The 109,915-nt window shown below is 46.6% G+C and overlaps 4 protein-coding genes, 1 long non-coding RNA gene, 1 other non-coding gene and 1 pseudogene across 12 annotated transcripts; 3 read left to right on the plus strand and 4 right to left on the minus strand.

The window, feature by feature from the left end:
• Positions 1-7,170: 7,170 nt before the first annotated feature.
• Positions 7,171-8,053, minus strand: LOC136308122 (protein FRG1 pseudogene; annotated as a pseudogene).
• A 6,496-nt stretch (positions 8,054-14,549) lies between these two features.
• On the minus strand, positions 14,550-26,020 carry R3HDML (R3H domain containing like). Its single transcript, XM_066237576.1, is given in 7 exon segments — positions 14,550-14,672; positions 14,674-14,731; positions 20,288-20,336; positions 20,339-20,402; positions 22,015-22,145; positions 22,276-22,396; positions 25,757-26,020. Coding segments are annotated over 7 exon segments (804 nt in total). The 5' UTR covers positions 26,015-26,020.
• LOC136309754 (U6 spliceosomal RNA) lies at positions 20,602-20,708 on the plus strand. The gene has a single exon (XR_010726403.1). It is a non-coding gene; the product is annotated as a U6 spliceosomal RNA (small nuclear RNA).
• A 4,175-nt stretch (positions 26,021-30,195) lies between the features above and the next one.
• On the minus strand, positions 30,196-42,659 carry LOC136307696 (uncharacterized). The gene is made up of 3 exons (XR_010725991.1): positions 42,579-42,659; positions 32,138-32,346; positions 30,196-30,631 (listed from the first exon to the last, which is right to left on the minus strand). It is a non-coding gene; the product is annotated as an uncharacterized lncRNA (long non-coding RNA).
• A 48-nt stretch (positions 42,660-42,707) lies between these two features.
• Positions 42,708-50,226, plus strand: FITM2 (fat storage inducing transmembrane protein 2). Of its 2 annotated transcripts, XR_010725989.1 has the most exons (3): positions 42,708-42,992; positions 45,686-47,704; positions 48,098-50,226. XR_010725989.1 is itself a non-coding variant. In XM_066234343.1 (2 exons), the coding sequence occupies exons 1-2, from the start codon at positions 42,820-42,822 to the stop codon at positions 46,299-46,301; spliced, it is 789 nt and encodes a 262-aa protein (XP_066090440.1). In that variant the 5' UTR covers positions 42,708-42,819; the 3' UTR covers positions 46,302-50,226. The 2 variants fall into 2 exon arrangements, 1 of the variants encoding a protein (XP_066090440.1); XM_066234343.1 differs by having other exon boundaries at positions 45,686-50,226.
• Positions 50,227-58,570: 8,344 nt separating this feature from the next.
• Positions 58,571-99,253, minus strand: GDAP1L1 (ganglioside induced differentiation associated protein 1 like 1). Of its 6 annotated transcripts, none has more exons than XM_066235095.1 (8): positions 99,176-99,253; positions 90,755-90,933; positions 78,655-78,796; positions 69,871-70,063; positions 68,717-68,890; positions 65,575-65,672; positions 64,373-64,487; positions 58,571-60,004 (listed from the first exon to the last, which is right to left on the minus strand). In XM_066235095.1, exons 4-8 carry the CDS (start codon positions 69,974-69,976, stop codon positions 59,661-59,663), a joined length of 837 nt encoding a protein of 278 aa, XP_066091192.1. In that variant the 5' UTR covers positions 69,977-70,063; positions 78,655-78,796; positions 90,755-90,933; positions 99,176-99,253; the 3' UTR covers positions 58,571-59,660. The 6 variants fall into 6 exon arrangements, 5 of the variants coding, with proteins under 5 accessions (XP_066091192.1, XP_066091191.1, XP_066091193.1 ...); XM_066235094.1 differs by having other exon boundaries at positions 98,730-99,208; XR_010726032.1 differs by lacking the exons at positions 90,755-90,933; positions 99,176-99,253 and having other exon boundaries at positions 58,571-59,252; positions 59,351-60,004; positions 78,655-78,849.
• A 184-nt stretch (positions 99,254-99,437) lies between these two features.
• OSER1 (oxidative stress responsive serine rich 1) lies at positions 99,438-108,753 on the plus strand. Its single transcript, XM_066237067.1, has 4 exons — positions 99,438-99,557; positions 103,163-103,279; positions 105,992-106,105; positions 107,925-108,753. The coding sequence occupies exons 2-4, from the start codon at positions 103,203-103,205 to the stop codon at positions 108,607-108,609; spliced, it is 876 nt and encodes a 291-aa protein (XP_066093164.1). The 5' UTR covers positions 99,438-99,557; positions 103,163-103,202; the 3' UTR covers positions 108,610-108,753.
• Positions 108,754-109,915: the final 1,162 nt, after the last annotated feature.

A 109,915-nucleotide genomic window follows, 5' to 3' on the forward strand; every position in this document is an offset into this window, starting at 1 on the left:
TGCAGAGAGAAGGAGATGGGGAACAGGTGAATAAGGCTGGTGAGCTAGAAACCTTTGATTCTAGGAAACTCGGATAAGTCAGTAGCTTTGTGAGCACTGAATGAGTGGGTTTTGGAGCCCAGTGTGTGTTTTTACTTGCCCACTGGGTACAAGCTAGGATTAAAGATGATGGTCCACCAGTTTTTGGTTTTGTTGTTTCTTTACCGACTGTCCGAATCCAATGCAAACCTGCATGTGGATGGTCACGATGGCGGCTCCGGGCCTTAAAGAGTACCTACTACACCCCTGGTAGATCTGTGATTTTGGGACATAGGGTGGACGCCATCATGCTTTCTGGAGCAGAGATGGAAATGCTGACTGCCATTGCCACGTGGTCCTCTTTGGGACAGTGTAAGACCTGCCAGGATGGCAGGGATGAGGGCTGTGGCTGAGGCCACATGTGCGTGAACTGATTCCTGGACTACGAAAGAGTGGGCACTGGCTCCTTTGTTGAATGGACTTACGGATTTTGGACAATTTGAAATACCCTGATGGGGGTGGGTGGCGGCTTTGCTGGAGGCCCTCCCCCTGCCCCGGAAAGGTTTTCCAGTGGCTAGAAAGAAGGCCGAGGATATTTTGTGCTTTTGGCAAAATGCTCAGATGGTAAAATGTACCTTTGTAATTGTTGAAATTGTATGATTTGTCATGTTGTTGTAATTTGTGTAATATGCTTAATTTCCTTGTGCAGGAATACCTGTACTTTAGATTGTGAAGTGAGCAAAAGGGGTGGAATGTTGGTCAAATAAGTTTGTAAATATGATATATATGTTTGCTCGCTTATAGTTTGCATTGGGTGTGGGGGACAGGCTGTAAGCAGGCAGGGTTGTTATACCCTAAGGCTTAGTTTTAAGACTAAGCCTTTCCCACCCTTGACTACTGCATGATATAGGGTAGTGCACTGTCATAAGGAATCCCTTTATGCTTCAGATAAGTGACTTTGTATCAGAGACTTCTTTGTTTGTATATTGGATTAAAGGTTTTGATTTCTACGCTATAAGAAAAACAGAGAAAGGCCACGTGGAGGAGAGGAGAGGCAGCCAAGATGGTGGAGTGCTGAGGAGAAGCCAGTTTGTGCAGAGTTTGTACAGAGAGGAGGAGATGGGGAACAGAGGTGAATAAAGCTGGTGAGCTAGAAACCTTTGATTCCAGGAAACTCAGATTAGTCAGTGGCTTTGGGAGCCCTGAATGGAAAGGAAAGTGTTTTCCCACTATGTGTATTTCTTGCCCGCTGAGTGCAAGCTAGGATTAAAGCTAATGGCCCACCAGTTCTTGGCTCCATTGTTTCATTACCGTTGGAATCAAATGCGAACCTTCATGGGCCAAGCAGCTGTCATGGTGGCCACGGCTACTGGCCATACAGCATCTATTCTGCAGTCGTCTTCTGTTTTGTTTTTTTCTTCTTGACTACTTTATTCCTACTTCATCTCTTTTTTTTTTCTTCTAGGTTTTTAAAAATTCCTTTTACTTATTTATTTATTTATTCAATTTTAGAGAAAGGAAGAGAGAGAGAGAGAGAGAGAGAGAAAGGGGAGGAGCAGGAAGCATCAATTCCCATATGTGCCTTGACCAGGCAAGCCCAGGGTTTTGAACTGACGACCTCAGTGTTCCAGGTTGACATTTTATCCACTGAGCCACCACAGGTCAGGTCTCTACTTCATCTCTTGACAGATCATGCTTCTCTATCTGTCCTTACACATTAGAACTACTTGGAGCTTTGTTCTAGATTTACTTGTTTTTTTTCCTCTTAATCTATTATCTCTCATCCCATAATCTCACTCATTCCCTTGCCTTCAATGGCCACCCATATACCGTGACTCCCAATTATGTATCTTCAACTTAACCTTCTCCCTAGAGTCCAGATTCACATATCCAGCTGCCTCCTAGATATATCTTCACTTCATGTTTCACAGACCTCTGAAATATAATGTGCCCCCAACTAGACTCTTGCTTTTTGCCGCCATCAAAACTCCTCCCCCTAGACTTTGCATCTTGATAAAATGGCACGCTCATCTACTCTAACTCCTTTATACCCAACCATCACAAAGTCCCCTTGAATTCTACTTCCTAAGCATCTTAAAAATATATTCATTTCTCTTGGTTTCCAATGTCATTACCTTGGTTCAAGTCATCTTCATTTCTCACCTGGATTACCAAAATGGCTTTCCCCCGCAGGCCCCAGCAACTCTTACACTCATCACATCTTTTCCCGCCCGCACTGGGTAGCTCAGTTGGTTAGAGCATTGTCTGGAATGTGGGCTCAATCAGGGCATACATAAGAATCAAGCAATGAATATATAAGTAAGTGGAATAAAAAATTGACGTTTCTCTTCCTTCCTCTCTCTAAAATTCTTTCCCCCATTAATGAAGCCAGAATTAGCTTTTAAAATGCAAATCTAACAGGTCCTTCCACTGTTGGAATTAAATTTTATTTATTTATTTATTTTAGTGAGGAGAGAAAGAGGGTAAGAGAGAAGCAGGGGAGGAGCAGGAAGCATCAACTCCCATATGTGCCTTGATCAGGCAAGCCTGGATTTTCATATGAGCAACCTCAACGTTTCAGGTCGACGCTTTATCCACTGCACCACCACAGGTTAGGCATCCACTATTGTTAGAATCATTTTTATTTTTATTTAAAAAAAATTTTTTGTATTTTTCCGAAGCTGGAAATGGGGAGGCAGTCAGACAGACTCCCGCATGCACCCAACCAGGATCCACCCGGCATGCCCACCAGGGGGCGTCGCTCTGCCGCAATCAGAGCCATTCTAGCGCCCGAGTAATAGGCCACAGAGCCATCCTCAGCGCCTGGGCAAACTTTGCTCCAGTGGAGCCTTGGCTGCGGGAGGGGAAGAGAGAGACAGAGAGGAAGGAGAGGGGGAGGGGTGGAGAAGCAGATGGGTGCCTCTCCTGTGTGCCCTGGCCGGGAATTGAACCGAGGACTCCCGCACGCCAGGCCGACACTCTACCACTGAGCCGACCGGCCAGGGCCTGTTGTTAGAATCTTGCTCTGCCTCCCTATTGTCCTTAAATGAAGCCCCATGATTGTTCATGATTTGGCCCCTGCCTCCCCCACCAAGGTCCTCTCATTCCCTTTCCCTTGACATCCAGAAGGTCCTCTTCAGTCCACGATATTGTCATGTGCTCTCTCCCCCAGCTTTCTGAGACAGGACAAGTGGAATAGCTAAACACACTTGAACGGCCAAGCAGTTTACAGTCATCTAGTAAACCACGAAATCCTATCTTCCCTAACCAAGGACACTTAGGGGTAAATGGTTTACACTTCTCCTCCCCAGCCAGAGGGTAAATAGCTTAGCTTAGCTATTAAAGGACATGCATACCACATATCCAACCACACCTATGGACAATGAAGTTAAGGAAATAAATCTCACTTTGGCACATCAGCATTAAGACCTCCCCTAAATGCCCAACATTTACAAACCCTCAAAAGACCCCAGATGGGTAGCTCAGCTGATTATACCAAAGTTGTGGATTCGATCCCCGGTCAGGGCACATATAAGAGTCAACCAATGAATGCATAAATAAGTGGAATAACATATCAGTGTCTCTCTTTTTCTTCCTCTCTCTCTCTAAAATGAATCAATAGAATTTTTTTTTTTTTTTTTTTTTTGTGGCAGAGACACAGAGTCAGAGAGAGAGACAGACAAAGACAGGAAGGGAGAGAGATGAGAAGCATCAATTCCTCATTATGGCTCCTTAGATGTTCACTGATTAATTTCTCATATGTGCCTTGACCGGGGGGCTACTGCAGACCGAATGTTGGTCAAATAAGTTTTTAAATATGATATATGTTTGCTCCCTTATAGTTTGCATTGGGTGTGGGGGACAGGCTGTAAGCCGGCAGGGTGGTTATAGCCTAAGGCTTAGTTTTAAAACTAAGCTTTTCCCTACACCCTTGACTGATTGCATGATGTGGGGTGGTGCACTCTCATGAGGAATCCCATTATGCCTCAGATAAGTGACTTTGTATCAGAGACTTCCTTATTTGTATATTGGATTAAAGGTTTTGATTTCTACACTATAAAATGGGGGCAGACTGGGAGCTTGCTCTCTTGGTTCCTGAGATTATTAGCATTAGAGGAGAGAGCAGAGAAAGGAGAGCAGAATAATGCCAGATGGAGGAGAGAAGCAGCCAAGATAGCGGAGTGCTGAAGGAGAAGCCAGTTTATGCAGAGAGAAGGAGAAGGGGAACAGAGGTGAATAAGACTGGTGAGGTAGACACCTTTGATTCTAGGAAATTCGGATAAGTCAGTAGCTTTGTGAGCACTGCATGAGTGGGTTTTGGAGCCCAGTGTGTGTTTTACTTGCCCGCCGATGCAAGCTAGGATTAAAGCTAAAGTTCTTGGCTTCATTGTTTCATTACCGTCTGTCTGAATCAAATGTGAACCTGCACGGGCCAGGCGGCTGTGATGGTGGCCCTGGCTACTGGCCTTACACTGAGTGACCCCTTGCTCGAGCCAGCGACCTTGGGCTCAAGCTGGTGAGCCTTGCTCAAACCCAGTGAGCCCGCACTCAAGCTGGCAACCTCGGGGTCTCAAACCTGGGTCCTCCGCATCCCATTCCAATGCTCTATTGTTGGGCAGATAAAATGTATTATGCTCACTTTGTAAAAGATAACGCTGCCCACGAGGAGGCCATTGCCCAGGTGATATTAATGTGTGTCTCTGTGGGCAGGTAGAATCCTTGTAGCCTGGGGCTTGGTTTTGGGATTAGGCCTTTCCCACCCATTTTGATGTGGGGCGGTACAATCCAATCATGCCTCAGAGAAGTGTCTTTGTATTAGAGACTTCCCTGTTTTGTATATTGGATTAAGAGTTTGGATTTCTACACTATAAAATAGGGGCAGAATAGGAGCTTGCTCTTGGTTCCTGGGATGATTAGCATGACAGAGCAGAGGGAGCAGAGCAGAGAGCAGAAAGAGGCCATGTGGCCAGGAGAAGCAGTCAAGATGGTGGAGTGCTGAGTGAGATGCCAGTTTGTGCAGAGTTTGTATCTGGGATAAGGAAGGAGATGGGGAACTGAGGAGAATAAGGCTGGTGAGCTAGAAACCTTTGATTCTAGGAAACTCGGATAAGTCAGTGACTTTGTGAGCACTGAATGTGAGTGGGTTTTGGAGCCCAGTGTGTATTTTTACTTGCCTGCCGGGTGCAAGCTAGAATTAAAGACTATGGCCCATCAGTTTGTGGCTCCACTATTTCTTTACCGACTGTCTGAATCCAATGTGAATCTGCATGGGCCGGAAGGCTGCTGTGATAGTGGCCCTGACCTTGGCTACTGGCTTTACATCTATCTACTGCGCCACCGCCTGGTCAGGCAAAAAATTTTTTAATAGAAATAAAAAATAATACCGCTCAACAAAGGACCCAGTGTGCACTCCCCTTCCAAGGAGCATGCCTGTGCCTCCCCCTTCCTCCTCTTCATCCCCACATGCAATCATCTCCTAAACTCTAAGGGACCCCGCAAGACTCACAGCCAGGAGAGCAATGCACAGTGGTGAGCCTACCCCAGGCTCACCCCTACACCTGTCTCCTAGGCCCCATTTTCTCTGACTTCTCAGTAAGCCAGAGCAGCCCTGCCTAGGCTCATTTTGTTCCTATAACATTTCTTTCTTTTTTAAAAAAATGTTTAAATTGATTATAGAGGTAGAGAGAAAAACATCGATTGGCCCTGACTGGGGATGGAACCTGCATCCCTGACATATTAGAAAAATGCTCTAACCCAGTGTTTTTCAACCGCTGGTCCAAGGACCAGTCTGCCAGAAATTTAGTGCAGATCGGTCAAAATTAACCACCCTGATGATATATATGACGATTATTGACCCATGACCTTAGCTGAATTATCTTATGCTCAGGGTGATTTCTGCCTTAGTGGTCCCCAAAATAATTATCCTATTTTCATCAGTCCCCAAGTGTAAAAAGGTTGAAATCCATTGCTCTAACCAACTGACTACCCAGCCAGGGCATTCCCTATAACATTTCTAGAGAGCCAAAGCAACCCCACCCAGTCTCTCTCCTGTTGCTTCTTCTGTCCTAGGTCCTTCTTTGGCTCACTGTTCCTATCTTTAATACACGTACTCTCAAAACCACCTGAACTCGCCTGACCTGTGGTGGCGCAGTGGATAAAGCGTCGACCTGGAAATGCTGAGGTCGCTGGTTCAAAACCCTGGGCTTGCCTAGTCAAGGCACATATGGGAGTTGATGCTTCCAGCTCCTCCCCACTTCTCTCTCTGTCTCTCTCTCCTCTCTCTCTCCCTCTCTGTCTCTCTCTCTCCCTTTCTCTCTGCTCTCTAAAATGAATTTTAAAAAACACACACACACACAAAAAACACCTGAACTCATGTTGTGAAATCTTTCCTGCAGGAAGACAAAAACCCATACACTAAAGGCTGGCCCAAGGCAGAGCTACTCCAGGCCTGGTCCTTTCCTGTAACATTTCCACCCACATAGTCATCACTGCCCCAGAGCCTGACCAGCTCCTCTTCATTAAGAAATACCCCTCTGGGCCCTGGCCGGTTGGCTCAGCGGTAGAGCGTCGGCCTGGCGTGCGGGGGACACGGGTTCGATTCCCGGCCAGGGCACATAGGAGAAGCGCCCATCTGCTTCTCCACCCCTCTCCCTCTCCTTCCTCTCTGTCTCTCTCTTCCCCTCCCGCAGCCGAGGCTCCATTGGAACAAAGATGGCCCGGACGCTGGGGATGGCTCCTTGGCCTCTGCCCCAGGCGCTAGAGTGGCTCTAGTCGCGGCAGAGCGATGCCCCGGAGGGGCAGAGCATTGCCCTCTGGTGAGCAGAATGTTGCCCCTGGTGGGTGTGCCGGGTGGATCCCGATTGGGCACATGCGGGAGTCTGTCTGACTGTCTCTCCCCGTTTCCAGCTTCAGAAAATAAAAGAAAAAAAATCCCTCTGCAGGAAGACCACTGTGACCACCCATTCTAGTTTACAATGTGCTCTTGTCATTCTCTGTTCTGTTCCCAGGTAGCACTTCCTTCCATTGCAATAGTATATTTGTATTCATCATCTGTTTAATGCCAAACTGTCCCTCTAGAACAGGGGTCGGGAACCTTTTTGGCTGAGCGAGCCATGAACGACACATATTTTATTTTATTTTTTATTTTTCCACTGATTATTTTATTCAGAAAAAAAGAAGAAGAGACACAAAAATCTGGGTCATTTGCAGTATGTATCAGCTTTCAATTTGGCTCTCCTGTCCAGAAGTGTTTCATGCAAAAATCCATCTTTCCGGGCCTTTTTAAGAGCTTTACTGTCTTCTTTACTTATTTTAAGTTTGTGGTCTTGGAAGCTCTGAAATTTCTTTACATAATTGATTTCACACTGTTTAACATTTCCTTTGTCTTCTTCTGGAATATCATCTTTTTTCTTAGTTTCTCTCTCAGCACAGGATCGAATCTTTATCATTTCTTCTTCTCCTGCTGTTTCACTTTTTGCTTCTATATCGCCTGCTTCATTGCATCTGATAAAGCAGCTATTTGAGGCCAGTAAAGCCATTTTCCTATCTTGAAAGACTGGTTCCCATTGTTCTCTTGGTCCAATCGCATCTGAACGCCCAACGACAAGTCCATCTGAATTTATACCAAGGTATTTCCCACAGCCAGATTTTAGGGCGATTCTGGAATCAGACAGTTTGACAGCTGTAAACTGCTCCGGAGGACTAGGGCCCTCGTCGACTTCTTTATGTGGGGCTCCCAGTGTGAAAAGTCTGTTGTCCAGTGCGTGTATGTAGGTTCCTTTATCCATCTCAATTGCTATGGTTCCTGAAATTTCACCGACGTTTGTTACTGTCCACCAGATTCCAACAATGTCAAGCTGGGTTTCTTCATCATCCTCTCTTTTTCTCTTCTTCTCTGTGCTCTTTTTCTTCTTACTCTTGGCCTTGGTTCCCTTGAGCACAAGTTTGGTGGACTTCACGTAGGAGTATTCAGCCATGGTTCTGGTGGCGCTTGTGCAGGAAGGTGGGAGCTGATCAGGATGATACCGGGACTGGAGCAGGGACGGAGCACCGCCCGCTGGAAGCGCGCACACACTTGGCAGCGAAGTCTCCGCAGAACCCAAACGCCACATATTTTAAAATGTAATTCTGGGCCCTGGCCGGTTGGCTCAGCGGTAGAGCGTCGGCCTAGCGTGCGGAGGACCCAGGTTCGATTCCCGGCCAGGGCACATAGGAGAAGCGCCCATTTGCTTCTCCACCCCTCCGCCGCGCCTTCCTCTCTGTCTCTCTCTTCCCCTCCCGCAGCCAAGGCTCCATTGGAGCAAAGATGGCCCGGGCGCTGGGGATGGCTCTGTGGCCTCTGCCCCAGGCGCTAGAGTGGCTCTGGTCGCAACATGGCGACGCCCAGGATGGGCAGAGCATCGCCCCCTGGTGGGCGTGCCGGGTGGATCCCGGTCGGGCGCATGCGGGAGTCTGTCTGACTGTCTCTCCCTGTTTCCAGCTTCAGAAAATGAAAAAAAAAAAAAAAAAAAAAAAAAAAAAAAGTAATTCTGTGAGAGCCATACAATGACCCATGTACATTACGCAATATCCAATAAAAATTTGGTGTTGTCCTGGAGGACAGCTGTGATTGGCTCCAGCTACCTGCAACCATGAACATGAGCAGTAGGAAATGAATGGATTGTAATACATGAGAATGTTTTATATTTTTAATGTTATTATTATTTTTATTAAATATTTGTCTGTGAGCCAGATGCAGCCATCAAAAGAGCCTAATCTGGCTCACGAGCCATAGGTTCCCGACCCCTGCTCTAGAATTATGAGCTCCAGGAATATAGGAACACTTCAGCTCTCAGGGTTGACAAACTTTCTGTAAAGGACCAGTTAGTAAAAGTTTTAGGCTTTGTGAGGCATACAATCTTTTGCAACTACTCACATCTGCTGTGGAAACCCAAAAGCAGCCATAGAACATATATAAATGTGTTCCAATAAAACTTTATTTACAAAAATGGGCAGAGAACTAGATTTGGCTTGCGGGCCATAGTTTGCCCACTCCTGATCTATATTAATGACTACTGTGCTCAGAGCTAACAGTTTTATAGCATTTACTATGTGTAAGGCACTGTCCTAAGTGCATTTCATGTATTCATTCAATGGTTTGAATGACTTCATGAGTGTCCCTCATTTGCAGTTGAGACCGAGAGCTCACAGTAACTTACACAAGCATACCCAGTCACTAAATTAAACTTGTATCTAGACAGCCTGGCTCCAGAGTCTATGCTCTTCCCCCTTGTTGGGCAGATGAAATATATTATGCTCACTTTGTTAAAGATGGCGCTGCCCACATGGAAACCCATCTCCCAGGTGATGATATTAGTTGCCCTTATGCTTGGAATGGGCGTAATTATATTAATGTGTGTTGGGGGCGGGCTGTGGGCAGGCAGGATCCTTGTATCTTGGGGCTTGGTTTTAGGACTAAGCCTTTCCCACCCTTTTTGATATAGGGTAGTGCACTCTCATGAGGAATCCCATCATGCCTCAGATAAGTGACTTTGTATCAGAGATTTCCCTATTTGTATATTGGATTAAAGGTTTGGATTTCTGCACTATAAAGTGGGGCAGATCGGGAGCTTGCTGTCTTGGTTCCTGAGATTAGTATTAGAGGAGAGAACAGAAAACGAGAGCAGAGAAAAGCCACATGGAGGAGGCCAGAAGAAGCAGCCAAGACGGCGGAGTGTTGAAGGAAAAGCCAGTTTGTGCAGAGAGAAGGAAGGAGATGGGGAACAGAGGTGAATAAGTCTGGTGAGCTAGAAACCTTTGATTCTAGGAAACTCGGATAAGTCAGTAGCTTTGTGAGCACTGAATGTGAGTGGGTTTTGGAGCCCAGTGTGTGTTTTACTTGCCCTCCGGGTGCAAGCTAGGATTAAAGATGATGGCCAATCAGTTTTTGGCTCCGTTGTTTCATTACCATCTGTCCGAATCCAATGCGAACCTGCATGGGCCAGGCTGCTGTGATAGTGACCGTGGCACCTGGCTTCACACCCCTCTTGGTTGGTAAATGAATGAACAAATGAGTAATCAAATGAGACTTGGGTATGCAAGTCTTCACAAAGTATAAAATACTACAGAGGTTTGAAAGTTGAAACCAAGCTTAACAAGCCAGAATGCTAAGTGCAGCTCCCTTGACCCCGACTCTGTGTGTCCCCAGGTCTGTGTGTCCAGGGCACAGCCAGCAAGAGTGTGACTACAGCCTGACCAGGTGGTGGCGCAGTGGATAGAGCGTCAGACTGGGATGTGGAGGACCCAGGTTTGAGACCCTGAGGTCGCCAGCTTGAGCACGGGCTCATCTGGTTTGAGCAAAGCTCACCAGCTTGAACCCAAGGTCTCTGGCTCGAGCAAGGGGTTACTCGGTCTGCTGTAGCCCCACAGTCAAGGCACATATGAGAAAGCAATCAATGAACAACTAAGATGCTGCAACGAAAAACTGATGATTGATGCTTCTCATCTCTCTCTGTTCCTGTCTGTCTGTCCCTGACTATCCCTCTCTCTGACTCTCTCTCTGTCTCTGTAAAAAAAAAGAAAAAAAAAAAGAGTGTGGCTACCTTGCTCCTTCCCCTTTTGGCATGGGCTTTTCTCAAAGGCAGTATGAAAAATGGGCAAACCAGGAGGTCATCTGGAATTCCCACTCTATAATGGCACTTTCTGCTGAATTGTCTCTGCTTTGTCCAATCTCTGAGTTTCTCCTTTATGAGTTGAAAGGCAGAAGAGTGAACAGGTTGAGACAGTAGGCTTTTGAGTCTTATAGAGCAGATTCAAACCCAGCTTCTTCGGCCTCAGTGTTTACGTCTGTACAATGGGGATAGGAACAATATCTATCACTTAAGATAGCTGTGACAATTCAATAAGGTTAAGAGTGTCCTAAGAAGTTCTTAAATGCCCGTGGTTGTTATTCTCATTATCCTGGTACTCAGGACACAGGGAGGCAAGGTGGGCAGTCAAAACAACACAGGATCTAGAGTCAGAGGAATGAGTCCCATGTTTTATTAGCTATGTGACCTCACATCGACTATTTAATTCTGGGGGTTCACGTGCCACTTAAATTTCCAGAACATTTGGGAAATGACATAGCATTGGCAAACCTTTCCCCCCGGTTGGGCAGATACAATATATTATGATCACTTTGTTAAAGATGGCACTGCCCACGTGGAAGCCCATCGCCCAGGTGATATTAGTTGCCCTTCTTGCTTGGAATGGGCGTAATTATATTAACGTGTGTTGGGGGTGGGCTGTGGGCAGGCAGGATCCTTGTAGCCTGGGGCTTGGTTTTTGAACTAAGCCTTTCCCACCCTTTTTGATGTGGGGTGGACTTTGTACCAGAGACTTCCCTATTTTGTATATTGGATTAAAGATTTTGATTTCTGCACTATAAAGTGGGGCAGACCAGGAGCTTGCTCTCTCAGTTCCTAAGATTATCATTAAAGCAGAGAAAGGACATGTGGAGGAGGCCAGGAGAAGCAGCCGAGATGGTGGAGTGCTGAGTGAGAAGCCAGTTTGTGCTGAGTTTGTGCAGGGAGAGAGAAGGAGATGGGGAACAGAGGTGAATAAATCTTATGAGCTAGAAACCTCTCAGGCCCTGGCCGGTTGGCTCAGCGGTAGAGCGTCGGCCTAGCGTGCGGAGGACCCGGGTTCGATTCCCGGCCAGGGCACACAGGAGAAGCGCCCATTTGCTTCTCCACCCCTCCGCCGCGCTTTCCTCTCTGTCTCTTTCTTCCCCTCCCGCAGCCAAGGCTCCATTGGAGCAGAGATGGCCCGGGCGCTGGGGATGGCTCTGTGGCCTCTGCCTCAGGCGCTAGAGTGGCTCTGGTCGCAATATGGCGACGCCCAGGATGGGCAGAGCATCGCCCCCTGGTGGGCAGAGCGTCGCCCCTGGTGGGCGTGCCGGGTGGATCCCGGTCGGGCGCATGCGGGAGTCTGTCTGACTGTCTCACCCCGTTTCCAGCTTCAGAAAAATGAAAAAATAAAAAAAAATAAAAAATAAAAAAAAAAAAAAAAAAAGAAACCTCTGATTCTAGGAAACTTGGATAAGTCAGTAGCTTTGTGAGCACTGAATGAGTGGGTTTTGGAGCCCAGTGTGTTTTTTTACTTGCCCGCAGGGTGCAAACTATGATTAAAGCTAATGGTCCACCAGTTCTTGGCTCCGTTGTTTCATTACCATCTGTCCGAATCCAATGTGAACCTGCATGGGCCAGGCGGCTGTGATGGTGGCTGTAGCTACTGGCTCTACACTCCCCAATATGACAGTAATAATTTTCTTAAAAACCTGACATTTATCACCATCATTATATTATTATAAAGAAGGAACATTTTAAGGAAAGTAGGACGGATACAATGTGAGAACAATGAACTCACAACAGCGTCCTTGTTTCTCTTATTTCACTCACTTCCAGCCCTCAGTCTAAGCCTCACCTTCCTTATCTGTAAAATGGAGTAACAAATAAACATGCAACGGTGCACTGATCTAGCTGATACACCTGTTGCGAAGTAGGGGCTGCAGGCTCTTAGCTCCCTCCCCGGTCTTCCTCTTGAGCTGGTTCGCCTCTCGCTCAATTCCCTTCTCTAATGACTCTTCTGGGAGCTGAGAGGGAGGACCAGAAAGAGCCAGGAATCTGATCTCAAAGGTCTTTATTGGGGGCGAGGGGTGGGGGTGTATACAGGTTGCGGCCTAGATGGAAATGACCAAAAGAGAAGAAAACAGCACTCCTTCTGGGAAAATGTAGGGACCCTGGGAAAAGGGGCCTGTTTCTGCCCGGGTCTTTGAAGCTCTTTCCAGCCGGGCAGGGTGTGGGCCGCAGCTGGAGAGCAAGGTCTGAGGGAGAAATTTTACTATCTCTGGAGACAAAAGAACTTTTGTGTGTTAATGGTATCTGGGTGGGGTGGGGTGGGGTGGGGAAAGGGGAAATGGATAGTGGGAAAGAGAATGAGATTCTACAGGAGAAATAGAAAGCAAGAGAGATAGGGCTAGAGCTGGCAGGCAGATGAAAGGGAGAGACCGAAGCAGGGAGAGTGTCTGAAGGCCAAAGAAAGACAGGCCCAGGAGGAGAGTCCTCTTGGGCCAACTTGGGTTTTCGCCTCAGCCCTGAGTGCTCAGAGCAGTGTCTAAAGGGGCTGTCAGAGCTTGAGCTCCGACCTGGGACCTGGCTGCCTCGCAGGCAAGTTATGCAGCTCTCAGTAAGTCGCGCCCCTTCACTGATCCTCAGTGTGCCCATCTGTGAAATGGGCGGCTGGACCCTCTGGTGGCTCCAGTAACATGAAATAGGAGAGGGGTGTCCACAAGCTGATTTCAGTTATTGATTTATTTTTTAAAGCTCAGACATGAAATGTTCCCAACTCAAGGAGGGGACCACAGGTCTTCCAAGTCTATCCAGAGCTGGCTGGCTATGATTGGATGAATGAAGGTGGGTTGCAGGCTAAAGGTTAGATAGCTTTCATTGGATGGACAAAGACTTGTGAGTTTGAGGTCTGAGAGGCACAAAACTGCTGCCATTGTTCCTTCCAGCCCTGGCTCTCTGAGAACTGAGTCAATGAAAGACGTGGGCCTCTTTCCTGGACGCCAGAGAAAAGAAAGATGCAACTGAGGAAAGAAGGAAGGCAAGGAAGTCTTTTTCTTCTGTCACATGCTAGACATTTAGAAAATGGAATCAGGAAGAAAAAATCAATCAGTGGAGGGAGTCCAATTCATGTCTTGGGGGGGGGGAAATATATATATATATATATATATATATATATATATATATATATATATATATATGGCAGATAAAATGTATTATGCTCACTTTGTTAAAGATGACGCTGCCCACGTGGAGGCCGTTGCCCAGGTGATATTAATGTGTGTTGGGGGCAGGCAGGATCATTGTAGCCTGAGGCTTGGTTTTGGGATTAAGCCTTTCCCACCCTTTTTGATGTGGGGTGGTACAATCCAATCATGCCTCAGAGAAGTGACTTTGTATTAGAGACTTCCCTATTTTGTATATTGGATTAGAGGTTGTGAAGCTACAATATAAAATGGGGGCAGAACGAAAGTTTGCTCTCTCTTGGTTCCTGGGATGATTAGCATGACAGAGCAGAGGGAGCAGAACAGAGAGCAGAAAGAGGCCATGTGGCCAGGAGAAGCAGCCAAGATGGCGGAGTGCTGAGTGAGATGCCAGTTTGTGCAGAGTTTGTATCTGGGATAAGGAAGGAGATGGGGAACTGAGGAGAATAAGGCTGGTGAGCTAGAAACCTTTGATTCTAGGAAACTCGGATAAGTCAGTGACTTTGTGAGCACTGAATGTGAGTGGGTTTTGGAGCCCAGTGTGTGTTTTTACTTGCCCGCCGGATGCAAGCTAGAATTAAAGAAAATGGCCTATCAGTTTTTGGCTCCATTGTTTCTTTACCGACTGTCCGAATCCAATGCGAACCTGCATGGGCCAGGAGGCTGCTGTGATGGTGGCCCTGGCTGCTGGCTTTACATTATATATATTCCTTGACTCCATCTTTCAGGGGAACCCTTACCCTTAGAGGGTTAGGTCCACCTGGAAGCCACCAGAGCCCAGGGAAAGTTCAGAACCATGAAGCTGGTTGGATTTGAGCCCAGAGAAGCACATGTTGCTACTGCAACTGCCTTGGTAACTGGGGGGGGGGGCAGGCTGAACACGGCCTCCCCATCTTGTACGGCGCCTCGCCGATCCAGTTGCCCATGTAAGAGAAAAGGTCCCAGGGAGACGGCGTCAGGGGACAGAGTTACACGAACAACTTCCACACAGGTTTCCAAATCTCAGCACCACCACTGACCGGCTGTGCGACCTTGGGCAAGTCACATCTGCAAGCCTCAGTTTCTTTGCCTGTGAAGCCAAGAGAGGACTTGCCTCCGGGATGCAATGAAGATGAATGATGGAGCCACGTGTGCATGCGCCTAGCACTGTGCCTGACAAATAAGTGACTCCCCAGTAAGTGCTGATTTTTTTATTCTTTCCACCACCCCTCACCCCAACTCAGGCAGATCTAAGTTCTGGGCCTGGTCCTGGCTTCTGCCAATTGGTGATGTAATAAACCACCCCATTTCTTGAGTATTTTATCCTCTGAATAGAATCAATGAATAAAACGGTGTCCATAAAAATTAGGTGAAGAGATTTAGTAACTTGTAAGAGTGCTGTGCAAAGCTAGAACAATTAGACAATGAGTGTAACTCAGTCACGGGTGACGTGCCCATGCGGCCACTGCTGTACATTTATTTCTCCAGTGGCTTCACCCCAAATCCATCCCATCTGCTTCTGAGTTAATCCTGCCACTGACCATGGTCTTTGGGAGGAGGGGGAATAGGGAGCCATTGCTTAATGGTTACAGACTTCCTCTTTGGGGTGATGAAAAAGCTTTAGAAATAGTGGCGATGGTCGCACCACAAGGTAAATGTAATTAATGCCACTGAGTTGTACACTTAAAAATGGTTAAAATGGCAAGTTCTATGTTATATGTATTTCACCAAAGTCTTTAAAAATTAATAATGTAATATGCCAAAAACCATTGAACTCTACACTTCCAGTGGGTGAGTGGTTATGGTATGTGAATTATATGGTATGTCAATAAAACTGTTAAAATAAATAAACAAACACTGAACACCACCTTCTCCTGTTCAAGAAATCTTATTGGTTTCTCATTGTCTACACAGGGGTTGGAATTTTTTTTTTTTTTTTGAAAGGGCCAGATAGTAAATATTTTAGGCTTTGCAGGACAGATATCTCTATCACATGAAAGCAGTCATAGATAATATGTATTGAATGCCTTCCCTGTGTTTCAATAAAGTTTTATTTACAAAAACAGGCAACGGGCCAGATTTTGGCCGTAGGCTGTTGTCTGCCAGCCCCTGGCCTGCAGAATCGCATCTACCACTTTTGGTCAGGCAGTCCAGACCGCTCTGGCCCCATGTGGGTCCAGCTCACACCTCTCACCTTCCCACAACTCTCTTCTCAATCCCAGCCCACAGATTTCTCTTTTTCTCCCTTTTTCTCCTCTCAAGGCCTAAAGTCATTCTCCAAGCTCTTTCTTGCTTGTGGCTGCTTAATAATCTCACTATTGGCCTATAGTTTTGTTTTTTTAAATAGATTTAGAGAGATAAGAAGGGAAAGAGAGAGAAAAAAACATCTATTTATTATACCACTTATTTATGCAGTCATTGGTTGATTCTTATATGTGCCCTGACTGGGGATCAAATCTGCAACCTTGGGGCATTGGGGTGATGTTCTAACCCACTAAACTACCTGGCCAGGGCCTAGAGTGGTAATTATCTTTGCAAATTCCAGTGCCTTATTTCCCCACACTTCAAATGAACATTCGCTCTGGGTAGGAATGGAATCCCTTTCTTTTCCCCCTCTAAAAGTGATTATTGAATGACTGTAAGTAAAGTCATCAAAGTGCTTAGAAAAGTATGCATTCTGATTTCATATGGAACTCATTCATTCTTCCATTCATCCAGCACTTCCACAGGGCAGCAGGATTTTTCCAGATGCTGTGAGTATACAGTTTTTTTTTCTTTTTATTTATTCATTTTAGAGAGAGAGAGAGAGAGAGAGACAGGGGGGAGGAGCTGGAAGCATCAACTCCCATATGTGCCTTGACCAGGCAACCCAGGGTTTCGAACCAGTGACCTCAGCATTTCCAGGTCGACGCTTTATCCACTGCGCCACCACAGGACAGGCCGAGTATACAGTTTTCACAAGATCTCTTGGAAATCTGGTGGCAGGGAGAGCGGGTGGTGGAGACACCAGGGTGATGGCATCAGAGTGGTTCTATTTGTTTAATTTAACCACTTGGAAAAAACCTCTACTGCTTAAAAAAAGAAAGAGTTGACATGACTGTAGTGGAAAGGTATAGAAATGAATAAGATCTATTTCCCACCCTTGCCTGACCAGGCGGTGGCGCAGTGGATAGAGCGTCTGACTGGGATGCGAAAGGACCCAGGTTCGAGACCCCGAGGTTGCCAGCTTGAGCGTGGGCTTATCTGGTTTGAGCAAAAAGCTCACCAGCTTGGACCCAAGGTCACTGGCTCGAGCGGGGGGTTACTCGGTCTGCTGAGGGCCCGCGGTCATGGCACATATGAGAAAGCAATCAATGAACAACTATGGTGTTGCAATGAAAAACTCATGATTGATGCTTCTCATCTCTCTCCATTCCTGTCTATCTGTCCCTGTCTATCCCTCTATCTGACTCTCTCTCTGTCCCTATAAAAAAAAAAAAAAATTAAAAAAAAAAAAAAAAGATCTATTTCCCACCCTCAAAGAGTTTATAACCTAGTCACAATCATGGCCACCATTTATGTATCATGTACCATGTACTATGATCCTCTGAGAGCCAGGTACTATTAGCTCCAGCTAAAAAGAGGAGAGTGTAGAGATGAAATGACTTATCTAAAGTCCTCCCGGTGCACATAGTAGAGCTGGGACTTAAACCCAGATCTGGTAATGACAATAAAAACCAAAAATATTCTGAATTTCTTATGAGCCTGGGGGCGTTTCCTGGATCAGCTCAACATTTTTTTTTTTTTTTTATTCAGTGAGAGGAGGAGAGGCAGAGACAGACTCCCATATGTGCCGGGAGCAGGATCCACCTGGAAAGCCCACTAGGGGGTGATGTTCTGCCCATCTGGGGCATTGCTCTGTTGCTTGGCAACGGAGCTCTTCTTAATGCCTGAGGTGGAGGCCATGGGGCTATCCTCAGTGCCTGGGGCCAACTCGCTCCAGTTGAGCCATGGCTGCAGGAAGAGGAGAGAGAGAGAGAGAGGCGAGAGGGGGAAGGGTAGAGAAGCAGATGGGCACCTTTCCTGTGTGCCCTGACCAGGAATCAAACCCAAGACATCCACATGTTAGGCCAATGCTCTATCACTAAGTCAACCGGCCAAGGCCTTTTTTTCTTTTTTCTTTTTTGACAATTCTATAAATAGAATACGCATCCACTTTGCAAATGAAAAACCATAGAAAGGTTAAATTACAATTCAAACCCTGACAGTCAGTCTTGACACCAGAATCTAAAAAAATTTTTTTTTCTTTTTGTATTTTTCTGAAGCTGAAAACGGGGAGAGACAGACAGACTCCCGCATGCACCCGACCGGGATCCACCCGGCACGCCCACCAGGGGGCGACACTCTGCCCACCAAGGGGCGATGCTCTGCCCCTCCGGGGCATCGCTCTGTTGCGACCAGAGCCACTCTAGCGCCTGGGGCAGAGGCCAAGGAGCCATCCCCAGCGCCCGGGCCATCTTTGCTCCAATGGAGCCTCCCTGCGGGAGGGGAAGAAAGACACAGAGAGGAAGGAGAGGAGGAGGGGTGGAGAAGCAGATGGGCGCTTCTCCTGTGTGCCCTGGCTGGGAATCGAACCCAGGACTTCTGCACGCCAGGCCGACACTCCACCACTGAGCCAACCGGCTAGGGCCCAGAATCTAAAAAATTTAACAACTGTACTACTAATACTCAATGCTGCAAAAATTTGATATATCAGCAAATAAATTGGAACAGTTTCGTAAGCTGTATGTAATGGAACTTGGATGTTATATTATTCCTTGTCTAATAAAGCTGGTCTACAAATACAATACTTTATCAGTAGGCATTACCACCTAGCAAATAGCTAGAGAATTAACGTCCAAGCTACCAATGACTTCCAGAACATAAGGACAACACAGTAGACATAACATGGGACTTGGAATCAAAGGCGTGTGTTTTGGTGGAGGAGGGCATAGTGGGGTTAAGTGGTGAGGAACAAAGACTTGACCAGGGGGAATGAACACACAATACGGCGTACAGAGATGTTATAGAATTGCGCACCTGAAACCTGCGTAATTATGTTAAACAGTATCACCCCAATAAATTCAATTTTAAAAAAAGGCTTGTGCATCAAATATTTCCACTACTTATTGGCTCTGTGACTTCTGGTAACCTCTCTGATTTTCAGTTTCTTTATCTGTCAAAAAGGGAAAATACAGGTAGAAGGTGACGGGAGCCAATTTGACTTTGGGTGAGGGGTATGCAGCATAATCAAACGTCAAAATAACCTGGAATTGTTTTCTCGGAACATATGTACCTTGATTTATCAATGTCACTGCATTAAAATTAATAAAAATAAGATTTTAAAAAAAGGGAAAATAGTTTCCTAGTGTTCTTCCCCTTCTTCCTTCCTTCTTTCTCTTTCACCCCTTCAGTGAGATAATAAAGTAAAAGCATTTCTCATGATCAAGGCCTACATGAAAGTAAAAATTGGTAATCATTATGTAATTCTGAAATTCTACATCTTGTGTTTACTCAGAATTTGTCCTTGTTTCTGTCCCTATAAGAAGCTGAAACATTTGCAAGTCTGAATACTATACATTGAATAGAAATGTCCATGTTTCCATGGTAGGAAGGCCACTCGTGACCTCTCTCCCACCAAACTGACTGGAGAGCTTGCGAGTCTGATTAGATGAACACGCTCGTTCTAGCCTTTCTTTCCTTTGGAATGAACCTGTCTGCAGGGTGCAGGTGTTTTGGTTGCTCTAGTGCCTGTGGTAAGCTTAGAGAGACCGGCACTTCCCTTATAGAAAGAGGCCTGTGGTTGACCAGTGTTGCCTGTCAATGGGCATGCAGGTCTAATTCAATAGTGAGACACTTGCAAGCCCACTTGGCTGGCAGATCTAAGCCACATTCTCCACTATGGACCTCACCAGTGCGATTGCCTGTCCACCTGCCTCAGTCTTCTGTCTCCCAATCGATTCTGAAACTTGGATAAAGAAAAAGTACTATTGCCTGACCATGCGGTGGTGCAGTGGATAGAGTGTCGGACTGGGACGCAGAAGACCCAGGTTTGAGACCTCGAGGTCGCCAGCTTGAGCGCAGACTCATCTGATTTGAGCAAGGCTCACCAGCTTGAGCCCAAGGTCGCTGGCTCAAGCAAGGAGTCACTCGGTCTGCTGTAGCCCCCCCCCCCCCCATCAAGGCACATAGGATAAAACAATCAATGAACAACTAAGGTGCCGCAACAAAGAATTGATGCTTCTCATCTCTCTCCCTTCCTGGCTGTCTGACCCTATCTGTCCCTCTGTCTGACTCTGTCACACACACAAAAAGAGATAAAGCATTATTAATGGGACCTGAAACTACCAAAATGTATGGCTTTGAGGTTACTTAACGGAGGAAGGCAGGGTGTCTTGTGTGTCTTTCCTTTGAATTCTGCCACTCCATCTCAGGATCCCCCTTCCCGCCCCAGAGCCCCCTCCGTCCCAGCTCTGCACTTACTTAACAGCGTAGTTGCAGACCAAGTACACTGCCTGGTGCCAAGTGCTGCCCAGACGCTGATGCTGCCACAGGTGTGGATGGCACAGCCCAGCCGGTTGGAGGATGCCCACACCATCTGAGGAAGGACACAGACAAGAAAGGCTGAGAAGGCTCTGGGGCCCAAGTCCCTGAGGGCTAGGAGGCTCCTGCACTTGCTCCAGGGTGGGTGCCTTGCGAGGCCTGCCTGTCCCAGGTGACAGGGCTGAAAGCGGATTGTACTATAATGTTTCTCAGACTTTTTTTTTACCACAGTGAACAGTAAGAAATAAATTTTAGTGCTAGCTTCAGCAGCACAGATACTAAAACTGGAATAATACGGCGAAGATTAGCATGGTCTCTAGGCAAGTATGACACACAAATTCGTGAAGCATTCCATATTTAAAACATATAATTTGTTAGCCTATGCATTTTACACATAGACACACTCAAAACAAACAAAAATTTTATGAACCAATATTTAATCTTATCATGTATGAAATATGCTAATATTTTCTGTACTGTCTATAAGTTTCTTTTCTTTTTCCCTAGTGACCACTATTTAAAAATTATTGTGTTGAAGGTTAAAATACAAACTTCAGATTTAAACAGCCGCGGGTCAGAATATCAGTATCACTCTGAGCAAGCCGTTTAAGTACTCTGTGCCTCAGTGTATAAAATGGAGGTAACAACATCTCACGAGAGGTCAGGAAGGATCTTTGGTTTAGGTCTTACATTTCCTAGAGCAGGGGTCCCCAAACTTTTTACACAGGGGGCCAGTTCACTGTCCCTCAGACCGTTGGAGGGCCGGACTATAAAAAAAACTATGAACAAATCCCTATGCACACTGCACATATCTTATTTTAAAGTAAAAAAACAAAACGGGAACAAATACAATATTTAAAATAAAGAATAAGTAAATTTAAATCAACAAACTGACCAGTATTTCAATGGGAACTATGGGCCTGCTTTTGACTAATGAGATGGTCAATGTCCAGTTCCATATTTGTCACTGCTAGCTGTAACAAGTGATATGACAGGCTTCCGGAGCTGTGACGCATATGTCCCGCGTCACCGAAAGTAGTACTGTACATGAGCGATGCCATGCTTTGCGGTGCTGCCACATACAGTACTCTCACTGACCACCAATGAAAGAGGTGCCCCTTCCAGAAGTGCGGCGGGGCCAGATAAACGGCCTCAGGGGGCCGCATGTGGCCCATGGACTGTAGTTTGGGGACCCCTGTCCTAGAGTCTCACATTAGAATTGAAGATATCTGCCATGCAATTGGAAGTTTCTGTCTTATTTTTTGCAATATTGTATTACATTGTATTTTCATGTGTGATAAAAATGAACATATTCAATGTTAGCATTCAAAATATATGATGATTTCTATAACCTTATTTTGGCTTTTTTTTTTTTAAAAGATAGCAAGAGCCTTAGAAAAACAGAAAATTCTAGAAAGTGTTTGGACCTGTTGGACTGTCAGACCACACATCTCTATTTTGGGGTCAGAAAACCTGCGGTCAGCCGACCTAAGACACTCAACACCGGGTCCAGTTCTCTGGGTGCAGCTTCCCAGGAAGAGGCTTATTATGCAAAAGGAAGTCCATCGGGGCTCTGCTCTATTTCTAATTTTCCTTCCTCCACCTGCTTTTCCCTCTAAGGGACCAGCTGTGTTCTTGCATCAGCCCTCGGCCCTGCAAAGGGGTACCTGGGTGTAGTGGGAGCACACGGGGCCAGTGCAGCGCCAGGGGCAGTGCGGGTCACAGTCCTCCGGGGCTGGAAACAGGTAATGCAGCTTCTCCTCCGACCAGGACTTCACAAAATCCACCACCGAGCGGTGCCCCGGGGGGGGGGGGGGGGTAGAGTAGACGGAAGATGCCGGATCGGGGAATGGAAAAGTGGCTCTGTCACCAACCTGCTTGGCGACCTTGTCGAATGACTTGAGTGAAGGAAGGGCAGAGGGTCACTCACCAGCCAGAATGGATGGAGAGGTTCTGGCCCACGTATCTCATCAGCTGTGAGGGCCCGTGGCCCCAGATGCACTGGGTGGCCCAGGCCTTGGCAGACCTGGCCAGCCGCTCACCCCAGATCTGGGGAGAGAAAGGCCATGAAATTCCTCGGGAAACAACCACCATCATCACAACAGTGTCCCAACATGTACATTTACCTGGTGCCACGACTCCCTCAGCCCTTGGACCCTGCAACGATCTACTTGACAGATTAGAATACTGACACTCCGAGAGGGCCTGCGATTTCAAGGTCAAACAGCAAGTCCATACAGAAACCAACAAGCACAGCCAGGGCTCAGGCTCCAGTCTGGTGCCCTTTTCTCCCTGCTGGACTCCAAGATCAGGCTTCTCTGCTGTGAGCGGGCACTGGTCCAGTTCTCAGCAGTCCCTAGAAGTGGCTGAGTCCAGGGTGACGGCAAGATAACTGATCTTCTATTTTATTTATTGTATTTTCCAAATGTTTTTATTTTAACTTTAAAAATATTTAATTCAAAAAATCTATTTTGAACAATGAAAATATGCTCAAGTTAATATGTAAGATGCTCAGAGGAGGAAAAGCAGAAAGTCTTCTGTCTATCCTACACTCATTCCTCCAGCCACTGTGCCCCCTCAGGGCAACCATCACTGTGAGTGTTCTGTGCCCTTTTCCAGAACTATTCTAGACCTGTACAAGCATAGGTGTGATTACATATATAGTTACACTTATGTATGACAATTATACAAGACACACACACATATATTTTGATAAATGGCAGCATGCTGGACATTCTATTCACCCCCTTGCTCTTTTCACTTAACAAGATAGGCTATCTTGGTGATTATTCCATGTCTGTACATAGAGAATAAATATCCTTCTCATCCTTCATAACAGCTTCATAATTGTGCAATGTATGAATGCTCCAAGTTTTAGAATCTGAAAAGGTTATCACTTAAAATAAAACCACACCAGTTCCAGCCCTGGACAGGTAACTCAGTTGGTTAGAGCATCACCCCGACATGCCAAGGTTGTAGGTTCAATCCTGGGTCAGGGCACATACAAGAGTCAACCAATGAGTGCATAAATAGGCAGAACAAATTGATGTTTCTCTCTCTCCTTTCTTCTTTAACAATTGATAAATAAAAATTAAAAAAGAAACTAGTTCCCTTCCAGTTCTAACTTCCTGGGATTCTCAGAGATATTATTTGTTCATCTGGCAGATATTGAAATGCATTTCCAGTCCCTGAGGACTCACAGTCCAGCAAGGAAACGAGATGTGAAACAGCGGCTGCAATCCTGGAGGCTGCGAGAATGGGAAATAGGCTGAACTGTCTTGGGGGTGTGGGAGAGAAACAGCTCCTTGAGCAAGGACATCTGTCCTGTGGGCAGCTAGTGAAAAAGAAATCAAGCACTAAAAGCCCTCTTTTGGAGATACAAACATCTCCGTGGGGCTGTCTGACTCACTCAGTTTTTTAGGAAAGCAGAGAAATATTCCCTGCATTCTACAAAGAGGTAAATGAGGGAAGGGGCATGCTAACATCAAACCCTCCCTCACTGAGCCTCCCCGAGGTCACTGGAGAGATATCTCTCTCCCCGTTCCACACTGCATGACATAATTAAACACCTGGTGAAGTAAGTGCCTTGCCACACATCACTGGTACTCAATAAATGTGTCATTTGTTTGAAAATGGAGGGCCTTCTATGTGCCAGTTACTGTGCTAATCAATGAATGAGTCAGTCAACGAACAAATAAACGTTCTCCCACCTCTAGCTGTTTGCCATTCCTGCTTCTTTCCCCACCTCTCCCCACACCTTGTCACTACCTGGCGTTATATTCTATATCTATTCTGTTCATGCTTGTTTTCTATCATCCTCACTGAAATGTAAGCTCTACAAGGAGGGGGTGTTTGTCCATCCTGGTCTGGGTAGTGTCCAAGAGGCTTAGGGTGGTGCCTGGCTCCAAGCAAGCCCAAGTAAGTACCGTACTTCCCCGTGTATAAGACACGCCTTAATTTTGGGGCCTGAAATTTGAAAAAAATGTATTACATAAAATTATTTATTTTTTTGTGTGGTAGAGACAAAGTCAGAGAGAGGGATAGATAGGGACAGACAGACAGGAACGGAGAGAGATGAGAAACATCAATTATTCATTGCGGCTCCTTAGTTGTTCATTGATTACTTTCTCATATGTGCCTTGACCAGGGGGCTACAGCAGACCGAGTGATCCCTTGCTCGAGCCAGCGACCTTGGGTCCAAACTGGTGAGCCTTGCTCAAACCAGATGAGCCCGTGCTCAAGCTGGCGACCTCGGGCTCTCAAACCTGGGCCCTCCACGTCCCAGTCTGAAGCTCTATCCACTATGCCACCACCTGATCAGGCTATTACATAAAGTTATGGAACTCAAGTTTTATTCATCATAAAATTCACACAACTCCTCATCACTGTCAAAACTCCCATCCATTAGCTTGTCCTCATCTGTGTCTGATGATGAATCACCGTCTTCAATAATGAGCGCAAAAACAAGCGCAAAGAAGTGGGAAATGCAAGTAAAAGTCCACAACCACTGTAAAAGACGCACCCTGTTTTTAGACCTCAAATTCGGAAAAGGGTGCGTCTTATACATGGGGGAATACGGTCAGTGAATGGACATGCTGCAGAAGAATTTGCAGGCTGTTGTGTAGCAAGTCTTGGAAGGGGTGGGACTAGTGATCTCTTTCCCTGAAGACACCTGTGGGTGGGCAGGAAACCGAGGCCTCCAGGCTGGTCTGGGACAGTGGTCCCAGGGGAGAGGAGGGGCTGTAATAAAGGGAGAGGTCCCCTCCTTCATTCTGGGAGGCTGGGGTGAGAGGCACCGGTCCTGACTCCTCGAGGGCAGACATCCCGTTCCCTCCCATGGTCAGCTCCTGGTTTTCCTCAGCTGGAGACCCTCCAGCTACCAGTCCCTACAGCTCCAAACTCCACCTCCACAGGCTTGCTGAGGACGGGCTAGGTATGTCCATCACATCCCTGGGACAAAGGGACAATAGCCTGGAAAGCTCCAGCCACCCACCACTAGCAAGTCCCCAGTGGGGGGCCAAAATTCTTGGGCAGGGTATTGCGTGGTTAAGACAACAGGCAGACATGGGTTAGAATCCCAGCTGGGTGACCTTGGACAAATTAATTCTCTGCATCTCAATTTCTTTGGAAAATGAAGATGATAGTTCCCACCCTGAAGGAAGAGGGTCCTCAGGGTTGTGTGAAGTGCCTGGTGCATAGTAGGTGCTCCATAAATAGCAGTCCTCTGCCCGGACTCCCCGGAGGACCTGTGTAATTGTCTTCATGTCCTCATCTTTAACATGGGCAGACCCTGCCCTTTCCACCTGGCCCAGACACCCAGAGCCTGGCTTGAGGGGGCAGCCCTCATGGAACAGGTTGAGGTGAGTGGCATCTGCTGGAAGGGGGACTGGGGAGGGCACAGGGACTCACCATATACTCCATGTTCGCAGCTGGTGGGTGCACGCTGGCCCTGATGTGGTTGTGATAATCCAGTAAGGCACTCAAGTCCCAGGTGGAGATGTGGCGCTTCCACCGGTAGTGGGGCACCCCCAGGCCACTCAGGGGCTGCAAAGCTGTGCCCTCAGTCCAAGCCAGCATTAGGGTGGCATTGGGCATCAAGGCGTTCCCTGTCCGGCCTGCCCAGAAGAGCAGGCCTGCCAGGCCCACGGTGCAGGGCAGCAGGGGCATAGCTGGCTGAAGGGGTCACACGGCTGCCTGTGCAGTCCAAGCTGGCTGCCTGGAGGGGGCAGGCATAAGGGCCAAACCCTGAGTGTTCCCCAGCAGAGCCACCCAAAAGGATGCTAACTCTGGGAGCTTGGCAAAGCCTTCTTGGCTCAGCTCTGGTCCAGGTGCCCAACTCCCCATCCCGCCCACTCCAGTGGACTGAGTGAACTGGGCAACAGGAAGAAATGCCCCGACAGTAGCCCAGGACCTGGGGTGAGATGCTGTTACCACGGCAAAGCCAAGGCTCCATCCCACCAGCCCAGGAGACAGACACCAGGCCTCGCCATCCTGGATGCCCCCTTCATCCATCCTGCTTAAAGTGGGCTCCTTCAAGGCACTGAGAGGGGCAGGGCCAACCTTCCCCAAGGCTTCGTGAGCATTGTTCCTGAGCTGCTGCATTTTCAGGATGGAGAACAAGACACACAGAAAGAATCAGATGCAGAGACTGAAGAGGCAGAGAGAAAGAAAAACAAGAGCCAGAGAAAACAAAAATGAGAGACCAAAAAAGACACAGAGAAAAGGAGTGAAATAAATAGAAAGGTGGAAAGATACAAGAGAGAACGAGGGATGATAATATCAATAGGAGGGAAAAAAGAGACAGAAAGACAAATGGGGAAGAAAAGAACAGAGAAGAGGAGGAAAGAAATGGACTTAATGAGAAGCAAGCCAGAGAGAGGCTTGCAGGAGGGCGCGCAGAGGGCTCCCCAGGGGCGCGTACCCAGGACAGAGAGCCCGGGTGCGTGGCAGGAGGCGCTGGAGGCAGGGGACCTCTGCAGACACCCAGCCCGCCTGGCAACACGCGACTTTAACGGTCCCCTGGGAGCTGATGGCATCTGCCGTGCCCTGCCCCACAGCCCCTCCCCTTCCAGCAAGGCCAGACTTAGACAGGAGATTCCGCCCACTGCCCATGTGCGGCTCGCCTCTGCCACCCTCTCTAGCCTCTGCTGTTTTGCTGTTTGAGCTTCTAACTGGAGTGTGCAGGGCTGGGGCTAGGCTCCTGTTCCGAGTAGGGATATGGAAATGGCAGGGATTCCAGGTAGAAGTATCAACCCCCCAAGGGAGATCCAGAGGCTTCTCCCTGCCTTCCAGACCCTGACATGTTTAGTCCGCCTTGCACCCAAAAGTATTTTCTGACCATTTTCCCTACAAAGCCTTCCAGCCTCAGAGCAGGCTGTTAACATAGCCCATCTCATGAGCACCTACTATGCACCAGGCCTGGGCTGAGTGCTTCATACACACAAGCTCAGACCATCTCAGAAGTAGACAGCTAGCTCTCCATTTTACAGATAAAGAAACTGAGTCCCGGAGGGCGAAGGAACAAAACAAGTCAGCCTATCTGCAATAGGGATTCAAATCCAAGTCTGACCCCAGGGCCCTGTGAGCATGCAAAAAGGATGCCATTTTTGTAACCAAACCAATCTAGACGCCTAGGAAAAATGCCTAGGAGCGCATTCACTGTGATTCTGCTTGTAGCACTGCGTAGCCCCATTAGTTAAGTCCTTGGATCTGTGTTCAAATCCCGTTATTTCACTCACTAACTGGGTGTTCTTAGGCAAGTTACTCAACCATTTTGTGCCTCAACTGTCATGATGGAACCTACCTAGAGCACGGTTGCAAGGATTAGACACGTTAACATTTGTGGAGCGTTTGGACAGTGTGTGTGTGTATCTGTGTTTTCAAAGCCCCTTCATTGTACTTCTGAGTTAAGCAAGTTTAATTTTCTCCTCTCTGATTAAGTGTATTCTCCACGAATAACAAGCAATACTTTAATTATGAAAGGGAGTAGATGTACAAGAAAGATATATAAAGAAACAAAGTTAAGCCCTGGCTGGGTAGCTCACTTGGTTAGAGCACTGTCCTGATACGCCAAGGTTGCAGGTTCAATCTCCAGTCAGGGCACATACAAGAATCAACCAGTGAATACGTAAATAAGTGGAATAACAAATTGATGTTTCTCTCTCTCAAATCAGTTAAAAAACAACAACAAACCAAAGCTGCAGCATTGGAAACCTTCAGCCCCCTCCCCCAGTGAGCTCTGAGACTCCCCAGGCAGAACTAGGTGGCGGTGCAGGGCTGGGAGCCGAGAGGGCTAACCACGGGTCCTCCCAGACATCTGGAATTCTCACCCTAGGCAGCCACCCAGCTTCAGCCTCCAGGGCCAGACAGAGCCTGCTGGGCACTGGGGGAGGAGGGTCCGGCAGAGCAGCGACTGGTGAGATCTGCCGACATGGACCTCTGCAGGGCTTCCCCCCACCCCAGAAGGACAAGAGAGACTGGCTCCAATCCGGCCCCATCTTTGCCTCCAGTAAGCTGGGTGTCCCAGGGCAAGTCCCCATCCTTCTCTCGGCCTCAGCCGTCCCACTGGAGAAACAGGACTACGGCTGTTCTGCCTACAGCAGGCTGGGATCTATGGTACACCAGGGGGACCTCTGTAGCCCAGGCCAGGGTGTGGTCTTGCACTTAGGACCCCAGGAGTGTCAACAATTATGCCCCAGTCTCTCAGGATGTTTGACATGAACTTCTCCCACGTAACGGGCACCTGCATTGGTTCAGAGCTTCACATCCATCTCTCACAGCTAACTTTGAGGTAGCAACCCCACCATTGTAGATGAGGACGCTGAGGCACAAAGAGCCTCGCTGACTGGTCATAGGGTCTGGAGTTGTCTGCGTGGTAACCGGGGTTCTGAAAGTGAACGTCCTTGGACATTTACAGGAAGCACATGCATGCACTGTGCACACACATACACGCACACACTTACAGAAGCACAGCCCGTTCCCCCAGCCCCTCCGATCCTTTCTACCGTGCACCCTCACGTGCACAGAAACCCACCCTTTACACATCTAGTCACATCTGACACACATACGCTGTGAGTACTCCTCCTATCTCAGGGCCCAGCACTGTTTTAATCACGTTACGTGGGTAAACTCAAACTTCAGAACAACCCTCCCCGGTTGCTATTATTGTCATCATAGCCATTTTTATACATATGAGGAAACTGAGGCACAAAGAGGGGAGAGTCATTTGTCTGGGGCCACACATACAGTGGGTGGCAGAGGTGGGACAGGCACCTGAGCAGGCTGGTTACACTGTCTCTCCGCAGAGACAGACAGACAGACATGGAGGAAGGTACAGCCTCACAGTTTCACCACACACACAAGATCGGCATGTCCTATCCTGCATGTCACACAGCCACAGAAACCCAGAAAGCGCCCTGGTGAAACACACAGGGACAGCCCTGGCTGCCCCGCCAGGTGGAACCTTCTCTGGAGTCCTCACTGACAAAGGCAGGTTGCCCGTGGATAAAAATGCAGGAAGCGATCAGGGGGAACTCAGATGAGCGCCCTGGCTGAGCCGTCATTCAGAGTCAGAGCACGTTCTCACCCTTGGCGTCCCATCCCCCGGACTCAGGTATTGCGCCCTCCTCACCTCTCGTAGAGTCCTCTCTGGGCTTGGGTGCACGAAGGGGAACTCATTCTAGACAGTGGTGGCTAACAGAGAGCCTAGGTCTAGGACCCACCTCCACGCTTACCAAATATGTGACTGTGGGCAAGTGACAACCTTTCTGTGCTTCAGTTTACTCATCTAAAAAATGGAGCTGTTGCCTGACCAGGTGGTGGTGCAGTGGATAGAGCATTGGACTGGGATGCGGAGGACCCAGGTTCAAGACCCCAAGGTCGCCAACTTGAGCGCAGGCTCATCTGGTTTGAGCAAGGCTCACCAGCTTGGACCCAAGGTCGCTGGCTCGAGCAAGGGGTCACTCGGTCAGCTATAGCCCCCTCCTAGTAAGGCACATATGAGAAATCAATCAATGAAAACTAAGATGTTGCAACGAAGAACTGATGCTTCTCATCTCTCTCCCTTCCTGTCTGTCTGTCCCTATCTGTCCCTCTTTCTGTCTCTGTCTCTGTCACAAAATTTAAAAAAAAAAAAAAATGAGGCTGTCCCATGACATCACTGTGCGGATTAAAGGAGTTAGTACATCTGAAGACACTTGATGCAATGCACAGAGTAAGCAGTCAAGAAATGTTACCCTATAATAATAGCTAATAATAATAACTATGACAGTCAATACATATTTAATACAAACTAGATGCCAGGCACTAAATGCATTAGAGGCATGGTCTCATTTAAACTCCAATTTCATGGGTTAGGTATCAGGATCCCCATTTTACAGATGAGGAAACGGAAGCTCGTTTAAGTAATGTACCCAAGTTCACCTAGATAGTCCCAGTGGAAACTGGATTCCAATGCTAGGTGTCTCTGATCCTTACCCTGTAACAGTTGCTCCTGAGAAGAGACTGTGGGACAGGAGCCTGGTGCTTGAGCAAGGAGACTGAGAAAGCTAGAAGGCCCTTAGGAATCTTCTAGGTCTCCCCCTTATTTGCCAGTTGAGGAAAGAGGTTCAGAGAGGTTAAGCGACTTGTCCACGGTCACACAGCAATTGGCAGACTCAGGACTGCAACTGAGATTCACTTCATTCCAAATCCAAGTGGAGGAAGGAGCTCAGGGAGGAGAGTGTAGTGTGATCCAGACTCTAAAACTCTCCAGGTCAGTGGCTCCAGATTCTCCCAAGAGGTAAACTGTAAGAAAACAAAAGGGATGCAGGGGGAGTGAGTAGACACTTAAAAAATACACATTTTTTTTCGATAGCACAGAGTAAATTCTGCTGTTCAGGATGTGTACTTGGGCGATGCAACGGTAAAGAAACACGAAGAAATACTATGAAAGCCTGGCTATGATGGGGTGGGACACTCGAGAGGCTTCTATTTCTTGATCTGACTGGTGGTTACAAGTGGTTCACCCAGTTAGGTTCCACGTTTATTTTATGTGACTTTTTATATTTGTGTTTTATTTTACCACAAAAGGCTTTTAAAAAATAACAGCAGTAATAATTTATACAGTGACACATTCCATCTGTTACATCCTTAACCATGCATGAGGATTTTAATCTTCTTTTTAAAGGTTAAGGACATGGAGGTTCAGAGGGGGAGGCAACTTGCCCGCAGTCACACAGCAAATAAGTGTGGGAGCCCGTGGCTTGGGGTACCTCCACAGCACAGCTGGCTTGGGCTGCGGGGGGTTAGTTACTGACCCAGTATGGCGGGGTGGAGAGGTCTCACAACAGATTCAGAGAAACCGACTCCTCAGAAGATAAAGCACACCCAGAAGCACCTCTGGTGCTCAGGTCTGACGCCTTCTCTCTCTGCTCCCAAGTAACAGTGTGACTTCTTTGGCAGGGTACCTAGTAGGAGGCCTGATGGTCTAATGGGCAAGGACCAGAGCTGTGGAGTCAGATAGGTGATCTGGCTCTCAGTGATCCAGGGCAAGTCAAGAGCCCTCTCCCAGCCTCAGTTTCCTCATCTGTAACTTGGGAACAATAAATAGGTGCTACCTTATTAGGCCATTATGAGAAATTCAGTGAGCTATGGGAAGTGTTAGTTATTAGGCCGTTATGAGGAATTCAGAGAGCTATGGGAAGTGTTAGCTCACGATGCAAAGTCTGGTCAATGTTAGCTATTAACCTGCCCAGACAGAAACACTGTGATGCCACTGACAAGATGCTCAGGAAAAGGCCAAACTAACTGCGGGGGACAGAGCAGAAGAGTGGCCACTTCGGGGGCACTGACTGAGAGGGGCAGGACAGAGCGCCCACGGAGGGTGCTGTATCTGTTTCCTATTTTGATCTGGGTGGTGTACATACATAAAAATTCATCTTGTTGTACATTTTAGATTTTTGTACTTAAAATTAATTTATACCTCAATAAAAAAGTTAATGTTATATATATAGTTTTAAAAATCTTTAAAAGAGCTCTTTCAACAAGTATAAAATTAAAATCCTACACAAAAGAATAACACACCAACAGAAATATCCCATTCCGGTCTCCCAACACGCTTCCTACCCCATATATATATTGATATAAATACCCTCCCCAACAGACCCACTCAAGCCCCCAGCACTGTGCACACAGAGCCAAAGACCCGGCACTGACACAAACAGAAGTCACCGTCCAGTAAAACAGACCCGCACTCCCACTCGACCCACAGCACATCCCTCTTCAAATATAAATGCTTTCCACTCTGGGTACCTGGGAACACACCCTCCATGTAAACACACCAACGGAGACACGCGAAAACCAAACCCATAGGCGGAACGGACTTGACAGGCCGACGTGCGAGTCGGACAGATGTGGGCGAGGGTCTTGGCTCCCCCACTTCCTCACCATGGGTCCTGGGGGCAAGTTGTGCAAGCTCTCGGAGCCTCAGTTTCCTCTTCTGTAAACAGGCCCAATAAGATCTTCTCTCATGAAATGAAATAAAATGGAAAAGGAAGACCATGAGCAAAACAGCTCTCAGAGGTGGCTGACTCCTCGGTGACTCACATCACATCACTCTGAGCAAACTGGTGTGTGTGGTCAGTTCTCACCAGCTTATAGATACAGTATGATCGCAGCAAAGATTCCAACAAGGCTCCTGGAAAAGCTACAGCCCAAGAATGTTCAAGATACTCCATTAAACATATTAGTAATATATTATGATTAAGAAAAACAACAACAATAACCTCAAACTGAGTAGTTAGCCGGGTGAAAGGAGCAGTGAGAGAGCAGGGCGAGCCAGAGAGACAGAGTGCAAGGAGAAGGGAACAGCATGGGCAAAGGCTCTGAGGCTAGAGAGAATCTGGTTCATTTGAAGAACCGAAAACAGGCAGGTTAAGGAAGACTTGGAGAGGGTACAGAGAGTATAAGAGGTGGACTGAGAGCCTGACCAGGTGGTGGCGCAGTGGATAGAGCATCGGACTGGGAAGCAGAGGACCCAGGTTTGAGACCCCGAGATCCCCAGCTTGGTGCGGGCTCATCTGGTTTGAGCAAAAGCTCACCAGCTTGGACCCAAGGTCACTGGCTCGAGCAAGGGGTTACTCGGTCTGCTGAAGGCCCACGGTCAAGGCACATATGAGAAAGCAATCAATGAACAACTAAGGTGTCACAACGAAAAACTGATGATTGATGCTTCTCATCTCTCTCTGTTCCTGTCTGTCTGTCCCTCTCTCTGACTCTCTATCTCTGTAAAAAAAGGAAAGAAAGAAAGAAAAAAGAGGTGGACTGAGAGATGGGGTCAGAGGTAAGCACAGGCCACGTCTTGCAGGTTGGAGCCCTTGGATGCCACACCAACCTCTGGGCTGGTGAGGACCTGAGACCCTCCTCTGTGCTTTGCCTTATTGAGGCATAGGTTCAGGGGCCTGCGGCCGGGGGCCTGGGGAGGTAAGGAGAGCAGACCAGGGGAAAATGAGCACCTCACCCCCAGTTTAACCTCGGAGTTGATTTCCATGGACCCCAGAACCCTGAAAACAGGGGTTCACCTCTGAGGGGCCTGTCTCTGCCCTCCTCCTCTCTGTAAGAATTACATGCTGGTGTTCAGCCAGGGAGCCCCTCACTCTCCTGGGTGTCAGAGGCAACAAACCCCCTCCCTCCTCCAAGAAAGGTAGGGGTGGGAGCTGGGGGTGCAGATGGCCAGGCGGGCTTATGCCCGAAGGGGGGCCGCATGCTCCTGAGCCCTGGTCCAGCATTCTGGGCTGGGAGGCTGCCAGAGGTCAATGCCATGCCCTCAGGGCCAGCCGCCGGAGGACTGGGAAACCCTTGTCCGGGTCCAGCCCAGACAGCTGCACAGCCAGGTGTGGCTGTGGAATCTGCTGTGTTGCCTGCTGGTGGAGCTGGAGCGGAAAAGCCACGGTGTCAGCGGCTCCCCCGCCCCTCGCCTGGCCACCACATTCCTGCAAGGTCACATCCCAGTACAGAACCCTAAAAACTCAACTGGTGGGGTGGGAAGGGACCTGTGGGACCCTCTGGGCCTCCTTGCAATGCACTGGTGTAAGAACTGAGACAGAACAGACAGGAAGGGAGAGAGATGAGAAGCATCAACTCAGTTGTGGCACCTTGCTTTCTCAAATGTGCCTTGATGGGGGGGCACCAGCTGAGCCAGTGACCCCTTGCGCAAGCCAGCGACCTTGAGGTTTTGAACCTGTGTCCTCAGCATCCCAGGCTGACTCTCTATTCAGTGCGCCACCGGTCAGGCAGGGATGGTGCCACTTTGCCTTGCCTATCTCACTGGCTACAATGAGCAGCTGAAGGTAAACAGCTTCACTATAGAGGTCCCATCTACTGTGGGTTTGCTGTATATCTGGCACCCAGTAATGTTATACTTATTTACCTGGGCAACGTAGTTACACAATACTGTTCTCATTTCTCAGGTGAGAAAACAGAGATGAGTGACTTACCCTGGGTCACACAAGTCTTGAATCATGTCTACATTCGGAAATGTGGCCGCTAAACCCTACCAACTGTGACCTGGTACACTTGCAGTGCTGTGACCGTGTGAGCCGTTATTTTTGGCAGGCAGGTGAGGTCAGAGTGGCACTCTCCAAACCTAGGAGGCAGTGTGGGCTAGCGGTTAAGCACTTTGCCCTGCGGGGCATACCAAGCCTAGTGTGAATCCTAGCTGAGTTGGATTGCTAGCTGTGTGACCTTTGCTAAGTCACTTTCTCAGCCTCTCTGTGCCTCAGTGTTTTCATCTGTAGACTGGAGTAGTAACAGTACCTACCTGTGAGGTCATCATGAGAAAGAAGAGAATCAAACACTGTTGACCCTTGAACCACATGGGTTTGAAGCACATGGTTCACTTATACTCAAATTCTTTTTTTCAACAAATACACACCATTCTAGAGAACTATTTTCTCTTATGATTTTCTTTTTCTCTTTTTTTTTTACAGACAGAGAAAGAGTCAGAGAGAGGGATAGACAGGGACAGACAGGAACGGAGAGATGAGAAGCATCAATCATTTTCATTGTGCGTTGCAACACCTTAGTTGTTCACTGATTGCTTTCTCATATGTGCCTTGACTGCGAGCCTTCAGCAGACCGAGTAACCCCTTGCTGGAGCCAGCGACCTTGGTTCCAAGCTGGTGAGTTTTTGCTCAAACCAGATGAGCCCTCACTCAAGCTGGCGACCTTGGGGTCTCGAACCTGGGTCTTCCGCATCCCAGTCCGACGCTCTATCCACTGCGCCACCACCCGGTCAGGCTCTTATGATTTTCTTGAAAACATTTCCTCTTCTCTAGCTTACTTTATTGTAAGACTACAGTCCATAATATACACATAACACACAAAATATATGTTCATCGACTATGTTATTGGCCAGGCTTCTGGTCAATAGTAGGTTATTAGAAAGTTAAGTTTTTGGGGAGCCAAAAATAATATGTAGCTCTTTGACTGCAGGGGAATTGGCACCCCTAACCCGTGCGTTGTTCAGGTCAACTGTACAGTAAAGCAGGTGGCACAGTGCCACTGGGCACTTAGTTAAGGCGCAATAAAATGGTGGTTCTTTTAGAACCTAGGCATTTTATTTCTAGTTTGGTGTCATATATATATATATATATATAAAATTTCATAAAATATGAATTATAAGCAAGATTTATAAAATAGTTTAATAAATATTTTGAAAGCAAACACCCACGTGACCACCCCCAGCAGAGAACGAGGGCACTGCATACGCCCCAAAGCCTCTGATCCTAATGCCCCCTCTCTCCGACAGCTAACTGCTACACTGACACAGGGACACTCCCCGTTCCTTGCTTTTCCCCCTCTAATCTTACCAACAGCTCTTTCAGGCAGCACGGCTCCCTCCTCCCAGCCCTCAGCCCTGTGACTGCCTGCGAGGGCTCCCTCCTCCCAGCCCTCAGCCCTGTGACTGCCTGCGACTGGACAGTCTGGGTCTGGAGGAGGGTCCTCAAGGCTGCTGGGGATGGTGCCGGATCCCAGGCAGTCCCCTCTGCTGCTCGGCCTGATCCTGCCCTCCCGCACCAGCCCTTCCGACCTTGTGTGATGGACCTGACAAGGGGCAGCTGGGGGTTGTGAGCTGGGGGCACAGCCAGCGGAAACAACACCCTCCCAGTTAAGTGGTCAGGCAGCCCGGCCTCCGGCAGACACCGGCTTTGTTCAACTGCCTCACCCCAGGGAGCGGCTGGTCACCCCCTCCAGCCAGAGAGGTGGCCAGAGATTAAGAATGGAGGAGGCGTTGCAGAGGAAAGCTCAGAAGGAAGGAATTAGTGCTGGGCGTGCATACTTCTGCTGGCCAGCTAGGAGCCTAGAAAGAGCTGCCCGCTGGGAGAAGCTGGGAGAACTACCGGGCTGCCTATGTGCCCTGCCAAGCCAGAGGGAGTTATTTCACACACACTAGCCAACAAAAGGGCGCCTGCTGGCTGCCCTTCCTGGAATGACCTCTTACCACTGTTAGTCTGGCCAGCGCTGGGCCAATCCTCCAGACCTCTTCCAAGAACTCTTCCTCGGGCCTCCCTGCCCTATTATGGTTCTCTGCTCATGGCCACAAGCATCCTCTATTTAACCCATTATCATTCCACCTCAGCATCTTTATTTTTTTTTTTATTTTTTTAGATTTTATTTATTCATTTTTTTAGAGAGAAGAGACACAGAGAGAGAAAGAGACAGAGAGAGGAAAGAAATAGAAAGAACAGAGGGAGGAGCAGGAAGCATCAACTCCCATATGTGCCTTGACCGGGCAAGCCTGGGGTTTCGAACTGGCGACCTCAGCATTCCAGGTCGATGCTTTTACCCACTGCGCCACCACAGGTCAGGCCACCTCAGCATCTTTCAAACTTGATGGACCAGAGACTCCTTTCACAGTGATTAAAAAAAAATTTTTTTTAAGATTTTATTTATTAATTTTAGAGAGGGGAGGGTTGGGGGAGGAGAAGCAGGAAGCATCAACTAATGCTTCTTGTATGTGCTTTGACCTGGAAAGCCTGGGTTGTTTTTTGTTTTGTTTTTTTTACATAGACAGAGAGAGAGTAAGAGAGAGAGATAGATAGGGACAGACAGGAACGAAGAGAGATGAGAAGCATCAATCATCAGTTTTTCGTTGCGAGACCTTAGTTGTTCATTGATTGCTTTCTCATATGTGCCTTGTCCGTGGGCCTTCAGCAGACCGAGTAACCCCTTGCTCGAGCCAGTGACCTTGGGTCCAAGCTGGTGAGCTTTTGCTCAAACCAGATGAACCCGCACTCAAGCTGGCGACCTCGGGGTCTCGAACCTGGGTTCTCTGCATCCCAGTCCAACGCTCTACCTACTGCGCCACTGCCTGGTCAGGCAAGCCTGGGGTTTTGAACCTGCAACCTCAGCATTGCAGATAAATGCCTTATCCACTGCGCCACCACAGGCCAGGCTCACCGTGATTTATAATCAATTTCATTATAATTATTTCCCATTGTTTCTCTCCTGTTTATAAGAAAGCAATTTAAATTTAAAAATAATTTCCTTTACATTGCATATTAATGATTCTTTTTTTAATTTTATTTTTTTTTAAATTTTATTTATTCATTATAGAGAGGGGAAAGAGAGAGAGAGAGAGAGAGAGAGAGAGAGAGAAGGGGGGAGGAGCAGGAAGCATCAACTCCCATATGTGCCTTGACCAGGCAAGCCCAGGGTTTTGAACCGGCAACCTCAGTGTTTCCAGGTTGATGCTTTATCCACTGCGCCACCACAGGTCTTAATAATGATTCTTTAACTTACTTTACAAAAAAAATACTTTGCCTGTGTCAGACAGGGTTCTAGCTGCTTGGGATGCCTTGTTGAATAAAACAGGCACGTCCTCTACCCTCCAGCGCTGACATTCAAGTAAAAGAGACAGGAAATAAGCACATGAATAAATAAATTATAAAGTATATTTTAAAAAGAAGTTTTGATGACACTCATTATACATTAGACTTCTTAGTTTTTGCCATTTAATCAAGCGATATAGGCCAATTTTCTTTTAAAAAAGAGCAAGATCATTGTCAAAATAGAGACCTCTTTTCTAATGGGCACGCTCACATTTTCTGTATTCTACCCCAGCAGGATGGAATCTTATGAATCAGAAGCATTAGTATGTAATGTGGTTGTGAAAAAGAAATATTCTTTATGAGCAGGCAGCAAAAACTTACGTTTCCTTGTACTTAATCTCTAGTTTACCTATGTTCCTGTCCAGCCTGGCCAAAGCACAATTGTAACCTCAGATGATTTCCATGCTACCATTCTACCAGTTTTGTAATTTTATATTTTTCAGAAAACTTAAACTGCCATCAAAATAAAAAGATAGCCTGGCCTGTGGTGGTGCAGTGGATAAAGCATCGACCTGGAAATGCTGAGGTCACCGGTTCGAAACCCTGGGCTTGCCTGGTCAGGGCACATATGGGAGTTGATGCTTCCAGCTCCTCCCCCCTGTCTCTCTCTCCTCTCTCTCTCCCTCTCTCTCTCTCTCTCTCTCTCTCTCTCCTCTCTAAAATGAATAAATAAAATAAAAATTAAAAGAAAAGAAGCTATAAAAAAAATAAAAAGATAAGTAAAACCAATTAAAAAAAAAAAAACAAGCCCCGGCTAGTTGGCTCAGTGGTAGAGCATCGGCCTGGCGTGTAGGAGTCCCAGGTTCGATTCCCGGCCAGGGCACACAGGAGAGGCACCCATCTGCTTCTCCACCCCTCCCCCTCTCCTTCCTCTCTGTCTCTCTCTTCCCCTCCCGCAGCCAAGGCTCCATTGGAGCAAAGTTGGCCCGGCTGCTGAGGATGGCTCTGTGGCCTCTGCCTCAGGTGCTAGAATGGCTCTGGTTGCAACAGAGCAACGCCCCAGGTGGGCAAAGCATCGCCCCCTGGTGGGCATGCCGGGTGGATCCCAGTCAGGCACATGCAGGAGTCTGTCTGACTGCCTCCCCATTTCCAACTTCAGAAAAATACAAAAAAAAAACCCCACAAAACAAAAACAAAAAAGCAGAGTATTTCTTTGTCCAAGAGAAACTCAGACTTCAAGATAAATTCTGTAGGTCCTGGCCAGTTGGCTCAGTGGTAGAGCATCAGCCCAGAATGTGGATGTCCTGGGTTCAATTCCTGATCAGGGCACAGAGAAGCAATCATCTGTTTCTCCACCCCTCCTCCTCCTCTTTCTCTCTTTCTCTCTCTTCCCTTCCTACCACATGAATCGTTTGACTCAGCACATTGGTCCTAGGTGCTGGGGATAGCTCCATGGAGCCTCTACCTTAGGTGCTAAAAATAGCTAGGTTGTGAGCATGGCCTCAGATGGGTAGCATCGGTCCCAGACTGGGGTTGCCAGTGGATCCTGGTCAGGGTGCATGCAGGAGTCTGTCTCTCTGTCTCCCCTCCTTTCGCTTGGAAAAGAAGAAAAAAAGATAAATTCTATCATCTCCAAACTCTTAATAGTAACAGGAGTGACATACATATGGGGTTTGCTAATAAAATTACATCTAGCATTCAGTAAGAAAATGTTACTTTTTTGTAGCAGACATATTTTTTCATTCTAGTTCTCCACTTCCATAGTAAACACAAAGCCATGTGCTTCTGTAAATCCTGACTCTAAAAACCTAAAATATAAAATTCTGAGCAAAGGTCAAAATTATAATAATCTAATTTTAAAAATTTAAACCTTATATGGTAGATTATTAAAGCTTTCATAAAAAGTGCTGCTCTGTATTTATTTATTTATTTTAAAGATTTTATTTATTCATTATTGAGGGGGGGGGAGCAGGAAGCATCAACTCCCATATGTGCCTTGACCAGGCAAGCCCAGGGTTTTGAACCGGCGACCTCAGCGTTTTCAGGTTGATGCTTTATCCACTGCGCCACCACAGGTCAGGCAGTGCTGCTCTGTATTTATTAGAATTTTCTCTTTATGAAAATCTGCAAACTGACTCTTTAGTGATTCAGAATCACCAATATTTGAAACTAACATTTTTATTTCCATGTTACATATGGTGATATTCTAACTCTTCGTTTATTAGATATTTCTTTAACAAGAAATTCATCTACTCTTTGGTTATTAAGTGGTTCAGTTCCTACAAGAGAGACAGAAAAGAATGCTTGATTCTTTACCTTATTTACTAGTTTTCAAAATAATGAGTTGATTTCCTCCAGAAGCGACCAATTTCTTTTTAAGTGCCATTGTGAACCCATGGATTTAAACAGATGTGTGTTTCCATAAGTTAAAGTTATTCGCATTTAAGCTCCAAGTGTCCTAACTTTGGCCTTTGGGAACCTTTCTATTGGGTCCTGTGTCCTCCTGAAATGACTTTACTAATCTTTCATAGCTTATGGCTTCTGTGCTTTCTAGATTGACCAGATGATCCAGCCCTAACTTGTACAGTCTTCCTCAAACATGGGAAATTGTGTTTTTAAAGTGTATTAAATCTGAGGTTGTTAAGGAAACTCACCTATGTAAAACATGGAGGTCCTAACATCTAGTGCCATGCTTGGTGCATAGTAAATGGTTAATAAATGGTGGTTGGCTGAATAAATGAACGATTACCACCCTTACTAGACATTAAGTTCCTTGAGGCCAGAAACCATATACTTCTAACAAACATTTGTTCAATAATGAAAACCAACAATCAGGTAGTACCAATGAAGTATCAGGCAGGGCAGAACTGATATTTGTGGTCCTCTATCACCCTCTGGTGGTGAAGTGCAGAACATCAAATTTCAATGCCTTAAAATCTAGTGTAGTGTTTTTCAAACTATATAGTATAGATCCCCACCCATTAATGAGTTGCAAAATCAATCAGTGGGTCATGATCAGCTTTTTTTTTTTTTACAGAGACAGAGAGAAAGACAGGTAGGGAAAGATAGACAAGAAGGGAGAGAGATGAGAAGCATCAACTCATAGTTACCTCAGTTGAGTTGTTCATTGATTGCTTTCTCATACGTGCCTTGATGGGGTAGGGGGTGGCTATAGAAGAACGAGTGACCCCTTGCTCAAGCCAGCAACCTTGGGCTCAAGATAGTGACTTTTGGGCTCAAACCAGTGACCATGGGATTATGTCTATAATCCCACGCTCAAACTGGCGAGCTTGCGCTCAAACCAGCAACCTTGGGGTTCTAACCTGGGACCTCAGTGTCCCAGGTTGATTTTCTATCCACTACACCACCCCAAATCAGGGACAAATACTTGTTATTGTAAATTTCATATAGCTAAATGATTCTCACAGAATGCTTTCATTGATTTTACTGGACTCTTGTATCCATAACCAACCTATAGTGTCGATTCAACCATGTTTTTTAATTTAATTTTATTTATTGATCAATATTTAGAGAGAGGAAGAAAGGAAGAGAAAGAGAAAGAAACATTGATTTGTTGCTCCACTTTTTTTTTTTTTTTTTTTTTTTTTTTTTACAGAGACAGAGAGTCAAAGAGAGGGATAGCTAGGGACAGACAGACAGGAACGGAGAGAGATGAGAAGCATCAATCATCAGTTTTTCGTTGGGACACCTTAGTTGTTCACTGATTGCTTTCTCATACGTGCCCTGACCACGGGCCTTCTGCAGACCCAGTAACCCCTTACTCAGGCCAGCGACCTTGGGTCCAAGCTGGTGAGCTTTGCTCAAACCAGATGAGCCCGCGCTCAAACTGGCGACTTCTGGGTCTCGAACCTGAGTCTTCTGCATCCCAGTCCAACGCTCTATCCACTGCGCCACCGCCTGGTCAGGCTGTCCATTTTCTTGGTGTAAATATTCCCAACACAGCTGATGTCAGCTATCAACATAATTGTCACTGAACATAAAGCTGGCTGGGAAGTGCTGTACCCCGAAATGTGACCTTAGTTGGAAATAGGGTCTTTGCAGATATAATTAAGGATCTCAAGATTCGCTTAACCTGGATTTTGGTGGCCCCCTAAATCTAATGACTAGTGTCTTGATAAGAAACAGGAGGAGAGAGGACACACCGAGGAAAGATGGCCAAGGGAACCCAGAAGCAGAGGTTGGGGTTCTACAGGTCCAAGCAAGGCCGAGGACTGACCGGAAGCTAGGAGAATGTCCCGGAATGGATTCCTCCTTGGAGGCTTCCCACGGAACGGACCCTGTCCACAGCTTCATTTTACACTTGCGGCCCCCGAACTGTCAGAGAAGACATTTCTGTTGTTTTAAGCCAACAAATTAGTGGTCATTTGTTACGGCAGCCCTGGGAAACCGCTACAGTAGTAAATGAATCCGGGCTGGGAAACGCCGACCCAAACACCCCGCCACGACGGGGACTGCGAGGCCCGCCCCGCAGCGCACTGCGCGGCTGAGTCTCCAATCCCTCCTCTCATCTCCATTCACATCCTCTCCCATCGGCATTTTCACTCCATACAAATAGGTTTTAGAAGTGAAAACAAATCTAATAATTCAAAATTTAAATTTAATGATCATTTTACGCATTTATTTTCTAATGAAATTTGAGCTCATATGCCTTTGCCCGGGTCACCACCATGAACCTCGAGTTCATTAACTTTTGGGAAGGGGGGTCTCCCCATTTTACAGAAGAGAAAAGTGAGGCCCAGATGGAGGAGGTGTCTTCAAGTCTCCGCGAGAGACTAAATAATTCTGTGAGCACTGCTCTAATTCCGACAGGGCTGCACTTACTCTTCCCACCTCCAGCAAAATTCCCACATGTGCTTTTTAACAGCACAGAGCAAAACGCAGAGGCTGAGGTTCGAACCTACCACATTCAGAGCATGTCGCCTGTGGTGGGACGGAGAGAAGCGAGAGGAGGGGAGTGAGGAGAGACGGGCGCGCTGCTGAGGCCTCCAATGGCCAAGAGGGGGAGCGCGAGCGCCCCTTTGGGGGTGGGGCCCACAGTGGCGCGCATGCGCCCGGAGGGAAGTGGCCGTGCCAGCCCGGGCTAAGGGCAAGACGGTGGCTGAGAGGGCACAAGGCGGCGGACGGTGGCCGACGAGGTCCAGCATGGATCATGTGGAGCGCTGCGCGTGGTTCTTCAGGGGGACACTGGTGCGGGTGGCCGTGCGGCGCTACCTGCCCTGGGCGATGGTGACCTCCATGCTGGCTGGCTCCCTCCTCAAGGAGCTCTCCCCGCTGCCCGAGAGCTACCTTAGCAACAAGCGCAACGTCCTCAACATGTGAGTGCACCCCGGGTCCTCTCCTGTCCCCGCCATAGCCGATCCGCTGTCTCCTCTTGCAGAGAGATGGGGATTAGCTGCTCCGATAGACGAGTCCTCGGAAGGGAAAATCCTCCCGGTAATGACAGTATCTGCATGCGTGTCGCGACTGACGGGTCTCGGAATAGTGTCACTTGCAGTTCTTGTGTGCACACCCAAACAAGACAGCTGAGTTTGCCTGGGCTGGGAGTGAGGTGCAGGGGTGTGTGTGTGTGTGTGTGTGTAGCAGTGCAGGGTGGGCAGGAGGGTGAACCAGCCTATGTCGCTGTTCCCCCCACCCCCTTGGAGTTAGGAGTTGGAGTTGGCCCCTGCCCTGGGGGAGATGCCACCTCCCTCCTGCCTGCCTGAGCCAGTCCTCATGCCTCCACCCTAAGCCCGATCCCCCAAGCTTGTGACAGTCCCGTCACCACCTGTGCAAGACCTGCCTCCCCCTCCACATACACCCCCTCCACCTTTGAGAGCCTGACGCAGCCTAGGGCAGAATTCGCAGTCCAAGTTAATGGGGGAGGAATGGAACCCTCCAGTCTATGACCTTTCCCCTGATCTCCTTGGACCTTCTCAGCCACTCAAAGTTCATGGCAGTGACCCAGGAAAGCAATCCCAGTTGAGCTCTTTGAGATTTCTTCTTAACTCCACCCACTCTCCTGTTTCTTCTAAAAAAAAACCCTCTTGGACTTTAAGTGGGTTTTTTCTTTCTTTTCTTTCTTTCTTTCGTTTATTGCAACAATGTTTCAGTATGCAAACTGAAAGATGAAACTTCTTTCTTGATGTGGGCATATAGATTCTTACTTAGAATTACAGTGTCAGCAGTATCTCCCTCAATCAACCAAACTTAGATTATCTACTTGAAACACTGTTTCTCTCCCCAGCAGCTTCCTCAGATGTCGGACAGGTCTTGGCTTTGTTTTGGCAAGCTCTTCCCTGTTAGTGGCAGGTCTTGGCTTTGTTTTGGCAAGCTCTTCCCTGTTAGTGGCCCGACTTTTAGGACGGGCCCTGGAATGGTGCCTCAGAAACCTTTGAGACCCAGGAAAGGGTTGTTCTGTCCTTGGCTCACCCTCCTCACCCATCATGGAGGCTGGACTAAGAATAGATTTTGAGAGTGGTAGTAGCTCCCAGTCTGCTGCATGTGTCCCCAGGTCAGCCACCTCTGATAAGCACAGGGGCGGGTGGGGGTGGGGGGGCCAGACAAGGCAACTGCTGCTTTATCTGCCCGGGTGATTTGGGAGCCAAGCAGCCTGGGAGACAAGTCCCTGTTGTTTGCCAGTAGCCGTGGGTTCTGGCGTTTTGTTCCAAGCCTCTGTGCTAATTCATGGAAAGAACTAGTGAATCATTGGCTCTGGAAAGGATTTTAAAAATCATTTGGTTCCCTCAGTTCTGTTTAACAGCTGAGGAAACAGGCCTAGAGAAGGGTGGTAACAAGTTGTATCAGAATCAGAATTTGAGCCTGGGTCCTCTAGTGTGAAAGTCAAGCTCTTTTCTGAGATCGTTATCTGCCGTGTAGGAAGGAATTGATTTGGGACTGGACAAACCTTGGTTTAATCTGTGCTGGCTGGTGTGTGAGTGTGACCCTGGGCAAGTTATTAAACTTTTCTGAAACTCAGAAAAAAAAAAAGAATCAACTAATGAATACATAAATAAGTGGGACAACAAATCGATGTTTCTCTTTCTCAAAGTTAATCAGTAATTAAAATTTACTTTAAAACATACATTTCTATTAAACTTTTCTGAGACTCAGATTCTTTATCTATAAAATGGGGCAAAGACACCTTCCTCCTGAGGAGTGTGAGTGTTCTATGGGAAAGCACTTGGCATTTAGTAGATGCTCCATTGTTATCAATTTCCTGAACAGAAAACATGGTGCTTTAAGATCACAGATCCCGGATTTGAATGCCAGCTCTATCACTCATGAAGTCCATTTTAAGCCTGATACCTCTCTGTGCCACAGTTTCCTTGTCTGTAAACGGGGATAATAACAGTCTCTACCTGATGGAGTTGTTAGGGATTCAATGGCTAATACATTTAAAGCAGTGGTCCCCAACCTTTTTTGGGCCACGGACCTGTTTAATGTCAGAAAATATTTTCACAGACCGGCCTTTAGGGTGGGATGGATAAATGTATCACGTGACCGAGACAAGAGTCAAGAGTGAATCTTAGATGGATGTAACAGAGGGAATCTGGTCATTTTTTTTTTAATTTTTAAATTTATTTATTCATTTTTAGAGAAACAGGAGAGAGGGAGAGAGAGAAAGGGGAGAGGAGCAGGAAGCATCAACTCCCATATGTGCCTCAACCAGGCAAGCCCAGGGTTTCGAACCGGTGACCTCAGTGTTCCAGGTCAACACTTTATCCACTGTACCACCACAGGTCAGGCCGGAATCTGGTCATTTTTAAAAAATAAAACATCGTTCAGACTTAAATATAAATAAAACAGAAATAATGTAAGTTATTTATTCTTTCTCAGCGGACCTGTACCGGTCCGTGGCCCGGGGGTTGGGGACCACTGATTTAAAGTACAATATTTAGTAAGTTATCATCTGTAGGTTTTATCAACTATTCTCATTTTCCCTCCCTTGAGAGTCTAGAGCCCTGGGTCATGATATTGTTTCCTCTCCACCATGTCCCCTCTCTTCACTTCCACGTTCTTTCTCTGCCAGGTACTTTGTCAAAGTGGCCTGGGCCTGGACCCTCAGTCTGCTCCTGCCTTTCATTGCCCTCACCAATTATCACCTGACAGGCAAGGCTGGCCTGGTCCTGCGGCGGCTGAGCACCCTGCTGGTGGGCACAGCCATCTGGTACGTGTGCACAGCCATCTTCTCCAGTGTGGAACACTACACGGGCAGCTGCTACCAGTCACCGGCCCTGGAGGGGATCAGAAAGGAGCAGCGGAGTAAGCTGCAGTGCCACAGGGAAGGAGGCTTTTGGCATGGCTTTGACATCTCGGGCCACTCCTTCCTGCTGACCTTCTGCGCCCTCATGATTGTGGAGGAGATGGCTGTGCTGCAGGAGCTGAAGACGGACCGAAGCCAGGGCCTCCACACCGCCATCACCTCCCTGGTCGTCGCCCTGGGCTTCCTGACCTTCATTTGGGTGTGGATGTTTCTGTGCACTGCCGTTTATTTCCACGACCTGCCCCAGAAAGTACTGGGCACCCTGTTTGGGCTGCTGGGATGGTATGGGACCTATGGGTTTTGGTACCTGAAATCGTTTTCCCCCGGACTTCCTCCCCAGAGCTCTAGTTTGAATTTGAAGAGAGACAGTTATAAGAAATAAAAGAGAAACAGAAGGAGTGAGAGCAGGACACTGGCTAATATATTTTTCATTTATTTTTCTTAGTTATTTGACTAAATTATTGATCCTCAGTCAGAGAAGAAGCTTATCAGGCAGTTTTGGTGGGTGGTGGTGGAGTCTGGGGACTAAGTTCATTCTCCAAACTGTTCTTGGTGACATCACTGTGTCACAAGCACCACCATTTCCAGTTAAGTACTTTTTTTTTTTTTCTGTCGCTGGCAAGACTTGGCTTAATCTGGACTGTCCCTTTTGTCCCTAGAGGGCAGAGCTAAGGCTCAGTGGGAGGACAGAATCAGGCAAACCTCTTTTGTGTGGCTGAAGGGGAGGCCAGGGCCTCAGGACTCTGCTGCCATCCTTCTTTCCCAGATTCTAGTTGTCTTTTGTTTTAATGGCTGTTAATGCTATTATGTAACAATATTTCCTTCCGGTCAAAACAACTGACCATTGCATGGAGGACACTGTCTGATTTTAGTATTTGTTACATCTGTGGAATGCCAAATTTTACAACTGGTTTGTGATTAGCTACCAAAACAGTTAAACTGAAGTACCTCTGACCGAATAGCAGATAATTTTCATGTGTTGAACAGTGATAATTTCCTGTCTGTGTTGTCTGGTATATATTGGTGTTTGGAGCAATAAGGTTACCTTTTTTTTTCCTTCTATCTTGAGTGAATGCTTTCTAGTTTTTAATAACAGCTATGTTGTTTGTTCTTTGTCAACAAAACTCCTGAAAATAACTCACTGCTGCATTTTGGCAAATGTGTAGATTGATTTATTTTTGTTTTGGTTTGGTTTTTTTTTTTTTTTTAATGTTTTTTTTTATTTTTTTTATTTTTATTTATTTACAGGGACAGAGAGAGAGAGTCAGAGAGAGGGATAGATAGGGACAGACAGACAGGAATGGAGAGAGATGAGAAGGATCAATCATCAGTTTTTCATTGCAACACCTTAATTTGTTCATTGATTGCTTTCTCATATGTGCCTTGACCGCGGGCCTTCAGCAGACCGAGTAACCCCTTGCTTGAGCCAGCAACCTTGGGTCTAAGTTGGTGAGCATTTTTTATTTGCTCAAGCCAGATGAGCCCGCGCTCAAGCTGGCGACCTTGGGGTCTCGAACCTGGGTCCTCGACATCCCAGTCCAACGCTCTATCCACTGCGCCACCGCCTGGTCAGGCTGGTTTGGTTTTTTTAGAACACTAATTTACTTTTTATAAACCAGACTCTTGACTTATAGTATTAAATTTCACCTTGTGGGGCTGTTTTCTCTGTTAAGAATAAAACTGGAAAGCAGACATTTTAATAACAACTTGATGAATTTGAATCAGTGTAATTTTACAAAGTGTGGGTAGGCAGTCCCCAGGTTACAAACGAGGTAGGTTCTGTAGGTTTGGAAATGTTTAAGTATTTTTTTTTTTTTTGGTATTTTTCCAAAGCTGGAAACGGGGAGAGACAGTCAGACAGACTCCCGCATGCGCCCAACCGGGATCCACCCGGCACGCCCACCAGGGGCAAAGCTCTGCCCACCAGGGGGCAATGCTCTGCCCCTCTGGGGTGTCGCTGTGCCGCGACCAGAGCCACTCTAGCACCAAGGAGCCATCCCCAGCGCCTGGGCCATCTCTGCTCCAATGGAGCCTCGGCTGCGGGAGGGGAAGAGAGAGACAGAGAGGAGGGGGGGGTGGAGAAGCAAATGGGCGCTTCTCCTATGTGCCCTGGCCGGGAATCGAACCCGGGTCCCCCGCACGCCAGGCCGATGCTCTACCGCTGAGCCAGCCGGCCAGGGCCGAAATGTTTAAGTATTTATATGCACAGAAAGGTAAAAATAAACACTATGCTAAGACAAACATTTGTCTAAGCTGCATTTAATAGGTCAATGTACCTGTTCCAAATTACACACAAATTCAGTTTAAGAACAAACCTACAGAACCTACCTCGTTTGTAACCCGGGGCTGCCTGTTATTGCCCTGGAACTTTCCTGACTGCACTGACCAGGGCTTCAGAGTCCTATGTACATTGATCAGTCTGCTGTGGTACAAGGCATTTTTACCTTTTGGATAAGATTATGATGTCAGAAATGAAGGAAAATGTCTTCCATTGCCTTTGATGGCAAGAAACTAAGCTGTTTACAAAGACATCCTTATCAAGTAGTGGCCTGACTTCAGCCCCGCCCTCCTCTTAATCTGCACCAGCATCAAAAGCAACCCGAACCTGGGCCTGTTCTACTGGGCTTGAAATCACCTTTTCTGTCCCCTTTGCAGCCCTTCTCAGTTTCCCACCTTGTCATCCTGTGTCTTTACTGTGAGAAGGCTGCTAAGGGTTAGAGATCCTGTCACCTCCACCTCCCAAAGGTACAGTTATATGCTCTGTGATAAGATACACAGGCTATTTCCTTAAGCTTTTCAAACTGAGCTCCTTGCATTTTGGATAATCCTCCCTGAAGCTTCTTTGATGCTCCCCTCTCCCCCAGTTAAGCCTGATAATAGAATTTACTGATAAGCACTCCACTACATTGGCTTAACTGGAGCTCTGGAACACCTTCAGGGTAAATTGTATTTCATATAATGATGTATTTGAAATATGTAGTTCATATCCCCTTTGTATCCAGTTGAGCTGTCAGTTACCTTGTGTTGATCAAAATGTGAGGTGTGCCTCCTTGTACCCAAAGAAGGTAGAAGAAACACCATCAGTGAGATTTCGGAGGTGTTAGCATGGTGCTTTGGGAGCATTGGCAAAAGGTGATGGCCCCGTGTGATTTTTCTTGTCCCTGGAGTGGGAGTGGGGTGGAGGTGGGGGTGGGGTAGGTGGCAGGAGCTTGTTGAAGGGAATGAAATCTCTTCAAAGTCTTTTTTTTTTTTTACAGGGACAGAGAGAGAGTCAGAGAGAGGGATAGATAGGGGCAGACAGACAGACACGGAGAGAGATGAGAAGCATCAATCATCAGTTTTTTGTTGTGACACCTTAGTTGTTCATTGATTGCTTTCTCATATGTGCCTTGACTGTGGGCCTTCAGCAGACCGAGGAACCCATTGTTCGAGCCAGCAACCTTGGGTCCTTGCTCAAACCAGATGAGCCCGTGCTCAAGCTGGTGATCTCGGGGTCTCGAACCTGGGTCCTCCATATCCCAGTCCGACACTCTATCCACTGCGCCACCATTGGTTAGGCTCTCCAAAGTCTTATGTTCAGCACAAAAGGCAACAGGCACAGGGTGACTCCAGAAGTTCATATGTCACACTTGAATCTCTAGATGTTTTTCTCATGTGTCTGATTCCAGCTCAGTATTCAGTCAGCTCTGCAGAGAGTGTCCATTTTCGAGTCTGGTACATTGACTCGTCTTCCACTACTTCCTGTTCATGGTTGGCACCCTTGCCTTTTTCTTGGGAGCATGCCCGAGATGTGGCTCAAGCCTTGGCACCACTGCTGAGAGCGCGCTGCCCATGGGCAAGCCTCTCTTCCTTGTGGGTCAAAGGGAGGAGATGCTGTTAGGATTAAGGGAAAGGATGCATAGAAAATGCCCAGCACATGGAAAATTCCCTGCACCTGCCCCTTTTTCTTGACTGAGCCCTTTAAAACATTTTGGTGCCCCCAGAGAAGGCAGGGAAGCTAACATCTTCCGAGTGCCATGTGGGGTCTATGTCTCCCGTGGAAATAGTCTTGTATTGTCTTTAGAAAAGTGTCTGTTGTCCCTGGGCGCTGAACAAGAGGCTTTTGAGGGTTTCAGCGATGGCAGGACACGGCCTTGCTTGTTTTGCGTCTCTGTCGAGGTTCATTCACTGACGCCTCATTTTCCACGGGCATCTGTCCTAGCCTGAGTACCAGATTGTATTTAGAGAATGGCTCTTGCCACTGTATGTACACCCAGATCGCGTGTGTAAACAAGGAAATGAAGTAAACTGAAGATCGTGAAACCCCACATTCCAGTGTTGCGCGTGTTCCTTTCTAAGGTCCTTAAGGAAGCCCACAGCTGGAAAAGCTCGGCCCACTTGATGAAAGTAGCACTGGCTGCTGTCCCTGTAGGGAGCAGGCCCACCCCTTCCCCTGCCCCTCCCCCTCCTCCTCCTCCCAGGCCTGTTCCCTTTGCTGTTCTCTCTGCTGAGCTCCAAGGGCCCCTCTTTTGTTTCTGTAACTTGTTTCCTGAGCCTGCACAGCCCAGCTGGCTCACGTCTATCACCTCTATAACTTTCTTTTTTTTTTTTTTTTTTTAATTCCTCTTTAGAGAGGAGAGAGACAGAAAGGGAGAGAGAGGAGAGAGAGAGAGAAGGGGGGAGGAGCTGGAAGCATCAACTCCCATATGTGCCTTGACCAGGCAAGCCCAGGGTTTTGAACCGGCGACCTCAGCATTTCCAGGTCAACGCTTTATCCACTGTGCCACCACAGGTCAGACCTCTATAACTTTCTAAATAAACTTTCTATTAAAGCTTGGGAAAAAAAGAAAGAAAGTAGCATTTATTCTTTCTTGAGCTACTTGTTACGAACAGGGCATTTCATGGCTCTAGTTCATCTTACTTTTTTCTCCTAAATTCTGTAAACTAAGTATGTGTTCAGTTACGTATTTCTTGATTGACGCCCCCTCCCTCCACTGTTTCTGTGTCTTGGAGTCCTGGCCACCGAATCAGCCAGATCTGGGGGCAGTTTTCTTGGCAGAAGGAAAGGAGGTAAGCCTCATGGAAGTAACACCGTAGAGCAGTTACAGACTTCACTCCAATGTGGACATCTTCAAAAGCACCTTCGGCCCTGGAGGCCTCGACATAGATGAAGGCTTTTTGCACCATTTAGAGCCCACTCACTTACCAGCCTGACCTGCTGGGCACCTCCAGGGAGCGTCTGTTGAAATCTCAGTGGCTCCAGGATTAGAATATCCTCACAGAGCAAGACTTCTCTGTCAGATTTCCTCAATGGCAACAAACCCTTCTTGTGATACTAGGAAGGATTCTAGACTCTCTCCCTTGTGGAGTTTGTGGTCTAAAGTCAGCCCCTTGGCAGCCGAAGGTGTGCTGGGCTTGCAAAGGCAAATTGGACACATCTATACATTCGAGGGATTTTCACCATAATGGGTTCTGGGTGCTGGTTCATGTGAGGGCCTGGAGACACAGAGCAGGGGACAAGCAGCTGCTCTGGGAAATTAGAGAATAGTTTTCCAGGACCTAACAATTCTGGGTCTTGAAGGATGAAGAGGAGTTCAAGCAGTTAAGCAGAGAGGGCATCAAGGAGGTAAGAACAGCATGCCCAAGGACACAGATTGCTGCCATGACTTTTACTCAGAGGTCCCTTCTCAAGAAACTTAGTTCTCTCGTCCTTTTCAAAGGCAATGGAGACCCAAGACAGACAGACTGACAGGACTGTCAGTGGACACCGTGGGTGCGCCCTGCTGTCACGTAGAGAGCACACAGCTGGCGATGAGCTGGGTTCCGCCACTCCTGCTTTTCTGTGTGACCTCGAATCAGCCACTCTGGGCCCATTTCCTTCTCAGATCAATGATGGCAGTAGACTGAATCACCTCACCAGCTCTTCTACTCTCTTCTGTTTCTCTGTGCTGTTTGAGGAAAGTTCTTCCCAAGAAACAACTTGAACAGAAACTCCCACTCAGCGCTGAGGTGGCTACTGGTTTCCCGGCCAGGGATGGAGGAGCCGACCTCTGGGTGTACGTTCTCACGCTCCCCATTTTCTCTGTGCTGACGGCCTGGTGGAGCTCAGACCTGCCTGCCCGGGTTCATAGGGGCTTACTGGACACGGGAAGCTGACCTCAGTTCCCAGAGGGATGAACTACAGTAGTCTTTTCAAAAAGTCTCCAAAATCAAACTATTTTGATAGCTATTAAGAAAGAGGTAGGTTCTATAAAGAGAAACCCTGTGCAACATAGTCACCTTCAGAAATTGTTCTCGAAACCCCTACTACAGTCTCTGGCAAGTTTTAAAGTTGAACCCACAGCACAGAAGACAGGTACTCTTATACCTTCGGTGGGGAAGGGCTGGTAAATTGGCACAAACTGTTCAGATAGTAACCTGGTAGTATCCAAACTTGAACTGTGCAGACCCAACCTTCTCAGTCTAGGGATTTGGGCTATGGAAACACTTGTAGAAGTGGGCAAAGATAACTACAAAGATTTTATCGCAGCTTTATGCTAACATGAAAAATTGTCAAACCAAATGCCAACCAGTTAAATTATGGTAACTCTGTATTAGCAATATAATGCAGTCACTACAAAGACTAAATGATCTTATATTTAGTATGGACTCTGATGGGAGAAAGACTTGGTTTTGTACTATAACTTAGAGCTGCGTGCCCTCTATCAAGTCAGTCTCTCTGAGCCTCTGTTTCGAAAGTATAAATGGGGGTGATAGTGCCTAACCTCCCTCAACATCACTGCCCCAATCGTTGAGAAACATCAAGTAAACCAGGCACTGTGCTAGGCACAGCATTAATTCAAAGAGACACGGTGCTGAGTCATCAAGATGGCAGCAGAGTGGGTGGATGTTACTCTCACCCCCTCCCACGACCAAACTGGAATTACAACTGAATTATAGAACAATCATCCTGAATAACCAACTGAACACTAGCTGAAGAGAACTTTTATAACCAAGGATTTACAGAAGAAATCATATCAAGTTTTGTATTTGGAAGGGTTTCTGCTCAGCTTTTATATCTTCAATTATCATCTTTTCTCTCATCTCCTCCCTGTCCACCCCATGACCACTCTTGTCCTTCATTCTTATTTATTATTGTTCTTGTTAACCTTTATCCAATATTCCTTTATTATATTGTATGTATACCTCCCCAAGGAGACTGCAACTTCCTGGAACATAACAACTATTGTAAAAAAAGGGGGTGGGGGGTGTCTTCAGGAGATTTATAGTCCAGCTGGGCATAGACAATGAAACGAGCAACTCCAACAGGATGCTGGGCTCAAAAGCAGAGTGCTCGTGGCGCTGTCCAGGTGGCTCAGTGGATAAAGCATCAACTCGGCCTGCCAGAGGTTGCAGGTTCAACCCCAGTCAGGACACATAGGAGAAGCAGTCAATGAGTGCACAACTAATTGGAACAACAGAGTGAAACAACGGGTTCATGCTTCTTTCTCTCTCAATTTCCCCCCTGTCCCTTCCGTCTCTCTCTCTCTTAAATCAATGGAAAATTAAAAAAAAAAAATTTTAAAGCAGCTCCCAAAGCTAACCTACACACTCCTGGAGGAGCACTTAGAAAAGCAAAGGAATAAGGAATTAGCATGGACTCAAGACAAATTGCTGGGTTCTTTTTTTTTTTTTTTTTTTTTGTATTTTTCTGAAGTTGGAAACGGGGAGGCAGTCAGACAGACTCCGCATGCACTCGACCGGGATCCACCCGGCATGCCCACCAGGGGGTGATGCTCTGCCCATCTGGGGCATTGCTCTGTTGCCACCAGAGCCATTCTAGCACCTGAGGCAGAGGCCATAGAGCCATCCCCAGTGCCTGGGCCAACCTTGCTCCAATGGAGCCTCCGCTGCGGGAGGGGAAGAGAGAGACAGAGAGGAAGGAGAGGGAGAGGGGTGGAGAAGCAGATGGGCGCTTCTCCTGTGTGCCCTGGTTGGGAATCGAACCCGGGACTCCTGCACGCCAGGCCGACACTCTACCACTGAGCCAACCGGCCAGGGCCAAATTGCTGGGTTCTAATTCTGGCTCTGTCATATACACTGGCTGCATCACCTTCAACAGTTCCTTAACCACTCAGCCTCAGTTTTTTCATCTGTAAAATGGAGATAATATAAGTACCTACCTCACAGAATTGTGAAGACTAAGTGAATTGATACATGTAAAGTGCTTAGAACAAGACCTAGTGCCTGACCAGGTGGTGGTGCAGTGGATAGTGTCGGACTGGGATGTGCAGGATCCAGGTTTGAGACTCCGAGGTCGCCAGCTTGAGCGTGGGCTCATCTGGTTTGAGCAAAGCTCACCAGCTTGGACCCAAGGTCGCTGGCTCGAGCAAGGGGTTACTCGGTCTGCTGAAGGCCAACAGTCAAGGCACATATGAGAGGGTAATCAATGAACAGCTAAGGGGTCGCAATGAAAAACTGATGATTGATGCTTCTCATCTCTCTGTTTCTGTCTGTTTGTCCCTATGTATCCCTTTCTCTCTCTCTGTCTGTCTCTGTAAAAAAAAAAAAAAAAAAAAAAAAAAAAAAGACCTATTATACTCGAAGTGCTATATAAATGTCTTTCAGTGCACAGTAAGTCCTTTAAAATCAGGACAAAGAAACCCCATACATGTCAGTGTTTTAATTTTGAGTGATTCAGCCATAGTTAAAATGTAGCCAATGAATGTGGAAGGCCAAGTCCCAGTGAACTAGCATGGGCATGGGGTTGCTAAGACAGCAACCTGGTTTCCAGGTTATCTAGGGCTGGGGGAGAGCAAGAGATGTGTTTTCCAGGAGAGCTGAAAGGCAAGGATAGTTGTGTATCCATGGGGTCATTTGGCCAAGGTAAAGCTGGTCCCCCCATTTGAGGGGCTGTCCACTCACTGGCAATCTGAGGGCTGCCTGGGTTTGGTTTCCAGGCTGCATATTTTGGGGGGACTGAGCTGGAAGCCTTACCATGCAGCCTTGGCACTTCTCCTGTCCTCTCTACCAGGGTGTGGTTGCCTAAGTATGTGTGTCTGAGTGCTCAAGAGGTAAGTAGGTGGGGGAAGGGGACCTGGGAGCCACCCTGATTAGCATCTTCATTTCTGGAGCAAAGTTATTCAGGCCTTGCACAACCAAGCTGCTGGGGCCCGTTTCCCAACCACTCCTTTCTTTCATCCCTTCTTGCCTCTGTTTGTGTTGACTGAGCGTGCTGTTAGCCAGGTCCCCTGAGCTACAGGGGACTGATGCAAGGGTGAGTGGGTGGGGGAATAAACTCTCATGTGCTATTATTAGAAGCACTGGACCCAAGCATGCAGACTATGTCCAAATTCTGCCTACCCTCAGCTGTGTGATTTTTTTTTTAAACAGAGAGAGAGAGAGTCAGAGAGAGGAATAGACAGGGACAGACAGACAGGAATGGAGAGATGAGAAGCATCAATCATTAGTTTTTCATTGCGACACCTTACTTGTTCACTGATTGCTCTCTCATATCTGCCTTGACTGCGGGCCTTCAGCAGACCAAGTAACCCCTTGCTCGAGCCAGCAACCTTGGGTCCAAGCTGGTGAGCTTTGCTCAAACCAGATGAGCCTGCGCTCAAGCTGGCAACCTCGGGGCCTCGAACCTGGGTCCTCTGCATCCCAGTCCAACTCTCTATCCACTGCGCCACCACCTGGTCAGGCTAGCTATGTGATCTTAAGCAAGTAAGTCACTTAGCTTCTCTGGGCTCGTTACTCATTTATGAAATGGGTGTAATTCTTTCCACCTCACTAGTCTTTGATTAGCTTAAAGAAATCATGGATGGGAAATTATTTTATAAGCTTTAAAATACCGAGCACCAGCCCTGGCCAGTTGGCTCAGTGGTAGAGCGTCGTCCTGGTGTGCAGGAGTCCCGGGTTCGATTCCCAACCAGGGCACACAGGAGAAACGCCCATCTGCTTCTCCACCCCTCCCCCTCTCCTTCCTTGCTGTCTTTCTCTTCCCCTCCCGCAGCTGAGGCTCCATTGGAGCAAAGTTGGCCCGGGCACTGAGGATGGCTCCATGGCCTCTGCCTCAGGTGCTATAATGGCTCTGGTGGCAATAGAGCGACGCCCCAGATGGGCAGAGCATCCCCTCCTGGTGGGCATGCCGGGTGGATCCCGGTTGGGCGCATGCATGAGTCTGTCTGACTGCCTTCCTGTTTCTAACTTCAGAGAAATACAAAAATAAATCAAATAAACACACACACACACACACACACATACACCGGGCACCTATGAGGGCTGCTTATTATTGAGGAGATTTCTCCTTACCTAATGAATATCTCTCTCAGAAGCCTGGGTATTGCAACTCCATCAGATGGTACAATTTTCACAGATGTGGTTTCCATCTTAAGGCAAATTAACAGAGTCTCTGGCACTTGGCATTCAGCTTCCTCAGGTTGTCAAATTAAAAAAAAAAATGGGCCTGACCAGGCGGTGGCGCAGTAGATAGAGCGTTGGACTGGGATGCAGAGGACCCAGGTTCGAGACCCCGAGGTCGCCAGCTTGAGTGTGGGCTCATCTGGTTTGAGCAAAAGCCCACCAGCTTGAACCCAAGGTCACTGGCTCCAGCAAGGGGTTACTCAGTCTGCTGAAAGCCCATGGGCAAGACACATATGAGAAAGCAATCAATGAACAACTAAGGTGTTGCAACGCACAATGAAAAACTGATGATTGATGCTTCTCATCTCTCTCCGTTCCTGTCTGTCTGTCCCTGTCTATCCCTCTCTCTGACTCACTCTCTGTCTCTGTCAAAAATAAATAAATAAAATTAAGAAAAAAATGGCACAGCCAATCCAACAATAGCCCTCTGGTGTAACTGCCCTGTCTTGAACCATAAGTATACAGGTCATATAATAGGGTTGCATCCTATTGGTTACATCATATAATAAGGTTGCACCTGATTGATTAATTCTTGGTGCCAGAAATTCTTATATACAAGTATAGGCATCTTTTTAAAAAACCCACTTGGGACCTGACCTATGGTGGCACAGTGGATAAAATATTGACCTAAAATGCTGAGGTCGCTGGTTCAAAACCCCAGGCTTTGCCTGGCCAGGGCACATATGGGAGTTGATGCTTCCTGCTCCTCCCCCACTTCTCTCTCTCTCTCTCTCCTAATTAAAATAAAAAATTTTAAAGTTTTTTTTTAAAAAGTCACTTGGGAACAAAAGAGAGTAGTTAATTATTATTGTTTTTTATAAATAAAAATTATACCTTTTTTTTTTTTTTGTCAGACAGGTAAAACATATTTTTTGGTGTGCTGCAGAAATTTTAGTAACTAGTTTATGTGACCCATGAAATGAAAAAGGTTGAAAATCGCTGACCTGGATGGAGAAGGAAGTTCAGCACACCTTCATGGGATGGATGGTGTGGCTGTATGATCAGGATTGGAGGACCGCTAATGAGGAGGTCTGTGGGGGAAGACTATGGGGACTAGAGGGTTCTCGGGGTGCCCTGTTGTACTTCTGCATCCGATAGTGCAACGTTAATGGAAGATCGCAGCAGCCCAAGTCTGAGTCATTTCAACTGTAAACTATCCCGCCCATGAGGTCCTGGCTGAGGACAAAAAGAACATGGAGTGGCTGGTAGAAAAACAGTGGCCTTGAGATCAATTACAGAATGAGGGCTGGGGCAGCTCTGAGTATTTTCTTTCCTGCTTGTTGTGTACGTGCATATATTGCATATCAGGAATGCCGGTGATGGTTAAATTGACACTTTAATTTCTATGTTACAGTATATTGAGGCAAGCCTGTGATCTCTAGGACTAGAGGTGGAGTGAGAAGAGAATCCGACATCATCCCGAGTGATGTTATTGACTGGTGAGGCTTTCTGGACCTCATTTTTGGAGAGAAGGTATATTCTCATTTCAGGAGAGCTGCTGGTCCTGTTCGGATTAACCCTTTGAGTAGTGAGTTTTTTTCATGCTCGCTGACCCCTAGGAGTGAGTTTTTCTTCAAAAAATGAAATTAGTTCCAGTTCCAGTTTTATTAACTTAAAATCATGTTTGTTTGATAGCCAACTTATAGAAACAAGAAGAACATACATTTGCCTTTTTTTAATGTTGCCTTACACATGTACAGTCATACTCTGGATGGTCAGGAGGCACGAGGACATACATGAATGTTCATACTACTCAAAGGGTTAAGCAGGATGCTACAGCTCTTGAGTGGAGGCTAACTGTGAGCAAGAGGGTCGTGTGGAGGTCTGAGTGGCCAGTGGGTGGACAATGTTAGATAACGTCTCTGGTCTCCAAGTGCCCTGTCTTGGCTCTGGCTATTTTTTCTTTCCAACTTGATTTAAAAAAAAAAGCTTATACACCTTTATAAAATAAATAAAATTATGCCTTATGTTCCACAAATTATGCTTCTGGTTTAATATTCTTGGGGCATTTTCACACATTCCCCTCTGGGAAATGGGGGAATGTGGCCTGGGTGCCCTGAGAGTCCATGTACAGGTACCAGGAGCAAATGGCTGCGAACATGCCCTGTAAACTGTGAGGCACCGTGTGCAGGTGAGCTGGGCTCTGGTCTTGGGCAGAGCTCGCAGTCTCTCCGGAAGCTTTCTGCTAGCTCTGGGGCTCGGAGTCTGCACCCTGTGCCTCCATCCCTCTGATCCCAGTCTTCGGAAATGAGAGCTAGATGGACAGTGTGGTTTACAAATGAAAAGCAATTGCTTCTCCTGGAGGCTTTATTGGGGGCTTTCGGTGGTTTCTAAGCATGAGCGGCAGTGACACCCCGACCCTTTCCCAACATGCAAAAGGCACAGGAAAGTGAGATAGGACCAGGGCGGGCAGCGTCGATGCAGAGACTCCACCACCACGTGGCACGGCGGGGGCCTGGGAGGCACCCCGTGGGTAAGGGAAGGGGGGCATTAAAGGAGATGGCTTTGGCAGAGGCGAGCAGAGGGACGCGAGGTTCATCCACCTCCAGCCCCACCCCTGCACACAGGCCGGTACTGACCTTCTAAGATGGTCAACATGGCTTTTGCTGAAAGTTTACCTCTCATGGTGGAAAATTCAACTCCAGGTGGGAGGAGGATGATGGGCGGTGCCTTCAGGGATCACTGCTAAAGCGCCAAACCAAACTCGCTGGCCACATCGGGAGGGGAATGACAGTGTCCTCACTGTGTTGGTCCCAGTCAGGGCCTGGTGGTTGGGTGCCACTGCCTTGGCTTGAGCCAGTGCTGTCTCAGTTCACGTCCAGGAGAAGAATAAAGTCCCTTCCAATCTTCAGGAGCCTCCCATGGGGTCTCTGGGTCTCTAGCCCCACCCAGAGGTTACCACTTAGAAGAGTTGAGTCTTGATGTTGGCTTTGTCCTGTGGAGGAGTTCCCTGGGCAAGAGGGAAGGGGAGGGATGGGGTCAGGCCCTCTGAGCCCCCGGCACCTCCCTGAGTCTGGAACCTGGTGGGTGAAATGGCCTGGGACTCACCTCAGATCCTAACCAGTCCCCACAATTCCACCTGGAGACCTTGAATCAAAAGAAAAGGCATTCGTGTTTTGTTTCTGTTCTCTCTCTCTCTTACTCTCCTTTAGTAGAGCTGTGGCTTCAACTCACAGCATTGGCAACGTCTACTTCTAAACTATGGAATGTTTTCACACTGACAATAGAATAACTCAGAACAAGGGGTGGGGAGGGGCTGTCCAAGTGTTCATGAGACAGTGCATTACTGAGAGCTCACTGGGGGGAACACAGCACAGAGACACCGACAGTCAGACACCAAGCCCGGGCCGGCTCGGCTCTAGATGTATTTTTTCTTGAGGTACCAGTAGGCAAAATAGCCCATCCCACCCAGGGAGCCCATGAGGAAGGAGGCCCCAAAGAAAGATGGTGGTTTCCGCTTGACCAGCCGGAATGCATTGGGGATGACAGCCGATAGCAGGGTGGTATGAATGTCGCCCAGGACTTTCCGGAAGGCAAAGCGCTTCTGGACCCTCTCGAAGAAGGACTGCAGGTTGGGCCGGCTGCCATCCTCCCAGTATTTCTTGGACAGTCCCAGGAACTTGAGGCGGTGCAGGGTGGCTCCCAGAAGGACGTCAGCGAGGGTGAAAACACAGCCACAGAGCCACAGCTCACATTTCTGCCCTGGAGCAGGAGAGAGGGGAGATGGGGCAGGAGGAGTCAGCTTGTCAACCCCCATGCACTCGCTCCTCCCTCACTGACTCCTCTGTCCATCTGCCCGCCACGGTGTTCCCTAGGGTCAGTCACTCCCGGACAACCTTAATGATTTTTGCCATATCCTTACACTACTCCTGCCAGTTGTTATTTTTTAATCAAATGACTTTTTAAGTGCAAACACTGAGTTTGGGACTTTAAGATTTAGGTATGGAGCAACAGTAGAAACCAGTGAAGGAGCATGAGAAGGAGCAGCCTGGGAGGTGGGGACGGCCCACGAGAGTGTGGTGTCGTGGAAGCCGAGAGAAGGAAGTGTCCCATGGAGAAGGGAGTACTCAGCTGAGCTCAAAGGTGGAGCAGGGGTCAAGGAAGAGGAGGCCTGAGAATGGCGGGTGCATCTGGCAGCTGGCGACCCTGACAAGAGCAGCGGGGGTAGAAGGTGACAATGGAAGCCTGGTCGGAAGGCGGTCAGGAGAGAAAGGGAGGAGAAGTATTGGAGATGGCAAGCAAAGACCACTCTTTCAAGGAGTTTTGCTGTAGTGGGAAGGGTACACTGATAGTTTGGACAGGTCGAGAGTGTTTCTGTCAGCTGGGAGGAAAACCCAGCATGTGGGTGGGAATGGTCTAGCGGAGAGGAGATGGTTCCGCAGGAGAGAACCGCTGATGGGATGCCCTTGGGTGGGGGAGTGGGAGTTGCATCTAGGAAACAAGGAAAGGACTGGTCTGGGTGAGTTCAAGGACAGTTTATCCTTGGTAATGAGAGAGTGTGGGGTGCCACGGTTCATCAAATCTATGTTGTCAAATGTTATGACATCCACCCGACAGAGAACAAATGATGCCAATTAAGCTATGTTAACGTATGATTTAACGAAGATGCCTCTCAAAATTGATAAAATACAGTGTATGTGTGGACGTTAATGCTGGTGGGTAGGTAGTTGTGGGTCAGAGCTGTGAAAGTCTCTTCCTAATGCTTCTGTTTTCTGTGAGATGGAGTAGGGTGAGGATGTAGGCAGAGTGGCTGGAGGGTTGAGGAGAAAGAAGGTAGTAAGCAGTCGTCTGGAGAGGGAATGGTGGGAGGCCGAGGGCTGCAGCCCAGCCATCTGAGGCTAGTGGTCATGAGGCAAAAGCGAGAGCAGCCAGCACCCTCGTGTTTCTCCAGCCACGTTTAGGTTCACAGGTGCAGGCCCTGAAGAGGTGGAGAGCTGGGCTGAACCAGGTCAGAGGTTTTGCAAAGTGAGAATGATGAAACAAGAGAAGGTCAAGGGAGTGTCCATGGTGATGACCAGGGAATCACCACCAGGTACGGAGGGAGGTGAGCAGGAGGGGGCGAGGGGCAGTGAGAGGAGGCAGGGTGAAGGGGGAAGTCCCCCGCTACAGTCTGGATGAGTGTAGACAGATCTGAGAACAGGACCACGATGGCCCTGGGGCACTCCAAGGTTCAGGTATTGGCCAAGGGGGAGGAACCAGCAAAGGCACCTGCGGAAGAGCCACTGCGAGAGGAGGACCAGGAGAGTGTGCTAATTTCCTTATTCCTCACCACAGTTCAATCGTGGAGGCGCTATTATCCTCCTTTTACAGATGAAGAAACAGAGGCACTGAGAAGTTAAGTAACTGGGTCAAAACCACACAGCAAGTAAGTGGAAGAGCGGAGTCTGAACTTGAACACAGGCCATCTGGCTCAGAGTCTGTGCTTGCAAGACCAGACTCTGGTTACGTTGCTTCTTCCACAGGCAAACGAATGTAGGCAGGTGCGTGTAGCTCCACAAACCGTAGACTGTTGTACATGGAAATAGAGTCACAAGACATTCTTGATAGACTTTAGAGTTTGGCTGGTTATGCTGATGTTTGTGATGACATGACTACAGTATATTAATAAATGTTGATTTTTTTTTTTGTTCAACAATAAATGTGAATTCTTGTTCATGGAAAAATAAGACATCCCCTGAAAATAAGACCTAGTGCGTCTTTAGGAGCAAAACTTAATATAAGACACTGTCTTATTTTGGGGGAAACAGGGTACACTCTGGCCTCTTGATAGGTGCATTCTCTACTTGGGTCTGTGTGCAGGTCCATGTGTGGGTCTGCGTCAAGCATGGCGGATGTCTGCTCAAGGCCATGCAGCTAGTTGTGTATATGCGTGACTATCTGCACACATGGGTGTCTGTGCCCGTGTGATGTGAGGATTATCACATGTATAAGTGATGTGTATGTCCACATCCATTTGGCTATTTGCCTGCAGACAGATGTTCACAAGCATGTATGCACATGTCGCTATTTAAGAATGCCCATGCCTGTGTTTATGTTGTAGGCAAACACTGATAGCCATGACAACATATGTATGCGGACATGTGTAACTATCTGGCATGTTGCCGGAAGGGCTGACCCCTTCAGTCCCCCCACCCCCAGTTGTGTGTTCCCTTGGCAACCCCAGCCCTGGATGAATCCCTTCTTGTGCCATCTCTGAGTCTGCCAGTCGAGTCTGCTGGGGACGGTTACACTGACCAGTTCCTCTTTAAATTCATGACCGCAAAGCCCAAGAGGGCACTCAGCACTGCCCGGGCCCTGCAACAGCTCTCTTAGGCTGGCTAACCCACTCCTTGCGGAGACAATTACATATCTTCCATCTCGCCTCACACCTCTCAGTTCTCCCTCTGCTGATGATGTCACCTCATGCTTCATTCAGAAAACAGGAGCCTTCAGACATGGAAGCCCTCACTCCCCACATGAAGCCTACAAACCCAGGCACATGCACGTGCCTTCTGCCGCCTCCTGACACAATGGCAGGTGCGATCCGGCTACTGTCAGAGTCAGACCTTCTGCAGCCGTCTGCTGCTGCCTACCTTCCCTTTGCCCTCCTAGGTCCATCCTCCTCCCTTCTCTACACTGCTCTGCACCCCAGGAGGATGTCTCTGGCTCCAGGGTGTTCAGCCAAGAGGGAGCAGTGACAGGAGATAGGAGGAAGATGAGAGTGAAGCCAGAGTCCTACATCCCTCATGATCCACTTATTTATGCATTCATTGGTTGTTCCCTGTATGTGCCCTGACTAGGGATAGAACACGCAGCCTTGGTGTGTCAGAGCGATGCTCTAATGGTTAGAGTCTAACCAACTGAGCCACCTGGCCAGGGCTGTCGTATGTTATTAAAGTAGTATGTTCCAGGCACTGAACTGAGTGCTTTTAATTTTTACAGGAGTCCAACTAGGTGGGGTTAAGTTACATTATTATCATCCCATTTCACCATGAGGAAACTGAGGCTCCAATAGAAAAAATAACTTGTCAAAGTCACACAGTACAGGCAGCAAAGCTGGAACTCTAATTCAAACCTGTCTGACTCTAAACTCAACTTTTAGAACACTGTGCTCCACAACTTTTCTTTCTTTTTTTTTAATTTTTCTTTTAAAAGATTTTATTTATTCATTATAGGGGGGGGGGAGAGGAGCAGGAAGCATCAACTCCCATATGTGCCTTGACCAGGCAAGCCTAGGGTTTTGAACCAGCAACCTCAGCGTTTCCAGGTTGACGCTTTATCCACTGCGCCACCACAGGTCAGGCTCCACAACTTTTCAATAGACACACAGTAGATGTGTGTACGTGTGTGTACGTGTGTGTGTGTATAGCTGTGAGTGTAGCAGTGCATGTTGCATAGGCTCCATAAAGTGCATAGTTGAATAGTCAAGACTAAGAGCTGTCTAAAACAGAGCAGTAGGAGGTCTGAAATGCAATTTGAAGAAGAGCTGTGGCAAAGATGTTATGAGAAAGGAAAAGGAAGCTGAGTGGTGTGGAGAGGGTGCTCCAGGCCAGGAGAACTAAGGAGCAGAGGTGTGGAGGTGGGGAGGAGGCTGGGCTACTCAGGGCCCAGAGAAGAGAGCTGCTTGAGAACAGGAGTCACAGTCAGAGAGTCTGAGTGAGCCCGATGTCTGGCTACAGTATGAAGAAGCCCTAACACATCCCCGAGCAGGGGAAAGGTCACCATCACCACCATCATCTTCACCAACCTTTAGGAAATACCTACTGTGTGCTAAGTGCTGATCTGAGCACTCTACATGTATAATTTCATGCAATTTCTCAACATCTCTCTGAGGTATGTCTTATCATTATCCCCATTTTATATGGAAACTGAAATCAAGGGAGGTCACATACCTGATCACCTGGTCACTCAACTAGTAAGTGGCCAAGCTAGGGCTTAACCCTAGGTCTGCCTGACTTTGTGGCCCATGATCCTAAACACCTGGGAGGGATCCTCTGAGCTCTTTGGGAAAAGAGGCTGGAACTGGTCAGGGTCGGGGTGGGGAGGGGTGAATGGGCACCAGCACCCACCTCCCCCAGGGCTGGTACCCACCCTCGTTCTCGAGCTTCCTCTTCTCCAGCTCAGCCTCAATCTGGTCCAGCACCATGGCCAGCTCCCCAAGGATCTTCTTCAGGTAGCTCACGTCATCATGCTCCAAGATCTTGGCCTGGGCAGGACAGGCGGGAGTCAGAGGAGCTGAGTTGGCCTCAATAGAGCTGGGATGACCAGCGCTTGGCCCAACACCCTTCAGCAAACCCAGCCTCCAAATATCCCCTCAATAGTACAGGATGCAGAAAAGCTGATGAATATTCTATTGAGATCCTCCCCTATACCCCCAGCCTTTAAAACCCTCAAGCACACACGCTCCCTGGAGCACACCGTGCCTTCCCCTTCCTCATCTTCCTCCTCCCAGGCACGATACCTTTACCTTCATCTCTTCTGAGCTCCAAGGGCCCCTCTTTTGTTTCTGTAACTTGTTTCCTGAGCCTGCGCAGTCCAGCCGGCTCACTTCTACCACCTCTGTAACTTTTTAAATAGACTTTCTCTTATAACTTGGGGGAAAAAAGGATAAAATGCTCCTATGTTACAAAGCACCCTCAGCTGGTGCTGACATTCCTGTGAGCTTGGTGGTCCTGCCCAGACCCCTTTCATGGGGCTGGTAGCCTCATACACCAGCTGCTGTGAAGGTTGGTTGACAGTGGCTCATAGTTGCCCTTCTTCTGAGAATTGCTCTTGGCCAATGAGAAGGTGCCCAGAAATATATGGGATTTTTTCCCCTACCCTTCATCCCTTCAACCCCCCCCCCCACCACCAGGAAATCTGTAATCAATGGCTGATTGATACAAGGCTATAAAAGCTTGTCCCCTGGCCTCAAGGTGGATCACTTGTGCTCCAGAGCTCCTTGTGGGATTAGGTGAACTTGGCTCTTTCCTCTTTTCTATCATTCCCATCTTTACTGGGTTCTCCTCAGAACATTCCCTCAGTACCCAAGAACCTCTGTCCAGAGCACATTCTGCTTTTAGGGACATGGCCCAAGCAAGACATGAGGAAACTGAGGCTCCAGGGGTACAGTGGCTTGCCCAAGGTCAAGTAGCCAGTAAATGACAGAGGAGACAGGATCAGAAAGGCAAGCCAATGGATTTCCCATTACATGTCATCAGATGACCCTCTACCTGGAACCAGCTTCTCCCAGTTGTTCTGTTCCGTGGACAAGATGGCGGGAAAGGAGACGGAGCAGTCATGGAGGCACTCACCATGAGCTTCTTCTGTTTAGAAAGGTAGGGTTCAGACAGCTGGGGCTCCTCTTCATGGTCCAATTTCATGAGGTCCGTGGTGGCGTTGGCTAAATGTCCTGGAGAGAGAAGAGGAAAGGTCTTATCCTTCTGATACTCAGTGTTTACCCATCCCTTCCCCCACAAAATTAGAGTAAGTCCCATCAAGACATTGGTCAGGGAAGTAACAATATCAACAGCCAGCACTCAGTGGGCACAACAGTCTGCAACATAGGGGTGGGTGGGATGCTATCCTGCCATAGGCTCAGGATAGTGGGAGACACAGACCTCTAATTCAATAAAATTCAAAGCTGAGAAAAGTAAAATAAAATTAAGAGGTCTCTATGACACAACATGGTCAATCTGTAATGAAGAGTGGACAGAGGCTGTGGGACCCAGAGGGCCACCTGCCTGGGGCACAGGCATCAAGAAACCGCACTGAGGAGGCCACTCGACTCTTGGCGATGAGTAGGAGTTTGCCAGAAATGAATATAACGCTAACCCTTGGAACATCTCACACTTCAATGAGTGCCTCCCCCAGCCTCCCTCTATAGTGAGGAAACGAGTTCGGGGAGGTAGGGGGCTAAATAGTATCACACTTGTGAATGACAAGCAGATTTTGAACCTGGGTCTGCCCGATTCTTGGTCTAGTGCTCACTCATTGTACTCCACAAGGAAAAACCTATTTATCACAAGAAAAATTTTAAGAGACCTTTGGTATCGAAACTTCCACTTCTGCTGAGGCAACATCCCTGAAGATTTAGGGAATCGATGACCCATCTTTCCTTGGAAAACTGGCTTTGATGCCAAAAAGGCAAGGGTGACCAAAAGTAGGTCAGTGATGGGAATTCAAGCCAGCACTTTGAGAATTATCCTTAATGGGACAGAGGAAGTGTCCTATAATCTAACTTTAAAAATTGTTAGCTTTGAAAGTCTAACTGTAAACTGTGGGTTTTATAAGAGGAGGTGAAAATATTAAGTAGGATAAAATCTTGGGTTCTGTTTCTTCATTTGGGCAGCATTTATGGCCAGTAAGTATGGGACATGGGAGGTCAAGCGTGTGGCGGTGCCCCAATCCTGCTCTGGCCCCTCCCCTGGGCCCCAACTGCAGCTGGACAGCCTACGGCTTCTCAAAAACAACCTGGCCTGACAGGTCTCCTCATCTTCCCTGCTCCTTCCCTGATTCTCCCCAAACTGCAGCATCCCCCAACACATCATGCCAAACTGGGCATCTAAGGGTCATCCTCAATCCCTTCTCCCTTCTCCCCACACCAAATCAGTCCCAGGTTCTTCCTTAATAGTCATCATATTTACTCTCTCCCTCTCAACTCTCTGACTATCCCTCTCCTCTCAATCTGTAGTCTCTTATTTCTGCTACCCAAGGGCAAGCACTGTAGGCAGCTTCTCATTCATCCTTCCAGAAATACTCCTTGCTTTTGCAAGCATTTATGAATCCATTTAACCTCTTTTTAAATATATTAATGATAGCACACTGATGCATTACTTTGTCTTCACTTTTTTCTACTTACTGTCTCACAGAGCACTCCATATGCTTATTATTTTTTTAACAGCTGCCCAGTATTCTATTGTTAGAGAAGACTAGAATTTATTTACCTAGTCCCAACTCAGGGACAGGTGGGTTACTTCCAACCTCTTGCTAGTGCCACCTATGCTGCCATGAACATCCTTGTACATACTTCTTGGTCCGCACACCCAAGTGTAACTGTAGGATAATCTCCAAGGTCTGGTCCTTTCTGTGTCTGATCTACAGGGCCAGACCGCCCTCGAAAGCTGTTCAAATTTATTGTTTCACACTGTAACAACCTGGTCACTGTCTTTCTGCTTCCACGTAACTGTGACCCTGGGATGATAGAAGCTGTGCCTGTCCTCATCTGTCCCCAAGCCCCTGCCCAGGGCCTAAGTCATAAGAATCCTCATGAATATTGTTGTCTGAATGGGGATGGGGCAATATAGATAAATCCTAAGCCTTGTTCAAGGATGAAGTTGAACCTGACCAGGCGGTGGCGCAGTGGATAGAGCATCGAACTGGGATGCAGATGACCCAGGTTCGAGACCCTGAGGTCACCAGCTTGAGCATGGGCTCATCTGGTTTGAGCAAAGCTCACCAGCTTGGACCCAAGGTCGCTGGCTCAAGCAAGGGGTTACTCAGTCTGCTGAAGGCCCACAGTCAGGCACATATGAGAAAGCAATCAGTGAACAACTAAGGTGCCGTGACAAAAAACTGATGATTGATGCTTCTCATCTCTCTCCGTTCCTGTCTGTCTGTCCCTGTCTATCCCTCTCTCTGACTCTCTCTGTCTCTGTTAAAAAGAAAAGGATGAAGTTGAATTTTACAACCTGCCTCCTTCCCACCTTTGAGAGGGGGTAAGTGACCATTTACTGGGCATCTATCACCTACTTAGAATCATCATACTTTGTCTGTAGGGCCCCATGGTGCCTGCACAGAGCCTGGACAAAAGTCTGTAAACACTTGCTGATGGAAACCCTGTTTCATCCACCCCTGATTTACTGGATGCTGGAAACAAAAGGAGGAACTAGGCCATGGGCACATCTGGGCTAAGAGGACATGGGTGATCCTAGAATCAGAAATCAGAGACCCCACAGGGGGCCTGCCATATCTGGGCTGCCTGCCTTAGTGACACCAGCCCTGATGCCATTCAGTGCCCTGAGCCACCAACTACAACCCTGACCTTCCTGAGCCCCAACCCCAGGTGTGCAGGGCTAGGACTCCTGTGGGGCTATACCCCGATCCCCATGGACAAGACAAGCCTCTGGGGAGACAGACAGCCTTGTAGCTTCCGTATGGAATGCAGGACAAGAGTAGAGGGCAGGAGAGGAGAACAAGAAACAGAGAGGGAAAGACACATTCAGTGTAAAACAGGGTGAATGAGATGGAAGGCCAGAGAGAGTGGGGCAGAGAAAGCAAGCAAGAGGCAGAGAGAGAGAGAGAGAGATTAACAGAGACAGAAAGGGAGAGAGAGGCAGAGATGGGAAGGAGGAGAGAAGGAGGGAAAAGGGAAAAGAGAGTAAAAGGGAGACAAGAGGGGGATGAGGGAGAACTTCCATCAAAAGGCGGTCAGTGAGGGGCGCATGCGGCACTCACTGCGGATCTCGGCCGTGGCGTACTTGGGAATCATGGAGTCGGTGGTAAGCTCGGGGTGCAGGATGCAGCCGTGTGTGTAGGCGTCCATGGGCAGCGCATCCAGCAGCTCCCGGTACTGCAGCACCCGTGCGTGCTGCGGGCTGCCAGCCTCGGGCATCAGGGGCACCACATGTTCTGCGAGGCACAGCTGGGGCTAGACCAGGGGCATGGGCCCCTTGGCCACCCGCCTCTGATCACAGAAGCCAACCTCTGGCACCTCAACTTTCAACCCCAGCATCCTGGAAACCCAAAATGTTGTGGCCCAGGGGCCCCATGCCCACACCCTTTCCTTTTAGATAAAGTCCCCACCCAGCTGACAGGGGATCCTAATGGTCCAGCCCACCTACCCGTCCTCACTAGAGCCCTCTAAGCTGTTTCCTGAGGAGCAGGAGGGAGCCATCAAGAGAAGCTGAAAACCTGGATGTTTAAAACTGAACTCTCCTTGATTTTTAAATGTTTCAAATAATTCATATTCTCTTCAAACAGTTCACATCTGGGCCCCGCCCCCCTCTCAGCTGCTCTTTGCAGCCTCTGCTGCGGGCTGTGAGCTCTTGAACCGGAGCAAGGCTGGTGGTGGGAGACATAGGGTTCTATGAGGTTCTAGAGTGCAAGCCCTATTCTTGTCTGCACGGTTCCAGAATTTCTGGGCCCATGTCTGTGGTCCTCCTGGGAGCTTATAGCCCTGACTGTCCTTACGGGGCTTCAGGGGGCTGGGTCTGCAGGTGCCCTGGCATTCCTGGGAGATCTTTACCCTGCAGAGACTCAGAAAGCGGTTTAGGCCCTGCTCACACCCGAGGGGCTCCCAAGGGTCTGTGGCCTTGCCTGTGACTCCAGAGTTCTTGAGGAAGGAGGCTACGGCCTCAGGGCTTCAAGGGGCAGGACTGCTGTCTGGACAGTGCCCTTTCTCTGTAGTACCAGGGAGGGGGGTTTGTGGGTCCCTGGGGACCTGTGACTATGCAGTTCCTAGGGGACATCTGAGCCCTGCCTGTAGCCCTGTGGCTCATCTTGGGGGAGTCTGGGCCTAGCCCACAGCCCCAGTGGGTTTCCCCAGGCTTCCCAAGGCATCAGGACCTTTTCTGAACCCCTGGGGCCCCTGCTGGGTGCAGCAGCCGTACCTCCTGTGAAGGTGCGCTCCACATAGTCGATGATCTGGTCGTAGTCGCTGATGATGTTGTCACGATGGATGATGACAGGCACTTCCTCGCCCAGGTTGAGCCGCATGAACCAGGGCTCCTTGTGCTCGCTCTGTGGCAGGCTCACATCCCGCTCCTCACAGGCCAGGCCCTTCTCTGCAATCACCAGCCGCACCTGCAGGTGCCAGGGTCAGAGCGGGGAAGGCGGGTGGACACACAGGGACATTCTGCCCAGATAGGATGGGGCACGTGGGGAGGGAGGTCAGAGGTCACACACAGGAGGGGACACTGTTTCTTCCAGCCCATTCTTGGGCACCTGGGTGGGGGAGGGGCTATCTCTCAGGGATCTGGGGCCTGCTGGTTACAGGGCTGGTTTTCATAGCTATACATACCCGGGGACAGAACTCCTGGTTCTGCCGTGTGAGTTTGGGCAGATTCCTTAAACTTTCTGAGCTTCAGTTTCCTTATTTGCAAAATGGAAGTCTTAATAGTACCAATCCAGTGTCTGGTATATGGGTGGCTTCAATTCACAATTACCATTATCACAACTGGACACTCAGCCTGGTCTCCAGGGGTGGAGTCAGCCAGGAAATTTACAGAAATTCTTATCACCATCAGCTAAATCTTCCAAATTATTTGAGAAGTAAAATGAGGTGAAAAATAATTTGCCAACATCAGTCAAGCCCTTTACTGTCCCCAAATGCCTTCCCATCTGGCTGCTGGATGCTCACAAGGGCCTCCCAGAAGGCAGAGCAGGGACTATTTCCCTATTTTTCTTGATGAAAAAATGAAAGCCCAGAGAGTAAGTAACTTACTCAAAGTCACATGGCAATTTAGCAGCAGATTTAAACCAGCAAACAATGGTTCCTGACTCCCAGACCAGCGCTCTCCGTGCTGGGGGCTCCTTGCAGGGAGTCCTGGGGCTGGCTCTCCTTAGTCTTTCCCTGTGTCTCCAGGGGCTCCCAGACAAGTATTGAGCTGGTAGAAGCTAGTGGAGAGCCTTGAGGTGGGGCATGTCCTGATCAGCCCAGAATTTCTAAGTTGGGAAACAACCATCACCTACTCAAATGTCCCCTTCCTGTGGACGGAGACTCAGAAAGAAGGCTACCCTTACCCAAGTTCCTCAACAAAAAGATGGCAAGTGACTCCAACCCTCTTGAGCATCAATGTCCCCCCACACCCAACTGGAAGCTCTGGGGACTGGGCATCCCCGGCTCCCCTCCCCGATGCACGGAGTTAAAAACCCAAAAGAGGCAGCATGGAGTCATGATCAGAATGTTGGACTGGGCGCCAGACTGTGTCAGTTCAAATCCCTCCCCTAGCTCAACTTCCTGGATGACTTGGCTTTACAAATAGCTTCACAGCTGTGTGCCTCGGTTTCCTTGCCTGTCCAATGGGAGTCCCACAAGCAATTCCATCAGGGAGCTGTCGTGAGAATTAGATAACTAGTCCCCACAGAACAGTGCCTGGCATACAGTAGAGGTCATGTGTCTTAGCTATTTGCATTGGACTAGGTTTTGGAGGCAGACCTGGACTTAAAATCTGGCTCTGCTGTTATTTTCTGTGTGATCTTGGGCAAGTCACTTAATCTCTCTGATCCCCAGTTTCTGTGAAATGAGGAACGCAAGCCACTCCTTCCAAGTTGGCTCAAGGTTGAGATGGGATGATATGGGTCAAGTCCCAGCACAGGAAGTAAATAAAGTACATGGTTTCTGACATCACTATTATCACACACACACACACACATACAACACACACACACACACACACACACACACACACACTGGCCACAACCCCTGGCTGATATCCTAGCGTGCTTCATGTCCCATGCACACAGCCAACATGAACACCCCCTTCTGTAATTAGCACCCAAACTGCCAACACTCATTCACAGATGCATTTACTCCAATAGCCAGAAGCAGGCCCTGCAGATGGCACTGGGAGGCAGGCACTCAGGTCCTCACCCTGGCTCTGCCACAGCAGTGCTGTGTGACCCTAGAGCTCTCGCTGCCCCTTCCTGAGCCTCCTCTATCTCATCAGTAAAACGAGGGGCTGCAACTCTGCAGGGAGCTGACACTCCATTCAGACCACATAGGAGACAGGGCCGTGGGAGGGAATGCTGGGTTTGTCTGGGCGAGGGGGAGGAACTGTGCCAGAGTGAGCACCCGGGGTGGCATCTGTTGGGTCTGGGTGTGTGAGTGTGTGTGCGACTGTGAGTGGCAACTGTGTGAATGGGCAAACGTGTGTGCATGTCTATGTGTGCAAATTCTTGCAGGAGGGTGGGTGTGTATGGGTAAGTGTACCAGTAAGCGTGACTCTTCAAGTACTCTGTGAGCACATGTGCATTAGTGCAGATATGAGTGAGCATGCATGAGCGAGAATGCCTGTGCACATGTACACTTGAGCTCACAGGTAGTCAGTGGGCCCGGAGGAGCCCCAGAGCAGTTGAGGCTGGAGCAGGGCTGCAGCCAAACTGCCCCATTCCTTTCCTGCCTGTCCTGGCATCCTCCTGCCTCGGAGAGCAGGCTCCACCCAGTCATCCAGCCTCGGGCCAAGCTGGGGGGCCTCTGAATGGGTGGAAACAGAAACTGAACCAAGCCTTTGCCCTTGGCCAAGTCCAGACATTTGGCCTCTGTCCTGACAGGGCATCTGCCCTGCCCTGGGACTCCAGTGCGGGTGCCAGGTGGGGCTGCTGCCTGAGGAGGGGACTATCTTTAGAGACATGACAGTCCTGCTTGGAGCTGCCTCAGGTCACATCTCTGGCAAGCGGCCAAGGAGACTTTCTCCTTTCGCTGAGCTGAAGGCCAGAGCCACGCACCATCCTGCAGGGGAGGGGTGTACAGGAGGAAGCCAGGCCCAGGAGAAGGGCATGCAATCACCATCTGCCATCTCTGCCTCCTGCCTCTGGGCCGGACCAGACTTAGGTGGTCACCACACAGTGTGGCCAGACATCAACCATCTCTCCACGCAGTGTGACCAGACATCAGCCATCTCTGGGAAAACTATCTTCCCTGTGTGTGCCTGAAATTCACCCACTGGTGCTTCATTGTCATGGTCAGGGACTGTCTCTCCTCACTCAAGCCCTTGTTTCTGAAGCAACTGTGCTGGGTTGGGCTGGTGTCTCTTCCCAGCCATTTAGTAGCTATGTGACTTTGCAAAAGACACTTAGAGCCTCTGAGCCTTAGTTTATTTATTTCAAATACCTTAGTTTTAAATTAATAAACTATATATTTTAGTGTAGTTTCAGGTTTACAGAATCAAATACCTTTTTAATGTAATATCTACGGCTCACAAACTCATCACTTGCCAACACTTATTTATCAAGTATGCTGGCTCCTATTTTAAGTATGGGAGGTTCAGCAGTGAATGAATGTCAGCCCTCAGGGAGCTGACATTCTAGTGTGGGCAGACAGATGATCAGCAGTTAATACATAGGACATGTCAAAAAATGCAACAGAAAAAAAAGATACATCAAAAGGAAGGGGAATTGGGGACACCAGGGTATCAGGGAGACTGGTGACAATTATAAATAGGGTGATCCTTTGGGGCTGGCCTCTCAAAGAAGATGACCTTTGAGCAAAGGTTGAATGAAGTGAGGGAGTAGTACACACAGGGATCAGGGGAAGGTTGTTCCAGGGAGACGGACAGCCAGGGCAAAGGCCCTGGGGTGGGAGCATGTCTGAAGTGCTTGAAAAGGTCCTGTGTGAGGAGGCCAGTGTGGCTGGAGCAGGGTGGGCCAGGGAGAGGAGAGGGGAAGAGGTTGAAAAGCATGGATCATGCACATGGTCTTATAATAGAGACTCCCAGACCCAGGGGCCCATGAATAAATTCAGAGTCCTTGAACTAGGATGGGAAAATTACATGTTTATTTTCAGGAACCTCAAACCGACATTTAGCTTTTTCTTCAATTATGAGTGTAGGTGACAAAGCATGGAGTGCTAGCAGTGCCTGAAATATTGTCACCACTAGGAACATCACTTATTTTCATCACTTCACAGTTGTAGCACTCATCACGACTTCAGCACCACAGTAGTAATCAGTCCTACCACTAGATTGTGTTATATAATGGGTTAATATAGAAACATGTCATTACATAACAAATTTGTTTTAAAAATATGTCAATAGCTGCACTTCAATATGATTGGTTTCCCTTCTAATCTAATAATCCTATGTATTTTATTTTATTCAATGAAAAGCATCATTCTGAGAAAGGTCCAGAGGCTTCCCCATTGGTGAAGGGTCCACGACCCAAGCAGGGTTAGGATCCTGCAGCAGGGCCTGAGGTCATTATGAGGACTCTGGTTTTTTCCTGGAGGGACCTGGGGAGCCACTGCAGGTTCTGAGGGGAGTGGTGAGATTGCAGTTTTCACCTGTGGGGCTCCTAGGGGCAGGATAAATGGTCAAGTGCAGCAGTATAGACAGGGCTGGGGTTCAGTGCCCAAGAGCTTGAAAGGCAAAGCCAAGGTGGGAGGCAGAGGTCATTTACTTTCTTCCTGCCACGTCTGGGAGGGGACTTCTGGGAGACCCACTCAACCCTAGGTGTCAAGACTGGCCCATGGCAGGACCCAGAAGCTCCTCATAGGTACAGCCAAGACCAGGGCAGGCCCTGAGAGGATGGGGGTAACCTTGAACCAGACTTGCTGTACGGAGCCAGGAATGACCCTCAGAAACTCACCTCAGTGGAAATAACAACAATATAGCTAACTCTTACATTGCACTGTACTAAGACCTTTACATGCATTAACTCATTTACAAAAATCTAATGAGGTAGGCACTAATATTAATTATGCTCATATTACAGAATAGAAAACAGGCACAGAGATTAAAAACTTGCCCAAAGTCACACAGCTAGTAAGTAGCAATCCTGGTTTTGTTTTGTTTTTTGTTTGTTTGTTTTACAGAGACAGAGAGAGAGTCAGAGAGAGGGATAGATAGGGACAGACAGACAGAACGAAGAGAGATGAGAAAGCAATCAATGAACAACTAAGGTGTCACAACGAAAAACTAATAATTGATGCTTCTCATCAATCATTAAGCAGTTCTTTTGTGTGAGATAGAGGGAGGCAAGTTGTATTAAACATCTAATCCATTTTCCTGTTGTGGAAACTGAGGTAGCAATCCTGGTTTTGTTTTTTTGTTTGTTTTACAGAGACAGAGAGAGAGTCAAAGAGAGGGATAGATAGGGGAAGACAGATAGGAATGGAGAGAGATGAGAAGCATCAATCATTAGTTTTTCATTGTGACACCTTAGTTGTTCATTGATTGCTTTCTCATATGTGCCTTGACCGTGGGCCTTCAACAGCCCAAGTAACCCCTTGCTCAAGCCAATGACCTTGGATCCAAGCTGGTGAGCTTTGCTCAAACCAGATGAGCCCACGCTCAAGCTGGCAACCTCAGAGTCTCGAACCTGGGTCCTCCACTTCCCAGTCCAACGCTCTATCCACTGCGCCACTGACTGGTCAGGTGCAATCCTGTTTTTTTTTTTTTAATTTAAAAATTTAATTCCAAGGAAATAAGTAAAAAATCTTCTGCTTTCTTCTCGAGATGATAAATGAGTTATTGGTTTTTTTTGTTTGTTTGTTGCAATCCTGGTTTTTAAAACACTGCCTCGTGTGAGGATAGAAAGATTCTCAGAGGTCTGGGGGCACACAGCGATAAAGCAGTTCTTCTTGTCTGAGATGGAGGGAGGCAGGTTGTATTAAACATCTAATCCATTTTCCTGTTGTGGAAACTGAGGATCAGAGAGGGTCAGGACTTACTTGAGGTCACACAACCAGTGAGTGGGAGTGTCAGCTCTAAGATGCTGGTGTCTTGAATCCCTGCACTTTTTTCTCCTCTGAACCTCACCTCCCACTGAGATGAGGGACTAAAGGCAGGAACAGCCTCAGAAGCACCCTACCATCTCCACCAAGATATTAGAGCCTTTTCTGAACCCTGTAGCCCAAATGATCATGTATGATTTAGAGTGTAGTGTTTAAAGGCACTGAGGTAAGTGTGTGACCATGCATATCATTTGATCTTCACAACCTTGTTCCTAACCCCATACTCCTAAGCGTAAGAGGGAATTAAGATTTAAGAAAGGTGAAGACACTTGCACAAAGTCACAGAACTAAGAAGTGGCAGAGTTGGGGTTTGGTCTTGTGTCTGGTAAGTGGAGGTGCACTTACTGAGCATTTGCTATGTGTCAGGTGGATTTGTATGGGTACATTTGCTGCTCCTCACACTGACCCTATCGGGAAAGTGCTATTAACATTCTCAGTTAACAGACATGATAACCAAGGTACGGCGGTTAAGCAGCCTGCCCAGAATTACCCTGTTGGTCAGTGGTGGAGCTCAGACTGAAGACTAGCTTCAGAGTCTGGGCTCTGGATCCCTCATGGTCCTGCTGCTCTCTGGCTCTGGAATAGTTCCCAGATGCCGCATGGAGCCACCACCACTCCTGGGGGTGCACTATTTCGGCTATTAATAGTTCATGTGCCATTAAGGACAGACTTCTCACATGTTCCATATGGGAGACTGCTCCCTGCATGCAGGCAAGGCCCTTCAGGGCTGAAGGGATGGGAAGAAACTCATCTGCTAAGCTCCTACTACATGCCAGACACTTAACATGTCCTCTTAATACCCCAGGAATTCTGCAGGGTAGGATGCAAAAGTCTGCTTTTACAGATGAGAATATTGAGGCAAAGATAGGTAAAGTGACTTATCCAAGGTCACACAGCCAGTAGCACTCAAGATGAGACTGGAACCTAGGACTGTCTGACTGCAGAGCCCAGGCCCGTTCTGCCAGGCTACACTGCTTCTAGAACCCACCACGGGTTCCTGGGCAGGAGAAAGGCTCAGGCAGGGGAGGCAGGAAATTGCCCAGGCTGGCTTGGTCAGAGGCTTGGTCACAAACAGGGTTGCAGTGGGTGGTTCCATCCCTGACTAGGTGGCCACTTAAGCCCTGAGCTCAGGCTGAATAGAAAATATTTCACGGGGGGAAGAGCAGGAGGAGCCCTTGTAGGGTTGGTAATGAGAAGTGCCATCCCTCTGCCTCTCATCCAGTCTCTACCACTGGGGGACTGGGGCCTGAGGTTCTGGGTGGGAGTAAAGTCTAACATCTGGAGGTCAGGCTGATTCATCTCAAAATCTCCGGCAACTTGCACAGAGCCTGGCACACATTAGGTGTTGAGCACACATATGTAAAATTTTATGGATGAGTCTCAGTGTGACCTTGGTTAACCTGACCTCTCTTCTACCTAGTACTTTAGCGGTATCATAACACCAATTATTAACAGAGCCTGGACTCCACGCCAGGCCCTGCCATCAGCACTTTTTGTGCATCATCTCATTTTACCATCACAATAGCCCTCTGAGGAAGATACTGCCATTGGCTCCATTTTACAGACTATAAAACTGAGGCTTTAGAGAGGCAAAGTGACCTGTTCAAAGCCCCAAGTAAGTTATTAGGGAAAATGGCAATCCCACTGGGGACTGTCTGGCCTCAAAGTCTAATCCGAAACCGGGATTACTCAAAGGGAGACTGTTGGACTAGCTTCATCAGCATCACTTGGTAGCCTGTTAGAAATACAGCACCTTGGGCCCCGCGCCAGGACTCCTGAGTCAGAATATCTAGGGTGGGACGCAGCAGCCTATGCTCTAAACAGGATCATGCAGTGATTCCAGTGCACGATCAAGTCTTAGTAGTGCCAGTCTAGAACAGTAAGTTATACCGCCTCTTCAACAACCCTCTCAGCTACCTTGAGAAGGGTTGGAATTAGAATTAGCTATTATTATTATTATTATTATTATCCTATTTTCCAGAATATAAAACTGAGCCTGAACCAAGACTCAAATCTAAGTTTTTGGTTCCAAGGCCCTTTCCCTTTACAGAACCCATTTCTTCACCTGGAAAATGAGTGGATGGAACAAAAGGAGCTTCCAGGGACAGAATATGGGGCCTGAATGCTGGGCCCTGGCCATGGTGCTGAATCTGTGCCCCACAAACGGAACAGCCGCCCGGGTGAAAGATTGCGTCTCTAGAGGCACTCTAGTCTTACAGGCGCAGGGCTGGGTCCTCACTCCCAGGAAGGGAACCTCAATAACTCAGCATCAGGCTGTATTCCCAACTACCCCCCAGATCCCCCGGGTCTGAGAAGTGGCCAAGAGGCCGTCTGTACCTTTAAGAGCAAAACACAGATCTTACGTATGGGCTAGTCTAAGAAGATGAGTTAACTCCTTCCTTCTCAAGCAACAGGGGTGGGTGGGGGGCTAGAGACGGACCCTCCAAGCCCCAGCTGGAGGAAGGCCTCCAACAGTGCAGACAGGCAGAGGAGCTGAGACCTAAAGGGCCTGCAGTATCCGGGACAGCAGTTCGGAGGGAGGGCGATGGAACTACCGGGGCTGGAGGCTGGACCCCAGAAAGCGCTCCTCCTCCCTCCCCGCAGCAGCCGCCCCCTCCAACAGGCCACCTTCCCAGCAATGCCCATTCCCTTCCCTTTGCCTTTGTCTCTCTTCTCAGACCCCCGACAGACCGGGTGTTTCTGGAAGGGAAAGAGGATAGGTATTCCTAAGATTGGGGACCGTGCTCCTGGGGCTCAAGACAGGGCGGGCCAGTCACCCCCAGGGAGAGCAACCTGGCGTTTCCTGTCCTCCTGCTCGGAAACCCCAGATTCTATCCTCCAGTCTTATATCAGGTCCTCAGACCTCTTAAGCCCTCCAGGTCCCCCTCCCCCAAGCCTCCTAGCCACCAGGCGCATCCGGTTCCCCTGCTTTCTCCGGCTATACCTTCTGTGAGCTGAAGGACTGGGTCCAGTGGTACAGAACCAGGCTCTCCTTGGGCCAATGGGCGGGGCTGGTCGCCTCGGGAGCGTCGGGGGCCTCCGCAGGCTTGGTCGCATCGCTCTCCAGAGCCGAGATGGGCCACCAGCTGCAATTGGTGGGGGTCAGGTTGTTGGGGGTCGCCATGACAGCCCGGAATCAGAGGGAAAGAAGGAGGCTCCGGCTGCAACGGCTCTCTCGCCCAGCATCACATGGCCTCGCCGAGCCTGCCCCTCTCCTTCGCTCCCTCCCTCCCTTCTCCGTGAATGTCATTACTCACTGGGCGAGTGGGGGAGGGGGCAAGGGGATCCCGGGAGCTCCTTACCTCCTCTTCCCCCTGGACCGCCCCTGTCTTGTGCCAGACAGCCACCAGTCCTCGCTGTCAGGCTCCATGGAAGGGTGAGTGGAGCCATGGGGAAGTGGGCCATGCCCCCCAGGTAGCTCCTATCTGACCAGTACCCTGATGATGAGTCCACCATTATAACACATTCTGCCTCTCAATCTTCTTTTTTCTAAGAAGTAAATTTCTTTAGGATAACTGGTGTTATAGAGATCCATTCCTTTTATAAATTAGTGTTTGGAAATAGCTTGTATCTCTTTGAAGCTATAATGTTCTAACTTTTCTCCTGAAGGACCTCCAAGAGTAGAAGGGAACAAACTATGGTTTATTGTGTGCCCCGGCACTGTTCTAAAGGCTTTACAACCACCTACTCATTTAGCCCTCACAGTAACCCTCTCAGTCTCATTTTACCGAGGAGGAAACTGAGGTACAAAGAGGCTAACTGACCTTGCCCAAGGTCACCTAGCTGAGATTTGAACCTAGGCTGTCTGGCTCCAGAGTCTTAGCCAATATGTTCTTAGCCATAGGTCATGACAACATACTAATATAAACAGCAGCACAGCAAGGATTTATCAATCCCTGCACTTTACATGCATCACCTCATTTTACTGGCACATTATAATCATTTTTCCCAGATGAGGAAGGTGAAGCTCAGAGATGTAAATCATTGGTCTAAGGTCACATGTTCATCCCAGGAGACTGAGGCACAACTAAAGAAGCCCAAAGAAAGTCTGTAGCACCTTTGCTGTCACGTAGGTTACCCAAAATATTCACAAGAACTTTACATCAAGTTCCTTAATATACCATTGCTTCTCTTACTATAAACATCATGTTTTAATTTACTTACTACTGAGCAGATAGAAGCACCAGGAAGATAAGCTTCTTAGTTTTCATTCATGTCCTCAACCCACCCTCCCCGGAACTCCGGCCACCAAAGTCATGCTACAGAGGACTCCTGGCCACATCACGCTCCAGACTGATAAGCATGGCTCTTGAAGAATCAGTGGCCTTCCTTCTACTAGAGAAAGTACTGTGGCCCGTGGGTCTTTTTTCTTTGGCTGCCAAGGAATCTTGGAGCTACATTTTCTGTTAAGTTCCAGTTGCCACATTAAGCCTCCCTAATTTAGCAAATTCTCTTTTTCAAAGTGTCTTATTGCTCACAGATTGTTTATGCAAAAAAGGATATGCTGTGTTTTGAGGGAAAATTCAAACGTCTGTGAATTCAGGGGAGTAAGGCCTTTGAAATTTGATCAAGGTGGAAAATCTGGTCCCTATCTGTACCTTCAACCTGATGTGTCCAGGGAGCCAGACTCCGCATTTACATTCAACAAATATTAATTGTGCACCTACTATGTACTAGGCTCTTCAATGTCGTAAGAGGTATAATAGTAAATATATAGGTTCTAGTCTGTTCTTCACATTTTTCACTTAGCAATACATCTTGGAAAGAGTTTCCTCTCAGCACAGGTCACCCCTTACTTTATAACAGCCTACACTGTGTGGATGCACCATAATAAATTTAATAGCTCCTACTGATAGTTGTATATACTGTTTATAATCTTTTGTTATAAAAGCAATGCTACAGTGAATATCCTTATTCATATATGTTTGTGCACATGTTTGAGAATAATCTGTATGATAAATTCCTAGAAATGGAATTGCTGGATCAAAGAATATAGCTTTGCCAAAGTTCTTTCCAAAGAGGCTGTCCTAATTTATACCCCCCACTAACAATCTCTAAAAGTGCCCATTTCCCTACACCCTTGCCAACAGATTTTTTTAAATTTATGGATGAAAAATGCTATTTCAGTTTTCATTTGCTTTTTTTTGCATTATAAAAAAATTTCAAACATGAAATAGCAAACAAAATAGCTCAATGAACACCCATGTATCCATCATCTAGATATAATCATTCTTTAAAAACTGGCCATATTTTTTAATTTGCAGGAGAAGGTTTGAAGTATTTTGAAATAAATTATAGGTATCGTGATATTTCATCCACTAACAACTTTAGTATTACTTTATATTTAACACAGGTCATTTTCTTATACAACATATTTTTCACATTAAAAAAATTAACAGGCCTGACCAGGCAGTGGCACAGTGGATAGAGTGTCGGACTGGTATGCCGAAGACCCAGGTTCGAGACCCCGAGGTCGCCAACTTGAGCGCGGGCTCATTTGGCTTAAGCAAAAAGCTCACCAGCTTGGACCCAAGGTTGCTGGCTTGAGCAAGGGGTTACTCGGTCTGCTGAAGGCCCGCGGTCAAGGCACATATGAGAGAGCAATCAATGAACAACTAAAGTGTTGCAACGAAAAACTGATGATTGATGCTTCTCATCTCTCTCCATTCCTGTCTGTTTGTCCCTGTCTATCCCTCTCTCCGACTCTCTCTCTGTCCCTGTAAAAAATAAAAAATTAAAATAAACAGAAAACAAAACAAAAAAAATTAACAGGCCCTAGCTGGTTGGCTCAGCGGTAGAGCGTTGGCCCAGCGTGTGGAAGTCCCGAGTTCGATTCCCAGACAGGGCACACAGGAGAAGCGCCCATCTGCTTCTCCACCCTTCCCCCTCTCCTTCTTCTCTATCTCTCTCTTCCCCTCCCACAACTGAGGCTCCATGGGAGCAAAGTTGGCCCAGGCGCTGAGGCTGCCTCCGTCTCAGGTGCTATAATGGCTCCGACTGCAGCAGAACAATGCCCCAGAGGGGCTGAGCATCGCCCCCTGGTGGATCCTGGTTGGGCGCATGCTGGAATCTATCTGTCTGCCTCCCCCCACCTTGCTTCTCACTTTGGAAAAATACAAAAACAAGAAAATTTAATAGGCCCTGACCGGTTGGCTCAGTGGTAGAGCATCAGCCCGGTGTGTGGATGTCCCGGGTTCAATTCCCAGAGAGAGTACACAAGAGAAGTGTCCATCTGCTTCTTTCCCACTCCTTTTTCTCTCTCTTCTCCTCCCACAGCCAAGGCTCCAATAGAGCAAGTTGGCCCTGGGACACTGAGGATGGCACCATGACCTCGCCTCAGGCATTAAAATGGCTCTGGTTGCAACAGAGCAATGGCCCCAGATGGGCAGAGAATCACCCCCTAGTGGGCTTGCGGGGTGGATCCTGGTCCAGCGCATGCAAGAGTCTTTCTGCTTCCTGCTTCTCACTTAAGAAAAATACAAAACAAAACAAAAAGTAACAATAAAGCCCTAATATCTATTTCATTTTCAAATTTCTCCAGTTTTACCAGAAATGTCTTCATAGCCTGTTTCCAATCATGGGCTATGCACTAAATTCCATTGTTACACCTCAAGTCTCTAGAATGGTCCTCACTCTTTTTAAATGTTTTCCCATAGCACTGACTCATGAAGAGACTAGCCAGCTGCCTTGTATAGTGTTCCACTTTGGGATCTGTCCGACTGGTCAATGTGGTGACCTTTAATTTGTCATACTCTGCCTTGTGTCTCCTATAAACTAGTCCTTAAATCCAAAGGATAGATTAGATTCAGGTTAAAGATTAAAGGGCCAAGAATTTAATACTTCATGAGTAGTGCTATGTGCTTCATTTTGCCTTGCATCAGGAGGTCCATCATATCTTGTTGTCCCACTATTAATGATTCCAAGTTTGATTACTAGGTTACTCTCCATGTTAAATGTCCATTTCTCCTCTTCCCACCAGAACCTGTGGATAGCCCAGTTCTTCACCATTGATGGTTCTTAACTGAACCAATTATCAGATTGTAAATTTATTTTCTGTTTTTGTCTTTTCGTTTGCAGATAAATAGCATTTTTTACTTGAATTTCATTAATTATGAGTGAAGCAGACCAGCCTTTCAAATGCTTAAAAGCCATTTAAATTTTTTTTCCCCAGAAAACGGTGTTCCCGGGGGACGTGGGCAATTATGGTGCAACATAATGAGTGCTGTGAGCAGGGTGAGGACAGACATTGTGGGAGAGCTGGGAAGGGGCATCCAGCTTGCCCTGAGCCCAGGTGCTGACTATGCCAGGCCAGGCTTTCAGGATGCAGTGGTTCTCAGTGAAGGTTTCTCCAAAGCAGATCCTGAGACAAGAATTCAAGGACAAGCAATTATTTTAGGAGATAAGAGAAATCCTGGGGAAAGAGACAGGAAAGGCAGCCAAGGAATGTGTGTTATCAAGCAGGTTAGCACTGTGGGCAGCTGAAGCGTAATCACCAGGGAAGTTCTGAGGCTGATGTGAAACACCTTGGCATTATCCCACCCGAGGAGGAAGAGAGCGGGGCTATTTATATACCCAGTCTGTCAGTCAATGCTCTAGGACTGCTCCTGGAAGAGTGTTAGCTCCCCAGCACTTCAGGCCTGTCCTGCAGTTGGCAGAGTGGGTTCCAGTGACCACAAAAAGCCGCCAGGCAGTAAACGTGAGTGCTGCCAGCTGGGGGTTAGCCTGCATGCACTGAAATGGTAAAAGTGTGGGGGGCAGGGCAGGGACACAGGTAGGGCACTGCCAACATCTGCTCATGGCCTCTAGGTAGAGATGCTACCGATGAGGAGGAATTAGGTAAATGAAGAGAAGATGGGAAAGGGATGGGTGCTCCAGGCAGAGAGAGGAGCAGGTGCAAAGGCCCAGGGGTGAGAGAGTAAGAATAGTGTGCTTGAGGGACTGAAGGCTGTTCATCTAGCTAGAGGCAGAGTTGAGAGATGAGGCTGAGCAGTCAAGCTAGCCCTGTTAAGCCACCTAGGAGTTACCACACATTGAGGGTACTGGGAAGTCATTGGAAAACTTTATGTTTTTTGTTTACTTAAAGAAATTTTTTTGGTTTGTTTTCATGGGAGAGTTTTAATCAGGAAAATAACATCCAGTTTGCGTGCCAGAAACCTTAATAAAGGCCTGAAGTACGTATACTGACATTCCCATGTATTAATTCACACTGGGGGCTAGATGTCCCTCAACAGTGATGGCCGACCAGGTATGAACCCACAGGGTGTGGTGAGTTCAGGGAGAGCATGAGTTTTACCCTACGGGGATAGCTGCTCCTGGCTCTGGCCAACAGTTATTCTTGGTTTTCAAGAACCTGGGAATCCAGATATTTGTTTTGAAATTGCTCATTTTAAAATCTGTTGATAAATTTTAAAAAATCAGGCATAACAGAACATGTTTGTGGGTTGGATCTAAGCCCTTACATTGTTGTTTTGCAACCTCTTCTTTAGATAATTTTGCCACAATCCTGGAGGCAGTGTTAGTTAACTCAACACATAACAGATAAACTGCCCAATCACAGCAGGTTTACACAGAAGCTTATTTTTCAATCACATGAAGTCCAATTAGCAGTGTGTGGGGGAGGAGCAGGGAGTTCTGTCACTTCCTATCTGGCTGCCAAGATCACCCAGGCAATGAATGATACCCAATGGTCAATGATATCCAATGGGCATAGAGTATAAAGAGAGCAAAGGACCATTAAGCAATCCTCACTCTGACCGTGTTCCCTTGGCCAGAGTTCAGTCCTGTGTCTGCCCCACCTAAAAGCTAATTGCGACTGGGAAATGAGCCCCTGTACAGTGGCAGCTGCTTTCTAACTCTGTCCTGTGGACTGGGCACACAGATTGCTGGGGGACAGTTACCTATCTCTGCTTCGTGCAGCTATTATCATCTCCATTTTACAGATGAAGAAACAAATTTCAGAGAGGTCACACAGTCAGCAGCGCTGTGTTTCTGAGTCCAAGCCAGGGACAGGGTATTTCCTCTACTTCAGTGTTTTCTAAACTTGCCAACTCATAGAATCAGCTACGCCACTTGTGGCACACACTGGCTCCTGGACCTTGCCCCAGACCTTGAATTTGAGTTAGGAAAGAGTGTGGTAACTTGTACTTCCACCAAGAATCCTAGATGATTCTTTTTTAAAATTTATTTACTGAGTTGAGAGAGAGGAAGGAGCATAAAGATAGATAGCTAGAGACAGAAAGAGACAGGAACATAGATCTTTTCCTGTATGTGTTCCTCCTGACCAGGGATTGAACCAGTAATCTCTGTGCTTTGGGACAATTCTCTAACCAACCAAGCTATCACAGATGATTCTTTTTCTTTTTCCTTTCTTTTCTTTTTCTTTTTCTTTTTCTTTCTTTCTTTCTTTTTTTTTTTTTTTTTTTTTTTTTTTTTTTTTTTTTTGTGACAGAGAGAGGGACAGACAGACCAGAAGGGGGAGAGATGAGAAGCATCAATTCTTCGCTGTGGCACCCTAGTTTCTCACTGATTGCTTTCTCATATGTGTCTTGACCAGGGGCTACAGCAGAGAGAGTGACCCCTTGCTCAAGCCAGCGACCTTGGGCTCAAGCTGGTGAGCTTTGCTCAAACCAGATAAGCCCATGCTCAAGCTGGTGACTTCAGGGTTTCGAACCTGGGTCCTCCGCGTACCAGTCCGACGCTCTATTCACCATGCCACCGCCTGGTCAGTCTCACAGATGATTCTTATACCAGGCTCTACACCAGGCTACACTTTAGAATCATCTGCAGAGCTTTGTGATATGCTCATCTTTTGGCCCCAACCCTTAGAAACTCTGACATTGATATTTTATAAAACTTCCAGGTGACTGGTAACTGTGATATGCAGCCAGGACTCAGACCACTGTCTCTGCTCCCACACCAAAGTGGCTGCCAGAGTCACCTGAAGGAGCTTTTCAAATTAAAGCGACAAGGGAGAAAGAGGTGGAGAGGAAGAGGGAAACAAGGTGGGACTAAGGGGAGTGAGAGACAGAGATATACAGATAAAGAGGAATCAATGAGTGAGTCTCTATCCCAGGAATCGGCATTTAAACTCTTCAAATGATTCTAATGTGTAGTCTGGGTAGAAACCTACTGAATAAATGGACAAAATGATTCTTCATCAGTATGTTTGGGTGAGCCAAACTTTCCATATTTTTAAAGCAACCTAAGAGATTGTAATACCATTGTCCTAAGGCTTTTTTACTCAAAGTGTGGTCTAAAGTATGAGCACATTGCCCTGCCCAGTTGGCTCAGTGGATAAAGTGTTGATCTGGTGTGCCAGAGGTCATGGGTTCAACCCATCAGGGCACATAGGAGAAGCAATCAATGTGTATACAACTAAGTAAAACAATGAGTTGATGCTTCTCTTTCTCCTTTCCTCCCTCAAATCAATGGAAAAATTAAAAATAAAATGTATCAGTCCATCACTGGGAACTGGTAATAAATGCAGACTCTCAGGCCCTACCCTGTACCTGCTGAGTCAGAACCCACAGTTTAAGAACACCCTCAGCGATTAGCACACACCTTAGTGTGAGAGGCGTGATCTAAGGTGCACAGGCTCTTTCTGGGAGAACAGCAGACCAGGTCCTCTGATCAGGAATGGCTCATCTTTTCTCCCTCCCCACCCACCCCTTGAAGCTGTAGAACCTTTTCAAGTATCTGTTCTCAAAGGTTTGAGCCTCAATGCCCCATGCTGTGGCCATCTGTTCAGAAACTTTGTTGGAAGGTCTGTGCACATGCATGGGTTGATGAATCAACAGGGGGCTTGCAGGCGCTTCCTGCCAGGGAATGACATCACAGACACTGGGCAATGACCTGAGGACTAGACCATAGGATTGAGTGCTTTGTCTGAAGATCTCAAAATCTGCAGGCTGGAGCATACAGACTTGTTTTGTGAGACCAATCAGAGGAAATTAAGTGTGTGTGTGTTGGGGGGGAGGATTACAGTTTAATATAAGAAAAAGTTTCAAACAAGCAGGAAGAAGCCTAGTAGAGGGTAGTAAGCTTCCTGTTCCCTAAGGAAAATGAGCAAAAGTTGAATGGCCTTCATTCAGGGGCTCCCAGAGGCAACCTCTGGATTGGATATGAGTGGAAAGGGGCCTCCAATCACGGCTGAAACACGCAGGCCCCTCAAATGCAGGGAGGCTGGCTCAAGGAGTGAGAAGGCATAGGAAGTGAGCTAATGTAGGGCTCCACTGTGCCAGTTAGTCAGGAAGGCAGTTTGGTTCAACACTAACTGTTGTTTGTGCATAAAATAATTTCTGTGTTGGTCTCCACTAGTTTGAAAGCTCAGTGAGGTCAGTAGCAGGGCTACCTGTGGAGTTCATACTGTACGATCTGGCATATTATAGCATCTTCGCAGTAAATATTTGTTGATTTAAACGTAAACAGCTGAAATGAGCATTAATCCCTTGTCTCTTCCTGGGAGTTTCTGTAGGATACTTAGGCATCCTTTTGTGCTCTTTAAAGCTTTTTGGTCAGGTGTTCAAATTACCCATTTTTATTCTTTTCTCATTAAGTTCTAATTCTTTTTCATCCAGCTTCTATCATACATTTTTTGTAATCAAAACAACTCAAGTATCCTAAATGGCCCATGAAAGGGAGTTTGTTAATCAACCCAAGTTAAGAACCGCATATCTGGACAGATCCCAACAAGATGCCAACAGCATGGTTTCCAAGTGGGTGGTATTATGGGTGTTCTTTATGAACTCCTTTTTGCTTGGCTGTATCTTCTGACATTTCCCCCCGTTTTTAGCATCTATTACTTTTGCATAGGAAACACTAACCAATAGGAAGTGGATTGTTTCTCAATTCTATTTTAAATCTCTAAACCACTGTACCCAGCTTTATATAATTGGCAATGTTTTGATGAGAAAACTGTGAATTGAAAAACAGTGAATGGTTCCAATTACCAGTTAGCAAAGGAAGCTGAGGCCAAACGAAGTAAAATGACTTATCTATCCCAGGGTACATGACAAAACAGGAGTAGAACTCAGGCCTTGGCTTGCAGACTGTTCTTCTTTCCTTTTGTCACTCCCTTCAATTCCCACAATGATCCCCTTGCTGCTTTCTCTCTCTAAGTCAGCAAGGCAGGGGTGTTTCAGGCATTCATGGCCTCACAGATTGTATACTCCATTCCACTGACATGATCTGTGTGGATTCCACAGAGCAGAGAGAGCCACTAGACCAGGCAGGCAGCCCCTGCATATGCCTTTGATAATGGAAAACGACAGTGGGCTGCAGATCCGATGCACATAACTGCTGGTGGAAGTCCTGTCCTGGTACCAGGGCCAGGTGCTGTCTGCCCGCTTTGAGAGTCTTTTATTGGGAGGTCTGCAAAGGCTGCAGGTAAGTCCATACCACTTTGGCCACATGGGTCACTTCTTGGAAGTATCCAGGTATTCCTGAAAAATCCTCAAAGATACTTCCTCCAGGCTGGCTCTGAGACAAATGAAAGGAGGGGGCACTTCTCCAGGAATCCTTGCCGTATTGGGCAGGGCTTAGGACTGGGCTTCACTTCTTTTTCATTGGAATGGGCGTAGTGGAGAAAATGTGAACACGTTCATACTGCACCAGCGCCTATGCCAGCAGCTCTGGGCTCCACAGAGAGGCTTGGCTCAGCTGTGCCAGCCTGCGAAATTCACATGGTCAATGGATTACAGGTTTCAAAGCTGAGAAATGAGCGTGAGGATTGTTTCTGGTGTTTGGGCAGATGAGTCCATGGTGGGTGTTCTGGGTGAGTGCAGGAAACATTTTTTTTTTTTTGCATTTTTCTGAAGTTGGAAACGGGAGGCAGTCAGACAGACTCCTGCATGTGCCCGACCGGGATCCACCCGGCATGCCCACCAGGGGGCAATGCTCTGCCCATCTGGGGCGTCGCTCTGCTGCAATCAGAGCCATCCTAGTGCCTGAGGCAGAGGCCACAGAGCCATCCTCAGCGCCCGGGCAAACTTTTGCTCCAATGGAGCCTTGGCTGCGGGAGGGGAAGAGAGAGACAGAGAGGAAGGAGAGGGGGAGGGGTGGAGAAGCAGATGGGCGCTTCTCCTGTGTGCCCTGGCCGGGAATTGAACCCGGGACTCCTGCATGCCAGGCCGACGCTGTGCCACTGAGCTAACTGGCCAGGGCCATGAAACATTTTTGTGGAGTTCTGGTCTGTGGTGAGGAATATCTCTGGGCTGTGATGATTCTTGGAGGTGGCTCCTGGGTCTTGGTGTCCCCTAGGAGAGGGTGCTTTGAAAGGGCAATAGAGGAATTCTGACGGCCAGAGGATGCAGACTTAAACCTGAAGTGCTGACTTCTCAAGGCCTACACTGAGGATTTCTTCCTACACCTTACCAGGGAAAAAAAACGAAGCACTTACATGATTAAATCTTAAGAATCGACTGCAGAGTAATAATCAAAGAGGTAGATTTAAAAAATAATATTTAATGGTTTTTAAAGAATACAAAGATAATACATGTTCATTATAACAAATTTAAGTAATATATAAAGTTCTTCCGAAGAAATATAAAGCAAAATGAGGTATCCTTTTCAAATGACCAGACTGACAGGATTAAAAAGAATGGCAATATGCAGCACTGGCAAGGGTGTAGGCCAGGGTTTGCCAACCCCGCACTACTGACGCAATTCTTTGTTGCAGGAGACTGTCCTGTTTATTGGGAGATGTTTAGCAGCATCTCTGGCCTCTACCCACTAGACAGCCATAGCATCTTCACTACTACCTCCCAGGCTATGACAACCAAAAACGTCTTCAGGCACTTTTACTTCAAAATACATTTAGAAGAGTAGAAACTTATTTGACAAGTATTTTCAGACTGCACCATTGGTTATATTTTATAAAATTGGTAATAATCCAAATGACATTTGTTCCGTGTGTATGTGTGTGTCTGAAAAACGCCCAGAGAAAAGAATTAAATAGCTCTGATGTAGAGAGCTCTTCAAGATAAGACTGTTAAGGGGAAAAAGGAAAGGTGCAGAACAATGTAGAGGACATTTTTGTAAAATTTAAAGAACAAAGTTGCGTGAGCAAGTGCATGTATGTATATATTGAAAAAGATACACATGGAAGTTTTGTGTGTGTGTGTGTGTAAAGGCCTGGAAGGTATACTCAACCACAAACACTGGTTATCCATCTGCACAGCCGGGTGGAGGGCTGCAGGCATGTAGCATGCGGAAATTTCCACCTCTACCTTAAATATTTCAGCATCACTTGTGTCACCTTACAAGGACATTATAAAATAATAAATATAAAAATAAAGATAAAAATAAGAAGTAGAAAAGGTAAAAAGGGGAAGAAAGAAACCCTCACTGGAGTCCTGCCCGCCATCTTCTAGAGCACTGGTCCCCAACCTTTTTTGGGCCACGGACCGGTTTAATGTCAGAAAATATTTTCATGGACTGGCCTTTAGGGTGGGACGGATAAATGCACAAAATAAAATTATGCGACCGGCATAAAAACTGTGGCATTTTTAAATATAATTGTCGAACTTATGATATTTATCGGGCTAAGTTAAAGGAGAAACGAGCATGTCCTCATTATTCAGGCTGTATTTAAATTTGTTATTCTGACAACATTTCATGTTATTTGTTATTTCTCTGTGGACTGGTACCAAATGGCCCACGAACCGGTACCGATCTGCAACCCAGGGGTTGGGGACCACTGTTCTAGAGTAAGTAAACATGACCTAAAGGGCTCCTGGCACAGCACACATTAAAGTTCTCAGGGCAGCATCATATGCACCGCCTCACCAGATCCTCAGAGCAATTCTTGTAAGTCGGCAGTAAGGGGTAGTTATTTCCATTTTGCAAATGGGGGAACAGACTCAGAGTGCAGTGACTTGCCCAAGGGCCAACCAGCAGAAGTGGTGGCCCAGGAGAAAGCAAGAGAAAAGCAGGTCTCTGGAGTTCCAGAGACCTCCTCCTCGCACCTCTCAAAGTAACGGGCACTTCCAGCCACAGGCTCTTATAACCACAGGCCTAACATGCCTGCCCTGCTCACCGACTCCTACCTGTAGTTTCAAATCCTTCAACTCCTCTTCGGTTCTTATTCTTTCAAACAAAGCTGGTATTCACCTCCCGAAGTAATTCTCATCCTTTTGGTTTTCCTTTGCTGGAGGTATGGTGCTTTGGGAAGAGCAGGGATTTGAGGTCCTCAGCTCAACAAGTGGCTTCACCTTTCTGGACTTCTCTATAAAATGGATACAAACATACCAAACTTCCACAGTTGTTTTAAGGATCAAAGCAATCATGTATGTGAATGCATTTTGTAAATAATAAAGGACTTATAAACATTGGTTAACTTTATCAAAATAAAGTTCTAGCTCTTTCCATGGGTTAGGATAACACTGGTAAAAATAACTGCAAGTGGGAGGACACTGATGGGAATCTGAGTGTGAAATACGACACAAAGACTGAAAATAAATGTTGAGAAGGCCACACACACAGTTCAGATAATGGGTCAGTTTGTCTAAGCTCATGCCTTACCTGAGTCAGGTTCTTTTAGAACCTATTTCTGGGTTTTGGGACCAGTGCTGTCACCAGGGAGAAATGCTGTGTTGCTAAACATCTTCGGGCAAGGAGGAACAGGGAAACAAGGAAACCTGATGTATTACCAGCACCACAGATTATATTTCCACACACAAGAAAATGCACTAGACAAGAAGAAAGTTAGTATGTCCATCCACGGTTTATGGGACTGCTCAGTAAATCTATTAACATTATAAAAGGTAATGAATACAGAAGCACCTTGGGCGTGGGGCCATCTCCTTCCATCCCAGTGAAATGTGGTAAAAGGCAACCTTGTAAAGGAATGGCAGCAACAAAGGACAAACTTAAACAAGTTCATCTCACTGCTGAACAGGGGTTAGTGAAGTGGGCACTGAGTGCATGAAGGGTCGATAACCCTTCTTTTGCGATTTGTGTGCTACTGGAAACTTTAAACAGTTCGTACTTTCTCATCTAGGAGTTGCAGGTGTAAATTTCTGTTCTAAGAAAATAACCAGACTCACAGTCATATGTACATAAATACATTTTATATGTATATATACACATAAAGATTTTCAGCTCAAAATTATTATAGCAAATATACACAAAAATACATGCACATGCTCACACATACAAACCTGTCCAAAAATAGAGAAATGGTTAACTACAGAAAAAGCTATGAATATATTTAAATGGACTTTTTTTTTTAGGTGAGAGGAGGGTAGATAGTGAGGCAGACTCCTGCATGCACCCCAACCAGGACCCACCTGACAACCCCGTATGGGGCTGCTGCTTAAATACTGAGCTATTTTTAGTACCTGAGGCTGCTGCACTCAGACCAACTGAGCTATCCTCAGTGCCAGGGGCCACACTGGAACCAAACCATTAACTGTGGGAGGGGAAGAGGGAAAGAAGGGGGAGAGGGAGGGAAAGAGAAGCAGATGGTAATTTTTCCTGTGTGCCCTGACTAGGAATTGAACCCAGAATGTCCATATGCTGGGCCGATGCTCTACCCACTGAGCCACAGCCAGGGTATAAATGGACTTATTATAGTCATTAAAATCATGTTTTTGAGAAATATTTTGTGACATTGAAAATGCTTACAATAGTGAACAAAAAAAGCAGAATATAAAATTGTCTAGTTTATCAGCAATTAAAATATATATAAATACATTTAAAATAATAAGAATAGTGGCTAACATTTATTGACTGCTCATTATGAGCCAGACAGTGTCCTATCACATTGCTCACTCAATTCTCTGCAAGCCCTGCTCTGAGAATTAGATGTAACTGCCAACATTTGAGGGGACAGACTGGTTTAGAGCACATGCAGGGCAAGGAAATAACTTTTGGGTGTTAGGCTAACCCAGGAAACTGTGATACAACAGTTCAAATGTAAAGTAAGTTGAAGACTTTTCTCAAGACACAGCTTAATACAAATTAAAAAACAACACCAGCTTTTGTGAAATTGGAGGACATAAATATTATGAATGCCTAATGCAGTGGTCCCCAACCCCTGGGTCACGGACAGGTACTGGTCCGTGGGCCATTTGGTACCGGTCCGCAGAGAAAGAATAAATAACTTACAATATTTCTGTTTTATTTATATTTAAGTCTGAACGATGTTTTATTTGTTAAAAATGACCAGATTCCATCTGTTACATCCATCTAAGATTCACTCTTGACGCTTGTCTCAGTTATGTGATACATTTATCCATCCACCCTAAAGGCTGGTCCATGAAAATATTTTCTGACATTAAACCGATCCGTGGTCCAAAAAAGGTTGGGGACCACTGGCTTAAAGGCTTAGCTCAACAGATTTAGAGTAGGGGCTCTTTAAATTGTTGATTGTTGGCCTGACCTGTGGTGGCGCAGTGGATAAAGCGTCGATCTGGAAATGCTGAGGTCGCCGGTTCGAAACCCTGGGCTTGCCTGGTGAAGGCACATATGGGAGTTAATGCTTCCTGCTCCTCCCCCCTTCTCTCTCTCTTCTCTCTCTCTCCCCCTCTCTCTCTCCTTTCTAAAAAATGAATAAAAAAAAAAATATCACCTGGGTGACGGCCTCCACGTGGGTGGCGTCATCTTTAACAAAGTGAGCATAATAAATTGTTGATTGTTGTTGCTTTGCATAGATAATACATTGCCAGGATTCAAAAATCAGAACACAGAAAGGAAGTCGGCTGCCCCTGCCCTACCATTCTCTGAAACACTTCTCTTAGTGTCCTATGTATCTTTCCGGTGTTTGTTTATGCAGACACAATGAGTACAAATATATACTCTTAGCCTGCATCTTGCTTTTTTCACTGACTCTGTCTTAGAGATCTCTCCTCAGGCCAGAGTTCCTCCTTTTCCAGCTCCACAGTATTTCAGTGTGCGGCTACACCAGTTTATGTGCCCAGTCCCCTACAGATGGACAGACATCTGGATTGTTTCCAATCTTTTGCTGTTGCAATCAATGCTGCAATGGGTAACCTTTTATATATATGTAAAATGTCATCTACAGGGTGGATGCCAGACCTGTCATTTTGATAAATACTGCCATTTCACAACCCTGCCAGCAATGTCTGAAAGTGCCTACTGTCCCGCCACCTACCTCCAACCCCAACCTGTGTGCTGTCAAATTTGGGGATTACTGCCAACCTGACAGGTTAAAACTAGTATCTCAGTGCACTTTCAACAAGCATTTATGTTTTGAAGATTGAAGTGGAGCATCTTTTCCTATGTTTAAGGGCCATTTGTATTTCTTTTTTTGTGAACCATGGTTCATATCTTTTGCTCATTTCTTTTTGTTTGTTTGTTTCTGATTTACTTATTTCACTTCATATAACGTTATCAAGATCCCACCATTTTGTTGTAAATGATCCAATGTCATCATTTCTTATGGCTGAGTAGTATTCCATAGTGAATATGTGCCACATCTTCTTTATCCAGTCTTCTTTTTTTATATATATATATAGTGATTAAAGCCTTTAAGCAAACTCTTGGCCAATACGACAAGAATCCATAAAAGAGTAGTGTCCTTAACATGTTCACCAAGTCCAAGTTGGCACCAACACCATTCCAAATCCCTGCAAATGCAACCCAACCCCAGTTCAGTCCATTAGGAGCTGTCACAGGAGCAGGAGTCCAGGAAAAGTTCACATTCAGGAAAAGTCCGCATGGTATTGGAATTGTTGTCACAATTCTATACTTTGCAGCTCACGTCCAAGTCCCAATGACTGCTGCTTCTAGCTGGTAATGATTCAGGTAGACTGGCAAAGCCATCTGCAGCATGTGTGGAGATGGAGCTTCTGTTCTCCTCTGCCTGGAGAGATGAGACCAGGGTGTTTTCCCTGGAGCTCTGCAACTGTGGCCTGGTAAAGAGAACCTTGGGATACACTAAGCTGGGTGGCAAAGGTAAATTCATAATAGAAGTTGGCAAAAGGGGGAAAGAGAGCTCTAAATTAGGAGTAGGTCCCAGCCTGAAATATGAGTGGGGCATTGAGGTAGGAGGAATAAAGGAAACACTATATATTAAACAAAGCAGCAGAAAATAGGACTATCAACACCCACATCAGAGATCTTTGAGGGAAGATCTTGACTATTCAGGCAAGACATAGTTAAGTGGCCCTTGTGCAAATGAGATCAGTTTACCTGCTTCTTGGAAGAAATACCCTCGGCTCGTCCACAGTGTCAGAGATGGGGCCGATGGCCCTGGGTACCTTCAGCCTTCAGTGGCAAACCCCAGCATTCTGGGCAAGGTTAGGTCATAGGTAGCTGGAGCAGGGCTGGAAGAGACTGAACCCTCCCTTAGAGGAGCAAGGGGGAAGCCTACCTTCCAGTGTTCCTTTTTCCTCACAGCAAAGGCATGTAAGCCTGGCAGGCTTTAGCTCAAGGACCTTCCTTTTTACTACTGAAGCAGGACCCAGATGGAATCTATGAGACCCCTTTGGGCTTTGCTCATTTCTTGTATTCTGCTGCTACAAGTTCTTAACCTGGGGTTCATGGCTTTCTCAGAGGGATTTGTGACTCAATAAGGTTAAGAACTACAGAGGAAAAAAGAATAGCTCACCTTAATCCAGTACATATCTGTGGAGTACATACAGACTTGTTTTTAGCTTTTAACTTTTTTTCTTTGACAGAGAGATGAGAGAGAGAGAGAGAAGCATCAACTCATTTTTCCACTTAGTTGTGCAACTGATTCTTCTCATATGTGCTCTAACCGGGACTCAAACCTATGGAGCTGTCAACCCTGAGCAGCGCTCTATCTACTGCGCCACTGGCCAGTGCTGCTTTTAACTTTCTTAAATTGATTTTAGAGAGAGAGAAAGATAGAGTTAGAGAAAAAACAACATTGATTTGTTGTTCCATTTACTTACTTCATTGGTTGACTCTTGCATGTGCCCTGACTGGGGATCAAACCCGCAACCTTGGTGTATTGGGACAGCACTCTAACTGAGCTATTTGGCCAGAGCAAGCTTTTAACTTTTTAAAAATTTATTTACTGATTTTAGAGAGACAGGAAGGGAGAGGGGGAAAGAGAAAGAGAGAGAGAGGAACATAGATCTGTTCCTGTATGTGCCCTGCCTGTGGATTGAACCAGCAACCTCAGCACTTCGAGACAATATTCTAACCACATAAACACATAAAAAGGTGCATATACTGTGTGTACTGCTTGTAAACACACTTCTATGAGCAATATCAGACCAAAAAACAGAATATTACCAGCACATCTGAAGCCCTACTCACTACTCCCTTCCAGTTCTTACCATTTATAGACACTTTCTGTAGCTTTACTGCTTGATTCTATTTTTTTGGCCTTAACACCTTCCTGATGTCAACATACAGTTTAAATTCCAGAGTTCAAATCAATGAAAATTTGAGAGAAGGCAAGACTCTGGGTCAAGTTTTGAAAACGCACTGTAAAGGGCTTTTATCACCAGTAAGGAAAGAGAATCTGCAATCCTAGGGCTCCCTCTGTAGGTGATCAGTAACTACCAGGAAAAGCCTCCCATTCCCTCTTGGAGCACTGAGCATCACCCTGAGTTCTGGGACTGAAGTTGCGGCTGACTTAATCCAAACCAGTGCAGAAGGATATGGCCTTGTCATTTATCAAGGCATCCCAGAGTCCTCATTCATTCTCACTCTCTGTCCCAACATTTCAGAAAAGCAATTATCAATAACAGACCATAATAGTTTTGGAGATATGAAGAGAATGTCAGGAAAGTGCAGTTAATCTCTTCCCCAACCTTCACCGATTTGCCCCCAAAACAAGAGACTGTTGTAAAAGGTCCTGTTGCTAAAATCACTGTCAAAAGAGTCAAGACCCCAGTTATGGGTCTAAAAAGCTATTAGGCAACTGTAATTCTTTGCTGTGACGACTGAGCTCCTGATGGACTCATTCAATACACACGATGGCAAACCCTGTGCCACAGGGATCTCAAGATGCAGCCAGGGACACAAGATGCAGCCCCTGATATGATGGAGTAAGTGTGAAGTGCTCTGGGAGCACACAGTATAGGGGAATTCAACCCACACAGGGAGAACAGGAGCTGAGGGAGGGAAAGTTGGGAGAAAAAGTAACAGATAATTCTTGCCCTCCAGAAGCCTTAGAATCCAGCTGGAGACACACACACACACACACACACACACACACACACAAATGGGCAGAAGGCTAAAAAAAAGTATTAACTTGAGTCACCTGAAGAAGTCCCAAGTGAAACGTTTCTGGAGTCCTAGTCGTTTCTCTTCTCATCCACAGCCTCCGTAGTTCTTAGAATAAATGCCTTGGCACGGTCTTTAAGACCCTTCATGACTGGCTCCTGCTTTCATCTGCACTTCAAACTCCTTATGTCCAAACCTAAACTCTCCCCTCGAACCTGCCGGCTTCCTGGATTTCCCTTTTTAGTGAATGGTACTGCCTACTGGCCTCCCAAGAGGCTCTTGCCTTCCAAATACACCCTGAATAAGAAACCGCATTCTCAGAAAGCAACTAACTTAATGATGGAGATAGGCTTACTTGAAGCACTTTAAAACTTTTTTTTTTGAGACAGAGAGAGACAAGATAGGCAGGAAGGGAGATGAGAAGCATCAATTCTTCATTGCAGCACCTTAACTGTTTATTGATTGCTTCTCATATGTGCCTTGACTAGAGGGCTCCAGCCGAGCCAGTGATCTCTTGCTCAAGCCAGCGACCTTGGGCTTCAAGTCAGGGACCAGGGACCTTTGGGCTCAAACCAGCGATCATGGGGTCATGTCGTATGACCCTGTCCTCCAGCCAGCAACCTCACACTCAAGCAGGCGACCTTAGGATTTCAAACCTGGGTCCTCTGCATGTCAGACCCATGCTCTATCCACTGCATCACCACCTAGTCAGGCACATTTTGGGTTTTAAATTTAACACCATAATGTGTTTAATGCATTTTAGGTTTTAAACTTAGTATTTAATGCTATAATGGGTAAAAATAAAGTAAAATGAAGAATTCACTCCAATTATTTTTAGCACCTGCTAACCTCCAGGAATTCATTAATCTAGATACAGTCCTTGCCCTCAAGAATGTGTGTTGTACCTGAGGAGATACTTTGAAATGATAGCTTAAAAAGATGTATGTAATCTTGATGTAAGTCACTTGGCAACTTCTGAGGAAAAAAATGCATATTTTCCTCTTTTTTCTTCTTTTCTAAGAGATGTTGAGAGACAGACAGCAGTGGCCATACAGGCTTTAGAGAGATGAAATCCTCTAAAGGATTTCATCACTTACTAGCTCATGTGACACAGGGTAAGGGGAGCTATAATAAATGATAATATCTGAGTCCCAATCCTCATTTACAACATCTGTCAAATCACAGGATATAAACGGAGAGAGCATGTACCTACTGGCTGCCCAGTAGAGGGCAGCATCATTAGGTTTTATGTTGGAACTTTACCAGGAAGAATTTATTCTTTCATCCCCTGTCAGCTGAGCTTCTGGTATAATAAACAAGAAGAATTTTGACAGTTTTACCCAGGGCCCATTACGTGCTTCATGTTCGAAAGCGCGATTCCACTCCCAGACATGGGTCAGGCTTCCCGAGGGCTGCCTGTGATTAAGTTGGATGCACTAAACTGTATTTTCAGCAGCCTATCTAGTCGGGGGACTAGGTATATCGAAGTATTGGGTAGTGGAGGGGGAGGGTCCCGTTTGGGTTCAGGAAAGAACCCTCACCCTAGCTGAGCCAGAACTAGCCCTAGACCATACTACAGAGAAAGCCTTTCCCCCACGCGGCTCAGAGAGGCGCAGACGGAGCTGGGCCATGGCGAGCAGGCAGCGGCGCACTGGATCGGCGGGCCCGGCCCGGCCCCAGCGACGGGCGGGCGGCAGCCGCCGCACCGCTCACTGCTTCCCTGCCGGCGGGCCGAGCAACCCTCAGAGCCATCAATGTGGCAAAATCCAACATCACCAACTTGGGTGAACTGCCTGAAACTTTTTGCAAAATTTACTGTACGTGCATATCTCTTCAAGAGGGTCTATTGGTTCTCACCAGATTCCCAGAGGGGTCCGTGCCTGGAAAAACACGGAGTCGCTGTTACGATGCCTCCCTGAACAGATGGAGAAACTGAGGCGGGGAGAGGTAAAAGCAGCTGCCTTAAGTCAAACAACAGGCGCGTGAATGCGAAGGCTTTTCCGTTTCAGTTCTGCCCTCACGTTCACGGCCCTTGGCCGGGCCCTGGCCAGTGCCGCCTCGATTCTCCGCAGGCCCTAGACCCGGGGAGGCGAGGCTGGTGTCAGACGCTGGTGTCCGAGGCCTGAACGTTGCAAGCGGTCCAGGTTCTAACACCACGGCGGCGGGCCAAGCGCTCGGAGGACCTCCGCAGCCGCCGGAGGAATTCTGTTGCTTTGGCGACGCCAGGAAGAGCTCCAACGACAGAGAACCCAGTGCAGCAGCGGCGGAGCCGCGACTGTGAAGAACGACGCCTCCTCACTCACCTGACGTAGAGGAGGAAGCAGGCACGCCCCAAAAGCCTGTACGGAGCGAACGCACCGCGCAGGGAGGAGGGAGCGAAGAGAATAACAGGAAATGACGTAGGCGCACGTGCTTCTGAGAGGGGCGGGTGCGGGGTGCTCGAGAGGCGCGGCCGCCGCTCTGGGCCTGCGCAATTGCCTCTTGCCGCGCTGCCGACTCACTGGGGTAGGAGGAGCATAAACAGGAGGCGGGGCGTGTGTCCAAGTGACGCAGGCGCAGTGCGACTCCGGAGGCGCGGGCCGTCCCCTCCGCGGGTTTGGATCCGGGTCAGTCGGGCTCCGCGATCCGGGACAGACGATCTGAACCGACGGGACTGGATAACCGGAGAGTCCTAGCTGCGAGGAGGTGAGAGTCTTGACGTGACAGGGAGGAGCCGCGGCCCCACGTCTTGGCCCCCTGGCCCGACCCGGCCTCGGGCGGCTTCTTTGGGCCTGCCCGCCTCTCGTCGCGTCCTGCCCCGGCGTTGCCTACCTGGGCCGGGCCGGGCCTGGGCCTGTCCCCGCCCTCTCGGCTGCTGCGGTCTGGCCTTGCCCGAGCTCGGCTCTCTCGGCCCTTCCCGCCTTTCTGTCCTCCCGCGGCCCTCGCCGGGTCGCGCCCCTCCGCTCTCTCCCGCCGGGTCGGAGCTTCCCCTTTTCGCCTTCCTCCGCCGCCCTTTGCCCCTTCCCGCCTTTCCCGCCCGTTTCTGAGCGCGGGTCTCGCTGGCTGCCTCTTCGGCTGCGCTCCCGCTTCCCCCTGCATCCCTGGTCCCTCGCCCGACCCAGACCTCTTACACTCGGGCCGGTGGAGGATCCTGGAGGGGCAGCCTCCCGGCTGGAGACCCGGAGCGGCCGGAGCGCGGGGTCCCGGGCAGCTCCCTGTTCTCCGAGCCCCGCTGGGTCCTGATCTTCTCTCCCGATTCTGTTTAGCCGCGACCAGGCTCGATTCTGGGTGAAAAAAATAACACCGAGCTTTGGCTCTAGCAACGAGGGTGGAAGGGTTGAATGGGTGTGCAGGGAAAGTTGGGAATGTGTTTTGTCCCAGGGTCCGATTGTTTCAACCTGGTCAGGTTGGCGACTTCGAGAGTTGCTGGGCAGCGTTTTCTTGTCCGAACTCCACGCTTCCCGGCGGGCTGGGAAAGTCTCTAAAATTTGAACATTGTGATGACACGCTTATGTGCGTATCCTGTATCTGTCTTTCCCGGGTCCTGGAAAGTTGGATTTAGGCTTGACGTTCGAAGAGGTCTTGGTTAAAACAGCAAGATAATAAGATTGTGACACATGCTATTCGTTATAAGTCAGCAAAACCCAGAAACTTGCCCGTTTGACGGAGGAACTTAGAATTTTGCTTGCCATTTTTGAAAGGTTGGGGAAAATCCGAGGCATACATTGCCCTGTGTGATTTGATTTAAAACAATACAAAGTGACTTCTAATGGGCCTTTAAAAGTTTGATCTTTGGGGGATTGTTCAATGTCAGAAAGTAAGTGCAGTGAAAACAGCAAGAAAGTCTTCCACAAATTTAATGTTAAGAGGGGCAAACTAATTATGTTTCTTGGAATTTGTCTTAGAGCTCTTGATTTGAGTGGATGGGAAGGTAGGAATACAGAGGGGCATAGTAAACCTTCTGTAGTTACAAACGTGCTCTGACTTAGCTCCTAAGGTCGTGCCTAACTAACACTCATCTTTGCTCAGAGTTAATATAATCAAAATGCTGGCAGCCTGAAAATAATTGAGATGGAACTTCATTCCTAAAGTTTTCATCTGTAACCGGTTTTTATTTTGGTCTGTTTTGGTTTTTAATTTTTAGTGTGCCAACAGAATGTTAACTAAATTTGTATTAACATCTAGAGGTCACCTGCAGTGCTATTAAATTAGCTTTATATAATTAAAAGTTACCTATGTAGGTATAGAGCTTCTTAGGACTGGAATGAGATTCCACTCCTTCCACTCCACAGTGCTGGTTTATGTCAGGTTTACCCTTATGTCCCTAACACTAAGTCTAGTGCCTAAAGCCTGAGAAGTCTGTATTTGTGGAAGGAATTAATTTCTGCCTGTAGAATTCAGCAATGCGTATTTAGATATGGTATACTGATTTCCAGAGAGGTGAGGTGGAAGAGAGTTTCTGTGGGGTCTGCAGGGTCCAGGAGATTGGTTCAGAAGATTTAATTCTATAAAAGCAGCTAGTCTGACCACATGACCAACTGGTTATAAAGTACCAGTAATTGAGGAAAACTATTAATCAAACTTGATTTTAGTTCTGCCAGCAGGGAGAATTTGTTTACAACCTATGATAGCACTCTTTAAGATGCTGTGAGACTTTAAAAAATTAGAATGTGATCTTTGCTCACCTCTCTCCTCAGTATATAGGATATTATTGTGTATGTGGGGAAGGATCCTCTTCTAAACCCAAAAGAATTAGAATCAGTGAAATACAGAATTGATATATCCTCAAGTTCATATACTAGTTTATTTAACCAGCAAAATATATGTGGAGAGTGTCTTTAGATTTTTTTGTCTTAAGAAGTTGAGGTGAAAGCTAGCTGAACTCTTTTGAGACTGTTTTCAGTGTTTTATTTTTCACTCCCCAGAGAAGAGCTGCCTAAAACATCTTCCTCTACACTAAATAAGTAAAGTAAAGGAATAGTCCTGATTCCTTGCTTCTCTGTTCTGCCACTGGTACTACGTGGTTACATTATATCCAACATATTATGACACCTTGACCTTTGGAATATTAGAGGTCTCACAATAACATCAAACCCACCCCTGAGGAACCAGCAGATAGGGAATCAGAGAGGATCCAGGGGTGTACAGAGAGGCACTGCTCTCTCTGAGAGCTCCTTAAGGGGGTGGGGGGATGGGGTTGAGGGCAGCAGGTTAGAAATAAAGCAAGGAAAGTGAGTCTTTTGCTTCAAAAATTTCTCCATCTTTTTTTTCTTTCTTTCTGATTTCCAGTGATGTCATAGATACCAGTTTATTTTTTGTTCAGGATTTGGTATTAACTAATATTTTACCCTGAATGAAAGAATAGTTGGGAAACTAAATTCAAAGAAGTTATATACAGACTTCTCAGTTGTATTTCTTGTTGACTTGGTTGGTCCCCCTTCCCCTTTGTTTAAATATAATAATGAAGGTAAAAGAAATGGAGAACTTTGGTTTATCAAGCTAGTTGATTATGTGAAGATCATCTATTTCTATTTTTATTAATTTTTTGCTTTTTAAAAAGTGAAGATCAAATATTTAAAGGCTTATCTATAGAACAATAATTTTTATTTTTTTCTTGCTGTCTCTTTTGGCTAAGTTGGTTCTTTTTACCTTTTTGAGTTGCAAGTACTATTCATTTATTTTCTGTCTTGTATAATAAAATATTCAAAACTGTAAGAAAAAGAAGTGAGGGTATCAATCATATAGAGTGTGGAATAATCAGTAATCGTTAAAACATATTTGTAATCCTGCTTTAACAATGGTAACTGCTTGATATCTGGGTATGAATATTGATGTTTGGGGACAGGATTGCTTTAGAGAAATGCTGTCATGTGTCATGAAATTAAACTTAATTAGAATTTTTACAGTTAGACTTGATAAATACTCAGCATTTTAAAGAATCAGAGTGCTGTTGGCTGAGCCTTTCCCTTTTATTTCTGTTGCAAAAGTCATTTTGTCTGTAGGTCTAGACGTCTACAACTGAAGAGATTCCCCCCCCCCCCCGCCTTTTAAAAAGATTTTAGGTGAATATTTCTAAAACTGTGTAATAGGCTATTGGCATCAAGTATTTGAGCAGTTTAAATTCTGTCATAATAAATATTAGAAAGAAAACCTACAGTTTTTTAATCATCTACACTGAAACTTCTTTTTAGAAATAGAAATTTGTTCCCTATCCTAACAAATGGTATCAGGAATAAAGGTTTTAGCAAAAGGTATACTTTTGAACCCATCTGTTTTTACTGTGCTTATTTTACTTTTATTTTCTTTTTTAGTATTAACGGGAATATCCATAATAGTGTAAAAACTTTCACAATGAAATCTGAAGCCAAGGATGGAGAGGAGGAGAGTCTACAAACTGCTTTCAAGAAATTAAGAGTGGATGCATCAGGGTAATTAAATACCTAATATATTATTTGGGAATTATTCACTAGATTGAAATAACCTTTTACTCTGAAAAGCTCTATTAAAATTTCTCATTATTTGTAAATATATAAATGTTAATACACTCAACCAAATTCTGCACAGCATTACATTACTTGTAAAAGAAACTTTCTGTTAAATTTTAAAAAGCTGTAGTTCATTTGTACTCTAAAGTTCCATGAATTGGTTTTCTTTGCTTTCCCTCATTCTTTTTAATCAAACATTGTCAAAGTGTCCCATCAAGGATTTCCTCATCTATCTCTAGGGAATCACAGTATTTTTTCACTAAAAGTGAATTGCCATAATACAAAAATATATGCAGGCACTGTCGATTTCATGGGCTCTATTGCTGAGGCTATCACTATGGAAACCTATTCATTAGGGTTCTGTCGCACAGATCAATAATCTTGGACCCTTTGGCTAAACTAATTACAGCACCTAAAGACCAGCTGCTGTCTGAATGTTAATATTTCACCCTATGCACAATGTTTTTTTTTTAATATTAGTATCTTCTCATCCCCATTCTTTTACTATTAATGTCAGCATTTAGTATTAGTACTTAGTATTTCTTTTAGTATTAGTATCTTCTCATCCCCATTCTTTGCCCCAAGCCAGAAGAAATCTCAGATTTTTAAAGGACATAAGAATATTTCTTTTCATGAATGGAAACCAAACGCTGGAAGCTCAGAGTAGGCTACTCCACAGCAAGTAATAATCACTAAAATTTATTACTCATTATGTCTTGGACACTAGCTTAAGTACTTGGTACACATTATTTAATCTTCTTTAACAACTTAGAGGATAGCTACTACTGTTATTCCAGTTTGCAGATGAGCCCTAGATGAATTGTTACTTGCTAAAGGTCACATTGATAAGAAGTGGTAGAGCCAGATTTGAACCCGGATAATTTGTCTCCAGAGCCTGTGCTCTTAACCATTCCTTTATATGGTACCTTGAAAACAACATGAAGAAATGCATACTACCTGGCACATAGTAAAAATTAAATAGATGTTGTTATAGCTGTCGGCTTATTGCTAACACTATTTTGGGCCACCAAATGAGAAGATTTATACTAATAGATGGTTTATGTTATACTAATTGTATAGTAGCTGTTGCAGGTACTCACATTACATCCATGATGCTTCAAATAAGTATCTCCTCCCAGTGGTTTTTCCAATATGGTGGCCATCGTGCCATTAAAATTGATCAGTACTTTATAAGCCATCTTGGGAAGTGGAAACAAAGCAGAGAAACCAGACTGTGGTCATAGTTTATGCCTTTGTGATTTCTAGCGTAGAAATAATTTTATTTAAGCAGGAAAATACTAGGAATGCTGCATATATACATGTATACATACATTTCTTAGTGTGTACATTTATATTATTTAACTTACTTTTTATATGCGGATTCTTTTTCTGGTTTTTAATAAGTTGGAACATAAAATGAAGTTGTTTCAGTACCCTTACAAATTACTTGAATAATTAAAAGAAACCCTTTCATGATATCTGTTCGATATATGGGCAAATGTTATATATTTGTAGCATGTGATTTGTAATATATGAGCACAATTATAGAAAGAGAAAGAGTAGTGAAGAGCTTTTGAGAAAATCAAACAAGTAAGAGAAGGGGGTGAGTCATTACCATGACTAAGCAGAATAAGACTTGTATAGTATATCATACATTTTTAGTTGTTTCATATTGTTGCTGCTATCTTACCAATGGGACATCTGAGATACTGACTCATAAACTAACCAAGCCTTGCCAGGAATTTAGCATGATCCTGTTCAACAGGTTTTGATTTCTAATGGTATTTGTCTTATCAAGACAAATCTCTATATATTTATTAAAGATAGCATAATCCTTTTTATCTGACTATAAAATAATACCTGCCTATTATAGAAGAATTCACATGCAGTATTTTGTTATTGGACAATTAAGTTATTCCCAGTTTTTGTTTTAAATTATACTTCAGTGAACATCTTTTTTATTTTATTTTAGTAGATTTTCTATTTCTAAAGGAGTTTTATCAATACCACAGCATGTGTGTTAGCTGTGTGTGTGTTGAAGAGATCTAAAAGGATTTATACCAAAATGTTAATGTGGTAATCTCTGGGTTGTGTGATTATAGATGATTCTTTTTTCTTTCTTTTAAATTTTTTCATATTCTTTACTAGGAACCCATATTACTTGTATAATTTGAAACTGCTAAGCTCTAACTCAGAGTGGTATTTCAAGTTGATTAATTGTAAAAAAAAAATAGAATGTTTTCTTAAAAGTTGAATATTTGAAATTGTATTTATTTTAAGTTAGATTGTGTCTCCTGAAGTTTTTGCTCCTAAACTTAGTTTCTGGCTCTGGTTTGCCCACATAGACATAGGTCAGTGTCATTAGCATTCTCTCTGGACACAAGGCTTGATCTGCCCCAGATAAAAAGCCTGAAAGTCTATTTACATACTGTTGCTGGTTATACGTACTTAAGAATCATTCTTTGGCCTCTGATTTTGCAACTTGGCTTTTTAAGTATCCTGTAAATTTGTTTTTGGAGGAAAATTTGCACAAAAAGTTGAACAATTTTTGAGAAACTCAAACTAGAAAGAAAACAAGTTTTGTTGAAGTTGGTCAGAGCAATAAGCTCTCCTTGCACAGTTTTCTGTAAGCGTAAACTTTGTTCCTGTCTTTAGGTCCATAGCATCGCTGTCTGTTGGAGAAAGCCCGAGTGTCAGAGCATCAGTCAGAACAGCAGCAGACGATACCAAACCTAAAACCACGTGTGCATCTAAAGACAGTTGGCATGGGTAAGAGCTGCTCATTGCAGATGATTTTAATCACAGTACCTTAAAATGTTATTGCATTTTTCTTATGTATCCAGACATTGGCATGTTATGATACAGAGCCCAAGACCCAACGTTTAGAGAAGACCCATTCTTCCCAGTTGTGAATTTGCTGAGATTTGCATATGGCCTGGTTTGTAGTCAGTTTCTGTAAATGTCCTATGTTTGAGAAGAATGGGTCTTCTCTAATCATTCTTGGATTCCATATATGTCCATTAAATTAAGCTTTTAAATGTGTTATTTGAATCTTTTTTCAAATAGTTTGTCATCTTGACCTATCAGTAATTGAGAGAGGTATGTTGAAATCTCTGTGGGAGTACATTTGTCTGTTTTCCCCTTGAGCTCTATACTTTTGCTTTATGTATTCTGAGGCTATTTTGTAGGAGCCTATCGTCTCTGTTCATGCCAGTTTAGAATGTTTTCTTCATAGTGATTTGAGACTTGTGTCATATAGTGACATTCTCAATCCCTCATAGTGGCTTTTGTCTTAAATTTAAGTATGTTTTTTCTGGGATTTATATAATTAATCCAGTGGTTTTTTAGTTAGTATTTGCCTAGTGCAATGCTCGGCAAACTCATTAGTCAACAGAACCAAATATTAACAGTACAACGATTAAAATTTCTTTTGTGAGCCAAATTTTTAAAACTTAAACTGTATAGGTAGGTACATTGTTATTAACTTAATTAGGGTACTACTCCTCAGCTGGCCAAAGAGCCACATGTGGTTCATGAGCTTTGGTTTGCTGACTAAGGACCTAGTAGTGTATCTTTTTCTATTATTTTCAACTATTCTCTGTTTTAAAATTTTAGTTGTATCTCATAAATACACATGGCTTATTTTGTTTTGCTTTATTCAATCTGATAGTCCTTTTTTAACTGCCTAGTTAAATTTATTTACATATTTTGATTATTGTTGTATTTGGACTTGTCTCTGCTATTTTACTTGATGATATTTGTCATATTTTATTTCCTCTTTTCTCTGATCACCTTTGTAAATTTGTTTGAAATAATTCAGATTTATCTTCCAGTTTAGTATTTCTTTCTTTTTTTCAGTTCAGTATTTATTTATTTAACTATGTATTCTGCTGTTTAGCTCATCCATTTAATTTCAAGTGTAAAGTTTTTTATTCAAGTTCTAATTCTGTTTTTAGATTTGTTTGGCAGTTCGAGTGTCTTTTGTTTTGCTTGGTTCTTTTATTTAAATATTTTCTGAAAAATTAATCTAATATTTCATAATATCTGAATAGTTCAGGGAGTCTATAAATCTGTCAGCTGTTATCAGTGATAGAAATGACTCCTAAATCTGCTACCCTGTCAGCTGTTATCAGTGATAGAAATGACTCCTGAAATGGCAGAGTGGCCATTTGTAGCATTAGCCTCGCAGTGGTACTGACGATGCTGAATTCAGGGCATAGAAGCATTTGGTTTTTATAGCATCAGTTTCAGTTGTGAGAGTGCTTCCCCCAGACCCACTGGTTCAAAGTTTCCTGAGCCAACAGTTGGACATGGTAGGTGTTCTGCACTAAATGTTTAGCCCAAGAAATCCAGTTAAAAACTTACCTTTTTCTTCTACTGTTTCTGTAGCTTGCTAATATAGACATGTAGAAGTTTTTGAGACACAGATCATAGGCAGTTTAAAATGGAGACAGACACATTTCTTTGGGTGAAACTTCTGACCTTAGACTCATAAGCTTGAGAGGAATCAGATTTCTAGTTGTCATGAATAATTTGTTTAGAAGAGCTCTGTATCTCAACATCTTCTTGTACGTTTCTTTCCTCTTAGTTCTACAAGGAAATCTTCACGAGGAGCAATGAGAACCCAGCGTCGTCGACGTTCTAAGTCTCCTGTCCTTCATCCTCCGAAGTTTATACATTGCAGTACAATAGCTTCTTCCAGCAGCCAGCTCAAGCACAAAAGCCAGACTGAAACTCCGGATGGCAGCAGTGGGCTGGGAATTTCAACCCCTAAAGACTTCAGTGCAGGAGAATGCTCTGCTTCTCTCGATACTAATCATACGGTGGCAGTTGTTGAGCCTTTGAGAACTTCGGTTCCAAGGCTGCCGCCAGAGAGTAAGAAGGAAGACTCATCTGATGCTACCCAAGTCTCCCAAGCAAGTCTCAAGGCCAATAATCTCTCTGACTTTCAATCTGTTTCCAAGCTAAACCAGGGCCAGCCGTGTGCATGCCTAGGCAAGGAGTGCCAGTGTAAGAGGTGGCATGATATGGAGGTGTATTCTTTTTCAGGCCTGCAGAACGTCCCTCCCTTGGCCTCAGACCGAAGGTCCACGCTCGAGGACTACTCTCAGTCACTTCACACCAGAACTCTGTCTGGCTCTCCCCGCTCCTGTTCTGAGCAAGCTCGAGTCTTTGTGGATGATGTGACCATTGAGGACCTGTCAGGCTACATGGAATATTACTTGTATATTCCCAAGAAAATGTCCCACATGGCAGAAATGATGTACACCTGATAGCAAGGAGCCAACTAATACGCTTTAAACCAATGAACGGTTGTCAGAGAGATTAGTTAACGGCAGACCTGGCAGCCACTTTGTGTGAGAAGACATCTTCTTCTGCTCACTGTGCTTGCAATAAAAACTTTACTTGGCATCTCAGTTACTCTTCATTCTTTAAACTTACTCTGTGAGTTCTTACATACCCACCCAGGCAAGCTGATCCCTTTCACTTAGAACTGTTCGCCATCATTCCTTGACTGGTAGCAGTGGGTACATGGTAACAGCCTTTGTAAAACAGTGCTTTTTTTCAAATCTGTTTAAGAGTTTGGGGCCAAGGAAAATGAAACGTGGTTTTGTAACTGGACTGAACACTTGTCATGCTATAGTTGCCAGCCCAGACTATTAGAATTTCTATGACTGATTTAAACCATCTCTGATTTAACGTAAAATTTATTGTCTTTAAAAGTTTCTGTCATTGTTAAGCCAGAGATCTAAGGTTTAGACTCAATATGAATAAACTAGCTGGCCTGCCCTATATTGTTTGAGAGAATCATTAACCATCACTAGATAAAGCCCTGCTGGTGCCCTTCACCCCGAGGCATGTCCTGTGAAGTTGCTCGTGTCAGAAGCAGTATGGACAGGGCTGCTTCAGTTGGAGGGAGGGGGCTATAATGTTTGAAACTACTAGGGGGACCCGGGTTCGACTCCTGGCCAGGGCACATAGGAGAAGCGCCCATTTGCTTCTCCACCCCCCCCCCCCTTCCTCTGTGTCTCTTCCCCTCCCGCAGCCAAGGCTCCATTGGAGCAAAGATGGCCCGGGCGCTGGGGATGGCTCCTTGGCCTCTGCCCCAGGCGCTAGAGTGGCTCTGGTCGTGGCAGAGCGACGCCCCGGAGGGGCAGAGCATCGCCTCCTGGTGGGCTGAGCATTGCCCCTGGTGGGCGTGCCGGGTGGATCCCGGTCGGGCGCATGCGGGAGTCTGTCTGACTGTCTCTCCCCGTTTCCAGCTTCAGAAAAATGCAAAAAAAAAAAAAAAAAAGAAACTACTTTGCATCTTCTCCATCTCTGGCATTTTTATATGGCATGTTGCAGTCACTTGTAGGTCTCCTACCTCAGGTTCAAATGTTCTGGATGGATATTATCTCTGCACCGCCTTCCTACCCCAGCAAGGGAGTAGGGAGAGAGTTTTATATGTGCTGTATTTCCGTTAACCATATTGAAATGCCCTCCAAAGTGGTAAAAAATCTGTCGATTTCAGCTGGGGGATGCATCAGTCTTTTTCAGGTGTCTCCAAAGGGAATTTTACCTATGCCTCATAACTTT

This window comes from Saccopteryx bilineata, chromosome 6, assembly GCF_036850765.1.
Source record: "Saccopteryx bilineata isolate mSacBil1 chromosome 6, mSacBil1_pri_phased_curated, whole genome shotgun sequence".
Lineage (NCBI taxonomy): Eukaryota > Metazoa > Chordata > Mammalia > Chiroptera > Emballonuridae > Saccopteryx > Saccopteryx bilineata.

Excerpts from the sequence above, each read along its gene's own strand:
- OSER1 (XM_066237067.1), top strand. The coding sequence starts at position 103,203 with ATGAAATCTGAAGCCAAGGATGGAGAGGAGGAGAGTCTACAAACTGCT. Across the intron at positions 103,280-105,991 it reads TTAAGAGTGGATGCATCAGG|GTCCATAGCATCGCTGTCTG; the intron begins GTAATTAAATAC and ends TCCTGTCTTTAG. Across the intron at positions 106,106-107,924 it reads TCTAAAGACAGTTGGCATGG|TTCTACAAGGAAATCTTCAC; the intron begins GTAAGAGCTGCT and ends CTTTCCTCTTAG.
- FITM2 (XM_066234343.1), top strand. The coding sequence starts at position 42,820 with ATGGATCATGTGGAGCGCTGCGCGTGGTTCTTCAGGGGGACACTGGTG. Across the intron at positions 42,993-45,685 it reads AAGCGCAACGTCCTCAACAT|GTACTTTGTCAAAGTGGCCT; the intron begins GTGAGTGCACCC and ends TTTCTCTGCCAG.
- GDAP1L1 (XM_066235093.1), bottom strand. The coding sequence starts at position 78,834 with ATGGCGACCCCCAACAACCTGACCCCCACCAATTGCAGCTGGTGGCCC. Across the intron at positions 68,891-69,870 it reads GGAGCGCACCTTCACAGGAG|AACATGTGGTGCCCCTGATG; the intron begins GTACGGCTGCTG and ends TGTGCCTCGCAG. Across the intron at positions 60,005-64,372 it reads GAGGAAGCTCGAGAACGAGG|GGCAGAAATGTGAGCTGTGG; the intron begins GTGGGTACCAGC and ends CTCCTGCTCCAG.